Raw genomic sequence first — 129,516 nt, forward strand, 5'->3', positions numbered from 1 at the left:
GGAGTGAATTTTACCTACAATCAAGAATAGAACTGGTTGGAAAAAAAAAAATGCCAGTGGAACATTTTTCCTTTGGAAAACGCTGATTCATCAAAATCAAAACATTCCCCGAGAACACATCCATTTTGACAAAATTTCATTTAGAAAAAAAATCCATTCCTGAGGCAGCATGGTTACCCTAAGTGATGGACTGGCATGTTGCAAAGGGCAGCATGCCAGTCCATCCCTTAGGGTAATGTTTTCATCCCCAATGAGCAAGCCACTGACCTACGGACTGAAATGACTTCTTATTGTAGATTGAGGGAAACAGCAAGAAATAACAAAAGTAACATCTTCTGGAGAGACCACGGTGTGTGTGCATCTCTCCTCTGCAACCACTGGGCAACAAAATGCTGGCTACCTCTGCAGCTAATACTCTTAGAAACTTAAAGGTTGCATGACACAGAAAAAACATACATAACTATGTTTTCCTGGAGGACAGGTCCATCAATGGCTATTAGTCAAGATAGTCAGAGATACAACCCCATGCTCTGGGCGTCCCTAGCCTCTGACTGCCAGAAGCTGGGAGTGGATGCCAGGGGATGGATCACTCCATGATTGCCTGTTCTGTTCATTCCTTCTGAAGCACCTGGCATTAGCCACTGTCAGAAGACAGGATATTGGCTAGGTGGACCATTGGTCTGACCAAGCATGGCCATTCTTATGTTATTTTCAAGCTACACATATCACACTTAGGTACATAAAACTACATCTGAATTTAAAAAACTATATATTCTATTTACATTTAGAGTCTATTTATGTCCTGTAGGGAATAGCCCTGTGCCAGCAGAAAGACATTTGATATCAAAGGTCTCTTTCATCGCCAACGTCTGTTTCCATTTCTTTGCACATGTAATTTTGCACCTCATTGCCCCTGAGTGATATTACTCTACCATAGAATTTTTTTTTCAGATTGCAGCTAACAAACTTCTGTCTATAAATAATTTTGATGTCATTAGGGCACCTGCAGGTTGCCCTGACAGCTGTCAAATTACTGTTGTATTTTTCTGATTTCTATAAAATTGCTTTTTTTCTCTCCCACATTCACCCTAAAAAAACCAAAGTCTATTTGGACTGTTTGACTCAGTAGCGAATGAGAAGGAAGAGAGCACCACGTAACCAATGACGCAATATCATGTACTGCTATAGGTGGCATCTTTAGGATGAGGCATGAAACCAAGATTGATCCTGACTGCTCTTATTCACTAAAAAAAATCTCATAGCAATTTTCTCTAGAAAAGGAATGTTAAAACAGGTTCCCTGGACAAATTCCAGCTTAGGTCATTTATATTCTGCTAACCTAAATCCCCATGTCATTTTAGTTGGATATGGTATTCTTTGTCCTAAAGACATGTTCTGTTAAATCATTACTCTGTTTTACCCCAGAAATAGCTGCATTTTCATGGTGAGCAGCTGTATATTCATGTGCAAAACCAGTTAGTTTTTGCACATATAGCATTGACGCCTTTCTGCCAAGAAGTAGCAGACCTCAGGCTGGGGTGAGCAGGGGCTTGCAGTTTGGTTTTCCATTAGAAGAGAATCAGCAACTGAAGTCTGGGAATTTTCCTAGTGTGATGTATTTATTATACACCAGTCCCTGAACAAAGGAGGTCACAAACAGCATATAGACAATCCTCTCTGTAACAGGGTCGGCACCCACTCTCACAAATACTCCCTCTGGTTGGGTGGGTCCACAGTCTTTAAACCAGTCCAGCCCTGATATGGGGCTGTATCCTCAGGACTTCCTCCCTGGAGACACTATCTTCCTGTGGCCCTCCCTGGGCTTAGTCCCTGCTCAGCCCCCGCAGCCAGCCAGGAGCTCCTCCAGTCCCTGCTATCAAACTGTCTTTGGCTCAGTCCTAGCAACCAGCCATGAGCCTCTCACTCCCCGCCCCCACTTAGCTGTCCATGATCCTGCTGCTCTTCCAGCCAAGCACACAGCTTCTCCAGCACCAAACAGCTACTCACTGCTGCTCTGTTCTGCAGCTCCTTTTTATAGTGTCCTCCGGCCCTCTGATTGGTCGCTTCCTCACAACCACTCTAGGCCACTTGGAGGACCTCCCCACTGCTCCTTTCCTGGGATGGGTGTGGCAGAACCCTGAGGCCTACAGCAGGGGGCCTTTGGGCCTCGTCCACCCCTTCACACCCCTCCCCTCCCCAGTATAATTGGGGTAGTAGTTCTACCACTGTCTCTTGTCCCGGTTTAGCAGGGTCTCCTTTCCCCAATCTCTCTGTCTCGAGAGTGTGCTTTTCTCTGGCTTTTTGCCCCCTTTAGTCAGGGTCTGCTCTCCCAGGTCTCTCTTAGCTGGAGCATTTAAGAGCCCTTTCAGTTCACCTTCGCCTCCAGGACTTCAGAGTCGCTGCACGCCACAGCTTGTCCATCCCTGTATGTGGAGCCTCTACTCCCGTCTCAAGGTCATAGGCTAAGTGGAGCAGGCTCTTTTTCTCCTCCTTAGCGAACTGGAGTTCCACGGCCAGCTGCTCTCTCCGGCACTGCTGGCATCTTTTCGTTTAACGATTGGTACGTATACAAAGGTAGAATCTCGGAGGGGTCCAGGCTGCTCCAAACATAGACTGACAGAAGCCACACTGAGAGTGGGGAAGTGATCCCAGGGTAACAGCTGGTGATCTGAAAACTCCAGGCTACTATTCCGTTTAGGGCTCTGGTCCGGAGCCTTGAAGTCTGGACAGGGCATGGCTCCCTTCCCTCCCAAGAACCAGGATGAGCTCTGGGAAAGAGGGCAGCAGATAAATGACTTCCTTCCCTCATGGAGGCAAGGACAGCAGAAAGAGCAGAGGATGGCTGCAGCTTTCCTTAGGAACAGAGGGGATGAAATCAGATGCTGTTTGGATTATCCCTGCAGGCCTCAGAGGACTGTCTGGGAAACCCTCACCCTAGTGGAGATGCCTGGAGGAGGGATTTTGGATTACTCAATTTTATTGCAAAATTCCTTTGTTGACCTGTTGGACTTTGTCACCGACCCCTGAGGAAGAGCCGGGTGAATTGATTAGTTTAAACGGGTGTGACCTGCTCTGAGCTGTGGCCAATACTCAAGTGTGACTTGGTTTTAGTTATCTGTGTTTGATTTTAGCAGGTTGATGATGACAGTGGAGGTTCCTCAATACAATGCACTGATACGAAAGGCACTCATGCAAGGAGCAGGAGCTCAGGACTCCACGTGGGCTAATGGTATTGTCCTTTTTAAGTGTATTGCACTAGATCAGGTTCAGATTGAGAAAATATCCCCACTCCTGCCCTCTTGCAGGGCAGACATAATCAGGGCATAACCAAAGCCTCTGCAAGACACAGTATGGAGAGTGGAACCTTATTACAGTCAAGGATGGGCCCAGCCAAAGTTGGATCTGGTTGAGATTTTGAGCCATGCCTCAATCCAAGGTTCAGGTATGTTTGACTCCAGGGTTTGATATAAGCAATTTATGGATATGATTTATTTCCTATATAATGCTGTAGACATGCACAGTGCTTCTCAAAATAAAGGGAGATGGTGTCCTTGTCCGATAGACAGTTGTCACCCTCCTATACTGAACTTTGGCCAGCTGATTTTCCACAATCTGGATAATGATCCTGCTTTTTGTTTTCATTTGCTAATCTGAACGGGATTACCAGTACTTCAGTGATTTGCCAATTACAGAGGTGACTGCTCTCTGTTATCTGATTGGGGTGGCCTAACGATCATTTAGAAGCAATATCTGATCACTGTCTTATATAGAAAAGGAGTACTTGTGGCACCTTAGAGACTAACCAATTTATTTGAGCATGAGCTTTCGTGCTTATCATGCTCAAATAAATTGGTTAGTCTCTAAGGTGCCACAAGTACTCCTTTTCTTTTTGCGAATACAGACTAACACGGCTGTTCCTCTGAAACCTGTCTTATATAGGGCTCTCCACCTATCTAAAAGAGTAGCTTTTCCTACCTGTAAATCTGCTTCTTTGAAGACGTCTTGCATCAGTCTCACTCATGGGCCTGGAGCTTCTAGGGCAATATTTACAGGTGAAGGATCAAATCCAAGAATGATAATCCTTTGGAGATGGTGTCTCTAAGGAAAATAACTTTTTAAAGCCATCTGCAGAACTGTTGGGAGAGGGAGCACGATTGTGAAAGGGGGGATGATTTTGTAGTTAAAGCATTTAACCGGAGATTTGGGTTCAGTTTTCAGCCCTGCCACTGATTACCTGTGTAACTCTGGGCAAGTCACTTATCTCACTGTGATTCTGTTCCTCATCTGTAAAATGGGGGTATTAATGCTTCCTTTGCCTATTTAGAGTGTACACTATTTGGGGTAGGAGGATGTCCATACATGTATGTACAGCCCCTCGCACAGTGCGATCCTGATCTTGGTTGGTCCCTCTAGGTGCCATTGCAATACAAATAATAATTAGATCGTTTCCCATTCTGATGCTGTCCACCAAGCAGCTCATTCTCTTTTATTTTCTCTCCCCCAAAACTACAACTCTTATAATGCAGTGGCCTCACTGGCTACAGTTTCTTTAGCTAACCCTACACAACTTGGTTCTTAACTCTGAAATCGTTTCTCAGTTCTCACATCAAATAGGACCGACCTACTTGAGGTATTCTCTGCCTCTTGATCTCGTTCTGTCTTTTCTCCTTTCCAACATAGCTCCAAAACAGAGGTCTAAAAACTTCTTCTAATTTCAAATGGTAGCTCCTTCTTTTGATACCGTGCACTAGATGTCAGCCAGAGAAGGGGGAATCCTGTGATGTAAATTTTGTTTTTCTCCTGCTGTCTTCCTTTCCCCTAAAAGTGTGTGTGTTTGGGGGGTTGTTTTTAAAACTTTTGCAAAATTGAGAACAGCTCAGTTCCATCTAGAGCAGTGGTGGGCAACCTGCGGCCCACGCGGGCCCATCAGGGTAATCTGATTGCAGGTTGCGAGTCATTTTGCTGACGTTGACAGGCAAGGCCCCCCACATTTCCCAGTGGCTGCGGTTTGCATTTCACAGCCAATGGGAGCTGCGGGATATAGAGGAAGCCTTTGTTCAAATGGTTTCAAATTCTCTCCACAAACTTTACCTTTTGGTGGGTAAAGTACCTAGCAAATATAGTAACTACCATTGTTCAGGTCTAGCTGACTTTTCTGGAACATTGCGGGGAGGGCTGGGCTTAAATACAGGTAGAGTCTCCATAATACATATGGAAGTATAAGTAAACCAAGGCAGGTATTGCTGTGCTCAAAAAAAGTAAACTCTTTCCATATAACGGGCTGGTTTTTTATGAAGCACTGCTTAAGACTCTGGTCAGAGAGAGAATTTCTAAGGGATGCATTGATCTTATGTGCTGGCAACAGCAAAGATGTGCATCTTTTGATGTACACTGATTAACAAAGCATAACACTATGTGTTACAAGCTTATCCTCCAAGCGTGGAGAAATGATGTCCTGTACTCTCTTCTGATTTAGCCTGGGATTTTCAAAGGAACCTAAAGGAGACAGACACACAAATCCCTTGGGCTCAGTTGAAAATCCCAGTGTAAAGCTCGTTGAGCCGTTCATCAAGGATGAGACCTAAGTTCCCTGTAAGCTGTGCGGCCATGCAGCAGCCTATTTAGCGCCGCGCAGGCATTCAGGGAACCCGCCCGGCCGGGACCTGCCGGGGCCAGGGCAGGGGTGGCCCGAACCCAGCCCTGGCCCTGCTGCAGCCGGGGGAGGGGTGCCTATCCCGTGGCCCCAGCCCTGGAGCTGCCACGGCAGGGAGAGGCACCTCTCTCCCTCAGCCCAGGTGCTGCTGTGGGGAAAGAGAGCTGGGGGGAGTCCTCTCTCCCCGCCATAGCCCCGGAGACCCTCCTGCACCCCAAACCCGTCATCTCTGGCCCCATCTCAGAGCTTGCACCCCCAGACGGAGCTCTCACCCCCCAACACACCCCTCAACCCTCTGCCCCAGCCCTGAGCCCCTCATCCCCAGCCCCACCCCAGAGCCCGCACCCCCAGCCAGAGCCCTCACACCAACGCTCTGCCCCAGCCCTGAGCCCCCTCCCACGTGCCAAACTCCTTGGCCCCACCCCCATCACATGAATTTTGTTATGTGCACCAATACGAAGGTGATGTGTCGCACATCACCTCCATATTGGTGCACATAACAAAATTAATTCCACACATGTGTGGGAAAAATTAGAGGAAACACTGGATGAGGCTAGTTACAGACTGAGCCTTTCACTGTTATCCTCAGTGCTACTGTGAGTCACCTGATATTTGGGGATTTTCTTAAAGCTCCAGCCCCAGGAGCCATGTGAATGTGGGAGAATCTCAACTTTCTTTCTGTTTTTAACGTTTCTTGCCCTTCTGGTTACAGAGAAAAGCTTGAAAATGTGACCCCAGTATTCCCTAAAGGCTCAAAAACCAGCAGGCAAATATAAAAAATAAAAACTATGGGGTTATTTAAGTCTTGGGACATTAAGGGGCTGGACTCCAGTTTTGAACATGTGGAATTGGCAATGCCAATTTATTGGTGAACACGTTGTTTGTGAACCACTCCTGCTTCCTGCAAACGTACTCATTGCCTGTATGTACTCTGCACATAGCTTCAACAAGGACCATTCGTTCTGTTGGGTGTTTGCAAACTGTTGGCTTTCAAAAGCCATTGTTTATTACATTCACCTACAGTCACGTAGCATTGCCTTGTGCTCTCGGTCTGGATGACTTGAACTTTTGAAGCAGAATATAAAGGACTAATGCACTGAGAGGGAGTGTGGTCTATTGGATTAGACGCTGACCTGGATGTCCGCGAGCTGGGCTCTATTCCTGGCTCTGCCACTGACCTTCTGTGAGACCTTGGGCAATTCACTTAATTGCTCTGTGCCTCAGTTTCCCCACACACTGGCCGCCTTGTAAGGGTAGGAGGTAGGGACTATCACCATGTAGCGATACACTGCCTAGAACAATGGGGAACCCATTGGGTTCTCAACCCATGGGTCTCAACTGGGGCCTCTAGAGACACTGTAGTACACATAATAAATATTTTATAATAAACATGCAGTATGAATTTTTGGATGAATGTTACTTGTGCTGAAAATCATAACCGCTTTTGGGATGCAGAAACATGTTCACAAACACCCTGTAGTCACTTGAACAGTCTCAATTAATGAAGAGCATGATCTAATGAATCATAAGCACTGAGTCTGAGTCACCTCTTTGATGCAAATATTTGCAAGTTCACTTTTTTTTTTTTTTTTTAATTATTTACTGTTCAATCCGCTCTGGACCTGACTTAGGCAAAAACGTTCCCACTGAATTCAATGGGAGCTTTGTTTGACTCAGGACCAACTGCGTAGGCACTGCACGATTTGGACAAACTCGTCTCTGAAGTCAGTGGAGTTAAGCCAGGGACAAATCTGGCCCGTTGTGGTTCGTCTTCGGCTACGAGCTAGGGGCGTAGTTCATCCCCTTGTGTCCACATACCGGCAGTAGCTCCAGCAGAGCTAGCGTGAGTGTAAACAGTAGTGCGGCTGTGGTGGCACGGGCCAGGGTGAAGCACCTATCCACCGTTTCCAGGTTTGTACTCTGCACAGCTCAGCCATGGCTCGCTGCTGCTGCCTGTACGACCAGGGTTACCCTCGTGCTGGCTCTCCTCGAGTTATCTATCACCAGGATGTGGACGTGAGCAGGGGACTCACACCCCTCGCTCAGAGGTATCGCGTTAAAGGAGTGACTGCCAAGGCTAATACTTCATACTACTACTATAGTCTATCTCGGCGCATATGCTGCATCTGTCACTGTGCTATTACGATTTATTTGTACGATCACCTACAGGCCCTAATAAAGACACAGTGCCTTGTGGTAGGCACTGTGTGAGCACATAGAGGCAATCCCTGCTCTGAAGAGCTTATTTAATGCTGACGACCGGGGTCGTCGGCGGGCAGGATCAAACCTGGGACCTCCAGAGCTTAGTGTAGGAGCCTCTACTGCATGAGCTAAAAGCCACCTGGCCATTAATTAAGGCTGTAGTAGACTCATTAATCTCTAAGTGGTCTCAGTACCACTAGATGGGACAGAGCACCACACCCAGGAGATGTCTGGGTTACATTTACAAGCTAGATTGACAGTAGGTAGGAGAAACAGAGGCCCAGGGATGTGAAGTAACATGCTCAAGTTGGTGACTAAGATGGGAATAGAACCCAGGTTTCTTGACTCTCCGTGCAGTAGCTTATCTACTGGGCCATGCTATCTCCTCAAAGTTAAGGTGTGTTTTGGGTCTAATTTTATTGTAATTAGGTTTAGTTGTTGCTGTAATTCAGAGCTATGTCTAGTAACAGCCATTGTTACGAGCTGGATTGTGACTTGAACGACACACCCGCACAAAGGAGAAATAGGGAATAAGAACCCCTTTATACGCCTGCATGGGTTCTTCAGGTGTTCAGTACCTGTTTGTGGGGGAGTGACCGTGAACAACATGCTTGTTTACTCCCGCCCCAGAGCAGGTCTGGGGAGTGCCCAGGAAGGGGAAAGGAATGAGTTGTGCCATGCAGCCAGGAGTGAGTGGTATGTGTGTGTGTCATAACTTTGATATAGGCCAGCAGCAAATGACTCCCCGCAAGCAAGGGGCAGCCAGGAAGGAACTGTGCTTCACAGGTGTATCTATGAACAGAATGCCTTTCTGGCATGGTGGGGCTTATGCACCACCCCTTGATGTGTCTAAAGGCACAATCTAACCCAGACAGACAGAATAGGTTGGAAAATGGGGGAACGTGCTACGGAAAATTTCAACTTTTCATTTTTTTAAAAGGGAACTTCTAGTTTTTTGGCCAAAATCCTTGAGGGAAAAGTTTTGACCAGGTCTCCTACCGGACTGTTTGGTGTGATGCACTAAGCTGTGCACTAGGTTTCACACACAGACAAGAAACTCACAGTTAATAATAGCCATAACCAGTGTCATGCCGTGACACTTTTAGTCAGGCATGCAATTCTATATTTGCAGGCAAAATGGGGTCCTCACAGGTATGGTGCATGCAAGGTCACACCGCAAAATGGCTTCCTCTGTGCACATTCAGGGGCCGGACAGAACAGTCCTGGGATATGCAGTGTATGCCTTGAATGCATAGAAGGCACACCTCCGACCATAACTCTGTCGGGGATGGCAAACAGCGGGGGCCAAGCGGGGGATGGAAACCTCAGGCTTGCAATGGTCAGAGATCATGAGAGATGCTTATTGATACATATGCATCCTGGGCTCCAAATAGTTTTTACTTCATCTTATTAAAATAGGGGACAGTGTCCAGAATAAAGGTGGAGGTCGGAGTCTGAACATAGATCTAAAAGAGAGGCTTTGGGAAGGGGGCTATAAAAGGAGGGGGAGGGGCTTGGCATTGCTTTGGGATCCAAATACCTGTTTGTTTAGTTTTTGGCTTTGTGGTTGTCCTTGGAAACAAACCAAATTGTGCACAGTATGTCCCGTGTGTGTTTCAGTATGTTGAATATGCAATGATTCTGGGACCACTCACCAAGCTAAATTCTCTTCACTCAGTTGTCCCAGGGGCCCACAATGCCAGTGCAATGACGAACTCTGAGGGAAAACAGAATAATTTCTGCCTATGCCATGAAAGGAGCAGTTTTCTGTCTATCCTCTTGTTAGATGAAATTCACTTCTGTGTAGAGGGCTAGCACCTGGCCTAGACACCAGTTAAATTCCACTTAGGCCCTATTTTGAGTAACCTTGTTTGTTCACATGTGCAACTGTGACAGAGGTGTCAGGCTGGCTCAGAACACGCTGGCCCTGTGGGTGAGACCGCTGCTGTCAATGCTAGGATTTTGCTGGGATTGTGAGTGTCTGTCTTGGATCAGCAGCCTGGTGCTGTTTGTCTTTGTGTGGGCACCCCAGCTTGTGATGCTTGAACCCTCAGTATGAACTGTCAGGGTCTAACTGAGCCACTAGCCGAAGAATTGTACAGTATGATCTGGGATACATGGACTGTTGTCCATGTCCACGTATTTCATGTGTTGAGGAGCTACCTGTGAGAATGAGACCTCACAGGTCTATTCAAGGCAACATGAGGCCTAGCAGATTCATAGCACAGCCCAATGTGCTTGCACTGCAGTGGGTTTAGGGTGGTTGTTAGAAGCTCCAGAGAACATGGCTTTGGAGCAGGGACTGGTGCATAGGCACCGACTCTGTGGGTGCTCCAGGGCTCAAGTACCCATGGAAAAAATATAGTGAGTGCTCAGCACCCATCAGCCACAACTGTTGGGTGTCTGGGGGAGGCGCGGGGGGGGGGGGGCAAAGAGCAGCAGGAGCCTTGGGGGAGGGGGCACAGCAGGGGCGAGAAGAGGCAGAGTGAGGGCAGGGCCTCACAGGAGGGAGCGAGGCGGGGTGAGGGTGGGGCCTTAGGGAAGGGGCGGGGCCTCAGGCCAAGCAGGGTGGAGTACCCCTGGGGAAAAATAAAAGTCAGCACTTATGGACTGGTGCACCACTCTGCAATGCCAACGTGCTGACCGAGCCATTGCTGCTTTATGGCAAAATCCTGCAGGGTGCTGGCCTTGCAGTCCTGCATGCTGCTATTGCTAAGACCATGCGTGTCAGCGCCGTTCTCTTTCATCATGCCCTTCTTTGGGGAGGGGATATACAGCAAAACAGCATCCTTTCCTGGTGTCCTGTCCTGGCCCAATGCCCCAGGACAGTGCATGGGGCTGTGATTACAAGTTATTACACTAATTCTAGCACGATTGCTCCAGATCATTTTCCAAAGTGTTACTGGAGTATGTTTGAGGCCATTTCTGTCGTTCTGCTGTTGAACCTGTGAGAAGGACATGCTGCAAGAAATGGTAGTGGAGATTCATCAGGTGGTGCTCTTCTCTCTCAATCAGTACGGAGCCCTGGTGCAAGGTGTCGCTATACAGCGAGAGGGGCCATCTTCCAGGTAAAGTACGTCAGGTAAGTAAACCAAGGGCCATACTCACTAGAGAATATTCAAGATTCCCTGGCCCTTCTCACAGGAGCGTGATGGCTGCATTGTGTATGGAGTGTGCAGGCGTGTGTTTGCTTCCCTGACTGTGGCGAAAGGTGCACAACTCATACAGCAACCCCCCGTACAAATGCACTGCTCTGTGTTAGGGTGTGTGCAGTACCTAGGTATCTGGTACACGAAGGCCACCTGTCATGCCAGCCTGAACTGTCTCATTGTTTCCTTCTGCTCCCTGTTGTCTCTCGTCTTGTACTTAGACTGTAAACTCGTTGGGGCAGGGACCATCTTCGTTCTGTGGTTTTGAGCTGTGCCCAGCACAGGGGGATCCTGGTTCATGACTGGGGCACCCAGGCCCTACCACAGTACAAATAATTATAAATAATAAAAGTAATACCTGCCATCATCATTAGCTTGCCCTGTCTGAACATTCTACCTACCAACTGATTATTTTAACCAGAGAAGTGGCTGCCTGGTAATACCATGTTCACACTTGTTTCAAGACCTCCCATTTGCGTCCACTATCTCTGATCCTGAACTCTCCTTCTTCCATATTTGCAAATCTGCTTGTTTTCATTTCTGAAATGTTGCCTCCACAAGCCACCCCTTGGATTCCCCCTCTGCTGAAATCCCCATGCAAATCATCTCACCTGGACGACTTCAAATACTCTTTCTACCATCCTCAAAATTCCCAGCCTTCCACACTCAAGCCCAGGCACCAAGCTGCTGCCCACCTTCTGAAAGAAGAGCCACCCCATCACTTCCATCCTCTGTTCACCTGGCTTCCTGTTCATTTCAGGATCCTGTTCAAAACTGTCCTCCGTGGGCCAGATCCTTAGTCTCTGTTAGGATATAGATATTCAGGCCTGTCTGTAAAGGCCTATACTCTAAGAATTTAGGTGTATTCTTATTACTTGGCTAGTTATAGAGGTACAAAAGAGAGAATTAAAATCACTGTCTGCCTGTGTAAGGGCCTTCTCTTACTGTGACAGTTTGTGGCCCCGTGCTTAGGCTCAGGCCTTTGGCTAAGCAGCAGAGGCAGCCATAAGCTGGGAAGCGAACGGTCACATCCTCACATTCCAAACTAGTCACACTGAAATAAGGTGCTATTCGGCTGTTAGGAATACAATCCTGTTCTGATAGTGCTTATCACCTCCAGAGAAAGGGAAGTGCCTAGAAAATGTAAAAGAAAACTTAGTTTGATAGCATCCTGTCTGGCAAGAACTCACTTATCAATAGCTGGGATGTGAAATCCTCACTTCTGTATTGTTTTGTCATTATAGTTCCCACTTTGCTGTTGTTTGTCTGTATAATCTCTGTCTGGTTCTGTGATTGTTTCTGTCTGCTGTATAATTAATTTTGCTGGGTGTAAACTAATTAAGGTGGTGGGATATAATTGGGTACATAATCATGTTACAATATGTTAGGATTGGTTAGTTAAATTTCCGGAACATGATTGGTTAAGGTATAGCAAAGCAGAACTCAAGTTTTACTATATAGTCTGCAGTCAATCAGGAAGTGTGGGGGTGGGCATGTGGGTGAGGGAAATGGGAACAGGGAATGGGGGTAAGGAAATTGGAATCATGTTTTGCTAAAAGGGGAAATGGGAACAGGGAATGGGGCTGGGGAAATTGGAATCATGTTTGGCTAAGGGCAGGAATGGGAACAGAGACACAGGTGTAAGGCTCTGTGGTGTCAGAGCTGGGAAGGAGGACACTAAGGAAGGAAACTGGAATCATGCTTGCTGGAAGTTCTCCCCAATAAACATCGAATTGTTTGCACCTTTGGACTTGGGTATTGTTGCTCTCTGTTCATGCGAGAAGGACCAGGGAAGTAAGTGGGTGAAGGAATAAGCCCCCTAACAGTCTCTAATGGGCATGTCATTGAATCATAGAAATGTAGGGCTGGAAAGGACCTTGAGAAGTCATCAAGTGCAGCCCCCTGTGCTGTGGCAGGACCAAGTAAATCTAGACCATCCCTGACAGGTGTTTTTCCAGACCGCTTTTAAAAACCTCCAGTGACAGGGATACCACAACCTCCATTGGAATTCTAGTCCAGAGTTTAACTACCCTGAGAGTTAAACATTTTTTTCTAATAACTAGCCTAAATCTCCTTTGCCGCAGATTAAGCCCATTCCTTCTTTTCCTAACTTTAGTGGACCTGGAGAACAGTTGATCCTAGTCCTCTTTATAGCAGCCCTTCACATGTAAGGAGACTCAGTCTCCTTTTCTCATGACTATGCAAGCCCATTTTTTAAAATCTTTCCTGATATGTCAGGTTTTCCAAACCTTTCATTATTTTTGTTGCTCACATCTAGACTCTTTAATTTATCCATGTCTTTCCTTTCTTTGACACAGTACTGTAGCTGAGGCCTCACCAGTGCTAAGCAGAGCGGGACAATTACCTCCCATATCTTACATGGCACTCTTGTTAATACATCCCAGAATTATATGAGCCTTTTTCTGAGCAGCATCATGCTGTTGACTCATATTCAATTTGTGATTCACCATAACCCCAGATCCTTTTCAGCTGTACTACTGCCTAGCCAGTTCTTCCCCATTTTGTAGTTGTGTGTTTGATTTTTTTTTTCCTTCCTAAGGGAAGTACTTTGCACTTGTCTTTATTGAATTTCATCAGACCAATTCTCCAATTTGTCAAGGTCATTTTGAATTCTACTTCTGTTCTCCAGAGTGCTTGCAACCCCTCCCACCGTGGTCTCATATGCAGATTTTATAAGCATACTCTCCATTATCCAAATCATTGAAACAAATATTGAATAGTACCAGACCCAGGACTCACACCTGCGGGACCCCACTAGGTACACACTCAAATTTGACAGCAAACTGCTGATAACTACTCCTTGAGTACAGTCTTGCAGTAAGTTGTGAACAGGGGTGCCATTTCAGATTGGGGGGGGGCAACTTTAACCATGATTCCAGGGACTACTTAGGCACCTGAAAACTCTCTCTCTCTCTCTTTTATTATCTTCAGAAAAAAAAAAACTTAGAAATTAGCTGACAGGAGCACTGTATCTAATTCCTATATAAAAAAAGAAATTATTAGACCCACTCAGTTCTAATACTAACATGTTCTGATATCTTGTGATAAGTCACTTAAAGGACACTGCTTAGGTTTAATGTATATTCTTATTTTGTTACCAACTCTTGAATACAATTGAAAAAATTGTAGAAAATCTAGATTACTTTCTATCATGTAGGCTACTTACTTTTTGCAGTTCACCAAGCTTGGAATAGATCACTTAACTTTTGAAAACATCCTACTCAGGCAAGGCCCCGTGAGTTTATACTGCACCTGCCTGGGGCTCTAGGGATGTTACCATACTACAAATAATAGACTAGAAACTGACTTTAAACTGGAGTAAAACTGACACTTTCAAGTCACTTTCACAGTATTGCCAAACCAGGCTCACCAAAAATCATGACATCGGCTTAAAAATCGTGAGATTATGTAAAAATAATAGATCATAGAATCATAGAATATCAGGGTTGGAAGGGACCTCAGGAGGTCATCTAGTCCAACCCCCTGCTCAAAGCAGGACCGATCCCCAATTAAATCATCCCAGCCAGGGCTTTGTCAAGCCTGACCTTAAAAACTTCTAAGGAAGGAGATTCCACCACCTCCCTAGGTAACGCATTCTAGTGTTTCACCACCCTCCTAGTGAAAAAGTTTTTCCTAATATCCAACCTAAATCTCCCCTACTGCAACTTGAGACCATTACTCCTTGTTCTGTCATCTGGTACCACTGAGAACAGTCTAGAGCCGTCCTCTTTGGAACCCCCTTTCAGGTAGTTGAAAGCAGCTATCAAATCCCCCCTCATTCTTCTCTTCTGTAGACTAAACTTCTCAGTTCCCTCAGCCTCTCCTCATAACTCATGTGTTCCAGTCCCTTAATCATTTTTGTTGCCCTCCACTGGACTCTTTCCAATTTTTCCACATCCTTCTTGTAGTGTGGGGCCCAAAACTGGACACAGTACTCCAGATGAGGCCTCACCAGTGTTGAATAGAGGGGAATGATCATGTCCCTCGATCTGCTGGCAATGCCCCTACTTATACATCCCAAAATGCCATTGGCCTTCTTGGCAACAAGGGAACACTGTTGACTCATATCCAGCTTCTCGTCCACTGTAACCCCTAGGTCCTTTTCTGCAGAACTGCTGCTGAGCCATTCGGTCCCTAGTCTGTAGCGGTGCATTGGATTCTTCCATCCTAAGTGCAGGACTCTGCACTTGTCCTTGTTGAACCTCATCAGATTTCTTTTGGCCCAATCCTCCAATTTGTCTAGGTCCCTCTGTATCCTATCCCTACCCTCCAGCGTATCTACCTCTCCACCCAGTTTAACGTCATCTGCAAATTTGCTGAGGGTGCAATCCACGCCATCCTCCAGATCATTAATGAAGATATTGAACAAAACCGACCCCCAGGACTGACCCTTGGGGCACTCCACTTGATACTGGCTGCCAGCTAGACATGGAGCCATTGATCACTACCCGTTGAGCCCGACAATCTAGCCAGCTTTCTATCCACCTTATAGTCCATTCATCCAGCCCATACTTCTTTAACTTGCTGGCAAGAATACTGTGGGAGACCGTGTCAAAAGCTTTGCTAAAGTCAAGGAACAACATGTCCACTGCTTTCCCCTCATCCACAAAGCCAGTTATCTCGTCATAGAAGGCAATTAGATTAGTCAGGCATGACTTGCCCTTGGTGAATCCATGCTGACTGTTCCTGATCACTTTCCTCTCCTCTAAGTGCTTCAGAATTTGGGGCTCTTTTTATTTGCCTTCTGCTTTTTGAGCCTTTAGGGTGCACTGGGGTCACATTTTGAAACTTTCTTCACAACCATGAGGGCTAGAAACTTACTTTTTCTTTAAGAATGAAGGCTGAAATCATCACATATCCACTTGACTCCAGGAGCTGGAGCTTTCAGGAAAACATTATCATGAGACTCATTACAAAATCATGAGACCAAGAAAATTCCACATTTTAAAATTGAGGAAAAAAAATTAAGTGTTCTGAGGTATATCAGGGTCACTGCAGGTAGGAAAGGAAAATAAATAGGTACAGGAGCTCTGGGCAGCTTTTCCTCTGGAAAAAGAAGTTGAATGGTTAAATCTTCCAGTCCGTAATCAGGTAAAACTTCTATTGCCATCAGTGCCTCCACTCATAGATCTTAACATGTGCTTAATAACTATACATTTCAAACTTAAATATCTGAGCCATCTTATCCAGGGCTACACATTTTATATGCATTGGCTCAGGGGCTACATTTTCTGGCATATTCTGAATAGTGCTGTGCACACCGATGGTGCCCAGTGAATAATACAAATCATGACAATAACCGACTTTATGGACTCTGTGGATGCAGTTTCTGTTTTCTGTTCTGGAATTGGCCTGGATACAGCTGAAACTCTACAAATTTGAGGCATAAACACATCTGATACTCATACAACACTTTCTCATTCCTTCCTTTTCAAACTCAGAACAAAAAATGACAAAATGTTTTTCAGTTCAAATGTAAAATTGCACAGAGCAGCCATTGCTCTACAACCATGATTGGGCAGAATCTGCCATCCCTTGGAGGTTAAGTGATCCCCTCTCATCTGACTCTTGTTCTCTCTTTTTCTTCATCCTTCCTGACCTCTGTGTTGCTTTTCATGCTGTCAACTATGACATCCTTCCCAATCACCTGGGATTGTTTGCTGGAGTCTCAGCAAATTGGCATTCTTGGTTTTGCTCCCATCTTATCCTCCAGGTTGCTTACGAATTGATTGTTTAATAATTTGTTCAAGTATCTTTCCACATGTCCAAGGAAGGGTGATTGGTCTACAATTTCCCAGATCCTCTTTGTTTGTACCATGCAGCAGAGAGAGAGGCTGGTCCAGTGGATAAGGAGCTAGCTCTGAGAGACCTGGGTTCATTTCCCTACTTCCCCCATGGACTTCCTGTATGGCCTTGGGAACAGAGTTTCAAAGTTGCTTAGGCACTCCAAGATGCAGCTCGGCATCTAGTGGTTTTACAAAGCACCTAACTTTCTAAGTGCTTTTGAAAATCCCACTAGGTGCCTAAATATCTTTGAAAATCTGGCCTTTAGTCTCTCTGTGCCTCAGTGCCCCATCTGTACAACGCAGATAACAGCACTGCTCTATCTCACAGAGAGGCTGTGAGGAGAAATAGGTTAGACATTGTGAGGTGCTCAGATATTACAGTAACTCCTCGCTTAACGTTGTAGTTATGTTCTTGAAAAATACTACTTTAAGCGAAACAATGTTAAGCGAATCCAATTTCCCCATAAGAATTCATGTAAATAGTGGGGGTTAGGTTCCAGGGAAATTTTTTTCACCAGACAAAAGACTATATTTTTATATATATACACACATACACAGTGTATAAGTTTTAAACAAACAATTTAATACTGTACACAGCAATGATGATTGTTAAGCTTGGTTGAGGTGGTGAAGTCAGAGGGTGGGATATTTCCCAGGAAATGCCTTACTGCTAAATGATGAACTAGCACTTGGCTGAGCCCTCAAGGGTTAACACATTGTTAATGTAGCCTCACACTCTACAAGGCAGCATGAATGGAGGGAGGGGAGACAGCATGGCAGAGAGAGACAGAGACACACATGGTGTGTGTGAGAGAGAGAGACGCACATTGCCCCTTTAAGTACGCTGACCCCACTCTTTTAAGTAGATCAACAAGTTGAGACAGCAGCTGCTGCCAGCAAGCTCCCTGAGTCCTGTCGTGTCCGTCCGTTCCCCCAGCCCTCTGTGGAGATGGGGTAAAGGAGAGGGGGCAGGAGCGGGGGGGGAGGGGCACATCCTGACATTAGCCCCCCTCTTTCCCCCTGCCCCCCGCACAGCAAGCAGGAGGCTCCTGGGAGCAGCTCCAAGGCAGAGGGCAGGAGCAGCACAGGGCAGTGGGGGGAGGGACAGCTGAACTGCCAGCAATTGATAGCCTGCTGGGCAGCTGCCACACAGGGAACTTAGGGGAGCTGACGGGGGTGCTGCCGGTCCACCCTGGTTCTAAGCCCCCACCAGCTCGCTCCAACGGGCTGCTCTTCCTGCAAGCAGTGGACAAAGCAGGCAGCTGCCAAACGACGTTATAAGGGAGCATTGCGCAACTTTAAATGAGCACGTACTCTAATGGATCAGCAACGTAACAACGAAACAACATTAACCAGGACGACTTTAAGTGAGGAGTTACTGTATAGTGATGGAACCTGTGACAGGGTGTACAGGCCCTACACTGGACAAGAAGGGGTTAACTCCACACCTATTGGGCATGCGCCAAATGCTGGCTCAGTATAAAAGGGAGCAGCCCAGCTCATTCTAGGCTGGCTGCCAGAGAGGAAGCAGGATGTATGCTGCTGGCTCCAACATGGGAGCAGCCACAGCCCCAGACAGTGGGAGCTGGAGATGCTGAGATCCAGGCAGACACCTGGATACCTGTGGACGGCCCGTGGACGCTGTAGTCACTGCGGGTAGTGCAGCCAGAGGAACCCGGAGACCGTGAAGACGTGCAGGCCACAGCATCAGGAGATACAGTAGAAAGAAGGACAGGGAAACTAGGCAGTGGACTGGTTAGTGAACCGGGTTTTGAGTCGGTGTGTTTCGGCTGAATCCCCACGGATTCAGTAGCATGCACGTGTGCCAAGACCAGGGCCCTGGGCTGGGACCTGGTGGAGAGGGAGGGCCTGGGTCCCATTAACCCCGGTGCCACCCCCATGATTCTGACCATTGGGCTACATAACCCTGCTAAGGAGGGCAATTGCATTACTCTGGCCACTGTGCCGCACCGCGCTGACATCAAGGGCAACTGTATTGACTCTGGCCACTGGGCCGCACCGCCCTGACATCAAGGGCGACTGTATTGACTCTGGCTATTGGGCCATACTACCCTGAGGCTAAGGGCAGGCAGGCAGACTTAACTGTGGGGCTGTGACGCCCTTGCTCCACCCCGAAAGGGGGATGGGGTGTACTTGCTTCACGACAGGGCCATATAACTACTACAGGTAAGACTGGGGTACAGGACAGTCTTACTACAGGTAAGACTTCTCTATATCACTGCTATCCCTTCCCTTGGTTTTGGCCCCTTCTTTTCACCTATCCCCCTCACATCTATCTCCCTCTTTTCTGAGTGTAAACTTGGCTGTATTTCTTCTGAGTCGCCTGTGTTCTCTTCAATGCCTCCGCCCACAAAGGCATTCCTGTTCTACAGGCTCATTGAAAGGCTTCCAGATCCTTAATTTAATTACCAGCCCTTTCTTATCTTAATTACCCTGCCTCTGTTTATTAACAAAATACTGGCTCCCTGCCCCTGGGGCACACGCTGGGAGCAGCACCTCTCCTCTGCAGAATTTATATTCCACGCTCAGGCTGTACTGCAGTTAAGAGCTCCTCCTGGGGCTAGGATTTGCACGGCGAGCAGACCTCCTGTATGAAACTGGGGGGGGGGGGAGATTGTGCACTCACTTTACAGTAATCCCATCTAGACCACATTTCCCTAGTTTGCTTATGAGAACGTCATGTGGGAATGTATCAAAAGCCTTACTAATGTCAAGATACATCACCCCTACTGCTTCCCCTCCACCCACTGCCATTAATCCTGTCAGAGAAGGAAATGAGGTTGGTTTGCCATGATTTTTTTTCCCCTCGACAAATCCATGTTGGCTATTCCTTACGACCCTATTATCCTCCAGGTTGCTTACAAATTGATTGTTTAATAATTTGTTCTAGCATCCTTCCACGTGTCCAAGGAAGAGTGATTGGTCTATAATTTCCCAGATCGTCTTTGTTCCTCCTTCCTCTGTGTTTGCCCTTCTCCAATCTTCTGGATCCTCACCCATTCTCTAGGACTTCTCAAATGTAATTGCTAATGGTTCAGAGAATACTCAGGGCTAGTTCCTTAAGTACCCTAGGATGAATTTCATCAGGCCCAGCTAGCTTATTCCTTATTTTGGCTTGCATTCCTTCCTCCTTGTTGTTAACATTAATTGTGTTAATTATATGGTCACCATTAACCTTGTTAGTGAAGACTGAAGCAAAATAGGCATTAAACACCTCCGCTTTCTTGATGTCGTCAGTTATTGGTTCTCCTTCCCAGCTAAGAAGAGGACCTACAGTTTCCTTCGTCTTTCTCCTAACATATATAAAGAACTTCTTCATATTCCCTTTTATGTCCCTTGCTAGGTATAACTCATTTTGTGCCTTGGCCTCTCTCACTGTGTTCAGACATGCTTTTGCTATTCTTCTGTGCTCCTCCTCAACACTTTATCCATGTTTCCACTTTTTGTAGGATTCCTTTTTGATTTTTCATGTCACCAAAGAGCTCCCGGTGGACCCATAGTGGCCTCTTATCTTTCATTCGCACTGAAAAGGAAAAGACCACTGTGAAGAACATGGGGCTGCTTAGTAATCATTTTATTAATAATATAGTTCAGAAGGAGGCTGCCTGTATGAAAAGATGGGGTTAATTCTAGAAGCGAGTGACTGCATGTAGGCAGGACAGGGTACAATGGCTTCAGCCATCCATCCATTGGCTGACACTTAAGAGAACTCCGAACAAGTGGCTCTTGTGTTGTTTACCTCTGACCAGCTGCTGAGCTCACTGGATGAGATTGTCAAGTGTGTGTGGGCAGGGAGGGGGCGGGGGCAAGAGGGCAGGTTTCCCAACTGTTAAACACGGGAGAAACAAAACAGCTGGGAAATTGAGACAAAGGACTTTTGGGGGAATACAAGTGACACTCTTGAGGGAGTAGGCAGTTGTTGGGAGAGACTTGCCTACCTGACGATCATCTAGGTAAAACTGACCTACAGGTAGACCTTTTGTGTTGAATTCCCCCTCCCCGCCCATGCTGTGCTTTGTTCCTGTGGTTAAACAAACAATACTTTTGTCTAAGAAGGCAGTTTTGGGTCACTGTAATCCAGGGGTCACAAGCTAAGTTCCCTGTAAGCCGTGGTCACGCAGCAGCCTATTTAAACACCATGCAGGTGCTCAGGGAACCCACCCGGGGACCTAGCCTGGCCCCCCTGCCACAGCCGGGGCGGCCCTCTGCCCCCAACTATGCTCCAGCCCAGACCTGCCGCAGCCGGGGTGCCTCTACCCCGGCTGACGCAGCCCAGGCCAGGCCAGGCCAGGCCATAGCAGCCTGGCCAGGACCCGGTTGCGGCTGGGGCAGCGCAGCGCAGTGTGGCCTGGACCTAGAAGCAACTGGGGCAGCCCGGCCCAAACCCAGGCAGCCCAGCTCTGCTGCGGGGCACTTGTCCCAAAACCCAGCCCTAGCCGGACCTGTGGAGGTCGGGGGAGAGGCGCCGATCCTGCGGCCCCAACCCCAGAGCTGCCACAGCAGGGAGAGGCGCCTCTCCCCCACCAGCTCAGGTGATGCTGTGAGGCGAGAGGGCTGGGGGGAGTCCTCTCTCCCTGCCATAGCCCTGGAGCCCCCTCCTGCATCCCAAACCCCTTATCCCTGGCCCTAACCCAGAGCCCGCACCCCAACCGGAGTCGTCACACCCCTGCACCCAGCTCTGAACCCCTCATCCCTGGCCCCACCCCCAGATGGTGTTCACACCCCTGCACCCCAACACTCTGCCCCAGCCCTGAGCCCCTTCCCACACTCTGAACCCCTCAGCCCCACCCCCATCACATGAATTTTGTTATGTGCACTAATATGAAGGAGATATGTCACACATCACCTCCATATCCACGCACATAACAAAATTCATTCCACAATTGCGTGGGAAAAATTAGCGGGAACACTGGTCACAAGCGCCCAAAGGGGAAAAACTGAACCCGGTAGGATCTGCTGGGCGCGTATGGCTGATCATAGAATCATAGATTTTTAAGGTCAGAAGGGACCATTATGATCATCTAGTCTGACCTCCTGCTCAACGGAGGCCACAGAATCTCACCCACCCCTCATAGACTGGGCCCTGGGCTACATTACCTGTGTAAGGGCGGGAGAATCATGGGATTACACTCCGGGGAAGGTAAAGGCAGGAGACCTGAAGAGGTGTACTCTAACTGTGCCGACCACTACCACTCCAATAGGCCCTAACTGGAGTCAGGATGGGTACATACTGGAACAAGTTACCTAGGGAGGCTGTTGAATCTGTCACTGGAAGTTTTTAAGACCAGATTAGACAACCACGCCTCAGGGGATGGTCTGGATAATATTTAGTGCTGCCTCAGTGCAGGGAACTGCACTGATGATCTAGCGAGGTCTCTATTGGAAAAGCGCCTGAGACATAAGCCCTTGTACTGGAGGCCTGAGGCCTGGGCTAAAGTAGCAGTCTAAACTTTGCTGATATAAAGCAAAATCAGGCTGTGAGCTAGAGGCAGGCCATGCTCACAGAATCTGGCAAGAACGGGGCTGATACTGCAGAAACGCACAATCCTAAGTGCTAGGCACAAAACACACACACACATTCCAGAAGGGTGGTACCAGAACACACCAGTCCCCATACCAAGAATGGTACAAACACGTTCCTCCAATATAACAGGAACACACTGACCCCGCCTAAAGATAAGGTCAGGATGACACTGCGATGGATAGAGATGTACAAGGTGATGGGTGGTAACGTCAGAGAGTGTCAACTAACTACATCAGAGGAGCAATACGTAACTTTTTTGTATTTGTGTATAAAGATGTATTTTAGAGGGAGTGTCTTTGTTTAGCCTAGGGAGGAACAGAAAGTCCTGTCATTCACTGAGCTGGTCCATTGTTACGGGCATACCTGTATTAGTTGTCTGGTAAAGTCTGCAGGATACTAGTAGGGTGACCAGACAGCAAGTGTGAAAAATGGGGCCGGTGGGGGGTGTAATAGAAGCCTATATAAGAAAAAGACCCAAAAATCAGGACTGTGCCTATAAAATCGGGACCTCTGGTCACCCTACATACTAGTACCATGTTTTGTTGACAATAAACCTGGCTGGGTGCCTTCGTACGTTAACAGATTTTATCGTCATTGGGCAGTTCGCTCTCGAAGTCTGCCATGCCAGCTGTCTACGCAGGGCTGGGGCGGCACATAGAGAGAAAACACACACACGCAGCCAGACATCTAACCGCATTGGTGAACCACGACCGCTAATCTGGTAAGTAAGCGAGCTGTCCTCCGTTTAAAAAACAACAAATTATCGTTTTTACATATAGTTTTAAAATAAAGTTTAATAATAAAAAATGCCTTGTTACTAAATTAATACAGGGTTTTCAAAATTCAAAAAGGTCTAAGTTATAAATATATGTACATATATTTCTGCCTCAACCATTAATGCAACGGAAAACAAAAATAATCCTCTTTTATTAATCAGTTTTGTTTTAGTTTTAGTTTTTATTTAAAGGGGGGAAAAGGAGGGAAAATCTCAACATTAAGGTAAAGGTAATATTAACAAAATGTCAATTTCTTGTTTGGGTTTCTTTAAAAGTGCAAACAAGTTTATATATAGTTATAAAAATGTTATAGCAAAAATGTTTAAAAACAGTAATTTATGCATAAAGCTAATAAAACAATTTCAACAGGTTTCCACCTTTTCAAGAGGTTTCCACCTTTGTCTCACAAACACAGAAAAGTGTCATGAAAATTTAATACCCTCAAAGTGTTTGCTCAGACTTGCATTTAAAATTTATTTTGGTTTAATTTTATACACTATTTTCTTTTATGGTATGTTAAAGGAAAGCAGTGGTTGTTAACATTTGTGCTTCTAAACAGTTAATGAATTGGTATCACAAGCAAATTAACTCTAAAAAGCTTGATAAAAATTCTCTTATTAACTCTTTTGCTAAAACAGAGTGCTCTGCAGGGAAAAGCCATCCACCTTCTCACAGAAGATTGTGAGCATCTATTTAAGCAATTAACCATTACATTTAGTATAAAATATTATGCATCCAATGAAGTGAGCTGTTGCTCACGAAAGCTTATGCTCAAATAAATTGGTTAGTCTCTAAGGTGCCACAAGTCCTCCTTTTCTTTTTGCGAATACAGACTAACACGGCTGCTACTCTGAAACCTATATAGCTTGTGTCATAAAAAACTTGGTCCCCATCATACTGTAAACAAACCAAGTTAATGTGTGTTAAATGTGGGTTACTAAAAACAAGAAGAAATGTAAAACAATAAAAAAAAATTAACTAATTGAAGATGTTTAAGGTTGCATCCCACAAACCAAAACCACCAGAAAATATCACACCACAAAAACACCAAAAAATATCAGTATACAGTTAACACACACACCCCAAAAAAAGAAAAATGAAGGGCTTTATAAATAAGAGACTGGTCAACTACACCTCAGTCTACCATATATAAACAATTAAGTTAACAAATCAGCTAAAAACCACTAGCTGAACCAGGGTTAAACTGTCATTTAATTTGAATTTAGCTACTGTGTAAAAGTAACTGTATCATTACTGTATTTTTGCTGTACTGTTGTATTATAGCTGTACAACATTTACCATGTGCATAACATTGCTAAACTGTTTAAACAACACAACACACAAATAGCAGCGAACAACATGAAGGCAAGGAAAAAACAAATTGGTAAAAAAAATTAAGTTACACGGTAACTACAAATTGGGTAAACAAATTCCCTGGTAGTACCAGTCACAATCTGGGGTGAGTGACACTTCATCCTAAGTGAGGCCCATGTTATTAAAACAATCTTGTTCAGTCTCTGGGTACCAACACTAAATCCTGATACAGGAATATTGATTACTATCCATTCAGTAGGTCATCTGGAAGACAGCATCCATATGCAACAACGGGATCTACATCTGCTCCTGGTGTATCACAGAGCAATGCAACCAATGGAACAGGGAAGCAAGCTGTTCCTGTTCCCTGTCCCGTGAAGCTTACCGAAGGGTAACAACCAGCAGTATGGGTAACCTATAACTTTTTTTCTGGCGACCCACTTGAAGAAAATTGATGCCTGCAACCCATCTGAGCTGGGGATGAGGAGGTTGGGTGTGGGAGGGGGCTCAGGGCTGGGGCAGAGAGTTGGGGTGAGGGCTGCGGGGTGGGGCTGGGGGATGAGGGGATTGGAGTGAAGGAGGGGGCTATGGGTTGGGGAGGCTCAGGGCTGGGGCAGGGGATTGGGGCGCAGGCTTACCTGCAGTGGCTCCCAGCCAGCGGCACAGTCACGGTGCAGAGGGGGGGTTCCCGCCTGTCCTGTGCCCCAGAAGCGGCCAGCGGGTCTGGCTCCTAGGTGGAGGTGCACAAGTGGCTCCATTCGGCTCTTGCCTGCAGGCGCTGCCCCCCCCAGCCCAGCCAATGGGAGTGCAGAGCCAGTGCTCGGGGCAGGGTAGCGCCCAGAGCCCCGTGGCCCCCCTGCCTCCGAGCAGGACCTGCTGCTGGCCGCTTCCAGGACGCAGTGTGGTGTCAGAACAGGTAGGGACTACGAGTTTTTACTGGCCAGCCACCAGGGTCCCTGGATGCTGAGCAAGGCGACCCAGTCCCTTGCATTCTGCGACCCAGTACTGGGTCGCGACCCGAACTTTGAAAACCACTGACCTAGAATATGATAGGACAGTACTGTGTAGTAATTAAAGACAAGACATTTATGTATAAAGGCCTCTTTTGTAATGTCACTACTCCATATTTCTTTTACTTCTCATATACATAGCACTGTGAAACACACTGTAATAATGCCTATCCCAGTAATTCAAAATACTCAACCTGCTACTAATAATAATACAGGTGGTAACTGTAATTACTCTAATAGGAATGTGTTGCGCTTTGTGGCACCAAAGTAAAAGAGCCAGACTACAATAAATTTAAAAAATAGTTATGCTTGAATATAAGGTGGTGTCATATGTACACATACATAATATGGATAGGGTATATTACACCATATCCATGTTATTCATATGTATTAATTATCTGGAAATACCCCAAAGGCTCAATCATGAGTACATTCCTCAATCAAATCCTGGGCCTAACATTCCCAGGCCCACCATAAGGTACTAAACACAATTGGCAAATAAAATCTGTCCAGAAGTCATACAAAGAAATGTGCAGACCAAGGGACAAATGGAGCATTAATGTATAAATCGTAGGACTGGAAGGGACCTCGAGAGGTCTTCTAGTCCAGTCCCCTGCACTCATGGCAGGACTAAGTATTGTCTAGACCATCCCTGACAGGTGTTTGTCTAACCTGCTCTTAAAAATCTCCAGTGATGGAGATTCCACAACCTCCCTAGGCAATTTATTCCTGTGTTTAACCGTCCTGAAAGTTAAAATTTTTCCTAATGTCCAATCTAAACATCCCTTGCTGCAATTTAAGCCCATTGCTTCTTGTCCTATCCTCAAAGGTTAAGAACAACAATTTTTCTCCCTCCTCCTTGTAACAACCTTTTATGTGCTTGAAAACTGTTATGTCCCCCCTCAGTCTTCTCTTTTCCAGATTAAACAAACCCAGTTTTTTCAATCTTCCTCATAGGTCATGTTTTCCAAACCTTTAATTATTTTGGGTGCTCTTCTCAGGACTTTCTCCATTTTGTCCACATCTTTACCAGTTGTAGCATTGGGAAGCTTTCCTTCTTTGGAAGATTTTTGCAAGAGGTGCATCAGTAGCCATCTTTTGTAACTTCAGTAAATGGAAAACTTCAACAAACATTGGGAACTGCCTTTAGGTTTTGGAGACACTGTTTAAGTAGGTAGCCGTATTTGTGCTTCAGGCTGTTCAGATGTTAATATACTGTGTGAACCTTCAGATGTCATGTTGGTATATTCTTCATTCTTAGTGTGTTCTTCAGCTTGGTTGGTTTTTGAGGCCTTAGAGTGGAAAAATGGTTGCATTTGTTTTTGTCTTTTCATTTTCACTTTGATCTGCTACATATAAAACATATGAATAAATTAAATGCAAATTTAACATAAGGATAATGCAAATTATGCCAAAACACACAACAGATATAGATTTCTAAAACAAAAAATATCAAACAATTTTGTCAGACCCATCAGCAAAGCCAATGCTGACAAACTACATGAAAAGGCTGAAAAACACTAAGCCCCTAAGAAAGCCTTATAAGCCAATCACTGTCAAAACCAATTTTAGTAGTACTTAATGAGGCTGTTAAGAATGTTGGATACACAACACAGTTTATTTGAACAAACATGGCTGGTGCATCCTACTTTCTATTTAAGCAAGAGATACCACACGCTACAAACTGGAGGCCAATGTTAAGTGCATTGTCACTTGTTAATCTGGAAGTTGGATGCAAATGCTCACTATCTTTCTGCAAGAAACTCAGCTGACTGGTTAGAAGCATGTGGTACAACAGTGAAAGACTCAGCCGTTAAAAAAGTGAAGAACTCTTTCACCACATTCAAAAAATTTGCATACATGGCTGATGAATGCACCAATGCAAATAGGCTTAAAGTAGTAAGTCATTGTCCACATTATCTTGATGTCAGTAGTAAGCCAGCAGATGCATTTCTAGATGTTCAGGTTGTAGAAGACACATTGGCTGCATCTGTGACAACCCACATCTTAGAGTTAAATGCTTGTAAATTGAACCTACCTTCACTCTCACTGTCTCACCCTTCATCTCCCCTTCCCCGTAAATTCGGGGGGGAGGGGAAAACAATTTAAATTCCTGGGGAAAACATTGGCTTCAACACAATTGCTATAGAAAAGCACATAGAAACCCAGAATTCAGTCACCGGGGATTTTCAGCAAGAATTGCACAGGGTCAACCTCCCCACAATCAAGTCCAAAAAGAACACGAGGAATAAACTTAATTCTTAAATACAACTTTATAAACATAAAGAAACAGTAATAGCTTAAATTCTAATACAGAGCAAGGCTGCTTATTAATCTGCATATAGTAAATTCAGTTTGATCTAAACAGGTCAGTCCTACAGAAACAGTTAGAAGTAACTCGGCACTCCAGAAGCTTAGGCTGTGTTCCCTCGAGTCTTTGTTCATCAACTTGATACAGTCTGCTGAGTCAAAAGCACTGCAACAACCTCCTGTCTCCAGCTGGAACCCAGGAAGACTTTCTCCTCCTCCACTGCACTGTGGAATCGCTCCATTAGCTAGAGTAATTAACCAACCAATCAGTATTAAGTGGATAAATGAAAAATCTGTTACAAGAACAATAACAACCGAGAATAGCAAAATATAGACGACTCTTTTCCCATCATCACATTTAAATAAGAAAAGAGTTGGACAATTTTAAAGAGTTTGGCTGAAATCAAACATTCAAGCTATACAATTAAAATGAAAAATAATTTTCCCTCCCAATCTCCGCTTTCCATAACTAACCCTGCCAGGGCTTCTCTGTGAGAAAGTTAACATCACTATCATTCTGCAAAATGCTTCAGAGTTAGGGGGAAACAGCCTGCTTAGTTTCTGTTCCTGTGGCTGAGCAGCTACTCTGACTAATTGACCTCAATGGAGTCTATTAGTCCAGCTACAGGGAGCCTATTGATCATGCCCAAAACTACCATACCCGGTTCCAGAAACTTCTAGGTGTGGATGCTAACTGTGCATTGATCTGCCGAGCTACACTGAGCCAGATACAACTCATTCCTCCCCGCTTCTCCTCTCAAGAAGAGATATCTCCCTTTTAGGCATGTGGGTTACAGTTACACTAAGAAAATACAGTAGAACCTCAGCGTTACGAACACCTCGGGAATGGAGGTTGTTCGTAACTCTGAAATGTTCGTACCTCTGAACAAAACATTATGGTGCTTCTTTTGAAAGTTTACAACTGAATATTGTCTTCATACAGCTTTGAAACGTTACTATGCAGATGAAAAATGCTGCTTTTAACATCTTAATTTGAATAAAACAAGCACAGAAACAGTTTACTTACCTTGTCAAATTTTTGAAAACTTTCCCTTTATTCAGTAGTTTACGTTTAACACAGTACTGTACCGCACAGTATTTGCTTTTTTTGTGGGTTGGGTTCTGCTGTCTGCTTACTTCTGGTTCCAAATGAGGGGTGCGGTTGACTGATCAGTTTGTAACTCTGGTGTTCGTAACTCTGAGGTTCTACTATACCCAGGCTCCGTGTCACTGATTTTCCCTGCAATAGGTAACTGACCTGCAAGGCCACACCATCTGCTATGGCTCAGCAGACATGAGACACTGTTTTAAGCGCCTAAAATAGAAATCTGCTCTTACACTGTAGTGGCTTATGAGTAATCCTTACACCAATGGTTCCTCTTCTTGTTTTGAGTTAGGAAACAAGCAAGGGTTGTGGGATTGGGCCCAAACTTTCCTAGAAAACAAAACAGCTAAAAGTACACTTGAAAAAAAAAAATCACGGTTGGCAGGCAAGGCCAATGAAAGAAGGAAGCGGTAGTTTTAGAAGCTGGTGTGAACAAAATACCAGGGGTCTTGCTAGGCAATTTCAGACAGTACTATAGACAGATCAGGGTGTCGGTAGCTTAGATAAGACTTAAAGGCCAAAACAGAGAGACGAATGTGAATAGTGCAGCGATACCAATATGCAAAATAATTCTCCAGTGGGAGGGAGAGGGAAACAACTTGCAGAAGTGGAAAGAGGAAACAAGGAGAAAAAAGAGGTTGTGTTATAAAAATGGACAGAGAAGGGAATTTTATTAATGAGCTTTTCAAATGCACTGGCCATTATCATCCATTTGGCAGTCACAAGAAGATTATTCGGCCCCTGTCAGACAGGGAAGCAATTGGAGCTCCAATAGTCAGAAAATTGTTGCCAGCTGTCAGAGCTCCAAGCCATTAGAGGGCAATGGGCCAACATGAATCAGGCTGTCAAGAAATGCATTTGCTTGTCAAGAGATTAAGGGTCAGCCCTCCAAAGTGCTAAACAGGGGCTTGGCAACAGAAACAGAGAGAGACATACAAATACCCTAGAATCTAATTGTGGTGAGGACAGTGAGCAGAAAGGTTCTTTTTATAAGGAAATAGAAGGGGAAGGAAGCTACTGAACTGTTGCCGGTAAGAATCTGTTACAGTTTAGGCAGCCACTTGTCATTAGTGAAATTGGACATGTGGTAACACATAGCACCTTTGATCTGATGAGCTCCATGTTACAAAAATTAACCAGTTAATCTTCAGAACACACTAGAGTTGCTGCTTAGCCCTCTGCCCAGTGGGCTGGTTCTGCTTTACAGCATGAGCTGGAGGTTCAGACTGGTAGCTGCTTTCTTTGGAGGGGCAGGAATGAGAAGAAGTTGTAGAAAGAGGCAGATCTGAACCAGAGCCCATTGAGGCTGGTGTTTTCTTACTCTACATACCAGTCACAGCCTGCGTGCTCCTACATAAAGCCAGCCATGACCTGATCTGAGATGAGGCATCAGCCTGTGCATGTATAACCAAACAGGTATTGGCTAATTCTCCAAGTCCTATGGTAAAGTATAGCTCAGCAGCCGATTTATAGCATAGCCCTAGAGAAAAGTTCAGTCCCACCTGTTAGCAGCAATAGGAACAGGACTGAGAACACTTGCTTGTTTCATCTCACTTTTCAGTTGCTGGAGACTTAGACTTGAATTTGAACCCCTAACCTAAAGATGAGAGTCTCTGTATCCAATTACCCATCCCCTGAGCCATCCAAATTCCATTTTTTAATGTGAATCCATGAAGGAGTCTTTTCATTTAAACAATTATTTGCTCTCTGTTCCACCCACCCCCATAAAATTCTGAGTGACAGCGGAGCAGTGCTATATGCTGTACACGTGTGCAGCAAGTGCTGCTTTTCTTCCTGCAGCATCTGCAGAAAATGGAGGGATAGTGTAGGCACCCTTTACTAGAGGGGCCTCTGAACTTTATTGAGAGTGTGCCAGGGGAAAAGCCTCTGTGATGTAATCTAGCCTTAGAGACCACAACTCCCATGGTGCCTTGGGCAAAGAGGTAGAGACGTCCTGGTGCAGGGAGAGCCGGCGGCGGACTGCATTTTGGGGAAAGGAGTGAGATTGGTGCTGTGGAGCTCTGTCCAGACCAGGCGCTGCTGCTAGGAAGCCAGAAGCTGCTGCTGAGAGCCTGTGGGGGCTTTGATCGAGCAGGGAGCCTCAGAGGCTGTTGGTGGCTTCACTGGAGTCAGAGCAGAGACTGTTGCTGTGCCTGGAGCTGACTGAGCTGGGCCTGCAGTGAAGGACGGTGAGTAACCCCCACTGTTGTTTGGAAAAGTACTTGCAAGGGAAGGGGCACAGCAGAGAGACTGAGTCTGAGGAGAGGCAGAGTGATCTTCCCACCGAACCAGGGCCCAGAGCTGCTGGCATTGGTGGAGCCGGCTCCAGTCGTCACAGGGGTTGTGCAGCTTGTTGCCTTGGCTGGACTGATACACAGACCCAACAGAGCGCTGTCTCCAGCTGCAGGTCGTCCAGCGCGCCCACGCAGGCAAGCGTCTCGGACTCTGAAATCCAGAGGAGTGTGCACTGCGGGGTGGGGTAAATGGTGGCAGTGTAAATGCCGGTTACATAGGTTTCATTTATTACTGTATCCTATATTTGTTAATTGATTTTATTTAACTACCCCCTGTGGATTTAAATTAATAGTGACATATAATCTTAGTCAGTTATACTCTGATTTTTGAAGTTGTTAAGTAAAAGTGTGTTAACTCTAAGCATATTGGATGTATATTATTTATAATTGGTATTTGAGTTACACCCATGCCACAGATTATATTATTATTATTTATTATTAGAATGGGTTTATTGCTGGAGGTTCCCAAGGCACACCACTGAGTGTGTACAGATGCCAGTCAGGTGGAGGCACTGCCAATTTTAAATTCCTTTAGGAATAAAGGGACTCCAGCAGAGGGGTGGATAGAGGATTCCCACCTAACTAACAGCACCACTGGGATACTCAGGATCTTCTTTAATGTCATAGAATCATAGAATATCAGGGTTGGAAGGGACCTCAGGAGGTTTATTGTTTATTGAGAAGGTGTTTGATCTGGTGAAAAAATGATGCATAGTGAAAGAGAGTGGCTTGGAGACTGAAGAATGTAAGAGGGAATACAAGGAACCGAGTAGACCGATTCAAAGGCAGACTAGATGAGACAAGCAACTATATAAAGGCAAATGTGTGAAATTTGAGAATTATAAAGAGCAATAACACAAGTTAGGTTTACAGCGGTCAGATTTGTTACCGAAAAGTTTTCTCTGCAATCAGATATAATGAAAGATTACGATGGCAGAGTTCTCACTGATGATGATGATATTGAACACAGATGGCGAGATTACTATGCTTATCTGCATGACTCAGAGCCACTTAGAGCACAGTATGACAGAAACGAGAGTACGGAGTCGGATCCATCAATCCTGCAAGAGGAAATGGTATATGCTATTATGAAAATGAAGCCTGGGAAAGCACCAGGGGTAGAAAACATACCAGCAGAACTGTTAAAAGTGATTTGGTGACTGTGGTATTGATCTCATGTGGAAAATTTGCAACCATGTAGGGATGACTAGAAACTGACCAGACTACTGGATAAAGGTAATCTTTCCGCCCTTACCAAAGGTGGGAGAGAGAACAAGGTGTAGTAACTATTGTGTCATCTCCTTGATATCACCTGTGAGCAAAATTGTACACAATCCTGGATCATATGAAGTAAAGGATAGATGCAGAACTACCACCATAAGTTGGTTTCAGACAGGGCCAGGCCAAACATAATCAAACTGTGACTATTCATCCCAGCACTGAAAAATGCAGTGTGTACAATCACCTATGATTTATTGACTATTCAAAAGCATCTGATACCATCTGACTGTGACTGTCTTTGGAGGATCCTGGCAAACATCAGGATTCCTAAACATCTCATTGAACTCCTTGTTTCTACCACCACCACCAGACCACAGCACAATGTGAACAGCAGTAGATGCCAGCGAGTGGTTTTCCACTGGGCTGGGTGTGAGACAAAGGTGTATTTTAATTTATCCCCAAGCCTTTTCAACATATATGAAGAATTTATTATGAGACAAGCCCTGAAAGGTATTGACAAAGTGGAAAGAGCTCAGATTTTCACTGGTGGGCACCTCTTAACCAACCATAGTAGTTTATCTCAGATAGATAGAAAATGGTCTCATCACAATATTTTGCAACCAGAATTCCACCTTCAGGCTCCTTGCACATAGGTGGGTGATCCACTTACACACTTGATAATCTGATGTGTCCCCCTGCCTGTTCAGTGTCTCAGCTGTGGCAGCCATTCCCTTGCTAACCCTGCTTTCGCAGCACAAAATATCAGTAATCTAAAATGACACTTAAACACATTGGGGACAGGTGCATTAGAAACTACACACATGCATAGATGAGACAGATGAGTGGGTAGAAAATTGAGGTGGGAGGATCAGTTATGTTAGTGGTGGTATTCATAATTTCATTGCTTTGGATGAGACAATTTTGTGTCACTAGAGTAACTAGGGGTAGAAATTCTGGCTACTTAAGTAGAGCCTTAGCAGAAGATCAGCCCACCCAGCATCTTTGAAGGGTTTTGCTGCAATGCTGAAAATATTCTTGCTGGCTGGAATAGTTGGTGAGAATTGCCAACATTGTCATGACGCTGGAGTGGATCAATTTCAGAAAGGAAAGAAAGCCAGTTAAGGTGAACCTTACTTATTTATTTTGATTGGTAACAAGTGCTTATCCATTGTTCTAGATGCTTTCACAGTGATTCCACAATATTATATGACTTATTGCTCTAGTTACTGGTTGCCAATGGCTCCCAGTGGCTACTGCAACAGCCAGGGGTCAGCTGGGTATAAGAGAGCCCCTGTTATGTCGTCTTTCCCCCAGCCATGTCCCTAACGCCAGCCTCCAGGAGTGGGTTGGAGCAGGAGCTCTACAACACCAGAGGATCCCCCTCCAATGGGAAAATCATCTCCTTCCCAGCTGTACAAAGTGGCCTTAAAGCAGGGGAGAATCTGGCCTTATATTTCTAAGCACATTCTATTCACCAGGCGCCCTAAAACAGAGATGGGCTTTGTAGCCTGTTCAGAAAGTTAACAAAGCAGAACTCTCCTGAACCAAGGAGGAATTGAGTTCGAGAGTCCTGTAGTTATCCACATCATACAGTTTGCTTGGGTATTGAGAACGCCACTGTCAAAGTTTGACTCAGACTCACAATTTATCAGACCACTCTGTTTTATTAGCAAAGCTGCTCTGCTAATACAGAAGTTAGAAGTGAGCCCCCCGAGTGGGGCTTGTCTCTCTTAATTTATACAGCTTGCTGGAGAACAAGTTACAGAGAAGTTACAGGCAAAAGAAGAAAAAGATTTTAGTCACCACCCTTCGAGATCCCTGAGACCAGTCACGTATCTTCAATTACCTGCCACCCTTAACAATCTCCTTTAACAGCTTCCAGTTGACTTAACTAATTGCCCTTCACACCTTCCATTCTGATGCCTGCTTCTTAGACGTGCTGGCTCTATCTTAATTGCTTCTCCATTCAAAAGCTAACTGTCCCTACGTGTGCTCCCTCAGATACTTTGTAACATGTTTTGGCATGCCCTCTCATATACAATGTATCCAGCATGTCCCCTTATACAATGTTATACAATGTTATACTTCCACACCACCATAGGATGATTGACCCTCAACAGAGGCTCATTGTTCAGCAGCAGAACAGTAAAGCATATTGGGATTTCATTTCTAAGATCAGGTCAATACTGCAAACTGTTGTGAGCAAGCTATGTTGGTCAGGCATGGGATGAGGTAGGCTCTGTGATCAACACTGCTATGCTAACAAAAGGAGTAGACGGTTACACCAGCAAAACTGTGCTTTTGCCAGTATATCTTATTTTGCTGGGCTGTGGGGGGAAGAGGGGAAACTGGAATAAGCTCTACTGGTGCTGCCATAAGCTGTGTCCATACTGGAAGCACTCTGCTAGCCGATGAAGTGAGCTGTAGCTCACGTAAGCTTATGCTCAAATAAATTGGTTAGTCTCTAAGGTGCCACAAGTACTCCTTTTCTTTTTGCGAATACAGACTAACACGGCTGGTACTCTGAAACCTAGTATACCAGTGTAGCTGATCTGGCCTAAAAGACTGACAGTTCCAGCCTTTATCTTACAACCTGCTGATATCTAAAATGTGAGGAACGTCACAGCCATATTCAACATTCCTATGGGAGCAGGTGTGGCTTGTAATCATAAGTGAAACATTAATTATATGCTACACCTGATGTAACACTAAACCCTGGTCCAATTGAATTCCATAGCAACATTCTCTAGGATTTCAGTGGGACAAGGTTTAGGTCAATATATAAAACAGCCATATTAGAAAAGGGTAAATAATTTAAATGGTTGAGTTAAACAAGATACTGAGCTAAATGGGTTCTCTGCTTTCCAATTCAGAGCTCTTCATAAAAGATTAGGTTTGGAATAGATTTCAGGAAATCATCTAGTCCAACCCCCTGCTCAAAGCAGGACCAACCCCAGCTAAATCATCCCAGCCAGGGCTTTGTCAAGCAGGGCCTTAAAAACCTCTAAGGATGGAGATTCCACCACCTCCCTAGGTAACCCATTCCAGTGCTTCACCACCCTCCTAGTGAAATAGTTTTTCCTAATATCCAACCTAGACCTCCCCCACTGCAATTTAAGACCATTGCTCCTTGTACTGTCGTCTGCCACCACTGAGAACAGTCTAGCTCCATCCTCTTTGGAACCCCCCTTCAGATAATTGAAGGCTGCTATCAAATCCCCCCTCACTCTTCTCCTCTGCAGACTAAATAAGCCCAGTGCCCTCCGCCTCTCCTCATAGGTCATGTGCTCCAGCCCCCTAATCATTTTCATTGCCCTCCACTGGATTCTCTCCAATTTATCCACATTCTTTCTGTAGTGGGGGGCCCAAAACTGGACACAGTACTCTAGGTGTGGCCTCATCAGTGCCGAATAGAGGGGAATAATCACTTCCCTCGATCTGTTGGCAACACTCCTACTAATGCAGTCCAATATGCCGTTAGCCTTCTTGGCAACAAGGACACACTGTTGACTCATATCCAGCTTCTCATCCACTGTAATTCCCAGGTCCTTTTCTGCAGAACTGCCGCTTAGCCAGTCGGTCCCCAGCCTGTAGCAGCTCATGGGATTCTTCCATCCTAATGCAGGACTCTGCACTTGTCCTTGTTGAACCTCATCAGATTTCTTTTGGCCCACTCCTCCAATTTGTCTAGGTCATTCTACCCTACACCTATCCTCCAGCGCATCTACTTCTCCCCCCATCTTAGTGTCATCTGTGAACTTGCTGAGGGTGCAATCCATCCCATCATCCAGATCATTAAGATGTTGAACAAAACCAGCCCCCGGGAATGACCCCTGGGGCACTCCGCTTGATACCAGCTGCCAACTAGACATCGAGCCATTGATCACTACTCGTTGAGCCCGACAATCTAGCCAGCTTTCTATCCACCTTATAGTCCATTCATCCAATCCATCGGGAAAAAGTGAAGTCACAGAAACTGCTGGGGAAATTGGAGAGTGTCTCTTTAATTCCTCTACAGCAGTGGAACACTGTCTGCTGACAAGGGTGGGTGTGCTTGAGGCCAGCTCTTACCCAGAGACTACAGACAGGCTTTTCTTCAAGGGGGATGGGAGCATTTTGCCTGACAGTAGGAAGTCTGTCCAGATTGCTGGCTGCCAGGAAGCATAGGCGCCGACTTCTGTTGGCGCCGGTGGGTGCATGCTTTTTTGGAAAAATCTTTGGTACAGACTAGGAGTGGGAACAAGAAAGTCCTATGAGAATACTGCCTCTCAACTAGTACCTGTAGACAGGCTTAGAGATTGGCACAGCAGGGAAAGCATAACCAATCTAGACTGCTGTGTGGAAGGGGAAACTGAGGCACGCTGCCTCATGGCATTGATGGCTAAATGCCAAGACACCTACACTTTAAAAGATATTGACATCTGCATTATGTACACAGTGCTACACACCACAGTGTTTTCAGGCAACCTGGAAACAGAAACCCAGAACATTGCAAAAGCACCTATGGATAACTTTGCAGTGTTTGGCAACACTTGGAGGCTGTATAACCAAAGCCAAAAAGGGATTTTAGGTATACTTCCTCCCCATTGGTCAGAGACCACCCCTCTGGCAGTAATCTCAGGGGGAAGGTGTGACGTTTCACTCCATATTATTCATGAAAATATGCTTATGATATTAATATGACATAACTGAGATATACTTTATGCAAGATGGCTCATGTGAGATATCATTGGAAAGGTTAGGATTTACTGAATGTGATTATCCAATTTATACACCTGCATCATTTCTGTATCTGAAGTTAGGAATATTAACTCTGTATCTGTATTTCAAGTGTCACCCCCAACCAGCCCTTCAGGTACAACAATAGAATGGAACAACAATGGAAAAGATGGATGCTGGAGACAGCCTACAAGCAATGGCTGCCACAGCCATGAAGACATGGATCCGAGTTACCAGATACTGGATACCCTCCTCCCCTTTTGGAATGCTAGTGGTTTTCCACTAGAAGACAAAGGGTTCCCACCTTACTCAAGAGCTATATCAGGCAGGGGAGTGACATCATCATGGTTCTCCTCTGACTCCCCACCCAAAGAGAAACTGAAAAAACACCTGGAAGCAATAACTGAACTGAGGGGAGAAGGGTTGAACCCAAACTGGAAGGGCATCCAGCTTATGAGGAGTAATAACTGAGGTTTTAAGCTGGAGACCAGTGTATCTGCCTTTCAAGACTGTCTGTAATCTGCCTGCAGCAATATCTTGGGTGAGAAATTACTGTTTGTAAGCAATTTCTTTAGTGAAACAAGCCTAGTTTGCATGTTTGGTTTTATTTGCTTAGTAATCTGCTTTGTTCTGTTTGCTACCCCTTGTACCACTTAAAATCTGCCTTTTATAGTTGTTAAACTTTGTTTTGTTTATTATTAAACCCAGTTTCTGTAATTTCTAACGGGGGGGGGGGGGTCCACATTGAGGGCAGAGGCAGATTTCATAATATACCTTTGGGTCTGCACTCCAAGGGAGGTGGGATACCTGAATGCTGGGGCAAGTCCCTTAAGATGAGCCTTCTCAGTGTCTGTTCTGTTCTGCAGTTGGGTGTGGCCTTGCCTGTGTGTGCTGGAGGAGGCTTAACAGCTTGGCTCAGCAAGACAGGTAAAAAGGGTGCCCAGGCTCGCATAACAGGCGGGCTCAGTGATATCTCAGCACGTCAGGTGCCATCCTAAGGGAGGGAACCCATCACATTGAGTACTTCAACTTTTTCCACATCATCTGTCACTAGGTTGTCTCCCCCATTCAATAAGGGTCCCACACTTTCCCTGACCACCTTCTTGTTGCTAACATACGTGTAGAAACCCTTCTTGTTACCCTTCACATCCCTTGGTAGCTGCAACTCCAATTGTGTTTTGACCTTCCTGATTACATCCCTGCATGCTCGAGCAATATTTTTATACCCCTCCCTAGTCATCTGTCCAAGTTTCCACTTCTTGCAAGCTTCCTTTTTGTGTTTAAGCTCACTGAAGATTTCTCTGTTAAGACAAGATGGTCACCTGCCATATTTGCTCTTCTTTCTGCACATCGGGATGGTTTGTTCCTGCGCCCTCAATAAGGCTTCTTTAAAATACAGCCAGCTCTCCTGGACTCCTTTCCCCCTCATATTAGCCTCCCAGGAGAGTGATCACTTTAGATAAGCTATTACCAGCAGGAGAGTGGGGTGGGAGGAGGTATTGTTTCATGGTCTCTGCGTATATAATGTCTTCTGCAGTTTCCACAGTATGCATCCGATGAAGTGAGCTGTAGCTCACAAAAGCTTATGCTCAAATAAATTGGTTAGTCTCTAAGGTGCCACAAGTACTCCCTTTCTTTTTGCGAATACAGACTAACACGGCTGTTACTCTGAAACCAGGGAATCCTGTCTATCAGTTCCCTGAGGGAGTCAAAGTCTGCTTTTCTAAAGCCCAGGATCCATAATCTTCTGCTCTCCTTTCTTCCCTTTGTAAGGATCCGGAACTCGACCATCTCATGGTCACTGCTGCCCAGGTTGCCATCTACTTCTACTTCCCCTACCAATTCTTCCCTGTTTGTGAGCAGCAGGTCAAGAGGAGCATGGCCCCTAGTTGGTTCCTCCAGAACTTCCACCAGGAAGTTGTCCCCAACACTCTCCAAAAACTTCCTGGATTGTCTGTGCACTGCTGTATTGCTCTCTCAGCAAATGTCCGGGTGATTGAAGTCCCCCATGAGAACCAGGGCTTGTGATCTGGAAACTTCTGTTGTCCAAAGAAAGCCTCGTCTACCTCATCCTCTTGGTCTGCTGGTCTATAGCAGATACCCACCACAACATCACCCTTGTTGCTCTCGCCTCTAAACTTAACCCAAAGACTCTCAACAGGCTTTTCTCCAGTTTCATACTGGAGCTCTGAGCAATCATACCGCTCCCTTACATACAGTGCTACATCTCCACCTTTTCTCCCTGCCTGTCCTTCCTGAACAGTTTAAACCCATCCATGACAGTGCTCCAGTCATGTGAGTTACCCCCCCCCCCCAGTCTCTGTTATTCTAGTCACATCATAGTTCCTTGACTGTGCCAAGATTTCCAATTCTTCCTGCTTGTACATGAGTTTGACTATTAATTCTCCTAATTCTCCTTTTAATTACATTGGTATAAATTAGAAATAATTCCATTAAATTCAATGGAGTTACACAAGTGTAAAGCCTGAGTACACGAGAGAAGAATTAGGCCCTTAATCCACTAGACTATATAACCTTTGGTTAAGCATGCAAATTTTCAGGTGTTAAATTAGCAACAGAAGCCTATTCACTCTGTGTACTAGAAACAATGAGGGTTACAAAGAAGAATTGATTATTTAATGGCTTCAAAGTTCAAGCAGGCTGTATTCAGATTGGGATCTGTGTATGAAAGTGTCATGCAAAATTGGATGTAATTTACAGTGTTTTGCTTTTTCAATAATAAATTAAAGTTAATGCTTTTCATCTGAGGAAAGTATTATAAACAATTATTGTGGGGCTTTTTAAACTTGTGTGAAGATTTTCAAAAGCACAAGGCACAGTCAGGCACCTAACTTCCTTTGAAAGTCAATGGGATTTTGACTCATAATTACAATTTTTGCCTTCGAAAAACTCTCCCTTCACTTTCTAAGTCTAATTTGAGAGTGTTTCTGGTTTTACAACCCCTGGGCCAGATCCTCAGCTGCTGTAATTCAGCGTAGGTCTATTGAAGTCAATAGTAGCTATGCCAAGTTATACATGTTGAGGATCTGGTTATCTGCCTTTACTTCCTATTTGAAAGACAAGGGAACGGCTTTATATTTCTCGGCCCGTATCAGAGTAGCCCCAGGAAAGACAGCACCCAACTGCTAGGCTCAGACTTGGCTGTGAGAAAGATAAATGCCCCCTGTGATGGGTTCCCCAGGGTGCAACCTGGAACTAGGGTACCACTAAGCCCACTGTCTTACCTCTCATACTGTGATGCTGTGACAAGCTGCAAACCTCTCCAGGTACTGCACTTACAAAGACATCCACCAGCAGGGATGCACCCAGCTGAGTTACATGAATGCTTTTGCCAGCCACTCATGAACCAACAATAGAGGAGGCTCCAGCCAATTTCCCCCAGCTCCCCAGCTTTGCACCCCTGAGGTGTACTGTCTTGCCCTGGTCAGAAGCCTGACCAGTGTAAATTTATAACCCAGTCCGCCCCTCCCTCAATGTAGAGAGGACATGCACCAGCTGTTGTTCCTGAGCAGATTTCCCAAGCACTTCAAACAAAACACCCTGTTTTGAGTAAAATATAAAACAGATTTATTAACTACAGAGAGCCAACTTTGATCTGTACACTTATTACTTATAATCACTTAAAATCTATCTAAGAAATAAAAGTAAAATCACAATCTGAGTTATATAAACTAGATAGGATTTCAATCAAGCAGTGTCTCCCCCTGGTAGATAATACAAGCAGGTTACAGATCTTCCATACATAGGCTGGAATTCTCTTCCAGCCTGAAACCACCTCCCCAGTTCAGTCTTTCCCCTCCAGATATGTTTCCAGGTGTTGAGTTGTGGGGGGTGAGAGGCCAAGTAATGATGTTACTTCCCCTCTTTTATAGCTTCGTTTAGCTTGCTGAAAAGAGGCTTTGCTATGACATGCGTCAAGCAGTTTCCATTGTCTATGTGCTATCTCTGAGAAGTCTCCATTGTATGTGATTCTTGGGATAGATCTTGGGGGTATGGAGTCCTTTAACAGGTCATCAGTGTGTCTGGCTCCTCCTTTGTTGCACCTGAAAGGCTTGTTGTGAGTGTTCCCAACCTTACAACATATTTCAGTAACACACACACAGCAAAACTTCATAACTTCACATACAATCCAACAGGATATTAATATACAATAGATAAAAACTTTTAAAATAATATCTCACAAGGCATACTTTGTACAAAATATAGCATAATTACATGACAGTGGTGAATATAGGCGTTCTAGGGTGCAGCTTTGAAGCATAGCATGCTGCAAACCCCTAAAATGTCTGCTTTGAGAAGGTTGGTAGAGTGAACCCCCTTCTGTTGGAGGGATGTAGGGATAGTGGCTTCAAAGGCAATAGGGGTCAATTGGGGAGGGAGACATGAACTACTAGTAGAAACCTAGGCCAAGATCTGAGTGAGCTGAAGGTGGTGGATACAGGGTTGATTCTGTTCTTACACTGCTCTAAATCAGGAATGACTTCAATGAAGTCAATGTAGTTATTCTAGTTGTACACTAGTGTAACAGATCAGAATGGAGCCCAGTGCATGGGTAAGTGCCTCTGCCTTAGGGGCTTCTGGCCCACTGCTTAGCATTGCCTCCTTCCTTGATTGATTGCAGTGCTTGGCAGGCTTCTTTCTCCTGCTCCTGATGCTGATAGCTGTGGCCATCACTTGGTCATAAATATCAGAGGGATTCCTAACAGCTGCTCAAGTTCCAGAGAACCCCTGGAATTGAAACCTATGAACCTATCACCCACTTCCACAACCATTGCCAAAACCACATACTGCAGCTCTTGTCAAGGGGCCGGCTTTTACAGAAACCTGTGACCATCCCGTCTGCAGCTGATGGGTTTGTGCTCTATTAGTAGATATTTTTATTTGCATATTGCTCATTCTTTACATCCTTCCCATATTTTAATATTAAATTTGTAAAGTAGATGGTCTGTACGGTACTTGTTTCTTTAATTGGTTTCCAAATTGCAAGCAGAATTTCAGATTTTACAGAGATTTTTTTTTTCTAAGTTTCACATCTATGCTGAAAAAGTCCTGTCTAGAGCCTCACTAAGAACAGGTTGGACAAACACGTGTCCGGGATGGTCTAGGTTTACTTTGTCCTGCCTCAACACAGGGTATTGGACTTGACTTCTTGAGGTCCCTTTCAACCCTACATTTTTATGATTCACGTCCTTACTGTATGAACAATATGAAATCAAAAACAAAACTGATAAATCTGAGCTATATTTGCAATCAACATCACCTTCCAATATATTGAGCTTCCACAAGTCAAGAAGCTGAAATGCTTCAACCAGGCTATACTCCTCCATCAGGGTCTGCAGGTTTAAGTCAATGGTGCCGGTGCACCTAAATCAGATGTTTTCGAAAATCCCACCCTTAGGTGCCTAAATATAGATCTGGGAGTCTATTTTTGAAAAATCTGGCATATATATATAAAAGTTTGCAATAACATTAATGTATTGAAAGTCTAAATTCTTTTAATTGTTAACATTGAAGCAATTATGTTTTGAAGCCACAAACATTTTATGCCCCTAAGAAATGCTTATACCACTATAAAAAATTCACAAATAGTTACTATTCATGTGAGTCAAGGTATGTGCCTGCTTATGTGTTTGCATCTACTCTAGGAACAGAGACTGAGTTTAAGTTTGGTTTAGCTAGCCTAGACAAACCTTAAAGCATCTACTTATTTATTTAGCTTATGAGTGAATTGCTCAATTATGTGGAGGGAGAGGTTCAAATATTAGAAGGGGGATCCCTGGAACTGAACCAGGGGAAGATGGAGCTAAATTGTAGAAGGAGGTGAGAGGTGAAATTAGTGTTTTACTTAAAAAGAGAGAAAAGGAAACAAAGATGAATAATAAGATGTGCCTACGAGGTCTGTGTGAATGAAGCCCTATACCTGTATGCAGCCCTGCTGAAATCAATGGGGATCCTCACTGGCCTTGGGGTATACCCCAATAGAGATCATTACTGGACTGGGTCTGTACTTGTATGTTGTATCCCTTCCCTGCTTTGTCTTTTTAGATTATATGCTTTTTGGGGCAGGGATTGGCTTCCTCAGTGCTTGCAAATCAGTTGGTATATTTTGGGTGCTAATGTAATATAAACAGTAATAACTAAAGGAAACACTTGTATAAGGTGAGCAGGAGTGATACCGCAAATCAGGGAAAATCCCCAAAATGCTTCTACCAGCCCCCCAAACCTTCCCCCGTCCCGCCCCCCGCCCCTAAACCTCCGCTTCTGCCAGCCCCCCAAACCTTCCCCCATCCCGCCCCCAGCCCCTAAACCTCTGCCAGCCCCCCAAACCTCCCCCCTTCCCGCCCCCAGCCCCTAAACCTCTGCCAACCCCCCAAACCTCCCCCCTTCCCGCCCCCGGCACCCCAAACCTCCGCTTCTGCCAGCCCCCCAAACCTCCCCCCTTCCCGCCCCCGGCACCCCAAACCTCCGCTTCTGCCAGCCCCCCAAACCTTCCCCCGTCCCGCCCCCGCCCCTAAACCTCCGCTTCTGCCAGCCCCCCAAACCTTCCCCCGTCCCGCCCCCAGCCCCTAAACCTCCGCTTCTGCCAGCCCCCCAAACCTTCCCCCGTCCCGCCCCCAGCCCCTAAACCTCTGCCAGCCCCCCAAACCTCCCCCCTTCCCGCCCCCAGCCCCCAAACCTCTGCTTCTGCCAACCCCCCAAACCTCCCCCCTTCCCGCCCCCGGCACCCCAAACCTCCGCTTCTGCCAGCCCCCCAAACCTTCCCCCGTCCCGCCCCCAGCCCCTAAACCTCCGCTTCTGCCAGCCCCCCAAACCTTCCCCCGTCCCGCCCCCAGCCCCTAAACCTCCGCTTCTGCCAACCCCCCAAACCTCCCCCCTTCCCGCCCCCGGCACCCCAAACCTCCGCTTCTGCCAGCCCCCCAAACCTCCCCCCTTCCCGCCCCCAGCCCCTAAACCTCCGCTTCTGCCAGCCCCCCAAACCTCCCCCCTTCCCGCCCCCAGCCCCTAAACCTCTGCCAACCCCCCAAACCTCCCCCCTTCCCGCCCCCGGCACCCCAAACCTCCGCTTCTGCCAGCCCCCCAAACCTTCCCCCTTCCCGCCCCCAGCACCCCAAACCTCCGCTTCTGCCAGCCCCCCAAACCTTCCCCCTTCCCGCCCCCGGCACCCCAAACCTCCGCTTCTGCCAGCCCCCCAAACCTCCCCCCTTCCCGCCCCCGGCACCCCAAACCTCCGCTTCTGCCAGCCCCCCAAACCTCCCCCCTTCCCGCCCCCAGCCCCTAAACCTCCGCTTCTGCCAGCCCCCCAAACCTTCCCCCTTCCCGCCCCCAGCCCCTAAACCTCCGCTTCTGCCAGCCCCCCAAACCTCCCCCCTTCCCGCCCCCAGCCCCCAAACCTCCGCTTCTGCCAGCCCCCCAAACCTTCCCCCTTCCCGCCCCCAGCCCCTAAACCTCCGCTTCTGGCAGCCCCCCAAACCTCCCCCCTTCCCGCCCCCGGCACCCCAAACCTCCGCTTCTGGCAGCCCCCCGCCCCCCCAAACCGCGCTGCCGCCCACGAACCGGCCCCGGCGGGTCACAGTCGCTGCTCCCCGACTGGCGCGGACGCCCTGCAGGCCGCAGCCGGTCGCCCTGGCAACGAGCGGGGCGGGCTCTGGGCCCGGCGGCCCCGCCCGGGCCCGGCCTGTGGGCGGAGCCACCTCCCGCCTCCGCTTCGGGCCGCGCCGCGCAGTGAGCGTCCGGGCCCGGCCGCGGTCGCACGCAGGCAGCGCTGCGCCATGGCTCCCGCCGCCGACAGGGCCGGCTACTGGGGCGCGCCCACCTCCACCCTGGAGTGGTGCGAGGAGAACTACGCCGTGTCCTCCTACGTCGCCGAGTTCTGTGAGTGCCGGCGGGCCTGGGCCGGTGCAGGCCCGCCCCGGGCCCTGCCTCCCTTCCCGCCGAGCCGGGCTGCCCGCTCCCCGCCATGCCCGGGGGTGGCTTCCTCCCTCCTCCTGCGTGTGGGCCAGGAGCCCGGGTGGGGAGGGGGAGACGGGCCCGGCAGCCCCTTGCCCCCCAGCTCCCCGCTGTGAGGGGAGAAACTGGCGGCCCCTGCCCCCGAACTCGTGGCCCCGGCCTCGGGGCTGGTGTAAACGGATCACCTGTTATGCCAGTGATGCGTCCCGGCTGCTCTCGGCAGGAGCGAGTGGAAGCTGGGCCCCAGAGTCGCTAATTCGAAGAGGAGTGAGTTCAGCCGAGTCCTCTGCTCTGCGTTGTGCAGGAGGCCAGATTAGACGTGCACCAGGGTCCCTTCTGGCACTCTCATCTCTGCCTGTGGGGATAGCCTTGGGGTGCTGCCGGAGCGGGAGATGAGATGAGGGGGGCAACAGGCTGTTGGCTATGGACGTTGGGATGGCTTGGGGCCTTAAAGATACGAAGAAGGGAGATTCTTAATAAAAAAAATCACACATATAGGCCATACCCTAGGCTTGGAAGGGTTAGAGTTTTATCAGTAAATGTTGGTAAATGTCAGTTTCACCATACACAGGTTAAAAAAAAAAATCTCCATCTGTGATGACTGAAATACACCAATAGGTAAAGTAGGAAAAATGCTGCTTCGAGAGGAATTAGAGTTTGATTTAAGGATATTTGCTTTGTATGTTTTGACAGGTGGTGTTGGCAATTTGTGTTTTAATGGTTATAAAATTTTATTTTTTTAAAACTTAATGTCTGCTGTCATTAAGTAATTATTATCTGATCCCCCCCCATCTGACCTTTCCATCATTTTCTGCAACTGTGAAAATTTAAATAGATAAGAATTTTGAAAATGCTTGATATTTGTTGACTTACATAGAATCATAGAATCATAGAATATCAGGGTTGGAAGGGACCCCAGAAGGTCATCTAGTCCAACCCCCTGCTCGAAGCAGGACCAATTCCCAGTTAAATCATCCCAGCCAGGGCTTTGTCAAGCCTGACCTTAAAAACCTCTAAGGAAGGAGATTCTACCACCTCCCTAGGTAACGCATTCCAGTGTTTCACCACCCTCTTAGTGAAAAAGTTTTTCCTAATATCCAATCTAAACCTCCCCCACTGCAACTTGATAGATAAAACATAGATAAATCAAATTCCTGTAAGCCTAGCCATGAGTTTGCATAGCTCTTAAACAGAGTGAGGCACATTCCCTGTCCTTTCCAAGGGAGGTAGGAAGAAGTGTCAGTCTAAGATGGACAAAGCAAAGTGCAGTTGTTCAGAAAAGGCACTTGAGGAAGAATATATTAATACATGCAGGACTTATTAATCAAGCTGATCTTATTTTTTAGGGGCTGAAGGTGGGACAGCAAGCTGTCAGGCTTTGTGCCTAGGGGTGGCCTTGGATCACAGAGATGCTCACTTTGTATTCATGGCACTGCAGATTGTGCTATGAAAAATACTGATTTTTGACTCTTATCTCCGCTCCCCCCCCCCATAATTAAGTATTTTGTGTCATTTTTAAGGGTGATGGTGGTCATAGTGCATACATGCTGCTGTATGGTAGGGTCCCCATGCTGCAAAGGTTTATGTGTGGGCTTAAAGTTAAGGGCTCTTGTTTGCAGGATTAGCCTAGGAGAGCAGGATCAAACAAAACAGCTCCATCCCCCAGAGCATTTGGAACCTTGTATTAGAAAAAATCATAGCTGAGAATAGTTTAGATGCTTCACAGATTAGGTATGATTTCAGAAGTGTTTTGAATGAGTGGGAGCAAGTTTGGCATCCATTTTTGGAAGGTTTTAGGCATACAGGAGGGTGATGCAGATGATAGTGGGTTTTCTTTTGTCACAAACATTGGAGTGGGTGAAAAAGACACAGGGAATGGTCATGAGAGGCTCTTTTGTAGAGAGTGGCCATGGGAAGGCATGTAGAAGTAGAAGAGCAGCAGTGTAGACAAGGCAGAGTTATAGAGATATTAGAAAAACAAAGTCAATATTAGAGGTGGGGCTGGTAGTGCTGCCTGTTGTTAAGGTTGCCTGAAACTTTCCATTGTAAGACCTTGCTTTCACTTGTTTATAATTTTTTGCCAAACTTTAACCATTTATAGATCTAAGGATGAAAAAGCGTAGTGACTAGCAAGATGTACTTTTGTATGGATTGAAAGGCTATAAAATGAGTAAGTTGGGACATAACGTGTTAGCCCACACTAATAGGCGCTAGATATGGAGAGGAATAAAATAATTTTAGAGATGTAAAGAACAGCAGAATTTGATGAAGGGGACATAAATCTACACAGATTTGAAGGGTGTAAACCCCGAGAAGGAAGGAAGATTATTTAGCATGGCAAAAGGGGGCTATAACTAGGAGTACTGGGATAAAATTTAAAAAGAGAAAATTTAGACTGAACATCTGTATGTTCAGTAAATAATCTCTCCAGGGAAGTGGAGGAGGCCCCAATACTTTACAAATGTAAAATTAGGTTTTACTAGTGTCTAATCCATGTGTGTTATGGAATAATCTTCCATTATTGTTGAGACAGACCAGGGTGAGCCAGTGGGTTTCCATCTCTACATCCTATGAGTAAGCGGAGGAAGAAAGAGAAGACAAAGATGACATCACGGTAGTGGAGAGTGTTCTGAATGTGAGGGTCAGAGGAAAGATAAAGCTCAGTTTTAGAGGATATGAATCAACTGGAGTTGTAATTTAAATCAGTGCAAATGGATTAACAACCTGTCTTTCATAAAAGAACCATGGGATCTTTCATGACCTTTGTTTTATAGCTCTTCTGAAGTCCCCTATTTGTATCTAATTATTTTGGATCTTTAAATTGTTGTCATTTGATATCTAGTGAATTTAAAAAATGAATTTGAAGTATTTTTGCATTCTGTATGTGTCCCTGACAGTCTTTGTGATTTTTAATATCACATCCTATTTGAAACTCAAATGTACAAGGTAAGCATACTGTAAAACAAAATTTTTTGGTATTCCTTGCAGTGATACCAGATATATTAAAAAAACAAAACAACCTTAGACCAACATGCAAATGCATTAACAATTACATAGCAGTATAAAACACATTGGTGCTTGTTTTTAGAATTATGTTGTTTATGGAGGAGAAAAGAGTTTGTGTTATGAGCAGTATGTTCTTGGGTAACAAACCAACAATTTCTCATTAGGTAGAAAGGCATAGGACTTCTTCAGTAAACCTGCATGTATCTAGGTAGAGGTATGCCCATTTTTGTAGTAGATTGTAAAAGCAGGATGTCCAGTGTGTTACAAGCAGTGGAGAGCCACTCACTACAATGACAATATTTCTTACTTTTTGCATCCAGTTTTTATTCCAAATAATTTATAATAAGCCATTGGATATTTGAAACTTGCAGGACACTGTCAGGGTTAAGCCATGTGTTCTTTTCACATTAAAAGCTGTGTTATCTGGCCCTGTACCAACTGGAAAGCTCTCTAAACCGGCATTTCTAATCTTCATAGAATGTCTGGTTTATAGTCCGGTTGGTGCAGGGCCGGCAGGCTCCGTGCGTGGCCCCCCAGAAGCAGCGACATGTGCCTGCTGCTTCTAGGGGGAGGAACGGCCACGAGGGGTTCGGAGTGCGGGGGAGGGGTGCAGGTTTGGGGCTCGCAGGGGTGTGTGGGGCGTGGACTTTGGGAGTGAGTTTGGGTGCGGGAGGGAGTGCGGGGTGCTGGATCCGCCGGGCACTCACCTCGGGCGGCTCCCCGCAAGCAGCGACCAGACCCTGTGGCCCATAGGAGGAGGCGTGGCAAGGCGGCTCTGCGTGCTGCCCCTGCCTGGAACCGCGGCCAATGGGGCTGCAGGGGCGACACCTGCGGACGGGGGAAGCTTGTGCAGAGTTGCCTGGTGTGCCTCCGCCTAGAGTCCGCAGGCATTGGTTGCCGCTTGCGGAGAGCCGCCTGAGGTGAGCACCCCCTGTCCCACATCCAAACTCCCTCCCAGAGCGCCCCACACCCTAACCCGTAGCCCTGCACATCCCACCCCCCAAACTCCTGCACTCTTTCTTAACTAGCATTTTTCACTTACCAGCACTTCCCATTCCCCCAACATGCTGGATAAAAAAGCTTTTACTGTCCTTATCTTGGGGCATGTCTACACTACAGCTGTGGTGCTGTAGTGCTATAACAGAGGTTTCCTGTGTTGCCAAAAAAGCCCTTCTTCCTTCAGTCTAGCCGTGTCTGCCGCGAAGGTTAGGTTGACCTAACTGTGGCTCTCGGGGTATTTTTCACAGGCTTGAGCAACATAGCAGTGTTGATCTAATTTTTAAGTGTGAACCAGCCTTACTAAAACACTGTAAGAGCCAAAAACATAGGCTTGTTTTGCAACTCAAGTCATTGTGCCACTTTGCAAATGTTTTTGATATGCTAATTTCAGTACAAACTGAGACATTGTGCTCATGTGCTAGTCCGGAAGCCTACGTGTATTTCTTTCCCATTCATTTTCTAAATGAGTAGTAAATGATGGCAGCTGATCAAATTTATGTATTCAGAGATGTGAATGTGAGGTCATGTAGTATACACTGTTTCTTTTATTAAATAATTCCATTGCTCCTCAATACCCCTAAAAGCCAACAATTCAAACCCAAAGGTTCCTGTCTGGGACTTTTTTGGTGTTCACAATTCCAAAAATAAAATTTCCCTTCTGTCTTCCTTTATCCACTTACCTGACTGAATTTTCCACAGCTCTTTCTCCAACATCTTCCAACTCCCTGAGTCTCCTCCTCCATGTCTGCATTCTGTGGCAAAGCTTGTTGGATTGTTGATACCAACAGGAAATAAAATCTTCAGATTTTTTAATTTCATTTAAATAGACGCCAAATGCTCCCGCCCTCTCCTCCCCCTGAGAAAAAAGAAACAAAGGTCTTGAAAGGCAAATACTTTTTAAAAACTTGAAGCTAAAGTGACCTTTACTTCTAACTGTATTTTATTCCCTTTGTTGGCTAATTTGCATGCATACTACTTTGTTCTTTAGGGTTGGTCAAGAGTGCAGTGCTGCTGGCACTTGTTTGTGTGTGAGAGGACAACACAGTACTGAAGCACTCGTTTTGAACCAACCCGTTCCAGCCCCCAGTGCTCAGCATACTGAATTGTGCAAACTCTGTAAACTTTGTAAATAAACCAAAACAACAAACAACCCCCCCCACCTCTAAAATATTGGGCCTGTCATTCAACCTTAAGTGCTGCTGTTGTGCGTGAGTCATCTCCTTATTTCTAATTAAAGATGATGGATAGAGACAAGGGTACTTCACGTCAGTTGAACCCATGTGATGTTTACATCACCATGTCCCCTGTTTTTGGTTCAAGTATCAGCTTGACAAGCCGTGTTCCCTCTCTGTCATCCACTAATATGAACGTAACAAGGGTGTGTCTTAGAACGTGATATGTATTTAGCAATTATGTTGTAAAAACAGAAACTTGCCCATATTTAAATTAATACTTTAAGTTAAAAGAAATTGTCCATGATGCCGCTGGGGGTCAGGACCCACCTCTTGTCAAATCAGAAGTCATGTTTTGGATATTCTCTAAATGTATTGGTTAACAAGTAATACTGAAATAAGGATAGAAGAGACTTGCAAATCTGAGAAGGGATCAAGATACAGACATAGTTTAATAATAATGTATTACTCAGAGAGAAAGCAAGCTTGGGCAAAATTTCAGATGGCTAAAAATCACCACAGAGCTTTGATTTGAAAACAGATAATTGTATAACGGTTCAAGATGCACCATTTCCCTCAGTTGAGGTTCTCTTTGCTTCTGATCAACAGCTATCACAAGAAGAGGCATGCCAATGTCACAATCATGCTTATTTAGCATGCAAACAGCATTTAGAAACATAGTATTTGCCATGTTCGTTCAGACTAGTGGTCCGCCTGTTGTAGATAGAGGTCTGTTTTGGATGCTTCAGGGAAAGGTGTAAGGGTTCTTGTTATAGTCAATCATGGAATGAACAATCTATCTCAAGGAGAAATTTCTTCCTAGCCATTGGTTGTTAGTAGGTGGCTTATGTCCTAATGCACAAGGGTATGTATTTGTCATAGACTTTCGTTATCCTGTCCCATGTTACCCTGGATATTCTCATTTTTCATGTGAATGTCGACCCCTTTTCTAAATCCTACTAACTTCTACTACCCAATCCTACTGCTCTCTTGGCCTCTGATCTCGTTGGTACAGCATTTCTATATCATACTTAAGAAAAAAAAAATCCTGTGTCAGTTTCAGACCTGTTTCTTTTCTCTTCTGCTGAATGCCCCTTTGTATTCTGAGTGGGTAAGTTGGAACACTCAATTCATCTTCACTGCGGCATCTGTTTTCACATATTTCTATCATATCACTTTCTATTTGTTGTCTTTATAAACTAAACTCTGTCTTTTCAATCTCTCTCCATATCTCTAATCACTTTTGTTGTCTGTTTAAGATACCTTCTATTTCTGCTCTTTTGAGTTGAGGTAGCCAGAACTGTGCGCACGGCTCAAGGTGAGGGCATGCCATCCATTTATGTAATGGCACTGCCATGTTTTCAGTAATTTTTTTCATCTCAGTCTTTACTAAGTGGCAAAAAACTGTATTAACACCGAGTCGAGGTTGCCTGGTGATAGTGTGTGTCCTTCCGGAACATAGAGTTCAGCAAAAAAAACTTCTGAAAACCAGAAAATAGAGCGGGGGGGCATACTACGCCCACGGGCTGCATCTGGCCTGCCAGCCGTATTAATCGGGGGGTCTGGGGCTTGCCCTGCTCTAGTGCTCTAGCTGGGGAGTAGGGTCAGGGGCTGCTTCGTGCAGCTCCCGGAAGCAACAGCATGTCCCCGCTCTGGCTTCTACACGTTGGGGCAGCCAGGGGGCTCTGCTCCGCATGCTGCCCCTGTCCCAAGCGCTACCCCTACAGCTCCCATTGGTCGGGAACTGCAGCCAATGGGAGCTGCAGGGGCGGCGCGTGTGGACAGGGCAGTGCACAGCAGAGCTGCCTGGCCACGCCTCTGTATAAGAGCTGGAGCAGGGACATGCCGCTGTTTCCGGGAGCTGCTTGAGGTAAGCACTGCCTGGAGACTGCATCCCTGAGCTACCCCCCAGTGCCCCAACCCCCGTCTCAGCCCTGATTCCCTCGCACCCTCCGAACCCCTTGGTCCCAGCCCTACCCCAGAGCCCACACACACAGCCGGAGCCCTCACGCCCCCGCACCTCCCCAGCTGAGAGTCCCTTCCCGCACTCTGAACTCCTCATATTTGGCTCCACCCTGGAGTCCGCACCCTCAGCCAGAGCCCTCCCACACCCCAACCCCAATTTCGTGACCATCGCTCGCCATACAATTTCCATACCCAGATGCGGCCCTCAGGTCAAAAAGTTTGCCCACCCCTGAAAGTTGAGTAAAGTTAAGTTAAGTAAACCCATTCTCAGCTTCTCACCCCATGTTAGTGTTCTTGATGCATGCTCCAAGCATGCCTGTTCTAAGGTCTCCACTCAAAGAGGTAGAGTTTCCTCAGGTTCTGGATCACATGTGGGTAGGGAGATGGGCTCAGACACCCCCAGAAAGGCAAACCCCCTGAATGTGGCTTGCATGAGGAGGAACAGGGATGGAGTCAGACCCTCATAGACGGGCGGAGGCCCCCAGTCCTGGTGTACACACCTTGGGGGGCAGGGAGTGGGGCTCAGACACCCCGAGAGGGGGAGTGACCCCAGATCCCAGCTTGAATAACGGGTAGGAAGTGGGGCTCAATCCCGCAGATAGGCAAGCACCCTCCAGAATCTGCCTTACATGAGGGAGGGCAGGAAAGGGTCAGGGGTCACATTCCTGTAGGTGGGTTGGGCACACAGACATGGGAGGAGAATGTGGGGCTGACAGGCGCCCCTGCCCCTATTCTCTCCATCCCCAATCACTCACCCCCATGTCCCCTTTCCAGTATCCAACCCTTCCTTAGTATATATCCTAGTCCATTTCCTCTCCCCATCACCTGCCCCAACCCCTCCCCCCACTCTTCCACCCCAATCACTCTTCCAGAGAGCACTTGCTTGTAGAAGTTAATTTTCTTTTAAAAAAAAAAAAAAATAGTCGCAGCATCTTCTGAATAGTCTACTGTACTCAGATTACATTTCCCTAGAATAAGATTCCCCCTTTGATACAGGCACACTGGAGCAACATGTCCACATATTTGACTCAGATTTCTACCCTGGGTTGAATTTAAACTCTGTGCCTGATGTGAAGCTCATATTTGTTGTTGTGACACTTCATCGGCGCAACCCATGTCTTGTGACAAAGGGTAGATCTACTGTACAATACACTACCCACTTGCCCATGTCAGTTGAATCCAGCTTGCGGAGCTATAAAATTGCAGTGTGGGCATTAAGGCTTGGTATGGAGTCCAGGCTTTGGGGCTCGGGCTGGAGCCCGGGCTCTAGGACCTTCTCCCCTCCTGAACATCAACAGTGCAATTTTATAGCCATGCGAGCCCTAGTCAGTTGACATGGGCCAGCTGTGGGTAGTTTATTGCACTGTAGACGTCATTTTCCAACTAGTTAGCCTTACACTACGCATTTGCAGTAAGAAATAGCTTTAGTGTATCATGTCTTAACACATGAGGCTTCTGATATTCCAAACAGAAGCAAAATCTTTTACAAATACCTTTGCCCAAAGTTCTGCATGGTGTCTTGCACTCTGTTGGGGTCACCCGCTAGCATTGGACATCCTGATGCAATTATCTGAGTCTTTGTTTGATCTCTATATGTGAGCAACAAAAGGTTGCTAGAATCACTCAACTGTAAGAAATGCTGTATCTCAGGAAATGGCCCCAAATTTGGATCACTAACAGAATCCTGCACAAGGGACAGCAAATTTTAAGGCAATCCAAGTAACTGTAGATTTTAGAGCATTTAGAAGAGTGGAGCATTAAACAGACATCTGGTCTTAACTTTAACTTATTTTACCCTAACACTTTGTTTGCCTTTTTGAGTGCTACTTCACATGGAGAAGATGTGGTTACAGCTATCCACGATTATGCCTGGTCTCTTTCTGAGTGGTTAAAGTTAATATAGAACTGACCAACATGTATGAGTAGTTGAAATTATTTGTCCAATTTGCATTACTTTGCCTATGTTAACAGTGAATTGTGGGGGAGCAAAGAAGAGGTAATGTAGTTAAAGCAGTAAGCTAAGAAACTGCTCTTCATTTCCTCATGGTTTTTTCTAGTTTTGATTTTAATAATTTTGTCATTGACAGATGTTGCCCCTTTATTGTTCATTCTCTTTTCTAGGTCACAAATGAATGTTAAACACCAGCCTTAGCACAAAACATTTTGGCACTCCACTGTTAAACTTTTGCGTAGTTGATGGACAACTATTTAGTCCTTCTCTTTTTGTCTCTGGTCCCTTTCTAATTCATGACACAACTTGACAACTTAGTTGCTTAACCTCTTTTGAAAGACTGTGTCAAAGGCTTTTTTGAAGGTACAAATATATTGAACAATCAGTTTTCATCTATCTGCCGTTACTAGCATGCCGAAAGGGGTTTAACAAGTGATATGAACATATGCCATTTGTGTTTACCTGTTAATATTTGCGTAGTTAATCAGTGGCAATAAAATACTTTAATGCTACTTAAAGCACCAAATTACATCATGTTCAGTACTTCAAATTCAACATTCATATGGCTGGCATTTGGGCAACTGCCACTCCAAATGTTAAATCATATAAATGCCACTGTTCTAATTCTGTTGTCTGAAAACTTCCAACGCCCACAGACTTATGAATGGAATGATATGAATTTGCACCTTCAGAAAGTATTAAAGAATTTTACACTTATGCAAAATGAGTGAAGTTAAAGAAACACTGCTGACTTAACACGCCTGTATAATTCTTTATCTTCTATAGTTGCAGGTAATACCTATAATTACTGTTACTGAAAGACACACAAATGTCTTCAGTTTGTTTTTTGTGCCTTTGACAGTGTTGTTTGTACTGTCTGTTTCCCCTGGTTGTATGAGTCTTTCACACAGCAAAAGAGGAGATGTGATTGAGTCCAAAATATTGACAGTGGAACTCTGGGAGGTGTAATGCCTGAAATTACTTCTAACTTTCTCTCTCTCTTTTTTTTAAATAAGAGATTTCTAACTGATGGTGTCTCTTATCCGTGTATACTACATGTGGCAGACATCGTGTTTTGGTTTTTTATTATGCAGTTCTCCTGGTTATAATTCCATAAAAGTCATGCCTCTTTATGTGTATGTCCACATAGTCAAACTTGATGTCCAAGAGTGTGTATACACTGTATGGGTACGCTACAAGCATGACAGCAGCACAGATGTAGTGCTGCAGCTAAGCCTGTGTAATGTAGACACTTGCTACAGTGACAGGAGGCTTTTCCATTGTTGTGATAAGTCTACCTCCTCGAGAAACAGTAGCTAGACCAATGGAATAATTATTCTGTCAACCTAGCTCTGTCTACGGTGGGGGTTAGGTTGACCTAACTACGTTACACAGAGTGCAAAATTTTTCACAGCACGGAGCAATGTAGGCAGACCTAAGGTTTAGTTGCAGAGCAATCTTGCAAAAGGGTCTCTGAGCATGGATCCTTGCATCTGAATGGAGTGCCACTGATTTTGGTTGCCTGCATGCAGGTAGATTATGCTGAGTCCCTCTGGAGTCATAGGAGTCCATTCACATGTAAGGTTTTTTTTATATAGTGACAAAGCTCTGTCCTTGCCTCCATGGGTCCTGCGTTTCCTGGTGGATTTTGCTAGACTCAGAGGCTCACTGTGACCCTCCACGTAATCTTTCTCTCTAGAGACAAGGGTCACAGTCTACAGAGCCATTTTCATCATAAGCCAGCGAGGGAGGTGAGGAGAAGTTATCCTTCCTTGCACAGTCTCTGTTGTCTCCCAGTCTCAGTGATTGATCAGGGGGCAAAGTTGTGGTAGCTGACCTTTTAGAAACATGATATGTACAATTCCCTGGGCTACTTCCCCCACAGCAGCCCTCACTTCCTCAAGCTCCACTTCACCCTTACCTCAGGGCCTCCTTCCTTGTGCCTGATCTGGTGTGTACTACTTAAGTCTCTCCCACAGCTCCTGACATGCACACCCACCTGACTAACTGGGAGGCTTTTAACTAGTTTCAGCCAGCCCCTGATTGGCTTCAGGTGTCCCAATCAACCTACCATTCTCCCTGCCTTCTGGAAAGTTCTTAATTGGCCCCAGGTGTCTTAATTGACCTGGAGCAGCTGCCATTTCACTTATCCTGGTACCAGGGATTTGTTTAGCCTGGAGCTAATATAATCTATCTCCCACTACTTTTCTATAGCCATCTGGCCTTGCCTCGTCACTCTCTCTATATATATAATTATATGTGTATAAATGAAGATAAGAGAGACAGACCGACCCCCTCCATGGAATTGGGGGCCTCAGGAGTATGTGCCTTTTGTGTTAGCTCAGAATCCATCAGTTTGTTTAGGGGGTCTTAACAGATTTCAATATGATACACTAAATATTATCAACACTTGAGAAATTAATTCCTTATTGGCAAATGGGAATCTTTTCCAGGAGGGTGTGGGGATCAGTGCTGTTAACTTCTGTAGAATCATTGCTTGCTTCTTCTTCATGCTCTGGTCCTCAGGTCCATTACAGTGGGTACTTGTGCCTGCTGGGTGGGAGGAACTAGACCTGTCAGTCACTGGCAGCTGAGGAATGCTTCTCCTTCTGAAGTTCCCTCCGTTTGTTTCTGTCTCCACACCGTGGCCATTGGCTCCCCCCGCCCTACTTGTTGCAGAGCTTTTTGGAGAGAAATTTTTAGACTGGCAGTTCTGTTTTAAAAATGTGTAATCCCCAGCTTTGTGCCAGGGCAGTCTTTGATTTTTTGGGGAGACCATCCCCCCAGCTCTCCTTCCCCTTCTGAGGCATTTGCAGCGGCTGGTGCCCCTGCAGGCTTCAGCAAGCAAGCAAGGCTGGGAAAAGCCACAGGCGAAAAGCAGGGTGTATGATCCCCAGCAGGAGAGGAGCCAGGCACGACTGGGAAGAGAACTGGCTCCAGGGCAAGCAGCCTTTCTCCCCTATCTTCATGAGGAAAATGAAGCTCGAAGAGCAGCGAACCAGATGAAAGATCATTCCTGAGTCCATACAGCCAGTGCCAATTGCCACACTATTGACCATGGAATTCAGCTGCCTCCTCCCCCTCTACTTCCCTCTGGGTAGCAGGTGGAGGATACCAGACACAGCACTGATGTTGTCAATGCCGGCAAGTGTTTTGTACAGTTCTCAACGTTAAATATTTTCTTAGTGCATCAGCCTTATTCAAACTCCATGAGGTCATAGACCACAGCCTTGGAACCTCATTCTGCTCCCTGCCATGCTATCCAGATTAAACCCCTACGGAAAGTGTTGTCCTTGCCTATCTATTAGAGTAGGCCTCCTGACGGCTACTATCCTAATCAAGCAAGGGCTTTTTTATTTGAAGTTGTGAGCTTTCTCTGATGAGACCCAGTATTGGACTTCTACTCTGGACCAGTAGTCTGCACAACTGTCATAGCATTCATTCCCTAAATTAATTCAAGAAATATTCCTCCTTCAGTTAAGCTTCAGTCCAGTTCTCAAGAGCATTGACATTCTCAGGGTAGAGTAGTCATGTCTCCTATACTGAGATCTGCTAGACAGCCATTAGCTCACCAAATTCTGCATAGTGGTCATCTGATCTTAGAGAATGCCATTTCCTTTCTTTTGGTAGAAGTAGTCTCCAACTTTAGTGTCCAGGGGAAGATGGAAGAGAGGTATATATATAATCTAACTCATTTTTGATGTCCAAGTTTAAAGAATGATCCTGTCTCCCACCCTGGAGGCACACTACAGTGGGATTTTCATAGCAATGAATCTGTGCACATTAACACAAAGAAGAACAGGAAAATGTATCTGTACTCTAAGAAAGGAAGTTTTCAGGTAATATGGTCCCACCCTAGAGACAAATGGATCATCCAGAATAGAAATGAAAATTGGCATCCAAGGATATGGGTTTGCCATTAGATGGATTTTTTACAATCCTCTGCAGTTGGAGAGGTTGTTCCTCAAAGAGTATTTACCACAATCTGTAGTAAGTGGATTTGAATTATCCTGGCAGTGGAAGTTGTCTGAACTGAAAGGAACCTCAGGAGGTGGGATATTCCCCTGCTGCCAGTGACTGACTGGTCTGGTTCTCCTCCTAAGCTGCAAGCAGACTGAAGTACCAGTTGGAACAGATCTCTGGCCCTTATTATTCAAAGAAAGGACATGTTGGGGAAAGCACAGGTAAAATTTTCCTCGTTATTCTAAAAAGATAACTTCAGTATGAAATCTAGTAAATTTGTTAACAATGAATTAAAAGTAGTTCCAGGTAACTTGCCTCTGAGTCTTCCTCCCAGTTGTTGTCACTCTTACAATGGCATTTAATTTTTCCCCCCTCTACTCTTGTGGGAATGTCCCATGTAAGTAATAGGGGAAGTGACTGTACACAAAGTGTAGCCAAATGCACAAAGTAAACAGTCTGGAAAAATAGAGATGCAACATTTTTTATTTCTCTGATCTTTCAGTTATAGCAGTCTTAATTATAGCTTAATTAATAATTAAAATAATAATTTTTAATTATTAATTAAAAAAAAAAGTTGACCGTGTCCTTTTGTTTGTGGCCTGTGTTACTACAAAGCTGACCTTCCAACCTGGTGCCATGTAATGCTGTTTTCCTGCATCTGCAGGCAGCTCCAGTGCCTCTGCTGTTCCTCATGGCTTTCTTCAGGAACAGCAGAGTGAAAACCAAATCAGTCTTGCCTGTTTTTACGCTTCCTCTTCAGAACTGGTAGGCAACAGTAAAAACGCAAATCAGGTCAATTTAATTCTGTTGCTGTGAGGGAAAGCAGCAGAGGCAGACATGAAAGTAACTAAATTGTGCATTATAAGTAGTACACTCTCTGGTTCCTTTCCACTGCATGGTGTCTGGCTGTGGGGTATGTGGTAGCACAACTATTTTTTTGCTAGTTTTCTTGAGCCTTAGTGTAGTAGATGTTGTTGGTAAATTTTTCAGGCTCTGATTTTTGTTCCTTTAAGACCTCTCTGAATCCATACTTTCCTCTCCATCCCCATCACTGACAGATGTGTCCATACCAAGTTAATCTCTTACCTTTAATGTTGCAACCTTCTCTGTCTTCCCATCTGTTCTCACTCTAGGTGTAGAAGAAGATGAACAGCTGTTACTCCTCTCCGAAAAACATTCCTATCCCATCATTCACCTTCTGCCCCATCTTCGACTCTTATGATTCTTCTTGCCTTTCATGTCAGATTTATATTTCTTGTTCTCACCTTCAGAGTCATATATAATTTAACCCGTCTACATCTCTGCTTTCATTGTCCAGCTAGCACACCCACTGTGTACACTTGTCTCAAGTCTTTCTGAAAACGTCCTTTATGTTCTTCTCATGGTCATCTTCACACCCCCTTCTGTGCCACCCTTCATGCTTGGAACACCATTGTCCATGTGCGCCCACTGTCAACCCTTTTCCTCTGTCAGATCCTCCCTTTAAACTCAGTTCTTCCATGAAGCTTACCAACAACCCGCCAGCTATCATGATTATGTTCTATACTATGCTCTAGTTATAATAAAAAAAACTGTACCACTTGCAGTTTAATCTTTCAGTATATGGTATCACTTACTTTTTATGGTTTAAATTGTGGCACAGACCTAAGTCTTCCTCTCTTCTGTTGCAGAAAGTCCACTTACAGTGTTCAGTAAATATCTGTACACTTCTGTACTATGGATGTTGCGCAGGGAGGGAGCACCACCCAGCTCCACTCTTGGCCCTTGCTGCAAGCTCTACGTCTAGGGTGCCAGTTGCCAGCCTTGACCCCTGGCCTCGGCTCCACTCCCGGCCCCAGCCTCGGCGCCTTTACTCCTGTCTGCGGCTCTGCTCCCGGCCCTGGGACGGGGGCGCGGACAGGAGTAAGCGGGGCCATGAGGTTAAAAGTTTGGGGGCCACTGGGTTAGGGGATACCTAGTCATGTTCAAAGGTAGCTGGAAAGAAATTGGGAGACTGAAGAAAGAGTGAGAATATAGAGGAGGTGGTTGGAAGTTGATAGTGGAAGAGAAGCCACAATGTCCAAGTCCAGTGTGGGAGAGAGATGTATAGCTGAAAGTTGTTGCTGAATGTTATCCTGTTACTTTGAAGAGGTTCTGAAGAGTTCTGGCAGGGCTGAGTGTGAATTTGGAGAGAAATGACTGCAGAAAAGAACTGCTGGGGTGGTAAGTGCAGGAGACAGAGAGAAGAAGCAGAATAGTTTCCCAAGGAAGACTGGGGAGAGTAAGGAAGGCAGTAGTGAAGGAAATCTGTATGGTCCTAGGATTTTCTCTAAAGGCAGTTGAGCAAAGGAAGAAGTGAATGCAAGTAGTAAGTCAAGGTTGGGTTGTTGGGCAAGGCAGGGAATCAAATGAGGCAAAATACTGGAGGTGTGTGTGGGATGGAGCAGGTTAAGTACTGCAAAGGAGTCAGATTTTGGTGTTCTGGAGGTCATAGAAGGATTATGTGATTGAACAGAAGGCAGGGAGTAAGTGAGTAATATTAACAGATAAAGTGGTGATCAGAGCAAGGGAATTCAGAGATTGGAACTGGAACAAGGACAGTACTCGAATACAACATCAAGAGAGTGACTAAGGCCTTTCCAACATGAGGAAGCTGCTCCACGAAAGGTGTGAATGTTAACAGATTTAGTTCAACTGTTATTAAATGCCTTGTCCACACTCTTATTTCCGTTTAAACGGAAATAAGAGTATCCTCAGAGGGGTTTGTACCAGTTTAATTGCTTTAAAAATTTAACTTGGGGTGCAACATTCTTGTATAAACAAGTCCTTAGTTTGAGTAGAGAAGTTGGTCCAGAGATGGAGGCAAGGGTGTTCAGGAGAGGAAGAGTAAGGTGGTATAGTTTGACAGTTTAGTTTGAACATGGGCAGTTGGAGCAAGGAGAACTCAAGAAGAAGAAAATAAAGCTAATTATCCTAGTGGTTCTCAACCTGAGGTCTGAGGCCCCCTGGGAGATTGCAAGAAGGTTTCAGGGGTCCACCAAAATAAACCAGAGAGCCGGGCCAGCATTTGACTCATTGGGGCACAGGTCAGAAAGCTGAATCCGAAGCCCTGCTGCTCAGGGCCAAAGCCCGATCCCCTCCTTCCTGGGCTGAAGCCGAAGCCTGAGCAACTTAGCTTCGTTGGGCCCTGGGCAGTTGCTCTGCTTGCTACACCCTAATGCTGGCCCTGGCTTTTAATCTACTGAAAAACAGTTGTGGCACGGGTGGGCCATGGAATTTGTATAGCATGTTGTGGCGGGGATCAGAAGGACAAAGATTGAGACTTCATGGATTATCCTAATATATTGGTTTGGTCATAGCCATGATATCGGACATTACTTTAGGGCCACTCATAAATTTAACAATTAGCCTATTTCTTGGCTATCTTCCTCTTTCTTCCCTAACCTCCAGGTTTCCAGCATTAGCCTGCTTCTTGACTTAAGACAGCATTTAAAATCAGTTTGAGATCCAGAATTTCTTTTGCTATTAAAGTAAGTGTACCTAGTAATGATGTAATGTTAGAGTTAATATTGTAGACAAAATTCCAACTTTTCACAATTCCAGCATGACAAGTTTCAGAGTAACAGCCGTGTTAGTCTGTAATCGCAAAAAGAAAAGGAGTACTTGTGGCACCTTAGAGACTAACCAATTTATTTGAGCATATTTAGAGACTAACCAATTTATTTGAGCAATTTATTATGCTCAAATAAATTGGTTAGTCTCTAAGGTGCCACAAGTACTCCTTTTCTTTTTGCGAATTCCAGCATGGTTTGTTTAGACTTCTGTTGCATTTTTTGGGCTGTAAATCAAGCATTTTATTTGTTTTCAATACTCTTCCTGTATTGTCTGGACACTTCATTAGACATGTCAAAGTGTTTATGCCTGCAATTTTATTGCAAAATCTTCCACATACAACTTGAAAATGACTTACCTGCACTATCTTCTCTAAGTTTGGAATGTCCTATGAGTTTGTCAGGCAAAGAATGAATTCCCCAGAGGCAGGATACTGTCCCCACCCCACAAAAGGTCTTAAATAAGAGACTCCCATAGAGATGGCAGGACCTCATTTCAGCGAATTATAGGAAAGGGTTATTATTTCTTGCAGTCCAGTGCGTTCGGGACATCCTGGATTGTGAATGGAATGCTCCCAGTAAGAAGCTGCAGCCCTTCCTAATAATCTAGACCAGGGTTTCTCAAACTTCATTGCACTGTGACCCCCGTCTGACAACAAAAATTACTACACGACCCCAGGAAGGGGGATTGAAGCATGGCAGCAGGGCCGAAGCCTGAGCCTCGCTGCCCGGGGGCAAAGCCAAAGCCTGAGCCCCACCACCCAGAAAGGGAGCCAAAGCCGAAGCTTGAGGGCTTCTGCCCTGGGCAGGGGGGCTGTAACCTGAGCCTTGTTGCCCATGGCTGAAGCCAAAGCCTGAGCCCTGCCACCCAGGGCTGAATCCCTCAGGCTTCAACTTCAGCCCTGGACTGCAGAACTCAGACTTTGGCTTCAGCCCCAGGCTCCAGCAAGTCTCAATGCCAGCTCTGGTGACCCCATTAAAATGGGGTTGCACCCCACTTTGAGTCCCAACCCACCGTTTGAGAACCGCTGATCCAGACTTCTGGTTTGCTCTCTCAAACGACGTCTGAAGATCGCATCTGTCATTTTTAAGGGTGTAGAAAATACTGTGATAGTCCCTAAGGGTAAAATGAACTGGAGATGGAGACCATACTTGAGAATCTTAGGTTTCAGAGTAGCAGCCATGTTAGTCTGTATCCGCAAAAAGAACAGGAGTACTTTTGGCACCTTAGAGACTAACAAATTTATTAGAGCATAAGATTTCATGGGCTACGTGTTATTTGTTAGTCTCTAAGGTGCCACAAGTGCTCCTGTTCTTTTTGAGAATCTTAGGATGCCCTTGAGCTTCCATGCAGACCTAGATATCACCTATGTTGTTAGGTGGTTAGAAGAACTAAGTTTGGAAAATGTTGAGGAGTGTATGTTGTCTGGCAGCTATTTTTATTCTGTGATGTTGCCTTGGAACTCTTCCCTGCATCTCTATTCATCATGGCCCATCAGACCTTGTGGCTGCAGAATGTGATTGGATGGTCTATTGTTCAAGGCTGTACTTTTACTCTTGTAAGACTGTCCGGGCCAAATCATAAAATTCTTCAAGAAAGACCATTGTGGAAGATATCTTTGCAGGATCTGTCCTTTCACAAAAAGAACGATGGTTAAGTCTGGGTTTTGAATTACTGCGTGTTGTCCTGAAAACCAAGGAAGAGGCATTTTATAATTTCTATCGCAGCAACAGAAAGTATGGTTTGATCACGTAACCAACAAAAAAAGTTTTGGAAATTATTGGAACTCAGGAAATGCTAGTTAAAGATCTATGAAAAGACAGATTTGATTTGCAGGGCATATTTTAAGAGGTTCAGATGGCAAGGCATGTTTACGGCACTGGAAGGGAAAGTTGAGGGCAGAAAAAAATGAAGCAGAGAGAGAAGATCTTGGATGGACAATGTGGTGTGCTGGGTGGATCAAAATGGCTATCCATCCACAGAGATTTGCAGAGGATAATTCAGAATTGGGTACCATGGTTGCAAACCTCCAGTAAAGGAGAAGTCACAAAAAGAGATTGCAGTAACGTCTCTTAATTCCAGTAAGGACTGGGCTCCATTGTGCTAGGCGTTGTAGAAACAAGTAACAAAGGTTGTAGTCCCTGACAATTTACTCTAGGTATTTGTTCACTTCCTTCACCCAGCCTTTTACTGACAGAAATTCATCAGTGGTTTAGTGGTTAGGGTGATAGCATGGGACTTAGGAGTTCTGGGTTCAATTCCTTGCTCCACCACAGACTTTCTGTCTGACCTTAGGTAGGTGTCTCTGGCCATCTGTAAAATGGTGGTAATAGCACTTTCCTACTTCACAGAGGCATTGTGAGGCTAAATACATAGAGATTATAAGGTGTTCAGACACAATTGTGATGGGAATCATGTAAGTACTCAAAACATTTTTTATCTAAAAGTATTTTTAAACCATCAGCAAGTAAATATCAGTAATTTGTGTTAAACTGCAGCATGAACACAGTTGTCATATTTGTGTGATACTTAGGATATCAATTTCTTGTCAAGAAATGTCTGATGATTTAAATTCTGGGCTTGGTATGTGTCGTGTTAAATCAAAGAAAAAGAAATGAGTGCAAGTGAATAGCTACAGTGCTAGCATAATGCACAAAAGGATGAAAGCAGGGTAGATAGATTTAAATCACCAGGTGGAAAGCCTCGATTTAAATCCATTGTAATCAACTTTTCCATTTGCACTTCAGTTATTTTCTAAAGAAAGGTGCATTCTCACTGGTTAATATACCCATTAAAATATGTTGATATTCAAATAAATAGAGCCTTTACACTAGGGTCTGGTCTACACTACAGAGTTAGGTTGACATAAAGCAGCTTACATCGGACCTAAGAGGGTACACTATAATGATATATATTTCTTTAAGCAATTATATTGTTTGATATTTTCAGATTCTTTTGTTGGAAAACAAATGGTATATTGCTACTATACTAGATAATTAACTTTTTGCTCATGATTTGTGTCAAGCTTTATTAGGATGGTAACTGGAATTTAATTAAGCACACAACAGTTTATTAAATTTATTTTTATTAAATAAAACAACCATATGTTTTGACTACTTAAACTTCTATTATCAAAACACATCTCACATTTACAACTATATGATATATTAGAGGAATTAACTATAGTCAGTGAATTAACTGATTATTTCAGGTTCTCCTGGGAACATTTTCAAATATGCTTATGTGAAAGTGACTGGAGTGGAAGTTCCTGCTTGCCTAAGTCTCTTGACGATGACATTTCCTAAGTGACATCTACTAAGTTACTTAGGTTAACCTATTGTGCCATATTTATAAAGCTTGACCTAAAAGTTAGATGTCTTCCCCCTGATTCTTTCTTTATAATATAAGAAAACAGCTTTTAACTCAGTTTTTGATAGAGGCCCATGGATTCAGAATATTTATATTTTTATGTAAATGTTTTAAAAGATTACAATAAGTTTAGGGCTTCACGTATTTTGTATTAAATTCAGATTTCATTTTAAACACGTTTATTTTTGAAAATAAAAAATATAAATTCAATAAAACATTGATTTAAATAAGAAAATCTGATTTAAATTTAAAAATATCTGTTCTCATCCACTCTGGATGAAAGTCACAATGTCAGAAGCTAAACAGTAGAACATACTGATTTTTATATGGCTAGTGTCTTTTAATGTACAGGTTTCAGAGTAGCAGCCGTGTTCGTCTGTATCCGCAAAAAGAAAAGGAGTGCTTGTGGCACCTTAGAGACTAACAAATTTATTTGAGCATAAGCTTTCGTGAGCTACAGCTCACTTCATCGGATGCATTCAGTGGAAAATACAGTGGGGAGATTTCTATACACAGAGAACATGAAACAATGGGTGTTACCATACACACTGTAAGGAGAGTGATCACTTAAGGTGAGCTATTACCAGCAGGAGAGCAGGGGGGGAAGACCACCTTTTGTAGTGATAATCAAGGTGGGCCATTTCGAGCAGTTGACAAATGTTTTTACAGAGGTTAGATGAAGGTTAGAGTAAAGTAAGGGATAATTTGATGGTACCCCAGGGCACTTTATGAGCTGTTGAATTATAAGTGCTTTTATAAGACGTGCATAGCAAAAAGAACCCAGTACACTGAAAACACCCATGCCCCTTCCAAGTTTGAACTGAGCTCTCTTCTGTATCCTGTGTTACTCAGGAGTGCGGAAGGCTTTTTTTGCTAACTACCTTCCAGACTTTTCATTATGTTTGGAGAAGACAATTGTAAAGTTAAATATTGTAGGTAACATTTTTACTTGGATATAAAAACATCAGCTGAATTGGTGTTACAATCCTCAAGTGAGAATGAATTCTGCAACTGGAGTAAAGGATGTAAAGCTCATAAGCCATAACGTATCTTGAGATAGCAGATCAGAACTACTTACAAAATAACAATGGCATATTTTGGGTCACTGGGAATAAAGGCCAGACTCGTGCTGTTATAGTTAATGTCTTATTCTGAAAATACCTTTGTCCCTTTTCTCACCCTTTAAGGCACCTGCTAAATATTTTTGTTTAGAGGGAAGCCAGCACAAATCTTTGCGCACTAGAGAACTGAAGGGTGGGAGGAGCGGCCCAGAAGTTTCTGAAACACAGGTGGTATGTTGTATAATTTACATTTGAGTGACCTAGCATGCCTTCAGTATTGTGCCGTGCTGCTTCTGTCAGTGCAGGTCCCGTGTGAGAGGCCCCATTCCAGTGCTTCGGCATCTTTGAAACAGCTAGCTATTTCTGTCAGGTCTGACACATAGCAGGACTGAATTTTCATGTACTCATAGCATGGGCATGTGTTGCCATCAGTGGTAGAATTGGTGCTATATTCATGCCTCATCCAGTTCATCTCCTGGGCGGTGCTGTATTGTTCTCTGCAGTTCAACTTCTAGTGTGTTGTCCAGTCTAGTTTTAACTGTTCCAAGTTATGGGCTTCCCACTAGGAGACTCTTCCGGTGCATAATGGAGCTCACTTTCTGGAAATTCTACCTACATTTACCTTTTCTTAATTTTGTTTAATTGCTGCTAGTTAAAATGCCCCCATGTAATAACCCAAAGAATTCCTCTCACTTCTTGATCTTCACATCTTCCAAATATGTAGACTGTTATGTCATTCCCTTTTAATTGTTGTTTAGCTAAGGTATAGATACTTAGTTCTTTCAGTTTTTTAAGAACATCCTTTAACTCCTGATACTTTCCGTTGCTATTCTCTGATCTCTGTCCAGTTAGCTTTCCTTAAAATACAGTGTCAAGATGTGGATACTGTACTTACCCAGTACTGTATAGGGATGGGATATACCTCCGTGCTGTATGGTATGGCTTGGATCTTTGTATTATTTCTTGGTTCTCTGCAGTGTTTGCCTTCCTATTTTAATTCCATTTATGCAGTCCTTTAATTTGCTGTTTAAATTTCTTCCTTGTCATTAGAGCCAAATCTAACACTGTTCCTTATAGTAACCCATTAGTTCTAGCCATTATTTTTTATCATTACCCATTTTTATGGTACTTCAGTAAGTTTCCAATTATTGCTTATATGGTTCAGTTAACGTTTGTCTAATCATTTGTTTCCTTCAATATTTTCTCCATTTTCCTATACAAAGGAGTTATAGGACTACTATTTGAAAGATTTGTATGAGATATTTGAATGTTGTCTAGGTTGCTTTTACTAAAAGGTGCAGCTGGGTGCCAGCATGGATTGTAATCAGAATAAATTACCAAAGCTAAGCAAGAACAGGCCTAATTAATACTGGATGGGGAATCTCCATGGGAAATGGAGGGTGCAAGAAGTTAGCTGTTTCTACTGAGTGGTTAACACTATTCCCTCAGTCAGTATTGATGCAGTACTCCAGCCTGATGTAACACTGCGCTGTATGTCTGGATGACAGTAAAACAAAGGTCCTGAGTACTCATGGTCATGGAAGTTCCTGTGGCACATTTTATAAAATTAGGGAGATTAGTGTTGGTACACACTGGCCAAATTCCATTTTGGGTGACTCTATTCTATCTACTTGAGGTCCTCCTGAAATATCAATTGGATACAGGATTTCCTGACTCATGCTGTATGTCACTGTGGAGCGTTAAATATAAGATACTCTAAATTTAAAAATGGCTTGTGGAAATGAAAAGCTAATTGCTGTGCTGTTTTCCTGGTGATATGATGGAAGAGAGAACTGCAAAAGATACAAGTTAGTGAATTGAAGAAATACGGATTCTTTTTCTGAAGAATTTATGAAGTGATGCCTGTATTCTGGTGATCTAGTAATGATCTTGGCTTTTCAAGGATTCTGAGCTATGTTATTGCTCCGTGTGGTCTAATTGTAAATTATTGTATATACAGCAGAAATTTGCTGTTCTATTCACATTTTAATTTCCCTGTTGGCACTTTGATACCATGGTGATGGGTGCCCTAGAAATTATGCCTGTATTACAAGTAAATTGCTATTGACTTTCTAATTCTTTTTAAAAAACATTTTATCAAACCCTCTTCATGTGTCTCACCTTCTGTATTATATTGAAACTTCTCATCCTACCCTTCAAACCCATTGTCATAAATATAAAGGGAAGAGTAACCACCTTTCTGTATACAGTGCTATAAAATTCCTCCTGGCCAGAGGCAAAACCCTTTCACATGTGAAGGGTTAAGAGGCTAAGAACCTCGCTGGCACCTGACCCAAAATGACCAATGAGGGGACAAGATACTTTCAAATCTGGGGGCAGGGAACAAAGGGGTCTGTCTGTCTGTGTGATGCTTTTGCCGGGAACAGGTCAGAAATGCAAGCCTTCCAACTCCTGTTAAATTATAAGTAATTTAGCTAGAAAATGCATTAGATTTTCTTTTGTTTAATGGCTGGTAAAATAAGCTGTGCTGGAGGGAATGTATATTCCTGTTTTTGTGTCTTTTTGTAACTTAAGGTTTTGCCGAGAGGGATTCTCTGTTTTTAATCTGATTACCCTGTAAGGTATTTACTATCCTGATTTTACAGAGGTGATTCTTTTATCTTTTCTTTAATTAAAATACTTCTTTTAAGAATCTGATTGATTTTTCATTGTTCTTAAGATCTAAGGGTTTGGGTCTGTGTTCACCTGTACTAATTGGTGAGGATTATTATCAAGCCTTCCCCAGGAAAGGGGGTGTAGGGCTTGGAGGGGATATTTTGGGGGAAGACGTCTCCAAGTGTCTCTTTCCCTGTTCTTTGTTTAAAATGCTTGGTGATGGCAGCATACCGAAGCTGGTAAGAGTAAGCTTAGGGGGTCCTTCATGCAGGTCCCCACATCTGTACTCTAGAGTTCAGAGTGGGGAAGGAACCTTAACATGGTGGCAGAGTGGTGAGATCATTTTGAACCAGAAGCACAGCAGGATTTAAAAGGTTTTGGAAAAGGTGATTGCAGCTGTTGATTCTGTCTCTCTGCCTGGGGGACAGAGCAGCAGGCATAAGAAAAAGATTTTTCTGTAGGCTGAGAACAGCTATCAGTGACAAAAGGTATCAGGTTACAGCACAGCAAAATGTTACAAGCCAGGGTTTTTTTTGTTTTCTTTCTTACTCTCTGGTGTAAAGTTAGTTAAAAATAGAAAGGTTAGGATGACAGAATGCAGTGTTCAACAGAAGCTGGAATTAGCCAGATTTGAGGCTGAGGAAAGACAAAAGGAACATGAAAGATGAGAGAACTCAGACAGATGGAGATGGATGCACAAGCGGCCAAAGAAAAAGAAATGGAGACTGCCCACAGGAGAGCTATGGAGGCAAAAGAAGAAGAAATGGAGAGAGGGGAAAAAGAGAGGAAACATGCTGAGGAGGAGAGGAAAAAAGAGAGGAAGCATGAACTGGAGATGGAGAAGGCAAGGGCTGACTGGAATCTACTGGATAACCCTAACAAAATTTCCCCAACAATCCACAAATGGGAGCGACTGTGTCCACAGTACGATGAATCCAGTGATATTGCTGAATATTTTCTCACCTTTGAGAGACTGTGCACTCTCCATAAAATTCCTGAAGCTCACAAGATGACCACATATTCGTCGCAAAATTGACTGGAAGAGCTCTGAACATATTCAATAAGATGCCTGTTGATGAGGCTTCTGACTATAATAAGTTCAAGGATTTGGTTTTAAAGCAATTTCAAGTTACACCTGAAACTTAGAGTAAAACTTTGAACCCTTAAGAGCGGGCCTGGACTAAGTAATGTGGCTTATGTAAACCAGATGACAGATCTGTTTGATAAATGGCTCAACAGACGGGCTGTAACTAACTTTGAAGGAATGCGGGATTTGATGGTACAGGAGCAATTCCTGAATAAGTCAGAGGATGATATAAAACAGTGTTTATGGGATAAGAAAATGGACTCAGAAGGAAGTCTTGCTTCTTATGCTGATCAGTACAAGCAGTCCCAAGGACCGCTAGAGAGGCGGGGCAAACCGGAACAAAAAGGGTCGAGGGAGGAGAGAGAAACAACCCTGGTCGCAGTTGGAGCGGATACCAGAAGGGACACCCTCAGACCACACCCTACTACCGGGTGCAGCCTAAGGCCCCAACTACGCCCCAAGGAACACTCCAGACACCTTATCGTCCCGCCACACCATTTTCTAGCAACCCATCTCGCCCCAGTGACCAGTCAGCTGGGCGATGTTTTAAATGTAATGAGCGGGGGCACGTAAAGGCCAGCTGCCCCAGAACCCCAGCAGACTACAGATCATTGCACCGGAATCACACCAGAGGTCCTCAGGCCCAAGTACCCTCAGAGTGGAGGGAAACTGTGAGTGTGGGCGGGAAGAAGGTCACAGTGTGGAGGGACACCGGAGCACAAGTGTCGGCTATCCATGCTTCCTTAGTGGACCCCAATTTAATCGACCCAGAGTCCAAGTGGCTATTCAACCCTTCAAGTCCAACTCTTTTGACTTGCCTACAGCCAAGTTGCCGGTCCAGTACAAGGGCTGGTCAGGAACATGGACTTTCGCAGTCTATGATGATTATCCCATCCCCATGCTGTTGGGGGAAGACTTGGCCAATCATGTGAAGCTAGCCAAGAGGGTGGGAATGGTCACCCGCAGCCAGGCTAAGGAAGCTGTCAGACCTAGCTCTGTTCTGGAAACTTCTACCAGGACCCGGTCAGAGGTGATGGAACTGGACCCCATGCCAACGTCTGCAACAGCAGTAGTGGATCCAGTCACAGAGACCCAGACAGAGCTAGTCCCAGAACCATTGCCAGCACTGAATCCAGTGTTTGCAACCCCAACACCAGAGGGCCCCACCAAACCTGCACTGGCAGCAGCAGATAACCGTACACAAGAGGCTCAGCCGGAGCCTGAACCCCAGCATAGTGCACCAGTGGAGAGTGGTTCACAGTCCCCGGAAACAGCCCCATCACCTGCATCACTTCCAGAGGGACCAAGCCTAGGTCCACAATCCAATGAGGAACTGATGTCTCCAGCATCAAGGGAACAGTTCCAGACCGAACAGGAAGCAGATGAAAGCCTCCAGAGAGCTTGGATGGTGGCACAGAGCAACCCACCGCCTCTCAGCTTTTCTAATCGATCCAGGTTTGTTGTAGAAAGAGGACTTTTATACAAGGAAACTCTTTCTGGTGGACACCAGGAAGACTGGCATCCTCAGAGACAGTTGGTAGTTCCAACTAAGTACCGGGTAAAACTCTTAAGCTTAGCCCATGATCATCCTAGTGGCCATGCTGGGGTGAACAGAACCAAAGACCATTTGGGAAAGTCATTCAACTGGGGGGGAAAGGGCAAGGATGTTTCTACCTATGTCCCGGTCTTGAGGTGTGGCAAAGAGTGGGAAAACCCCAAGACCAGGTCAAAGCCCCTCTCCAGCCACTCCCCATTATTGAGGTTCCATTTCAGCAAGTAGCTGTGGATATTCTGGGTCCTTTTCTGAAAGACACACCCAGAGGAAAGCAGTACATACTGACTTTCATGGATTTTGCCACCCGATGGCCGGAAGCAGTAGTTCTAAGCTACACTAGGGCTAAAAGTGTGTGCCAGGCACTAACAGACTTTTTTGCCAGGATAGGTTGGCCCTCCGACATCCTTACAGATGCAGGAACTAATTTCCTGGCAGGAACTATGGAAAGCCTTTAGTGGTGGCAGCATACTGTTCAAGGCCAAGGCAAAGTTTGTACCTTGGGGGAGGTTTTTAACCTAAGCTGGTAAGAATAAGCTTAGGGGGGGTCTTTCATGCAGGTCCCCACATCTGTAACCTAGAGTTCAGAGTGGGGAAGGAACCTTGACACCCATGCATACGTTAGTTCCCACCCACTTTTTTTTAAACCCCTTTCTTTCCATGCCCTTTGTCCCTTCTGTCACCCATGCCACATAATTAACCCCTCCCCCCCTTTGCTTCCTTTCCCTTCTCTCCCTCTCCTTTCCTTTCATTCATCTGGCTACCTGTGCATAGAAAGAAACCTCTGCCTCCCCAGAACCTCTAAAAGGGAGGCCGCCCCCACATGATACAGCTAACTTAATCCAGCCTTTAGGCACAAGCAGGTGACCACTCTTTCAGATGTGCTTGAATACATGCCATTCTTCCCACTTTCTTAATAAGCATATTAGACACCCTGATAATTGTTAGCTTGCACTGTAGCTCTGACTGGATTGTCCAAAGTTAAAGGTTTGATTATAAAAATAAGTACTTGTCACTTTCAAAAATATGAAAAGTTCTAAGATTAAGTCACTTGTGGCCTAATAATAAACAGACCGGAAGAAAATTCAGGTACTTCACCTTTGACTTCACTATCTCATACTTGTATTTTCTTTTCCCTATTGCTATGTGCAAGACCCTCACAAATGGAAATACATTGACAGTGGCTGTGCAAAATGCTGTCAGATGTGCGAAGTAAAACTGATGTTTTTTTCTTGAATCATTTAGTTAAAGTAAACGTAGAAATTACGTGTGATGATAGTTGTTATAATGTTGGTATCCCTTTAAAATGCTGCTGCCTTCCCTGTTTTTCTTGTTTAAAGTGGTGGTATGATACCATACAGATTTTTAATGGAAGAAATGTGGTGGTCTTCTTTATTGATCACAAATCTAAAACTAAAAAAACTTTAACTGCAAAAGTGTCCTTGCCACGCTGTCATATACACCCTACTGTAACTTACTATTTTCAGTTCAGGAGAGTCAAAATTGATGGCTTTTCCTAAAGAGAGAGAGAACATTTTAACAGCGGAAAGGACCCTCATGATTCATAAATCTCTTTCATCCTTCGTACAAATATAGATACCAGGGTAATTTAGAAATGTTCCTGTCACACTGGTTGCCCTGCCAAAAGTTTAATGAGGTATTTTTTAGCTTCTTTAGTACCTTTCCCTCATTGAAAACCCTGCATTTGTTGCAAGTTATTGTAATGCATTAGGGTATTTTTATTCCATGCTTAGATTTTTCTAATGGCCATATTTTGTTGAAAATAGACTGAATTGTCTAGCTTCATTTACTTTATCCTATCACATTTTCCTTCATGTGTTTTGTAGAAGTAACTTTCCAATTCAAAAGTTAGCTAATTCTGTAGGAATTAAAGGTTTACAAAATCTAGGTTCAGCAAATTTATGGGAGCCCATTTATTCTACAAAATATTCCAGTTAACACCAAGCTCCGTTCCGTGTTGTACCCATTTATGCCTTTGTTTCCTTTCATGTGCACGCATCAGGCACATCATTAGACTGTCAGATCTTTGTTTGGCATGACTGAAACTGTTGTCCGGAGCCATGTACACTTATGGTGGTTTATAGATGTTTGAAGGACTGTAAAATTGTTCGGTGAATATACATGCAAAGTAATAGACTTCTCAAATTTTCCATAGAAATTTGAATTACCGATTGTATTTGTTCGATAGTTTGCAGATATGGTAAAACTCTGCCCATGGGAAGTATAACTAATAGAGGACCATGGAATTTATATTTGTATAAATTTGTTTTCATACAGGTACAGTACTGTACTTGGACTTCCTTGGCAAATAAAATGTCACTTTGGAACAATGCTGTGTATTAAAATAGCCTTTTCATGAAAAATTGTCATGAAAATTTGCAAAGCAAGGCATGAAATCTACTTGCCTTCCCTTTACCATGATGATAGATTAAACTAACACTTAGGTTAAAAAAAATTATTCTCCCTGGGTGCGTATAATCTTGAAAAAGCTGCTTTTAACAAAGCAACTAGATTTTTATAATTTGTGTGGTGATGGGGAGCCTGTGTTCAGGGAAGGCCTTGGGACTCATGCTGTTCAGATAAATAAAGCTGGGTGGGGTGAGAGTGCATACTAGGTGGGAGGGAGGATGATGGGGGACTCAACAGTCTAACGTGGAGCAGTAGGGGAAGTACAAAAGTGCAAAGCGTACAATATTTTTAATAGGTTCCCCTGATGCATGCCAAGAGCATTTAGTCAATACCGTGCGCTAAAACAATGTGGGAAGTAGTATCTAAAATTTCAGAGTAACAGCCGTGTTAGTCTGTATTCGCAAAAAGAAAAGGAGTACTTGTGGCACCTTAGAGACTAACCAATTTATTTGAGCATGAGCTTTTGGTCACGAAAGCTCATGCTCAAATAAATTGGTTAGTCTCAAAGGTGCCACAAGTACTCCTTTTCTTTTTATCTAAAATTTGTTAGGAGTGATGGCACTTCCTCTCATTGCAAGACAGCCTGAGATGTAAGGAATGTGCTCACTGATAAGACTGTAGCAAATAGTTTACATCAGCTTCCGTTTTATAAATATTTAGAGAATGAAAGCTAAAACTCTTGCCTTAATGTACATTGTTCTCTTTTCTGTGTTCTCATATCAGTCTGAAGTTTACAGCCTTAATGGGCTCTATTCTGAAACGATTTGCTTTGTCAGTTATGAACAGGTCTTTCTTTACATGTTCCTTTAATTCAGTATTTTTGTATTCTTCTTTTGTGTATTTCTTAGCATCCTATGAATCATTTCATACTAATAAGCACCTTTAAGAAATTATGAGATTTATATGATCTGCAATAACTGCTTTGGGAAATCAGAGCATTTAAGAGCCACTCTAGAAAATTATGAAGACTTAGAACACAGGGCCATATTCTAAAGAAACTTTACCCTGCTTTTTCAGGCTACATAGCCCTCTTGCATTGTTTGTGGGGAGGACAAGATAATGGCCAAGTTAAAATATTTACAATACATACAACACAAATATTTAATTTAATGGGAGCTTCTTCCACCCCTGAATTCTGTTGAGGCTGACCTACTGCCCACTTTAGGGATGTGTCACAAGGTAGAGAATGGGCATCTTTAGCCTGCTGAGGTCCTATAATCTTATCTCTCCTTATCTGATGGCTCTGCAGCCCTACTCTCCCCAAACTAATGATCAAGGAGAGAGATTCAGTATTATCTAGCCTTGTCTAAAGGGATGCATCTACTGAAATAGGGAATAGTCTTCTTGACACTAGTCGTTGGGCTGGTGACCCCCAAAGGGAATTAAGAATGAAGAGATCCTATAGGGCAGGCCCTTATTCTGCAGTCAGATAGGCATTGGGTGCCTTTGCACAGCCCTGTTGACCTCAGTAAGGATTCACTTGGGTACAGGGGGTATGGTTCTGCAGTACCGATCATAAGACTGCGGCCTTTCTTCAGGGATCACTGACTTGCAGCCAGAACAGCTTTGTTTATAACTGGATCAAATTGGTGGTTGTGCCATTGTTAAGCATGATCATGTTAGTAAAGCACCTTGTTAAAGAAGGTACTCGCTTCAGATACGATTTATCTGCTTATGAAGAACATCTAAAATGGAAACAATCTAAATTTGTCTGTGTTTATACTAGTTGCCTTTTCAGGTTTGCTGAGCTTTGGCAGTGAAAATAGGCTAGTTACTTCACCAGTATCTAATTTCACATTCTGGTTCTCATGCTGGAATAATACTGTTGTGTCTGGGGTTTTTGCACTGCAGGAGAGTGTTTAAATATGTAAAGCAAAGCATAGTTTCTTTGGTAGTGTTTCTTGGAATATATTGGACTTTAAAACACTTGAGCATAGTTTGATTCTTCCCATTTCCTTTTGGCAAGTAGTTTGAGGGGATTAGGTATTTGTGTGAGAAGAGTTCCTGTGGCAGGTGCTATATTGAGCTGCTGTATTGGTCAAAATGCCCCAAATTAACTTACACGTTTCACAGGATGCACCTCTTTGTTCAAGGCTTTATACAATTTAACTCTTATTGGAGATCCTTGAATAATAAGGCTCTGATATTAGCATAATATCAAGCATTTCTGGTTTTTGGTCTGATGCAATCTGCAAGTACGTGTTTCTCTGTGCTTTATCTTGTCAGGTGGTCAGACTCATGTATTTTTGTGAATCAGCCCTTTTAAAGAAAAGTATAGGTCTGTATTTAATTTGGTAACTACAGTACATAACTTCTGCTCCTAAAATCTGACTACATCAGGCAGGGATAAGATGCTGAATTTGCACTCCTTTCAGACCAAGCCTGTTTGCTTAATTTCAGTTGCCTTACTAAGGGTTTACTCACTTTTGTTTGCACTTTGTGCAGTCATTTATAGTACACCCATGCAAAGTGGATGTAAAAACACTACCCAGTCAGTATGGGAGAGTCGTTGTTTATAGTATTTGTGCAGGTGCTCTACTTTCTTGCAGTGGCATCTGGTATCCTAGATGGTTGTAGTTCTAAAATGTGACACTTATTTTTGGTCTTCTCTTTGTGTTATCGGATTGCATGTTATATGTATCTGAATACAGCCAAGCTCAGTGTTTAGGCAAATGGCTTCAAGTTCTATTCAGCTAAAAACTGGAGATCTGTGTTGGTAGCAGAGCTCTTGTGGTCAGATGTCACACATCCCAGCAGCCTGTTGCTTCTGGACCACACTAAGAATGTGCTGGTCCTACTGAAATTTGTCTTTAGAAATGTGCTTTGGTTAGTAGGTGTATGGTAAAAGCTTTAAACCCTGATAAGGGAAGAGTGTTGCCTGCAGTTAGCTTAAATGATTAAAATGAAAATTGTATAACCTCTCTTGAGGGATCAGAGGGAGGAGCATGGGGAGAGAAGGAAGGAGTACTGTATGCTCATGTTAGTGCCCCTAAAGTGTTCCAGGAGTTGCTTTTTCAAAAAAAGCAGCTCCTTACAATACCAAAACTTCTGCTGTTTGAGGATTTATATTTGCTAAAAGAATTTCTGATAAAATATGCTTTGTATTCTACCAAGATTAACCATATTTTTCCTGTTCCTTTGCCATAAACATAAGCACCATCCAGTATTCCTCTTTGGTCTGATGTACTATTGTAATATTACCTGGGCACATGGAAAGTAGTATAAAGGTGTTTTTGTTTTAAAAAAAAATCAACACCCCCCCCCCCCACACACACACACTTTTTAGTGACGTTATCCAGACTGTAGCAAAATCTAACAGTGGATAAAGTGCTGAAGCAGAAAGAGGCTTGGAGAAAAGGTGTAGCCTTTTTACTGAGAACTGTTGAAGTCTTGTTTGAATGAATGCAGCTTTGTTTATTTCAAGTGCATGTTGCCCAATACTAAATCTCTTCTTGGGTTTCTATCTTACAGGGAACACAGTGAGTAACCTGATTTTCATTCTACCTCCAATCTATGGTGCGATTCAGACCTATAAAGATGGCCTTGAAAAACGATATTTAGCTGCATTTTTTTGTCTCACAGGTATGTGTAAAACTTGATTTGCACTTTAATTATACAGGGATTTCAGATGAGATCTGTATAGTCAAAATCGGAACATTTGTTTCTGTTATAACTTCAACCTCAGTTCTTTATATAATCTATAATATCTGGAGATGATTATTAGTTTTGTTTAGGCCAGATAAATAAAATTAGAATTAACAAAATAACTGTCTGATGTAGTAAAATAAGCACTATCTGGCCTTGTGTCCTAATCCAGTGCATACATTTTCATAGACTGTGTCCCTTTTATGCTGATTTACAGAAGCTATGTTGTGTGGCCCATATTTACCAAACAGTAACACTTATAAAAGCATAAATAAAACAAGTGGGCAAACACCTTGGAGGAACTGAGTGAGCACAAGGTTTCCATCTCTTTTGTCAGTTTTAGTACTTACCTTTTACTGGTTTGACCTGCATCAGGACAAACAATCACATTCAAGGCATTCTCCCAGTAGCTAGAGGGCACTCTTCTCTTTACAGAACTTCATAATATTAACCTGTAGACAGGCGTCTAAGAAGCTCAAATAACTGTGGTGTTGAAAGCATGACCTATTAGAGAGAGTCTCTCTGAATATTTTCCCAAGTACTGCTTATTTTCTTTGGGATTATGTCTATAGTACTTTAATGTTACACATTCTAGAAGGGAATTGATCCAACTTCTTGTATCAAGCACTTCTGTAGTTGTTTTGAACTTAATCTAACCTTATCTCCCCAAAGTATACGTCTGGTATCTATTGGTCCTGCTTTCTCTTATCAGAGGTGTTGGACTTTGAGTGTACATCGGAGGCATAGCTCCTAGATTTGGCCTGAAATTTTTGTCAAAGATTGAAGTGTCTTATTTTGTGTTTTAGATTCTCTTCTATATTTTTTGGCATGCTTAAGTTCTAGTGCTAAATCACTCAAATTGTGCTAAAGATAAATGAATGCCAAGGGAGAAAGGATTCTGCACTCCAGCCACAGATTGATAAGAATTTATAACCAGCCTAGAAGACTTGGCTTTAAATGAAACTGAGAGATGTGCGTAGAATTGTTATTAGAACCTTTCAGTTAAGGGGTCTGTCACGGTTCCTCCCCCACTCTGAACTCTAGGGTACAGATGTGGGGACCTGCACGAAAAACCTCCGAAGCTTATCTTTACCAGCTTAGGTCAAAACTTCCCCAAGGTACAAAATATTCCACCCTTTGTCCTTGGATTGGCCGCTACCACCACCAAACTAATACTGGTTACTGGGGAAGAGTTGTTTGGACGCGTCCTTCCCCCCAAAATACTTCCCAAAACCTTGCACCCCACTTCCTGGACAAGGTTTGGTAAAAAGCCTCACCAATTTGCCTAGGTGACTACAGACCCAGACCCTTGGATCTGAGAACAATGAAAAAGCATTCAGTTTTCTTACAAGAAGACTTTTAATAAAAATAGAAGTAAATAGAAATAAAGAAATCCCCCCTGTAAAATCAGGATGGTAGATACCTTACAGGGTAATTAGATTCAAAACATAGAGAGCCCCTCTAGACAAAACCTTAAGTTACAAAAAAGATACACAGACAGAAATAGTTATTCTATTCAGCACAATTCTTTTCTCAGCCATTTAAAGAAATCATAATCTAACACATACCTAGCTAGATTACTTACTAAAAGTTCTAAGACTCAATTCCTGGTCTATCCCCGGCAAAGACAGAATATAGACAGACCCACAGACCCTTTGTTTCTCTCCCTCCTCCCAGCTTTTGAAAGTATCTTGTTTCCTCATTGGTCATTTTGGTCAGGTGCCAGCGAGATTACCTTTAGCTTCTTAACCCTTTACAGGTGAGAGGAGCTTTCCCCTGGCCAGGAGGGATTTCAAAGGGGTTTACCCTTCCCTTTATATTTATGACAGGGTCATTCACCTATTCCTACCCAGAAGCCAAAAACAGGTCTACATGGAGTAGCTGGGACCACTCCTGTCCCTAGATTGTGGGAAATGCAAGAGAAGAAAACCATTACTTTTCAGCTACCACAAAAAAAAAAAAAAAAGGCAAAAATAATCCAACAAAATTAAATTTGAAAAATTATAAAAATAAATGAAACTCCAAGTGCTGCCCCTGGATTTCATTTCTTGGTTGTGTGTGAAGTTATTTTAAATATTAATCCATAAATACCTTAATATAAAAAAATCCCCACAGAATATTCTCCATCTAGTCCCCAGAATTCATTCCTGTAAGACTAGTCCCTACACAATAGAAGCAGTCTAATAAAGCATCATTTATCATATAAAGTTTCAGATTTTTCCTGAACCTGCTTACAAATACATATCTACATCCATTCTGAGAGGTGAAAGCATGGGTGGGTTCATAGCCTGAAATTTGTGGATGGCATTGTATTTGCATCACCACTCAGATTTTGAAACAAATATATCAACTGACAGTCAAATATCTACAATTGCTAGTACCAAGAAACCTGTATTAATGCTTTCAGAAATAAAAGGAATATGGTGCTCTAAATATAATATAGCTTAGTGGGATCTTACATTTTCAGCAGTACTTTATTTACATATGTTAGACTACTTTCCACTGCTCTAAAATAGGGTGTGTATTCTGTGCTTATCACACTGTTTAGATATGCCCCTCTGTAATTTGAAGTGATGAGGATCAACATAAAAATGTTGAGGGGTGACACCCGGTATCTATTTAACTACTGCAGCTTGTTGTCAGCTTTAACTTTTAAATGCTATGTCGCTTCAATTGGTTGCCAAAGCTTCTGAATTAAGAGGTTCCAGCTGGCTAAATTCTGTATGCTTACTGACCTCTATGCTATTACATGCTTGGGGAAACTCTCTTGTAACAATGTAACCTAGACCTCTACTTCCTGGGTCAGAACCTAATTGTCTCCCTTTCTCAATATGTAGATGACCACATGGGAAGCTTATTTCTGTGGCAAATGTTTCATTCCTCTCTCCTCATGTTTGTTCCCAGTTCGAAAATACTATACTTATTTGAGGACGTACTTACAGAATGTCTGATTGTGTTTTTGGTTTTTATGAAGTGAATACTTTTCTAGAAATGCCTAGATCATGTAAGTCTTTCTATAATGTGAGGCAAGGAACGGGGAACATAAGGGTGTTGTGGTGGAAGCGAGACTAGAGGCCACACATGGACACAAATAAGGTTAAGTACTAAGCTACTTTAACTACTCTACCTTAGTATAATTACTCTTCTTTACTGAGCAGAAATAAATCCCAAGCCCCTTGCATGCTTGCTATGTTATTTCAATTGCATGGCTTAAAAAAAGGGTGGGTATGGATAGAAAATGGGTGCTCCCGAGGAAATAAGGATTTTTCTGTGATCCTTGGCAGACATATGAGGTGCTCAGTTACATGCTTCCCTTTCTAGTTCGTAGCTTGCTCGTTAATGTCCAATCAGGATTCCATGGCCTGCTCATCACGTCATACTATATGCATAGTGTGCAGGGTTAAGACAGAAGAATAAGACCTTGTACCATTTCACAGAGGCCCTTAGATAACAGCTGTGGCTCTCAAACTCTGACTGAAACTTTTCAACTAGCTCCACAGCAAAGTGTGTTTTGTTTTGTGTTTTGTTTTGTGTTTTGTTAAATAACTTTTTGACAAAAATAGTTATGAATTTTTTTGTTTTATCTGTTTTTATTTTCTGGTTAAAATCTTTGAAGCAAAATGGGAAATGTGTATTTTTGTTTAGAAAAAATTCATTTTGTGTGGTAACAGGAAAATCTTTAAAGAAAAAACTAGAGATTTTTTTTCTTCTTCCCACCATTTTGTCTTCCTTTTTCACCTTTCTTGCTGGGGAAGTGGGAAAGTTTTTTTTTTTTTAATTTAAAACTTCAAGCGAGAGAGAGTAACTTTTTTTTTCCTTTTCCCCTTTCAGAGAGGGGAAAAGGGAAGGGGGAAATGAAAAATAAATTAAAATTTTGAATTTGAAATGAGAATTTTCATCTTGAAGTTTTTTTGGTCAAAAAAGTGTTTTCATTTCTTTCAAAAATTTTCACAAACTAAATTTAAATTTCTGCTAGCCCTGTTTGGCTGAGTTTGAAATGGCAACATAGAGATGTAATCATAGAAATATAGGGTTGGAAGGGACCTCATGAGATCATCTAGTCCAGCCTCCTGTGCTGAGGCAGGACTAAGCATACCTAGACCACCCCGACAGGTGTGTGTTCTTAAAAACCTCTGATGATAGGTATTCCACAACCTCCCTTGGAAGCCTATTCCAGAGCTCAACTACCCTTATAGTTAGAAAATTGTTCCTAATATTTAACCTAAATCTCCTTTGCTGCAGATTAAGTCCATTATTTCTTGTCCTGCCTTCAGTGGGCATGGAGAAAGATAGATCACCATCCTCTTTATAAGAGTCCTTAACATATTTGAGGACTGTAATGAGGTTTCTCCCCTCACCCATCATCTTTCCTCAAGACTAAACATTTTTTTAACCTTTCATCATAGGTCAGGTTTTCTAAACCTTTAATCATTTTTGTTGCTCTCCTCTTGACTTTTTCCAGTGTATCCACATCTTTCTTAAAGATGACATACCACCCTTACTTCTACACTGCTGCCTTCAAAGCTGGGCGGCCGGAGAGTGGTGGCTGCTGACTGAGGACCCAGCTCTGCAGGCAGCAGCGCAGAAGTAAGGGTGGCAGTACCATACCATGCCGTCCTTAATTTTGTGCTGCTGCGGCGATGCCTTCAGAACTGGGCTCCTGGCCAGCAGCGGCTGTTCTCCGGCTGCCCAGCTCTGAAGGCATCGCCGCCGTCAGCAGCAGCACAGAAGTAATGGTAGTAGTACTGCAACCCACCCCCATAATAATATTGCGACCCCCCCACCCCGCCACACACACACACACTCCTTTTTGGGTTAGGACCCCTACAATTCCAACACTGAAATTTACGATTTTTAAAATAGTCTGACCATGAAATTGACCAAAATGGCCCATGAATGTGGAAGGGCCCTGTGTATTGGTGAAGCACTCCTGGTGCAGACATGGCCTTAGTCTTAGATCATGAGCAGAGTGGAATGGGATCCTTGCCTGCCCAGTGGATATAGCATAGTGCAGCAAATCAACATGTTGTAACTTGCAAGCATGACATCCACAGTGCCTTTCTCAGTTTAGAAACTTGCTGAAACTGCAGTCTTAAAATATTGTGGTGTGAGGATTTTTTTGTTTGTTTGTTTTGTTTTTTGTAGTAAGCATGTTAGGGGCATCTGCGTGTGGTGATGGACAAATGCAGAGTATGCTTATAATTAAAGCTGCGATCACAAGTATTTTTAGTAAAAGTCACGGACAGGTCATGGGCAATAAACAAAAATTCACAGCCTGTGACCTGTCCATGACTTTTACTAAAAATACCTGTGACTAAATCTTGGGGTGGGAGTGTGGGGACCTCTGCTGAGGGGGTGTTGGGCGGTACCAGCTGCCCGGGGCCATGGACCGTGGCTGCTCTGGCTGGCCGGCCGGGGATTGCTGCATGGGGCCACTGGAGCAGCAGTTGGTGTGGCTGTCCCAGGGGCCACTTGAGTAGTTGGCCCTGGAGCGAGCCAGACACTTGGGCAGGCCTGGGTTGAGCCACACTGCCCCTCCAGAAGTCTCGTAGAGTTGCAGAATCTGTGACTTCCGCGACCTCTGTGACAGACAAGTAGTCCCACTTATAATTTGCACAAAAGACTGTAACATTTTGTCTTGTTAAGTAGTTCCTTTCCAAATTACCTAACTTTGAAAAGGCATATTTACCTGCTATCTAGGCACACAATTGGGTTTTTACTTCAGCACAGTGGCTTCTCAGCTGACTGACTGCATGTTCTTTTGATTGATGATGATCTATTTGGCTGCTGTGAATATATACCAAAGTCAAACAGTAGTACTAACGGATGTATTATATAGAAGCATCAATCCTCAAGACTCTCAATATGGATTATTAACTGCTACTGGGATGGAGCAAGGAAGCCACCACCATGCAAACAGAACTGAATTTAAGGGGTTCTCTTAGATGGACAGAATATACTTTAGATGGCTTTTATCCAGGACTCTAGAGTGACATAATTACTTTTGCATAAAGTTAACATGAGATCTTATGACCAAAAGTATTCAAGGCCTGGGTTTTCTGTCTCATCCAAAAGATAGTACCCGAAGCACAATTCCCACAGCACCGTTCTAGGGCACTGATTCAGAGGGGAGAGTGCCACCTACTGAATAACCAGCTCCCCATCGTGCAGCACCCTGGATTTCTCACTGAGTTCTTGCATCCAAATACTGAACAGATCTGATCCTGCTTGATTTAGGAAATCTGACATGATTGCACCAAGATTATAGATTTTATTGAAGTGGTGCATGTACAGGGCTTGCACCTAAAGCATTCATAGTTTTTTAGAATTTAACAGACGCAAGAGCATTTCTCATTTTAAGCATTTTAAGGAATATCTTTCAACCCAGTGTAATCTTTCATAATAAAAGAAACACCAAGGTTCTACAGCATAGTCCTTACAACAGTTTCTAATTTTGTATGTGTGGAGTGGGATTCTAATTGGTTTGCTGGTTTTATAACTTTAATAACCTACAACTAACATATTTTGTTCATTAAAAAAACAAGTTGAAACCTTGCATGCCATGTTTCTGCCCAAGGTGAAATTTATTGCTGTTATAAACTGGAAAGGATTTTTATAGAGAAAATACTGATGTAACCTTGACTACAGTGACACCAACTCATGCACTGCTATGATGAGCTTATTGATTTCCAAATTGAATGACAGTCAGAATATACTGTAGGTGTAGCCAGATACATGTGAATTTCCCAATTAAATCTTAATGGAGTTAGAATAGATGTTGGTCATGATATGAAAAGTTCTCTAAAAAGAATGTGTAGATGCAGGTACACAGTGACACTCAGGTTTAAATGACAGGTTTCAGAGTAGCAGCCGTGTTAGTCTGTATTTGCAAAAAGAAAAGGAGTACTTGTGGCACCTTAGAGACTAACCAATTTATTTGAGCATAAGCTTTCGTGAGCTGAACTGTAGCTCACGAAAGCTTATGCTCAAATAAATTGGTTAGTCTCTAAGGTGCCACAAGTCCTCCTTTTCTTTTTTCAGGTTTAAATGAGTAATTTAATTAAATTTCAGTTGGGAACGATGGAAGTGCGTATGCTTGCCATAGACAATGGTGTCCAATTTCCCCAGAGCGCTAATGAAGTTCAGATATCTCTGACAACACATTTTGAACGATATGGTTGGACTGCAAATGTGACTGTAAGTAAGCAGTTGCATGCTTAGACATTCCTCTTCAGTAAGGAGACACAGTGACATAGTAATACTAGTCTAACAGAGCATAAAAAAACAGAACACCTCTAGATAAGGGCACTTGCACATCTGACCAACTTCAGTATGTATTCTCAAAAGTGATCTATTTACCCATTACTGAAATGTGACTATTATATCTTTGGACTGGAGTGCCACACTGCAGAGCAGTTTAAGACAAAATGAAAAATACCTTGATTTGAAACTAAGGGAGAGTGTTAGGTGGAATGTGTATAAACCCAGACATTAACCTATCTACTCTTCCCCCAACCCCAAAAAAAGGAAGATTTTTTTTTTTTTTAATGGCAAGGAACATATCTTGTCACATTTGAAAGTACTAGGGGAGACCAGCAACCCCTTGCCAAAGCTAACTCCCTGCCCCACCAAGTCTTATCTAAATAGTCAGAACAATTTCTAAGGCTGTCTCTACGCTAGCAGCACTTTACCTGTGTGGGAATACCGGTATACTATACCGGGAAAGTGCTCCTAGTGTGGACGCAACTTATACCAGCAAATCTACACTTTTACTGATATCTGATTCCCCTCTCCCTTCGCAAGGCAAACTCATCCATAAAAGCAGGGCTTTACCGGTATAACTGAAGGCAAGTCTACACTAGAGCACTACATCGGCGCAGCTGCACCACTGTAGCACATCTGGTGATGACGCGCTGTGCTGTTGGGAGAGCGTTTGCCCATCAGCATAATTACTCCACCTCCGTGAGAGGTGGAAGCTATGTCAGCGGGAGAGCAACAGTGTGCACAGTGCTTAGTTTAGTGTAACTTACGTTGCTCGGGGGGTGTCTTTGTCACATCCCTGAGCGACGTAACTTACAAATCAACTTAAGCGGTAGTGTAGACCAGCCTAACTCTACACCAGGGTCTTCTGCCCACACTGCTATATTGGTCAAGGACCACACGCCTGACTGACATAGCTATGCTGGCTGAAGTCTGAGTGTGGACATGGTTTAAGAATCTGTCTTCATCAGGCCTAAGAAAAACAAGGTGAATGATATCCAGGTAAGGTGGTGTCTTTAAACTAATGTCAGAAGTAAATACAGAGATGAGAGGGCAAATATGTCAAATGAAAAAAGCCAGGTGAATATATCAAGAGCTTCATAGAAGTCAGAAATGGAAAAGATCTGCTAGTCTTTTTTCTGAATAGTTCCATTAGGTTTACGTAATCTGCAATCCACAGCTGTACCTGGCTCTAATTCTGAAATCTGAACTCAAATCCTGTTTCCTGTGGTCTGATAAAGATTCTGTAAACTTTGGCTTTTAAAGCCTTTCAGCTGAACATCAACAAAAATATCACAGGTTTGTGGTTTTTATTTAGTCAGAAGACAATACTGTGTAACTGTTTCTCCATCTTTCTTAACGGTTCTAATACATTTAATATTTGGGAATACAATACTCCTGTGATCCTAATGCTCAGTGCTCTCCTATTTTATGGAAAAGAATGCTGGGGGAAATATTCTCTGACAAAAAGTTCAATGGGATCTTTAATGACCAATATGTCTGTCAAAAGGCGTTAAAAAAAAAATTGGATAGATGACTGAAAATGTCCCTGTCTGTGATGTTTAAAGATCTGTTGTCAGTGAAGTTAATTTGTTAAGATAATACACTGATGTGATTTTAACAAAGGTTATGCTAATTGTGTTTTGGTTTCATTTCAGCTGTTGGATTGGGATCCTGGTGCTTCCACATGACCCTGAAGTATGAAATGCAGGTTAGTACTAATCAGCAGATGCGAATAACCTTGTGCAGGTATCTCACTATTGTCCCCAAGTGTGCATTTGCTGGGTTTTTTTAATTCTGTAACCAAATGCCTCCAGTGACTTGCTTTTCCCTCATAGGAATCAAATCAGGTGGCTGTGCATGTTCATTTTAAGTCTGGCAGAGCTGGCAAAGAATTATCACTCTAAAGGGGGACAGAATGTGTCATTTTAGGGATTTGTTCTTAGCTAATCTAATTTTGTTTGATTTATATGTAAAATATGTTTTTCACTGGATGTGATTCCTTTCAGCATAGATGTAGTGTGAGCCCTACTTTGTTAGCCATTGGTACTGATGTACATGCAGGAATGTATACTGGTTTCTAAATCAGTACTTTAATCAATTGACTATTTAGTAAAAGGGACGTTCCCTATTATGAGATTTAGAGTTTTCATTTGTGATGCTGTAATATTAAACTACATTACAGCTTCGACTTGGTACTGAACATTATTGCCTAGGATTATTTTTGTCATCCATTGGTATCCCCGTGTATTGCTTAATGTTGTAGCAGTATAAAACTGCACTTCTGGATGTGCATCTGCCCTTGGCACTTAAGTCGAAACTCTGTGAAAAGCAGTAATTGTTGGCTGGTTCTCCATTTGGGAATAATAGAAGAGGTTCTTCAGCAATACATTGTTGGGCAAGGAGATTCTAGTCCCAATATAGCGTCATTCCCAAGAAGACTTGAAGGGCTTTGCCATAGATATGAGAACACGAGACAAATTCATCTTCCAAGTCAAGGTCAGTATGGTGACGGCCTCCATAATCTTCTCTCTTATGTCTATGGGATTTGTTGGAGGCTGTCAGCCTCAGTGGTGCATATTATTATCTGTCATTGAGGTCAGAATGTATAAAGTACCGAAGCTTTTGCATATGCAAGGTCCCTTCTAGTACAAATTACTCCACAGCACTCAATATCTAGCTGTAGAAGCAGCTAACCTAAATGCGAGGGATTCACAATTACCCTGTTACTAGCTGATGAGTCCCCATAGTCAGAAAAAGTACATTCCATCCTTTAGACAATGCTGTTGTTCACTGGGTCTGTGTCTCAGCAATGAAAAGTCATCATTCATAGTGGCTCAAGTGGTAACTTTCACAGGAGCTATCATTAACTCAGTATTGCAAACAGACCATCAGGCAGAATTGTACAGCAAAGGGGAAAAGGCAATGGCTTCAGAAAAATTGTTCCAGTGGTTGCCTGAAGAGCAGCTGCCAAAACTGTTTGGTGGGCAGCTATATCCGCTCACTATGTCACTATGCAAGGTTCCTTGATGCTTGGACATCCAGTAGTTAAGACTTCTGAAAGGACTGATTCACACCCTCCTTCTTGTGCCTGGGCCATGCTGTCTTTTGGGGGGAATTGGTTCCCACCTAGATGGAATCTATTTGAACCTCTAGGAGATTTACTCTACTATTTTGTCCTTGAAAACTACCAAAATGTGAACTTTGGAGGCTAGTGTCCAGTTTTGAAAATGTTGGCCACAGTATTTGTTTTGATTTTGGTTTTATTTTCTTTCATGGAACCTTAATTTATTAACAACTTTTATTTAAAGAAGGAGCTACATGGATTAATCACGTGGTTATGCCTGACCAGACCTTGGAAAATTGAAATATCAAAAATGCTAAGAAATGGTTTAAGCAAACTCTGGGCTGTTCATCTCTAGTGCTGAATCTTCTAAATGAATAGCTTCATTTATCCTGGGTATTGTTGGTCATCCCTTCTGAATTCTCCAAGTTTTTTTTTGCCAAAAATAAGAGACGTTAATTTGTTCTCACTCTTGATAGACTCGGCCACTATCTTAAAATGACTGAATTGCCTTTCAACGTGAAAGTTAAAAATTGAATGGTTATTTTGGCCAATGTGTTCAGAGGCCTTCTTCCCAAGTTGAGCAGTACCAGGCTGGCTTTATGCAAAGGAACATGTCAGTTACCATCGGGAGTGGTTTCCTTTCATGTGGTTCAGCACTTAGAGTAGGACTACAGCGTCTCTGGCACCAGTGCAGCTGTGGCCCCTCTGGGTGCCCCTGCACCAGTGGTAGTCTGGGAGCCAGGAGCCACTGTACCAGCACAGCTCCAGCCTGGCAATCCCCCTCAATAACCTTCAGAAAGGGGAGCACCACTGCCTCCAGCAGCAAAACATGCTGGCCTTATTTGCACCCCATTTGACCTCTTCCCCGGAAAATTCATTTCCCTCTGACAAAAATGTGGGTCAAAGTAAAGAAACATAAAAATTGTTCTTTAATTGAAACTATGTGGAGCGCTTACTGTCTAAGTTCATAATGTTTAATGACCCCTTTGTCAAGATTCAGTCTCTTGACTTTACTGTCATCTTCCGTGAGAAATCAACTCCGCACTCTCAAATTCACATGTGCATGTATGTAAGCACTCATTGGAGAGCAGAGTTTTGGTGGAAAAGGTGATGTTCTGATTCTGTGTATGTGATGCAAAAGTTCAAATGCAACATGAGCATCCTCAGCAGAAGTATCTATTCTTCATAGATCTTTCTTGCCTCCTCCATTAAGGTGGGTGTATTACTTCCCAAAGACTTTTCCCCCCTCCAGAAGAGTAACTTCATTTTCTTTAGACAAAATGTTGTGATCCTATTACTAATGGTTTAAAAATTGTTTAAGATAAAAATGCATTAATTTGCAGTCATAATTGGAAGACCCAATTATTGCAACTTACTACAGTTTACTTAATTTTGCAAATTAGAAGGTAAACGAAAAGCGAGGCTACTGCATCAGAGAATGTTTCGTAATGTACTAATGTTCTGTAATACTCTGTGCAAAAATAATGAGGTCTTAAAGAGGCTTCACTACAACCTCCTGATTAATTTTTATTGAGAGGTGGGGAGATACCACGAAATGTTTTGAGCAGGTTATGAAGTTTGGGGGTTAGGTAGTTCCTGTATTACAGGATTTCTTTAAAAATTTACTGGAAATTCCGTAAATGTTTAAAAGGGATATGAGAGTGGTGAAAATGGCAGAGATCTGTGAACGCATGCTGTCTCATAATATGTTATATTTGAAAGATTTGTTAAGCAAGCATGGTAACTCACCTGCTTTCTAAGGTTGAGAGGCATTTGATACTGTCGAAGATAAAATATAGTCAAGAATCTGGGTATCATAAAACTGTTAAAAACCCCTACTTAACAAGTGATTTCCTCCTGGTTAACTTACACCTGTGCATGAGTTAAAAGCGATTTTTCATGTTTTGGTGTTTCTCTGCTTTTTGTAGCTATTGGATGAACTGCCAATGATATACAGTTGTTGTGTGTTTGTCTACTGCCTGTAAGTATTTTGTCAAATGTTTTTAATATTGGAAAGCTACTTTTATGTAATGTCCAATACATGGAACCCAATCTGCTCTCATTTAAATTGATGCTAAAGCATCTATGCTATACTCAGTGCAGTCAACAATTTTACTAACAGTAAAGAATCACGATTTAATGGGCAGATTAGGAGCCAGGAACTCTGACTTCTAGTCCTAGCTTTGCTAACTTAGACTTGCTGTGTGACCAGGTGCAGATTGCTTAACCTCTTTGTCTATTTCCCTAACTGTAAATGAGACATAACATTTTGGATAAAGTAAGACAATATTGTGATAAGCCTTGTAGAAATGTTAATAAACAAATCAAATTGCCTCCCTACTTCACAGGGATGTTGATTTAATGTTTGTAAAAACATTTTGCAAATGTAAAGCATTATATACAGTTAAGAATTAAGCAGTATTTGGCATGTAGACAACAAGAGTAATGAAACTCTTGCAAAAACAGCAGGGTTATCGTTCACTAGGGACAGTGTGCTCTGAATGTAGACTTCTAAATTTTGGTCAAACCTGCTTTCCATACCCTTAAAAAAAAAAAAAAAAAATTCTTAAGGAAACTAAATACTTTGTAGAAGAGTGTCCTGGAAAAACTAGAACATTTTGGCACAACATCCAAAGCAATTCTCCTCCTTGGATCAGGGAACTGTGTAGCATTTTGCAACTCCAACAAATGAGTCAAGTTATGCAATACTGTCTTTCCCACCTGCCACATCCAGTCCCTGAAGCGATATGGCGGGCTGTGCCTTGAAAATCCAACTAATGAAATCAATCCACTTATTCCTGTTATGAACTGGTTGCAAGCAATGAGTTTTGTTTGACTACTTAAAAACATAGAGACAGATCTTCAGCTGGTGTAAATTGGTGTAGCTTTATTGAAGTCTGCCTGTAGCTTGTGGATTAAGTGGAGTACTGTTGGGCCAAATCCTCAGGTGGGGTAAATTATCATAGCTGCATGCACTACAGTTTAGACCAGCTCTGATGTAAAACTTGGGTCCATAATGTTTTCATTCTTAAAACTGTTTCACTTTAATCTGAACCGATCCTAGAATCATAGAACCATCGGGTTAGAAGGGACCGCAAGGGTCATCTAGTGAGTCTAACCCCCTGCCAAGATGCAGGATTTGCTATGTCTAAACCAGTGGTTCTCAACCCGCAGCCCACGGGCCACTTGCGGCCCAATCAGCATATAGCTGCAGCCTATGTGACATCCTCAGTGCCATTCAGCTAGTATATATATTGTGTGGATGAGGCCCACATCACACACAGAGAGCAGCATATATGGCCTACAATGGTAAATAGGTTGAGAACCACTGGTTTAAACCATCCAAGACAGATGGCTATACAGCCTCCTTTTGACAACCTCCATTAAAGGGGAGCTTCCACAACCTTTCATAGAATCATAGAATATCAGGGTTGGAAGGGACCTCAGGAGATCATCTAGTCCAACCCCCTGCTCAAAGCAGGACCAATCCACAACTAAATCATCCCAGCCAGGGCTTTGTCAAGCCTGACCTTAAAAACTTCTAAGGAAGGAGATTCCACCACCTCCATAGGTAACACATTCCATTGCTTCACCACCCTCCTAGTGAAAAAGGTTTTCCTGATATCCAATCTAAACCTCCCCCACTGCAACTTGAGACCATTACTCCTCGTTCTGTCATCTGCTACCACTGAGAACAGTCTAGATCCATCCTCTTTGGAACCCCCTTTCAGGTAGTTGAAAGCAGCTATCAAATCCCCCCTCATTCTTCTCTTCCACAGACTGAACAATCCCAGTTCCCTCAGCCTCTCCTCATAAGTCATGTGTTCCAGTCCCCTAATCATTTTTGTTTCCCTCCACTGGATGCTTTCCAATTTTTTCACATCCTTCTTGTAGTGGGGGGCCCAAAACTGGACACAGTACTCCAGATGAGGCCTCACCAATGTCAAATAGAGGGGAATGATCACGTCCCTCGATCTGCTGGTAATGCCCCTACTTATACATCCCAAAATGCCATTGGCCTTCTTGGCAACAAGGGCACACTGTTGACTCCTATCCAGCTTCTCATCCACTGTAACCCCTGGGTCCTTTTCTGCCGAACTGCTGCCGAGCCATTCGGTCCCTAGTCTGTAGCGGTGCATGGGATTCTGCCGTCTTAAGTGCAGGACTCTGCCCTTGTCCTTATTGAACCTCATCAGAATTCTTTTGACCCAATCTTCTAATTTGTCTAGGTCCCTCTGTATCCTATCCTTACCCTCCAGTGTATCTACCTCTCCACCCAGTTTAGTGTCACCTGCAAACTTGCTGAGGGTGCAGTCCACGCCATCCTCCAGATCATTAATGAAGATATTGGGAAAAAAAACTGCCCCATGCGGTCTATTCCATTGTCCTACTGTTCTTACAGTTAGGAAGTTTTTCCTGAGATTTAATCTAAATCTGCTATGCTGTAGTTTGAACTCATTGCCTCTTGTCCTGCCCTCTGTGGCAAGAGAGAACAACTTTTCTCCATCTTTTATCCTGTACCCGTGAGATTTCTTTTGCATTTATTTTGCCTGAATTGAGTGTGATTCAGAGAAGAAAAAACCAAGTTCAAACACCAGTTCTTGGATCGTATTGATTATTCCATATTTTTAAAAGTATAATGGACCTAAGTGAGGCTTATGCACAGAATCTGCTTGAAATTATGTACAGTGAGTAGTATACTGCATGTAAATTCTTAAATATAAGTGCTTTACATAATGTGCTTATATTTAGTAAAATTATGGAAGCTTAAGAAGAGAGATCATCTAGTTCATCTGCTTGCCAAAGTAGGATTGTTCAATACAGAATATTCCCTAACCCTTGGTTCAATCTAATTTAAAATCCCAAGTAGTAGAATTTCCACCACTTCCCTTGGCAAGATGCTCTAGAGCCATACATCTTCCTGTCTTGAAGATTTTTTGCAGATAAATATATATTTTTCCTCCCTTTCATCCCATTACTATAAGGCTAAGTAATATTTCTCCCTCTGGTGATTTGTAGACATATAAACCCTTATTCATCATTTAAGCTATACGTATTTAGGTCTTAATTTTTCTTGACACATCCATTCCTCCAGCCCCAGTCACGTTTGCTGTTCTCAGAGTTCTTTCCCGTTTATCAAGCTCTTTTCTGATGATGTGGTTCTCAGAACTGTACCCAGTAATCTAAGTGTGATTGCACCACAGCCCATATAATTTCCTGTTTTCTGATGCAATATAATTTTGGGCTACATGTTACTATGTGAAAGTTTCAGTGTTTTTTCTAGTAACCACATCAAACTTGTGTCTAATTTGCTGTCCATGAAAGAGGAAGCCTTTTTAGGCATTATTTCTTCCCACCCTTTTTCTTTTCATTGGGTTAATCTTTCCCTGTGTGTATTAGCTTGTGTTTTCCCCAAACAAGTTGTTCATACAGTAACACATAATTAAAAGTAAATATCAGGCCAGTATTTATTACAAGTGAAATATACTCCATCTATAAAAGTGACAGGGCCTTGTGGGAAAGTATACATTTTCTTACAAGGCCCATGAGTTTCATGTCACTTCACTCACAGGTTCCCTTTAGTTTCCAACAGATGGTTCTTTTTAACATTATTACTTCTTGTAAGATTTATCATTTATATATGATAAAGTAGGACATGTAACTTTCCTGTATGTTTTATTTCAGGTATGAATGTTTCAAGCAGAAGAACAGTGTCAATTATCCTCTGCTTTTTGTATTAATAACTTTCAGTGTCATAGTCAGCATGGTAAGTAACTTTTTCTTATGCAGAACTTTCATATGTGCATTAGTAATTTTTCTAACATATAAGGAATATTAAACTGGCAAAATTCCATCTCTCGTACTTTATTGCTTGCTGTCGAAACTGGGCAGGGGAGAATAATTCTGTTCAAAGCTCGGGAGACTAATTTAGTTATTGTATTGTGAAAAATGTAATTTTTCTGTGGGAAACTTTAATGTCTTCTGTAAATAAAAACTGATTCAAAACACTTTATGTGGAAAAAGTTCATTCACATAGAGACTATAGGAAGGCAATCCAGGTGCTAAGGTCCTGGGACTGGGAGTCAGGAAAATGGTCTGCTGTTCTGACTCTTGCACTGCCTTGTTCTGAGACCTTGGGCAGTTGCTTTACCTTTCTGAGCCTTAGCTTCCTCATCTGTAAAATGAGAATAATAATGCTCAGTCATCTTTGTAAAATGCTTTGAGATCTACAGTTAGAAAGCAATATATGTGCTAAATAGAGGTTAAAACCAGCCACAACTAGAAGTTAGCTGTTTAAATGATCAAAATAAATATGATACAGTTAAGGTTAATTTGTTTCTGTTCCTTGATTCAGCGTGCTCCCTGGATGTTTGTGGGGGGGTTTCCTAGGAACCTAAAACCACATGGGTGGAATCTCTATATTTGGTGATGGAGATAAAAGCCAAGTAATCCTGCCAGTTTCATTGCTGACCCTTATCATAATGTATTGCAGATTTTGCACCTTTATATGTGTTGGCTGTTCTTCTGAGCCTTTTTGGTATGGCATGTTGTGGAGCAGATCAGATGGAGACTGAAATGAAAAAATTCTTTTCATAGATACAGTGCCCACTTTTTTCCAAAACAGGATTTGAACTCGCTACCTTAGCAGTAGGAATCTACTGTGACTTTTTGTTAGCATCCATGGGAATTAAGAGATATCATTTAACAGAGACAGATTGATAATTTCAAGAAAAAATTAATTGCCTATGAGGACTATAGTTCAGCCTGTTTCAGTACCTATCAAGGATTATATATGTTCAAAATTTTAATGCACTTTTAACTCACTATATGTGTGTTGCAGTTTAAATAAATTGAGAGACGTTCACATCTAAAACTATCTGTTTAAGCTAGCTGTTAAAACTAATTTTTAAAATAGTGATGTAAATCTGGAGGGACTCAAAGAATATTGGTGCTTGTTATTGTCAGGGGAAAGAACTCAGATGCCTAATCAAGTTTAGTACTGTGTAGGTGGATAGTTGTATTTTTATTCTAAGATGGCTTCAGTCTTTCTGATTTTCAATATGTGTAAAAAAAAAAAAAATCTGTATGTAAAACAAAGTATGTGTAACACTTTTTCTTTGACTCTTTGCAGATTTACCTAAATTTGAAAGAGCCTGTATTTCATCAGGTAAATCTTATTCCTTTGCAATTAATTCTTTAGCGTAAAGACAGCCTTGTTAAATAATGTATGCAGTGTTGCTGTAGCCATGTTAGTGTCATGTTTGAGAATCTTGTATTATACATCACAGTTTACAAAAAGAATAATCATGCCTTACACTTTTTTTTTTTTTTTTTAACTGGCGTACTGCAGTCCTGTCATTTGTTGACCTGGAAAAAATATTGGAGAATTATCTCAAAACTTAATGATTGTATTTCATTGTCAAGGAGTGCTGGGGTGAATTCAGTATTTGATTGAATATTTTACCTGGGTATTCAATGGCTACCTTATATAAATTACCAGGTCTACTGTGCGGTGAGGTGCATGAGAGAGAGGGACACCTGTCTGCTCTTCTCTCTTCTTGCTTGCTGGGAAGCCCTAGTTGCTCCTTAATAGCAATACAGCCTGTTTGTTTTTTCTGCTGGCTCCTCCTATTTCCTGTCAGAAGATAGGGATGAAAACTGGCTGCTCTCTAAAGGCTGCTGAGAGAAACACATTGAGTCTTTTCTCTTCAGAGGCACCAGATAAATGGAAATGTACCCAGTACCCTAACTCTTTGGTACTCTGTGGCTTTCCTGGTATTTATACCTCTGAGTTCAGTGATTTGACTCTGGGGCTTTAGAAGCACAGGTCGTTCCGGAATGAAAATACCAGGAAAGCTGCAGAAAGCCGATGAGTTAAGGGGCTTCAGCAGGCTACTAGGTCTGTTATATGAGAGATGGAGTACTGAGCAGCAGTTCTCTCCCTCTGCCTCCCTCAGTGGATGTGTCATCTTACCTTTATCTGTACCCACCTGTATTTGACTGAAAACTTAACGTTGGTGAAAAATTCAGGATGGTGTCTAGGAACAAGCCTGCATCTTCTAGAGTAATGTGACCTGCTGCATTTTCAGGCCCTCAGGGTCACTTGCATGCTTAGAGATTGATCTGTGTATTGATAGGGAGAAGGTTGCTTTTTTTGTGCTGGTATTTACCAATGCAAAAGGTTAGCAGTCATGATTATGTATCTACACAGAATGGGAGTGGATATTTCCCCACGTGGATGGATGACTGACTGACCGGATAACATCTGGACAGTTAATGTGTTTTGTAGATGCTCAGCTTCTTGGAAGACTGAGCCTTGAAACCTTAATTTCTTCAGATGTCATGGCATAGAATATACCACCATCACTGGCACAGCTGTCACAATAAGAAATGGTATATGTATTTCTGCTGGTATATTAATAAAAAGCCTGATAATCATGGTGCTACTTTTATGCTTGTGTAACAAGAGGAACATATGCATTATTATGGTGATCAGGGTGAAAATAGAGACTTAAAGGAAATTCTTCCTTTGAGCCACTCACCGCTCTGGTTTTGAATCCGTTAATTTTAAATAATTTTGGATGTAACAACGGGGGAAATTAAGTTTTACTGATGCTGATGGTTTAAAGTCAAATGCCCACTGAGCAGTATTGCCCACTGCTGTGAAAGCATTACAGCTTGACTGCAGCCAGCTTGGCATGCTTTTAATGTCTGAGCTGCTAAATATGATGCAAATTAAGAGGTCGCATTCCTGTAGCAATAGGGAGAATTCTAGGAAACTTAAAATCCTTGCCTCTTGGCTTTAATGTTTATATCTGGTTTCCATTAAGTTCAGAATATAGCCTTCATGCCATCAATCATCATTTCACCACGAAGTTGTGAAGGGTAACAGTGAAAAATACGTAGCTCCTTAAAAATATTGTTTTTCTGCTATGACAGCTTTTTCCAAATTGTAAATTATTAGGGAAATGAACAAATTCCAAATGTTAAAGTACTGCACTCATTTTTGCATGGAATTTACCCAAATGCACTGTAAATCGGGAAGGAGTATTTCTATGATTGTGTAACTAAGCTAGGTATTTTTTCCACCTCAATATTTGCCCCTTATTTATAGAGTACATAGGGGATTGCTATGTAACTTCAGAATGTATTCATTTCGTTAAATATTTATTGAAGAATTAATGTGAATTTAATTACTTATATATAATTGCAGTTTAACTTTGAGGCCTGAGTCTATACTCACTTTTAAATAGCCAAGCAATGTTTTTCCTTACGGGACTTAAGTAATACCAGGAATCATCTCATACAGTCTCTATACATTGGTCAGTTTCACAAAGGAAGGGGCAAATAGTTGTGTTCAAGTAGAGAGTAAAGCAGGCCATGCTTTTTGTATCCTCTCAATCTCCTAGTCCACAAAGATGAAGTAACAACAGAAGGGTTCTGCATTGTTTCAGTACCCATGATCCAGGCCTCATTTTTCAGTCAGCTGCTTACTTTCTTTCCTGTTCTTCTGTCTTCTTCCTGGCTAATGCCCCGAAATTGCTTACAATTAGAGGGGCTTCCAATTATTTATGGCATAGTAAGAAAATAAGTAAAAGTACAGTGGTCCTCTCCTCCACACTAACAGTAGGTATCAAGGAGCTTTAGAAATCCCAGTGCTGCAATGGTAAGAACAGCCTACCATCCTTTGGCCAACTGAAGGCTGTACTTAATTTGCTTAACAGAATAAATTAGAGGCGGCCTCATCCCTAATACAAAGGTGTGGCCTTGACATCATGTACCATCTTGATCCACTCACTTGATGGGCAGCTGGGGCTTTGCAGTGGGGCTGCTCACAACCGGGCTAAGCTAACTCAGGTGCTCAGACCTGGGTGCTGATCACCTGAGTTAACTCTGCAGTGAAGATATACCATCACTGTGTTTGTACAGGGCCTAGCACAATGGGGGCCCTAATCTTGGGTGGGGTTTCTAGATCCTGATGTAATATAAGTAATAGTTTAAGCATCTGATTCCTTTCCCACCCTATTTCTTAAGCATCTTTCAGAAACTCAAGTCCTATACAGTAGAAATCTGTTTTTTGTACTGTAAACTGCAAATAAGACTTCCAGTTCCAGGATAGATGATGCTTAAATATTTAATGTTAAACATTTTGTTTTGGCGAAAAATATATTAACTGATAAATATTGGGTGGTGTACAAAAATCCAGACTCTCTTGGTGAAGTTCCTGATATCTGCAATAATAGTTGAAGCTAACAAACTGATGCTAACCAGTTTAATGAAGACTGGGGCAGAAAGTCAGGAGCAGTGTTAATAAATGGTGGGAAATAGCAGAAAACGGAACCTGTCTCCACTGGAAATGCAGTCTGATGGGTCTGGGACTAGTCTCCCTCAGGGTCCCCAAACTGTATTCCCAGCTGTGCCTCTGACTAGATACAGAAAGTGATTTTGTGTGAGTCACTTAATTTTCTGCATTAAAATACTAGTTTTAGTTTTTTGTAAATTCTGTTTAGGGCCCGGAGATGAAAGGCGTTACCTACTTTTAAGGGCAAAGTATTTACTACTGATAAGCCTAAGGCGTATTTTCCAGTGCAAAGGTGAAAAATTGTGGCAGCCTGAATAATGTGCAGCTTCATTTTTGCCACATACAGTGGGGAGGGAAGTGTTTTATGATAACTAACGTTGAAGAGATGCTTATGCGGCTTCCTTTTATTTAAGCTACTTTGCAAACTTTCTTACTTGGTCTGCTGTTTTCTCTAGTCCAATTTAAAGCAGATTCTGTAAGAGACAGAGTTACAGAAAGCTACCTTGTGTGTTTTCAAAGTATTGTAATTTAAGTGATGCAGTTATTTAATGCCACATTTAGAAATGCAGAGAGAAGCAACATAAAGAACTGGAGCAAACATAAGCAAAGCTTTTAAAAGAAAAAAACAAATATGTGTTATCTTTTGGGGGAGGTCAGGGAAGAAACTTAGAATTTTTATATTCAGTTTAAAAGATAGACTAGGAAATGTATAGAGTGGGTTCAAGCATTACTTAAAGCTCACTGTGTGGCTCCATTTATATTCCTCCAGCAAGAAACTACTGCAGCATGACTCTACAATTATTATCCCTTCATGGTCACAGTATCTCTTTACAATGTTTTGTGTCTGAGGATGATGGTGTTTGGCGTATGTCAGGAAGAACTATTAGAGAAAGAATGAGAAACTGGAACAATAAACGTGTATTCATCTTATTACTAACACGCTACTTTAAATTCTTGTTTCTTTTTTTCAAGATGTGTCAACGATGGATGTCTTTCCATTCACAGCAATAGTTAGTTTTTATCCCTGCATCATTATGACTATCTTCTATCCAAGCCATTAAGCCACTAATTTTGAGGGATCAAGTCAGTGGCTCTCAGGAAAAGTGCTTTCCTTCAGTTTTTGCTCCTTCATTCTGTCAGTAGCTGCTCCAAAGAGTAATATTTTTTAGCCAGTATTTTACCTGGCCTGTGGGCTGGTCATAAGCCAGGTGTTTCGCTAGATGGAGTAAAAGCCTTTCATACTTGTACAAAGAGCCAGTGTAAGTCTGTTACATGATAAAAGCTTGATGTTGGCTACTATTTTAACGAGTGTGACAGAAATCTGTCTGTAAAGCAGAAACGTGTATCCATATAGAAATAGAGGAATGCTTAGAGATGGAAATTGTAAGTAAGAAGAATGCAGTAAGGAAAATGATCAAAACTATCCTTTGGTAGTCCTTTAGCGTGCTGTCTCTTGTAGTGAGTTTTCTAACATTTTAGAACAAGTCTCTTGATTTGGGTGTCGAAGTGGAACAGATCATCTTAAATTTGTCCTTTTTGGAAATCAGGGTTAAGACAAGATAGAAGTGTTCATTAATGTATTGGAAATATTAAAAGGACCTCAAACTATACACAATACGGAGAGGCATAAAGATGGAGGACTCACTCTCTGGTTGTAGCAAGGTGTGAACTCCCTCTGGACACTTAAACACAGGCAGTATACAGCTTTCCTCAATTGGCTCAGTATTAACGATCACTATATCAAGTCTAGCTGGGTTGTTTCTGGGTCACACATCTCCCCAATAAAGGTAATAAGACTTTACTTAACTTTTCTGTTAATGCATAAAACAGATTGGAATTACGCTAGCAAATCCCTTTGTTTAGTTCTGCACTGCAATAGTGAATAAAAAGTAGTGACTGTTTTAGTAACAACTTTAATCGGCTCTTACTCTGAACACAAATGGGGCAGGTCCACTGTGCACTTTTCACATAGTCTGGATTGGAGCTTCACTTTAAGTACCATAAAGACTCAGGTCAGAATTGATTCAGTTCTGATACATATGGATAGTTAAGGTTAAGATTCTGTCATGGGTATTTTTAGTAAAAGTCAGGGACATGTCATGGGCAATAAACAAAAATTCACAGAAGCCTGCAACCTGTCCCTGACTTTTACTAAAAATACGTGGAGGTGTGTGTGGGACAAACAGCAGCTGCTCCAGCCCCAGGGACTCACCCAACCCCAGCCACTGCTCCGATGGCCGGGGACTGCTGCTTCGGTAGGCCTTGGGCTGGCCACCGGTCAGCTGTGCGGCAGGCTCAGGGCTCCGGTTGACCTCAGGACTGACACTTGCTCCAGCCCTGCCCCAAAAGAGGTCCCGGAAAGTCACAGAATCCGTGACAGAATCGTAACCTTATCAATAGTAAAATGTAGACATTATGGTCTGCCAGTCACCATAACCTTTCCTCTTTAATGCTAAAGGTTGATTTGAGACTAATATACAATCCTTCAATGGCTGCCTTTAAACTTCTGTGGAGGGATTTTTCTCAGCTGCTACAGTTACAATATTGTTATGCCAATAACCGAACCAGTTTGTTGTTTGTTTGTATTATGATAGAGCCTACAGGCCCCAGTTATTCTATTGCCAGAGATAGCTGCTGGCCTGAAGGCTAAATAAACAAAACAAAGGGTGGGGAAAGGGATAGAACATACAAGCAGTGTCAGTAAAATGTTGGTTTGCAAATGCCATACTAGTTCCTCAATTTTGTAGTGGTCTTGGTTTTTTAATACAATTATTGGAGGAGTTCTGTTTGTTAAATATTTATATTTAATATAGAACAAGAGAGAGAGAAGGAAAGATAGGAAGGGATTAGCTAAAAGGAAAAACAAAGGAAGGTCGGGGAATGGGGAAGGAAAAATAGAGAGGGATATGGAGGATATCACAATTTAGGGCAGGTGCACCTGTATCCGATGCATCCGATGAAGTGAGCTATAGCTCACGAAAGCTTATGCTCAAATAAATTGGTTAGTCTCTAAGATGCCACAAGTACTCCTTTTCTTTTTAAAAATTAATACCCAAGTTGTATAATTTGAAATATTACTTTGCTGCTGCCTAGCTTCATGTTATGGTTTACTGGCCAAGGATTCAGTGTCCATCTCACTGATTTGTTGATGTACCAAGAGAATACTGTGGTAAAAGAAAGGTAGTGTGGACCAGTATATGTGGCACTGGATTGGGACTCAGGAGACCTGGGTCTTAATCCAGCTTTGCCACTAGACTGCTGCATATTTGGGGACAAGTCACTTCACCTCTGTCTCAGTTTTTCCATATGTAAAATAAGGAAAATATTTACCTCCTGTGTAAAGTGCCAGATACCATCATTTCTGCTAATGTGTTCTCATTTGGGCTATTGACCTTATAACCATACTGTTAGAGGAGTCCATTTGGGGCTTATCATAGAATCAGAGAAGATTAGGGTTGGAAGAGACCTCAGGAGGTCATCTAGTCCAACCCCCTGCTGCATGTGAGAAAGGATGTGAGCAGCCATAAATTATTTCCTATTCATTTATTTTCCTAAATTGCTGCCTTTCACACTGGGGTGGTGTCTTTGAGTACAATCCCTCCTGAGCCATATTCTCAGCAGGTGTAAATTAGTGATGTTGTGCTGATATACCCCAACTAGGAGTTTTGCACCCCTTCTTCTTTGTCTCATTTTGCCACTTAATTTAATTCAGACTGCTCTTCCTTTTGGGGGGCAAGAAACATTAATCAATGTCCCATCTCTGCCATCTGAGATTGTTACCTAACCCCACGGCCACCTCTCTTCTCATTCAATCTCATGGTTGCTCCCCTCTCTATCATCTGCCCAGCTTTTTGTTGTACACCTCACTGGGAATAAATGCATTTGCTCGTTCCCTGTTGACCAAAAATTTAGAATGCCAGGGCAGGGGTTTCAGTTCCAGTAACTCTTTATCCTGCAGCACCTCTCTTTTTGAGGATGCCAGGTGCTTGTTCTCTGGCTAAGTGAAACTTCCCAAAACAGCAGCAGGTTTCTCAGTAAAACAAGATTTATTTAAAAGGAAAGAGAGAGAGACTGTTTTATTAAAAGAGGTGCTTTGCATAGGCTACTCTAAGTAAGGTGTTCTCAGCTGAAGTTGCAAAAAGTCAACTTGTCCCAAAGAGCAGTCTGTGGTGCTGACACCAGTGTCAAGAGTTCCATCCTCATGCTGTCCCGAGAGAGAGAGAGTGTCCCCATCTGCTGTTTATACAACTCTGCCTGTGGATTCATTGCCATATGCAGAGAGGTTAACTTACTCCCAGTGCTGTGTGTTTACTGCAAGATCATCCTATCCCTCATGATAATCCACCTCACCCAAGAGCGTATAGAGATGAATTCATTTTTTTTTCTTCAACTTAACCCCTGTGGCAACTCCTCAAATCCTTTTGCTTAGCGACTTCTGCAGCTTGTCCCGTACATTTCTAGGATTTCCCCCTCTCTATAAACGTCACAGTTGGCTTACTTACACTACAGCTTTCCATGCCATGGTGTGGCCAAGCTCTTCGTAAAATAAATTCTCTTCTGGTGGAGACTGATATTGGGGATAATCGTATCTGCTAATGGGCGAGTTGTGTTGTCTCCTGGAGCTCCCACTAATACCTTTATAATTGCTGACCAGTTTCACTAGGTCCTCTCAGATAAACAGGCGTATCATGATTGAGTTGTCGATCTACTCATAGAACACTACCTCATCCCTGTTTAGAGAAGGCCTCAATGTTGAACATATGCTACAGTTAACTTAAAATGCTCCCTTGGGCTTTGCTGAATGGTAGACATAGTGAGGTCTATTCAGATTTCTGCTTTCATTAATGCTGCACGGTATCATTACTCACAAATGCTGTCTGTGAAGGAGTTGCTAATTTAGACACCATCCAAGGCCACTGTCATTTTTGCAGGCCTGGATTAAAGTGCACAGAGAAGGGAAGACATGGTGATGTGCTCACGAAAGCTCATGCTCAAATAAATTGGTTAGTCTCTAAGGTGCCACAAGTACTCCTTTTCTTTTTGCTCCCTAATCAAAACTCAACTGCAGGGAGGCATTTTATACTTTGGCTTTGTTTTTCTTTTGTTTGGAAACTTAAAGGGGAAAAAACTATCCTCTATACTGTGGAATAGACAAAATGATGGTTTGAAAAAGTCAGTAAAGATACTGTAGATGAGAAACCAACAAACGTTTAGTTTTCTTTTGTGTTAGTATGGTTTAAAAACACAATAATACCTGCCTGTTACACACTAACATTGAATTTTATCTTTACTTTCCTGCAGATTGTGTATGGAGCACTAGTTTCTATTATAGTACTCCGGTCTGTATATATTGTATTGTGGTAAGTGACTGTTTCTTTAGCTCAGCATTACAAGTAGATACGTTCTAACTAGGTGTTTGCATCTAAGAGGTGTACATTTTAAAAACAATTTAACATGAGAAACTGGGATTGCTGACCACTTCTCTAAAATGAGTAAGAAACGCAAGGTCATATGCTCTCTGTCTTGTGGCAATGGAGAAGTGATTCATGTCTTTCAGTAAAGATATTTGATTGAAGTTAGGCTTTGTCTACACTGGCAACTGAACGACAAAACTTTTGTCATTCAGAGGTGTTAAAAAACCACACGCACTCCCCAAAAGACAAAACTTTTGTCAACGAAAAGCACCAGTGTGAAAAGCGCCTCATTGGGGGTGGACGGTTTTTGTCAGCAGGAGAGCTCTCTCGCGCGCGTGTTCTCTCTCTCTCTCTCTCTCTCTCTGACAAACAGAGGCTACGCTGGGTGCCTTTTAGCAGCACGGCTGTGATGGCACACCCGTGTTGCTAAAAGATGCATAGTGTAGACAGTCCCTTAGCCTGTGCCTTCAAGCAAGCCTGGACCACACACATTCATGATCAATGTCTTTTTGTCAACTGTTTTGACAGTAGCTTTGGACCAGTAGTTCGTAGATTCCTTCAGGCACAGGGACTCTCTCTTCCTTTGTTTTTTTAAAGTACTGTAAATACTGCCAGTGCTCAAACAAAAATTCTAGTAGCTGGCTGACGTTGGGGTCAGTCACAGGGTTAAACACTTCAGTTAATGTTTTCCCTGCAGCCCAGTCCTTAAAGTTAGCACGTAAAGAACTTGGATGCTAAAAGTTTTGTTGAAGTTACTGTTTTGAATGGGTAAAGTGTGATATATGTGAAGTTGGGAATTAAATTTTTTTTTTCAAAATAAAAGGAATGGTATCAAAAGAGCTGGAAGAACTGAGAACCAGTGAAAAGTCTCTCTTGGCAAAACTGAAGAAACAGAGAGACCAGCCAGTGTGAATAAATATATTAAATTAAGTTTCTAGGTTCACTTTGTGCCCTCTCCTCTCTTTTGTGTGTCTCCTGCTTGAGTGATCTCTTCTCTCAGGGGTTCAGATACTGCTTAGGTCTGAGCAATATATATCCATCTTGAGTTTGCCTACCGTAAAAAAGCGTGTGTGTGTTAGCAACTTAAGTTTACTGTCTTTCCAGCCCTGTAAATCCCAACAGCTCTGCCTATCCTTCCAACATCTTCTCTTGTATGTTCTGCTGTCACCCCAGTTAAAATGTGTAAAATCAAACCTTTCCTTCTCTTACCCCACCTTCCTGTCTTACCCAATACTTGACAACATTCAGTCGCTCTCTCCTTCTCTCATATCCAGACCCTCGCCATATCCTGTAGTTACTTCCTCCACATTCCCAAAATTCATCCCTTCCTGAACTCTGCTGTCCTGTGGCTGTCTAGTACCTAACTGCAAAAATATCCTTCCTTTACCTACTCCCTTCCCCCCAGTATCTTCTCATCCCCAAATCCATCAAACCCAGCCCCTAAAATCTTTCTTTCTATTACTCAAATTGGGCCCCCCTTCCTTAGACTCCTGCTCTGGCTTCTTACTTCCAGAACTCTTCAGAACTATGCTCCTACCTGTGTCTCCTCACCATTCACTTCTCATTCCCCGCACCCTTCCTAGTCTGATTGCTCAGAGGGTCTCTTTCGCCCAGTCCCACATTGTGCCTTCATTTATGCTGCCCTGTGCTCGTGGACCAGACTCTCAGTTAATAATGTGTGTAAACCCCCTTCTCTTTCCTCCTCCATGAAACACATAACCCCCTCTAATGAGCCGTTCCAGCTGAAATTAACAGTATATAATTTATGCCTTTCTTTGTTCATTCATATGTTCAGCTAACTTGTGCCCTTAGAAAGTAAGCTCTTTGGGTAAGGACGTTTTGGGGGTTTGGCTCAGCTTACCTGTTATATTTATGGGACTAAATAAATGCTAGTTAGAAATCAGTCTGCTGATGATGTGAATGGGTTTGTGTTTACCCCCTCAGTAACACATTCAGTGTATGTCTGATATGTTTGCCTTGAGGAAAAAATATCTACAAGCTCGTAAACCACACACCTCATGCCAGTCACCGTAACTCCAAAGTGTTTATTAACAGGAAACACTACTGTCAGAGAATTTTATTTACATTTAAAACATGAGTTGTGTTTCATGGTAGCTTCTTGGGGTTGGAATTGGATATTTTTGAGTACTTGTCCTAGTACTGTCAAAGGAACAAACTTCACCCACTTCCACTAAGACGTTAATGATTCGGTGGCCTACATGAATGCAAACAGTAAGATGGGCTTATGAATGATGTGCTGCCTTGCATCTGTGGTTCTTCAGCACATTTGTCTTGTATCCTAAATAGGATTTTTTTCCTAATGGCTCTCGTTGGTAAAACACAATCTGAAATGATTTTTTCTAAAACTGTCCACTGGGCTAGTGGTTGGCTTTGGTATGCCGCTTTATCGAAAGGCTGCAATAACTTTTGCTTTGAATGTTAAAGGGACACAAACCAACAACTACCCACAACGCTTCTGTCTGAAACTCTCTTACCTATCACTGTTAGAAGTAATACTAAAGAATAACCAAAAGAGATTAGAGAGGGGAAAAATTCTTTCCATTTAGTCTGTGCATTGGAATAGTCAGTTTAATTGTTTCCTCTCTTGTTTGTTTGTTTTTTTTCACACCTAGCTGTCAGGGTAAGAAATGTCTAGGAGGAAAATGAGTGATCACCCCAAAATAGCAAGGGACTTGGGATGTTTTACCTGACAGTACTGAGCCTTTAATTCACTTTTTAAAATGTGATTAGATTTCAAATTGATGGTGTCGCGTTAAAGGAATTTTAATCTTTTTTCCACCAGGCATTTAATTTGTAAATAGTGTAATTTATATATGTTACTTTAAATGCAGTTTGTATCCTCAAAACTAAATTTCACTTTGTTTCTCTCCCCCTAGGGTATACCCATGGCTTAGGGGTCTGGGCTATACATCCTTAAGTGTATTTTTAATGGGATTTTTTTTCTGGAACGTAGACAACATTTTCTGTGATAAATTGAGGTAAGCATTTGCAACTTGTCTGCATATCTTTTAATTTCTGAGTTCCATGGCTTTATTTGTTTTCTGCAGAATAATTCTGAGTCCATCTCCTGATATGTCAGTATAAGCCCCACAGAATATTTACAAGTGTTTTATCCAGTCTGCTCTTGATTAGCTCTCACAACAGAGTAGACCTCTAACAGCTGCTCAAATTCTAAGCATTGTTAGCGTGAAAAATGATGTAGAAATTCTGGAATTGGAATTTAACTGGTCATTTCGTTGGCAGCCCTCGAGGCAGAATACTAAATATCTTGCTTATCTACAGCTACTTTGAAACTAGTTCTTGAAAAAGTTTGAGACACGTATATAGTTTAAGCATCTCTTTCGTGGACTGGGAGTTTTGATGCTTAATCAGTAGTCGTTTCTTTACTTAAATATACACACACGTTTGAGAGCACATTCACCAAAGCGTGGTGATAACAGAACACTCCTATGTCCACGCTCCTAGCTGTGGAGAACTTCCATAAGCTCAAAATTCAAACAGCTTTTTATCCAGTAAGAAGACACTTTGGGTTGCCCCTACTGTGGAACCATAGGATACTTCTACACTGCAATACCTGTGACTGGCCTGTGTGAGCTTGGACTGTGGGGCTGTAAAATTGGAGTATAGACGTTCAGGCTCGGGCTGGAGTCCAAGCTCTGGTACCCTGCAAAGAGGGAGGGTCCCAAAGCCCAGGCTCCAGCCCGAGCCCAAACTTCTATACCTCAATTTTACAGGCCCACAGTCCAAGCCAGCTGACACGGGCCAGCTGAGGGTATTTAATTGCAGTATAAACATATCCATAGTGACCTCTAGTGCCTACAACATTTGGTCCTTTTCTTGCCATTGATGCTGAAAAGGCTTCCATGGCTGAATTGCTGCTGACTGATCTGGAGTCAGAGCTGTGAGCTCAGTATCATTCAGCCACCTGGCTGTGGCATTTTCTTTCTTCCTTTTTTTGGTCTCATTCTTGACTTAAAAAAAACTTACTGTGGTCACCAAAGGGAGTTTTAGGGCCTGTTATCTTTCCAGGTTTTGCCTTTTTTTCTTCTTCCTCTTTTTCAGCAAAATGTCAAAAATAGCAACCCTACAAGATCTTGAAACATCCAATATAGATGTATGTCTGTCAACTAATAAACAGTGACCACTCTTGGAGGAGTTTCAGGTGAATCACAGCTAATTAGTCTGACAGAGTTGCATCATTTTGGGCATTTGTGTCCTGGCGTGGCATTTGAAGAGACTCTCCTGGCCTCCTCACAACACCTCAACTCAATCCAATGCAAAGTCAGCCAGGAAGACCTCAAAGACAAAAGCTCACAGAAAGCCACTGTCAAATTTCACAGCTGGATGTCAAGTCTATGCATGGTAGAGCACAGGTCTGGCAAGATAGGTCCTGACAATGTATCACTCTTGAAATATTAATTCCCTGGGTGCATCCTAACAGTAGTACTAACCACCAACTTGGAGGACGTTTATTCATCTCTCTCTAGGGACAGGTTAAGGCCTGCATCAAGAAGATCCCAGTTGACTCCTGTGATCTCACCTCCTCTGCTCAGGCACTCTCTGGGCCTGTACTGACTTCAACTTCGACAGCATTACACCAGTAATTTACTATATTGGGCCAGAACCCAGCAAGGCATATTGTATAACCTGACATCCTCCTTCCACCACAGTTTGTGGCTGTTAATGATGTATGCACAACATTGGGCCAGTTGAAACTTGGTCCCAGCAGAGTTCTCTTGGAGCTTGCAGACCTGTGAATGTGTCAGCTATGTCAGTTGAGGCTCATGCCCAAAACTTGATGCTATTGATACATCTGGTGCTGGGATGTGACTCTGTCAGCACAAATGACAGGGTGTTCATTGAAGCTGCAGGTACTGGCACAAGGACTGACTGCTTTTTCAGCCATGCTGATGCAACCGTGAGGTCAAAACCACTCTATCAATTGAGGGAGTCTGCCCTTTGCCTGCAGTTTGCATCTTAGTAGATTGCATCAATCGCTAGAAGCACCTTTTTCCATCTCCAGCTGGCAAAAGGAAAAAAATGTCAGTGTACTTCCTACCGTACAATGTGTGTGTTGCTGCCTGTTGCAGTAATTTTTAATTTAACTGTACCTGTTTCATAGCTTTAATCCGAAATCCCTGGAACTTTGGAATCTCCAGGGGTGACTTACTAGAGCTGGTACTCTTGGAGAAGATACGTTTTCTTGCTTGTAATTTTTATTCTTTGGAAGTCTCCAAGGCCTTGACTACACTAAAGGGGTAAGTCAACTAAGTTACACAACTCCATCTACGTGAATAACATAGCTGGAGTCGAGGTAGCTTAGGTCAACTTACTACGATGTCTGTACCGTGGTGGGTCGACGGGAGACAGTCTCCCATAGACTTACCTTACACTTCTCGTTCTGGTGGAGTACCGGAGTCAATGGGAGAGCAATCTGCAGTCAATTTATCAGGTCTTCAATAGACCTGCTAAATCGACCCTGATGCATAGATCGCTGCAGTGTTGATCCGCAGTAAGTGGAGACATGCCCTAAGTTATGAGTCACACTGACCTACTCACCTCCTCTTAAATTTCAGGATTTTGTAACCATTTTGCACTTCACTTCTGTAACATGTTTCAATTTCCACAGAGAATGGAACTGATGAAAATACTAAAGGTCGCTATGGTTCCACAGCTAGGTTAGCACAGAGCACCCCTGGATGGAGCCACCAACTTTTGAATCTTGAGCTGTGGGAGCCACTGCTACTCCAGGGCTATGAGCATGGATCCAGGAGTGTCGATGTGTTACGTACATATTGTGGAGTTTCCCCTTTCTGTTCTTAATGCAGAATGACATTAACCTGGCTATTCATGAGCACATTTGTGTCTGCACAAGCATGTCCACCTCAACCCAGCTCTAGGACTAACACTAACTAGTTAACAAGGGCTACAGGAAATAAATAAAATCAGCTACCATATCCAATTTTTGTGATTGAATGTGAAAATCGATTTTTAAAAGGAAGGAAAAGATATTTAAACTCTCTCTCCATCTCAAATTAAAACCAACTTAATCATACTTGTCTCTAGAACTCTGTGGTGAGGAAGAGGAGCTGAGACAACTTGACTCCCCTCTTTGCTTTGTCCTCTTCCCCAGCAGCTCTCTTCCCAACTGTCAACCAACTGGGCAGAGCATTTCAAGCTCTGCACTCAATTCTGCTTCCTACCAGCAAAGCTCTTCAGTGTATGTCTACACTGCAATAAAACACTCATGACTGGCCCATGTCAGCTGACTTGGGCTCCCAGGGCTCAGTTGCAGGGCTAAAAAATTGCAGTGTAGACATTCGGGCTTGGGCTGGAGCCCAAATTCTGGGGCCCCACATATCCAGAGTCACTTTGAGTTATATATCAGGCATTTGCTGTCCTTGGTGGTTTGGGTCACAGCTGTCCACCCAGTCTGCCCTTGCCTCGCACTGGGAAGGAGAGAAAGTCAAGACAAACTTCCCATGAGGTTGGTGAGTGGGGACGAAATGGCTACTAGACACAGAGAAGTGGGTATGCAGTGTTGTTGTAGCCATGTCAGTCCCAAGATTAGGTGGGTTAGTTAATACATTTATTGGACCAGCTTCTGTTGGTGGGAGAGAGAGAAGCTTTTGAGCTTATACAGAGTTCTTCAGAAGGGTTCCAATTCCTCTCTCAGACCTTCTATTTTTTCACACTGGCCAGGAAACTGGCGGGAACAAAGTAAGATGCATTAGTATTTTCTGGTGTCTTTAGTATGATGTGATACCTGAAGTTATGGGTCTAAACCATTTAAGACTCTCAGTAGTTTTCCAAACCTATGAGAAGACTGGTTCGACGAACATCTTCCCAAACTAGGGATGGAAAAAATGTCGTCATTATTAACTTAGTAAAGACTGAACACAAATGTCGTACGTGACTGAGATACAGAAACAGTAACATGATCTGACAAGTGAACACTGCTGCTTGGGACTGCATAGTCTGGAACAAAATGCATTGTGACACGTTTCTTTGAACAGGGGATTACGAGAGAAGATGCCTCCTGTTGTGGGAGCCGTGACCCAGTTTCATGCTTGGTGGCACATTTTTACGGGCCTTGGCTCTTACCTTCATATCCTGCTAAGGTAGGAAACAGCCTTTTCCCCATAGCTTGTTAAGCAAAGTATGTGGGGTTTCTATAAATAGTTTTTAGATTTGAGTTGCTAGTTGGAAGTGCCTCATTTTAGAGTACCAGGCACACTAGTAAAATAATATCTATTCCATAATTATGCTTTGTTCTGTGGGTATTGGGGAATTGACCTTGGTAGCAGGCATGGTCTAACCTAGATGTTTATAAAACTGTTTTAGGATTAGTTTTTGACAAGTATTTTCCCAGTTGCATCTTGCCCTTTAAAAGTCATATTAGCTGAAAGGATTGGGAAAATAACCATTTTTATTAAACTAATGGGATGGAAGTTTCTGTAATTGGTAGAGAAATCTGTCTAAGAATATATACTATATATTAGAGTGTAGAATTGTTCGTGTTGCAGGGTGGGTTGCAATTCATACTGGCAGTCCTATAGTTTTTATCTCTCCAGCAGTGAAAATGCCAGTGGACTTGAGGTTGTATTGCTTCATTTTTCAAACACAAGATGTTAACTTAAATGTTTGTATTCCTTCGGGTTGCAATCCTGTAAACACTTACACCTGTGTTTAACTTTCTATGAGCTCTACCACTGCTGAAAACTAGTACAGCTATTTCATGAAGCAGGGAGATGAGGGTGCTATTTTCATCTAGAATACTTCATTGATGTCCAGGCACCTCTGATTACTCCCATGAGTAGCCCAGTTGAAAAGTTAAGCATGAGCATAAGCATTTGCAAGCTTGGAGCTGAATTCATGGTCAGGGGAGGTGCTCTTCAAATTTTCCAATCATTTTTGGCTCTTTCTTTACTGCTGTCTATTGTAGATCAGAATTAGAATTGGGTTAAGGATGGAATTTAAAATATTTTTGTTGCTCATTCGCAACATGTCATCAAAATGGCTTTGTCTCTCCTCTGAAACATAAATAGGGCCCTACCAAATTCACAGTCCATTATGGTCAATTTCATGGCTATAGGATATGAAAATTGGTAAATTCAACATTTTCAGATGTTTAAATCTGAAATTTCATGGTATTGTAAGCGTGGGGCTCCCAACCCAAAAGGTGATTGTGGGGGATCCTGATAGTGGGGGGGTCTGCAAACCTGTTGTAGTGGGGGTCATGGGATTGCCACCTTCAGTTCTGTGCTGCCTTCAGAGCTGGACATTGAAGGCAGCAACCGCAGAGCTTCCTGCAACCGCAGGACATTCCTGGAGGTGGGTCTGGTAGCGCCCCCCCACCTCTCCCGAGCAGCTGTGCAGGGGATGGACAAGTCCTGTCCCTTCCCAGTCCAGCTAGAGCTAGGAGCCCCTTTTGCTGGGGCACTCCCAGCAGCACAGGGAAGATTGGACCCAATGCGACAAGTTTCCTCTAGCTGCAGGAACCTCTGGGGCTGCTGCCCAGACCCAGGGTGCTCTGCAGCAGGGTGAGGCACCCGGAGGTGGGTCTGGTCCCCCGTCCCCTCCCCCCACCCAGAGCATCAGTGCAGGACTTGTCCATCCCCAGCCCTGCGAGAGCTAGGAACCCCTTTTGCTGGGGAGCTCCTAGGAACAAGGGGACATCAGGAGATCCACAAGCCTCCTCCAGCTGCATGAACCTTTGGGGCTGCAGCCCAGCCCCAGGGTGTCCTGTAGCAGGGGGAGGCACCCTGAGGTGGGTCTGGTCTCCCTCCTCAGAGCTGCTGTGCAGAGGATGGACAAGTCCTGTCCCTCCCCAGCCAGAGCTAGGAGCCCCCTTTGCTGGGGCACTCCTAGGAACAAGGGGACATGGGATTTCACAGAGAAGGGCTTGTTTCACGGTCCGTGAGGCATTTTTCATGGCCATGAAATTGGTAGGGCCCTAATCATAAAATAAATATCTTTAAGAGGTATTCCAGCAAGTGTGTGAATTTTAATCGCTTCTCAAATGCTTTTTTCCACACTGAGAGCAGGGTTGAGGTTTTTTTGGCCAGTTATAAAGCTGGTTATTTTCCTTTTGGTTCTTTCACGAGGGACAGTCCCAACAGCCTCCTTGTGATAGCGTTTTCTTGCTGTCCTGTTGAACACAGCTGCTCAGTGTAGGAGGCAGGTGCTCTGCTGTTCTGTATGGCTTGAGTACACCTAGCTATAGAAAGTTCTTCACAGAAAGCAAACTAAGGCAGACAGTTTAAATACCGTAGGCTAGATTTGCAGTGCCAGAAATAGGGGGGGAAAATTGGTTTTGCATGCATTACCCCGGGAGTGTTTTTCCAGACGAGCTAAGTGATCTCCCTATAATTTAATTTTCCTAGTGTTTCTCCAGTCTGGTTTTACATTTCTGAATTGGCAGGGCTGTTATCAGATTATTCCATAGTCTGTGATCTCCATGTAAGAGGTTTTTCTAATATTTAGCCAATTTTTGTTAATTTCATCTTCTCCTTCTACAGTAGTTCATATACTTTTGTGCCATGATAAATAATCCCCATCACTCTTGGCTGTTTACAAGCTTCAAATGTTTGTAGACTTCTATCACGATTGCTGTAAAGCAGTGGAATCCAGTGGATTAAGCACCCGGGTAGGAGCTAGGAACTCCTGAGTTCTTTCAGTGAGTTGCTCAGGCACTTCTGTGCCTCAAGTTTCCTGAGAGTTTTGCCCGACGTCACACAGTGAGTGGCAGAGTCTTTAATAGCCTCCATTTCTCCTGACCCAGAACTCGGCTCCAGGAACGAGACCGTGCAAACCTTCCATTTGCTAATGTTATAGTTTCAGTGTTGTATAAATGCTAAGGGCACATGGGACTGTCATGCATACCCAGCATGGTTTCCTGAAAGTGTAAGCTGTGCCTCCCTTCCTGAGGTAAAGGTCTATAAAACCAAACAAAAACCACTGTTGAAGCAGATACCATGGGAGGAGGGGACGGATGAGCAGAAGTGTAGGAGCTGTGAGCAACCTATACTTGCTTTTTGATGGGTGCATGCAACTTTGCTCAGCACTGTGGCTACTCAGAGGGTTTGCTCTCCCACCCCTCCAGGCTAGGGAGGGGCAAGTCCCTGATGGCTGTTTCCCCTGTGGCAGAGGGAATGCTCTTCGAGGTTCCTCTCTCCCTTTCCTTAAGGGTGGGGGTGGGGAGACACCGCTCACTTGCTGCTGTGTGACAGCCAGTAAAACAGGGCTCTGTGACTAAACCTAGGCAGAACTAGCTGAGGCTGAGCTGTGATCACAGAAGTGCTCCTGGTGCAGGCAGGAAATCATGGGGATCACTCCTGTCATCAGTGCTGCACCCGCTCTGCACAAAGCCTTAAGTGTAGCTGTGTACTTTGTATGGCACTTTGGTTGTGAAATGCTCATTATTAAGCAATGCATCTTATGAAAGGATTTCTCCCCCTAGCTTATACACAAGGACACTTTTCCTGAAGTACAGGCCAAAGGTGAAGGTAAGCTGTCAAACATTTTTGTACTTACTGATACAGTGTAGAAGTGGGCCATTCAGTTGGCTTACACTTAAGCGTGCTTCTGGGTTCATTGGCCAGGCCTTTCTGTTTCTGGCTTTATTTTTACATTGTGTTCTGTGTGTTAATTCCAAGAAACATAACTGAGAACAAGTGAACTGTATTTCATCTGTTCTGAGCGGCTACATTGCAAGCAAATCTTGTTTTCCCCCCTTTTCATTTCAGTTTGTTTTTGGCATATGGCCTATTCTGCTTGTGGAACCCCCCAAGAAGCACTGACTGTGAGACATCCAACCAACCAACCAAGTGTGACCACTGGCTGAATAAAGAAACTCCACAGCTGTTGACACTGATGTGGCAAAATTATGCATCAGCTCAAGGGTTGTGTAGCAGGAAATAGACTTCTGTATTACTGGTTTTGCCAGGTACAGCACAGAGCGAAGAGTCGGCGCATTATGGGAATAATGTTTAGAACCGTTTTATTGTTAAGGTGTTAAAACAAAATTAAGACACAATATTTTGTGTGTATATGTTGTATAGCTGAAGATACTGGGCTATATTTTGTGCTGGTCACAGAAACCTTACCATTTTTTGAAATGGGTTGCATATGTTTTCATTCAGTTGTCCGTCTGGTCTGTGGTTTAAACTAATATAGTAACTGAATTATGAAAATGGTAGGCCAAGTGATGGCCAATCTAAGTATCCAGGGGGCCTGTTGTGAATTGAATCCTTCTGAACTAATTCAGGCTTGCACTTTTATACAGTTTAGTGAAGTATGCAATTATTTAGGGCTCTCTTTTACCATGCTTATATGTTGCTATTTGCAGTAAGTCAAGGGAATGGGACAAGTAGAGAAATTGTATTAAATTAGGTCAGGCTTCCATTTTCTTTTTAGGACTCATCGTGAGTGTTTTCCAGCAGTGTCTGGGGATAGGGTGCACCAATGCAATGGCTCCACGACCCTTTAAAAAGGGGTTTAGAGTCACTTAGACATTCTTGCTATGAATGTGAGGAAACTTGACAACTGTCCCAAGTCCTTCTAACTTGTGTGAGAATCCAGGAGGCCATTTCTGGTAATTCTGAATATCCCTAGCAAGTACTGAACACCCTTTACTAACCCTTCTTTCATTCTGCAAATCATTCATGCTCACAGCTTCACAGCCATTTAATTTAAATGCATGATTATATATGTGTTGGTCTAGCTTTAAATTCTCTCCTTCCCCCCCCCATATTTTTCAATCTTACAAATATTCACCGGCTTGTGTTGAAGGTGCTAAGTATCCTTCATTTGCACTGACTTCAGCTGGAGTGGAGGGTGCTCAGTACTTAGAAAATCAGGCCTTTTTTCGGTCTGCATAATTGACAGCACTCTGAGGCCATGTCTCTACTAGAGACCTTATGCAGCTGCACCACTGTAAGGTCTCCCATGCACCCACTCTATGGCAATGGGAGAGAGCTCTCCAGTCAACATAATTAAATCACCCCCAACAAGCAGCAGTAGCTGTGGTCATAAGCGCCAACTTCCTGGGGCCTCTGGGTTTGCAGCAACCACTGAAAAAACCAGCAGCACTCCCCTGCCAGTAACCCCGCTGATCGACTTCTCCCCCTCCTTCCCAGTGCCTGCTGCCTGCCACAGTTCAGCCGTTCTGTGGCATGCAGGAGGCTCTGGGAGAGAGGGGGAGGAGCGTGGACAGAGCAGGGGTGTGGCCGTGGGGGAAGGGGTGGAGTGGGGGCAGGGCACCTATAAAGCTGCTTCAAAGGTCTGCAAAGTCTTGGCCATGTAACTTTTTTTGTTTTACTTCAAAAGATAAGACTAGATCCTGTAACGTACAATCAATATTAACCAAAATTATCTTTTCCTTTAAATGTGTTTCTCTGTCTGCACTTTACCTACAGACTTTAGAGGCCTTCTGTAATAACACTATCAGTATGTAAATCTTTAAATGGTGGTTTGACTGGCAGTTGACAGCTAGCTTGCAGTCTGTGTAAACATTATCTGATAGATCTGCAACTTAAATAGAGCTAAAGTCACTAGTCAGGAACCCATCTCTATTCAGGGAGGGTGCTTAAGTGCCATTGAAGTCAATGGGAATTAAGCCTGGGCTTTCCTGAATTGGGCACCATATTTATTTGGGAAAAAATCATTTCCGAGAAGAGCTTTGCAGTCGGTTTCAAAAATACAACTAAAGAGGGTGCTGGTTCTCCCCCACCAAATGCCCCAAAGCAAGCCTGGGCCCTGCCCTTGAGGAGCTGGACTTCGGGATCTTTTTAGTCCCCTCTGCCACAAATGGAAGTCAAGCACATGCTTTGTTGAATTAGGGCCAGAAGCACCATCTCATAGCTGCAGCATGCAGAACATCTCAACAGTCACTGATGGCCTCCTGGTTACTTAATATTTTTTTTAAAACTTTTTTTTTCCAGTGGCCTTATTTTTCTTGTTGCAGAATCTGGGGGGGTTATGTATTTTCGGGACTTACCTGTGTATGTGCAGTCACTGCTGTGTGCTAAAAGCCAATTTCCCGATGAAGAGATGTCTCTGCTTGTATGAGATGTGTTTAAAAAAACTTGCTCAACATCCTACGTGCTTGTGAGAAGCAAGATAGTACATTTCTTTTCAGATCATGTGAAATTAATTTATCGGGATGTCAAATAAGTGTTAACATGTCTTGTCAGTTTGCTTCTGTTTACTTTTTTTTTTGTTCAAAAAAGTAAAAATAGTTTTAGGGTTTCTGTTTTTAGCTTGTTTTGCAAGGTGGCTTATTCTTTCATTTTTTAAGTAGCCAAAACACACACTTTTCCCCAAGAGCCTCTCTTCAAGACGTTGCCACTACATAAAGAATGTAAATTGAGATGTGTAAGCCTCTAACTACAAATAGTAATCTAAAGTGATGGATGTGTTGGGAAGCACTACCTTACAAATTGTAGGTCCTATTGAAAATGTCAGGACAGAATAAACTTTATATTCTTATTTCAAACATGACATCCAGACGGCCTTGTTCAGTTGCTTGAAAAATAGATATACTAGACTACAGTGTAAAGAACATGCATGTATCTGTTACATTTCTACTTGTTTATATTCCTTGTACGACCAAGCAGATCAAGGAGGTATTTATTTTCTGAAATCTGGTGTACGCCTAAACCTTAGCTACGTCGCACAGGGGTGTGAAAAACTCTCACCCCAAGAAATGTAGTTAAGCCAGCCTAAGCCCCAGTGTAGACCTTGCTAGATTGACCTAGCTACTGCCTCTCAAGAGGTGGATTTACTGCAGTGATGGAAAAACCTCTTCTGTCGCTGTAGCATCTACACTATGGCACTACAGCGGCACAGCGCTTGTGTGGCTGCAGAGCCTGAAGTGTAGACACATCCATAGAGCAGCAGATCTCAGACTTTTAGAGTGGGCTGCATCTGACAAGACAGTGTCACATGGACCATCTTCCCTTCCCATGTGTGAGCTCACTACATCTCTGTGGCTGTTACTGCCATGGAAAAGTAACATTCGCAAAGTAGCAAGTGTGTTTTGATGCAATTTAAAGGTTGGAAACTTTAACTCTGTAGCCTGTGTCATGCAAGAGGTCAGGTTAGATGATCATACTGGTCACTTCTGGCTGCAAAAAGATCTGTGGAAAACCAGGAGGGCCTTTACCATGTGACCAATCAGCTCCCCAGTGGACCATCAGCAAGTGTTTCACAGATCACAGTCTGAGAACCTCTGCCTTAGAGTCAACATTAGGACATTTAACCTTCTCTGACCATAAAAATCCACACCACGCTTTTCCCCCATGCGTCAGGAGTCAGGATTTTTTGGATGCAGCCCAACAATGAAAAGTGCTTTTGCAACAAGTAGAGGATGTGGCAGATTCAGACCTACCAGTAAGGAGGAATCTCACCTACATCTAACTTGAAAGCAGAAATGCAAGTTGGCTAACACTATTAGTTATCTCCAGAACTCTTCTTCCTTATGGGGGAGAAAATGTTTCTTCTTTCAGTTCTAATACCAGGAGATGCACAACCAGCAAGTGTTTAGAACAAACTGATCATTTTAAAAGCACCATAGAGTTAGAATTTGGAATATGCAATAGAATTATCACTTGCACATCTACCTCTGTCATGTATATTGCACACTATCAGTGCCCTTAATTTAAGGATGCAGAGATAAAGACAAGTAGCCTAACTCAGACCTCGCAACACTAGCAGGATTGCAAAGTATTGAACTAATCTATGGCTAAATGTATTCGCTCTAGGTAAGTGGATTTGTTAGATACTTGTCCGAGGCTTTCTGCTTATACACTTGATCCTGTTCATCTGCACTCAAATTTGACTGACTTTTGTAATGGGTGTTATGAACAGAAGGGCCACAGATTCAAGGCCTTAATTCTAGATATCTGAATTTAAACCTGCTTGCCAATATAGTTGTGCATTTATGTTACCTTTAGGTGGCTTAACATATATAACTTGTATTTGGTGTATGATAGGTGGCAAGTATATGATGGTAAAAATTCTATTTTATAAATACTATTTGTTTTTTTCCTTTGGGCCCCTCTGGCTCTAAAATTAATGTATTCAGTCCTTGGCAGGACATGTTAAGCTAAAGGAGAAGTTTAAAGCTACTTGATTTTTTTTTGCTTGTTTTTATTTGAATTTGGTTGCTTGCAACATCTAGTTCCCAACAGCTGGTTACATTTATCAGACACAAAATGAAAAGTGGGGAGGTTAATGCTACCCGCCAAGATTCTCAAAACCACAAGCTGAAACCTAGGCTTCCAACTCCATGTTTAGACACCTTACCAAGTGGCTTGACTTTCAACCCGCTAGGCACCCCAGCAGTTTCCACTACCCTCAGTGTTTTTGATACCTACCCACCTTGTTTACTGTGGATTCAGCAATTGGGCAGCAATCACTAACACTTATTAAATGCATTGTATCCATTAGTCATTTAAAATCAATTTATATAGTATTTTTGGCATCTGATGGCAGGAGATGAATGGTCAGGAGGAACACTGCATACTGGAAGATTTTTTTTCTTAAATTATAGTGATGGCTCAGGAAGTGACTAAGTCAGGGCAGTCTTTTCCTCAACAGCTCGGTGGTTCTGAGAGTCAGACCTTCTGTATTTTGCAGTCATTAAGGCCTGATCCTACAATTGACAATATGCAGATGAAGCAACCCCTTGATTTTAGTGGGGCTGCACCTGTGTTGTGTAAATTGCAGGACTGGGGTTTAAATGTACAGTTTGGTTAACGCTCCAAAACTAGTATAGCTGTAGAAGAAAAATTCTAACTGGAGAAACATTTACTGATGGAAGGCAGGAGAACATAGTAAATCTTAACTGGAGTCAGTGAGATAATAAATACAGAATCCCTTAGCATCAGTTTTAGTCACTTTTCCTGATAACTGCACTTTAGACACCTCTGTGTAATAGGCTTGAATGTTTTGAAGCCTGTATGCTTAACTTTTAATATGGATTCTGAATTATTTACTATAGAGGTACTGTAGTTGGAATATTATATGCAATATATTGGATATTACAGTGTACCTTTACGTGGATGGACTATAGAATGGATTATTCTGTACATGAACAAAAATGTCTCTTGCATGTCAGGGATGTTCTCTACTTTTTTTGCTTTTGAAAATCCTATAATGTAATGACACAGTTAAGTTTTAAAATGTTTTGTGTCATGGAGCATGCAGAATTACATGCAATTAGCTGATGCTGCTAAGTGCCTGGTTTTTCTCAGTCACCATGTTCTCTGAGCATGAAATTATATTGGTTTTTTGTTTTGTTTTTTGATAGTATGGGCAAGATCCCAAAGGGGGGTGGTTTTCGTTACATGATTATTTAGGTATTCAAAAAAAAAAACACCTTATAATGCAGAATTCCAAATGGTGGTGTTTTTTTAGTGGACCTCCAGAAATATGCAATACTGCATTATCTAGCCTTTTGCTGCCTTATTACTCAACTAGCACAATAAGCATAATTTCCATACGTCTCTTATTATCGTAGTATGAATCAGTTGAGATTTTAAAAGCCAACCAGGGGACTTAACCACACAGCCCCCATTTATTTCAATGAGAGCTGTGTGGCTAAATCGCTCCTGATCCTGCAATTTGACAGCGCCTGGGTGGACTGCTGCTCCCACGGAGTCTCATTGACTTCTAGGGAGTTCCATGCAGGCACAAATCAGGTAGTTACCTATCTTGAAAATGCATTGATGAGAGTTTGCAAGTGAAAGTTTAATGACCCATTTGATTATCTGGCATGTCATGAATCTGGTCCTAGTTAAGCAAAGCACTTAAGCGTTGTTAACGGTTAAGTCCATCCCTCTTCTACAAAACTTTGAAGCACACAAAGTCCCATTGAGTGAGACTTGAGAATGTGCTTAAATGCTCTGCTGAATAGGAATAGACTTTTGCATGTGCTTAAATGCTTCGCTGAATTGAGGCCTCAGTCACTGTCTTGCAACAGAATTTTACTCCATTGTTTGACCGTGCACAGTATTGCTCCCGGGGCCGAGGGAGTCTAGGAACATAAGCAACAGTTACTTTGTAGAGTGATTTGGTTACTGCTTGTCTCATGTTCTGTCAAATTGATGTAGACTCTGTTGAACCCAGTTGAATGCACTGATAATGCATTGTTTACTGTTTAGAAGATAACCAGTCTTTGGACATGGAATAGCCAATGTGTTATGTGACCAAACTTTCTAACATCAACACTATTTGTTTGAGTGTAATCTTTGTTTTCCAGTTCAAGATATTGTTGCAGATGAATTCACTGTGACAAAAAATATAAATGGGGTGGACTATGTGTAATAGCAGTTGTACTAAGAAATGTTTAATAAATATTTTGATATACTGCACTCAATCTTCATATGGAAACAACTGGTAACTAACCCTAGGCTTAGGTGTGTCAACCCTTTTTGTTTTGCAAAACACATCAGCTTTGAGATATTTAAGTAATAATGTATTTAATCTATTATCCATGCTGCATTCAAGTACTAATTGTCTTTATAGTTAAAAATATTAAAGAATTTTGTTTTAAATAAGACTTTTTGTAATGTTTCCTGTTTTTTGTAGTGCACTGAGCTAGATAAATCAATCAACTGAAAGGATGATTTTATCAATGTTGTTTAATATTTAAGGATACATGCCTCTGTTTGAAAAGCACACAGTTTGAACTGGAATCTCAGCTTGGATATGCAATTCAGCAGGGATAAAAGGTTTGGTATGCCATTGATTTGAGTTCATTGTAATTTTTTAAAAACAAATTGCATTAAAATTACTATGTTAGAAGGAGATCTTTGTAATGGCCAGAAACAAAAGTCAGGGCTTGTGCTCCTAAATCTGTTAACTGTTTTTTGAAAATCTCCCTATCAACAACAAATGTCCAATGTAACAATATTAGGATACATCCGTTTGCAACTGTCCATATGAGCAGCAATATTAAGCTTCTTCCACTCAACCAGTGCCCTGCCAGGAGAGGAATGGGAAAAGCCAGTACCTTTAGTTCTGAGCCAGGCAACAAAGTCTTAGCCAAAAGGGAGTCTGCACCTTGCTGCACTGCTGAAAACCTCAAACCTCCTTTGAAAATGTCGAGCTGGTTCCTCCAGGCCCTAGGTATGCAGTTCTGAAGATTTCGTGAAAATGCCTCTGCTGATCTCAACCATTGCAGGGGTAGTCAATTATTTTCTGTCAAGGTCCAAATTTCTTGATGAAGGTGTTGTTAAGGTTCAGACTCCAGAGGAAATAATGCAATGATAATTAGTAAATAAAAAGATTTTGGGGTCTGGTTCAAAAGCGTCTGGCAGTCCAGATTTGGCCCGCAGTCTGCCTATTGACTTCCCCTGCATTAGAGATTCTTAGAACTGGGGGTGGAGATAGAAGGTAAAAGCACAGTGAGACTTCTGCTGATACTGGGGGTAACCCTGGGAAGTTGTATTGTTTACATTAATACCAACCCTAGCTTTTAAGACCCAAAAAGTGTGCAGTCCAGTTGAACAGTGATCATGGAAAGGAAATGAGCCTATGTAGATATACTTGTAAAGGTACTTATATAGCTCCCTCCCCCATTACTGGACTACAGTGGTATGTACCCCACACTGGCACAGAGTTACTGGAGACAGAAAGCAATTAGGGCACCTAGAGGGTGGGCCAGGCCCAATGGGGAGGAGCTTGGGTGGCAGAGCTAATAAAGGAAGGATTTCAGGGAAGTAGAAGGGAGGCAGAAGGTCTGGAGGAGAGTGAGTCTTGGGATCTTCTCCCAAGAAGGGAGCTTCTGGCGGAGGCTCAGATGTTCACTGGGAAGCCAAGGAGTGGAGTAAGCTCCTGTGGTAAGCCCTGGCAAAAGGGCTAGATGCCAGAGAGGCAGTTCAGGCTTCTGGGATGGGGTGGAACAGAGAGTCTGGGGGAGAAGCAGACAAGGAGCCGGACCTCCAGGGACAAAGCTCTGGGAGGCGTTGCCCTGAACAAGACGAGGAAAGAGCTCAGAGTAAAAGTTGGGCCTGCATCCCCTGCCAGCCTCCAAGGAAGGTGATATGAAAACTCCCTGATAGAAGGGCTGTACGGGCCATTGAGCTCAGCGTCAGGGCAATAACCTGGTATAAGGTAACCGGACTATTGTTTTGTGTGACATTGTGACCCTGAAAGAGGTGGGCTTAAATGTGTCCTGGCTGGAGAGCAGAGTCTGGGGAAGTAGCAGGTCACCGCTGGGCTGGAGCAGCTGTCAGAAAGAGGCACCAGAGGGAAGGACCCTGAATACACCACACCATGAAGGGGTGTGCTGGCTGATGAGTCTCTCTTCAACAGAGCAACTCTCAACCGTTTGAACATACTAGGTTAGACCAATGGTCCATCTAGCCCAGTATCCTGTCTTCCGACAGCCACCAATGCCAGGTGCCCCAGAGGGAATGAACAGAACAGGTAATCATCAAGTGATCCATCCCCTGCTGCCCACTCCCAGCCTCTGGCAAACAGGCTAGGAACACCATCCCTCTTCATCCTGGCTGATAGCCATTGATGGACCTATCCTCCATGAATGTATCTAGTTCTTTTTTGAAACCTGTTTTTTGAACCCTTGGACTTCACAATATCCTCTGGCAAAGAATTCCACAAGTTGACTCTAGAAGGGAGCATTTCATGAAGAAGTATTTTTTTTTGTTTTTAAACCCACCTATTAATTTCATTGGGTGACCACTAATTGTCGCATTATGTGAAGGAGTAAATGCCACTTTCCTATTCATTTTCTCCACACCAGTCATGATTTTATAGACCTCTATTGTATCCCCCCTCAGTCATCTCTCTTCTAAGATGAACAGTCCTAGTCTTTTTAATCTCTCCTATTATGGAAGCTGTTCCATACCCCTCATCATTTTTGTGGCCCTTTTCTTGTACCTTTTCCAATTCAGACAGGGGAGTGCTGGCCAGCAAGTCACCCTTGAGCAGAGCACCTCATAATTGCTGGATGTATTTATCCTCACTATGCCCCTGTGGGATGGGGAAGTACAATTACATTTAGTGAAAAATTTCAGTGGACAGGTTTCAGCCAACCTTAATATTTGCTCTAACCTGGAAAGCTTCCAAACCAAGTTTGCTGGAAGAAGGATCAGCCAAGCCAAGCCTGCTAGTGAATAGTGGTAGTTGATTTCCCAGTTAAGGCGAGAGAGGAAGATAGCAGGGGAGCACTGGAAAAAGAAGTGCTGTAGTCACTGCTAATGCAACCACCACGTTTTAATTATTGCTATCACCAGCTGACGCACAAAATCTACGGGAGAGAGATGGCGTTTGTGCGATGAAGATGTGCTATGGCAGTGACCAGGCTGGAGGAGTTTACGTAAACAGTGTCATGTAAGTATGTGCATTTTCTCTTAAAGTTTCTCCATGAGGCGGTAGAAACTTGGCATACTTTAATCTCAACTACTGCCAGAAAATAAACCTAGTTACCCACTGTACATTGCAGTTGAAGTTAGTTATTCAGTGAAAGTGGCTATAAACTTGTAAAACCTTTTATTGTCTGTTCAGACCCACGGTGGGGGGGGGGCAAAAGGGGCAATTGCCCAGGGGCCCGGGCACTAAAGTTGTGCGTTGTTTTGTTGTTGAGTGCAGTTATGTAACAAACAAAAAACTACAGTTGTAAATTGCACTTTCACAATAAAGGGATTGCACTACAGTACTTGTATGAGGTGAACTGAAAAATACCATTTCTTTTATCATTTTTACAGTGCAAATATTTGTAATAAAAATAATATAAAGTGAGCACTCTACACTTGGTATTCTGTGTTGTAATTGAAATCCATATATTTGAAAATGTAGAAAAACATCCAAAAATATTTAATACATTTCAATTGGTATTCTATTGTTGAACAGTGTGGTTAATCGTGATCAATTTTTTTAATCGCAATTAATTTTGAGTTAATCATTTGAGGTTAACTGCGATTAATCAACAGCCATAGTAGTATTTACATTCAGAATAAGGAGCCAGTCAGCAGGGCAGGCCAATGGGGACAATCCGTCCAAACCCAGGTCAAATGAGGTTAGAGGAAAAAATACAATAGTTTATGCTGCTTTCTCTTCCCGTTTTACTTTCACACATCTCTGCAACTTTCCGTTTCCACATACAAGCACAAGTCCCCACCTTCCATGAGAATAGCTATGCTTGCAGTATTTCCAGTGCCACCAAAATGAGGAAGCTTCAAAAGTCTCTCAGAAAAGCCTGCTGCCAGACAACTTCCACACCAATGTGATTTAGGAAGTACCTTATCTTCTCCCAGCCCTCACACATGGCTACTGGCCTCTCTGAAAACATCCACCCAATGGGCAGCGGCAGTCAAAAAAGCGAACAGAATGTTGGGAATCGTTACAAAAGGGATAGATAATGAGACAGAAAATATCACCTTGCCTCTCTATAAATCCATGGCACGCCCACATCTTGAATTCTGCGTGCAGATGCAGTTGCTCCATCTCCAAAAAAAAAAAAAAAAAAAAAAAATATTGGAATTGCAAAACGTTCATAAAAGGGTAACAAAAATTATTAGGGGTATGGAACAGCTTCCATATGGGGAGAGATTGAGACTGGGACTTTTCAGCTTGGAAAAGAGACAACTAAGGGGGGATATGATAGAGGTCTATAAAATCATGACTGGTGTGGAGAAAGTAAATAAGGAAGTGTTATTTACTCGTTCTCATGACACAATAACTGGGGATCACCAAATGAACTTAATAGGCAGCAGGTTTAAAACAAAAGGAATTATGGAACCTTTGTCAGAGGATGTTGTGAAGGCCAGACTATAACACGGCTCAAAAAAGAACTAGATAAGTTCATGGAGGATAGGTCCATCAATGGCTATTAGTCAGGATGGGCAGGGATGGGGTCCCTAACCTCTGTCTGTCAGAAGCTGGGAATGGGCGACAGGGCATGGATCACTTGATGCTTACCTGTTCTGTTCATTCCCTCTGGGGCACTTGGCATTGGCCACTGTCGGAAGATAGGATATTGGCCTAGATGGACTTCTGGACATTGGGCAGTATGGCCGTTCTTATTTTCTCAACCCTTCTGGAGACAGGCTGAAAAAGCCTTTCAGTGGAATGTATCCAGGTGCTGTAGACACACCAGACATGATCACGGTATAAGGGGCCAATCAGACTCCCTCAGTCGGAGACCAGGTCTGACCCCTTGCTGTGACATGCAACAAATATACTTAAACTGTCCATTACACACTACATTCCAAGCCTAAATGTTCTAGAGCACTGGAGTGGGTCCAGACTAAAGCTAGATTAGATTTAGATCCTTGGAATGAGGTATGTTTGCCCATCAGGCCTTGCAAGTGCCAGACATTGGACCTGTTTAAAATCCATTAATAGGTTAGGAGTCTGACTCAAAGGGCAGCTCTTTACCACGGCAAAGAACTTTGTTCTGAAGACATGAAATATTGGCTACCACCCTGCGCGTGCCGAAGAGCATAGGCGCCAACTTCCAGATTTCCCATAGGGTGCTTGACCCCCCTGCTCTCTCCTAGTCCCCCTCCCCTGAGGGTGCCCCATATACAACTAGTGCCTCCCCACAGTGGGAGGGGCACGATCTAAAGGGCAGGTCATGTCATCCCCTGCCCAACCCAGGGCCACCATGCTCTCCACGCCCCATGTTACCTGTCGGGGGGAGGCGGTGCATTATTCTCCTGCTGCACCTGGCCCCCACCCCACCCCCCAGCACATTCTGCCGCTCTCCCTGGTGGGCAGGAGCCGGGGCAGGGAGCAGCTTTTAATGCTGACCCCTCCCGGTCACTGCTCTGCAGAGCTGCCCGGCAGCTGCCTGAGGCAGCCTGGCTGGGGATGAGGCCATTCCATACCCCTAATAATTTTTGTTGCCCTTTTATGAACGTTTTGCAATTCCAATATCTTTTTTTTTTTTTTTGAGATGGAGCGACCGCATCTGCACGTAGAATTCAAGATGTGGGCATGCCATGGATTTATAGAGAGGCAAGGTGATATTTTCTGTCTCATTATCTATCCCTTTTGTAACGATTCCCAACTTTCTGTTCGCTTTTTTGACTGCCGCTGCCCATTGGGTGGATGTTTTCAGAAAGGCCAGCAGTCATGTGCGAGGGCTGGGAGAAGATAAGGTACTTCCTAAATCACATTGGTGTGAAAGTTGTCTGGCAGCAGGCTTTTCTGAGAGACTTTTGAAGCTTCCTCATTTCGGTGGCACTGGAAATACTGCAAGCATAGCTATTCTCATGGAAGGTGGGGATTTGTGCTTGTACGTGGAAACGGAAAGTTGCAGAGATGTGTGAAAGTAAAACAGGAAGAGAAAGCAGCATAAATATTGTATTTTTTCCTCTATCCTCCAGTAAAAACTTCATTTGACCTGGGTTTGGACATATTGTCCCCATTGGCCTGCCCTGCCGACTGGCTTCTTATTCTGAATGTAAATACTACTACGGCTGTTGATTAATCGCAGTTAACTCATGTTAATCTGATGAGGTTCAATAAGGATAAGTGCAGGGTCCTGCACTTAGGACGGAAGAACCCAATGCACAGCTACAGACTAGGGACCGAATGGCTAGGCAGCAGTTCTGCGGAAAAGGACCTAGGGGTGACAGTGGACGAGAAGCTGGATATGAGTCAGCAGTGTGCCCTTGTTGCCAAGAAGGCCAATGGCATTTTGGGATGTATAAGTAGGGGCATAGCGAGCAGATCAAGGGACGTGATCGTTCCCCTCTATTCGACATTGGTGAGGCCTCATCTGGAGTACTGTGTCCAGTTTTGGGCCCCACACTACAAGAAGGATGTGGATAAATTGGAGAGAGTCCAGCGAAGGGCAACAAAAATGATTAGGGGTCTGGAACACATGACTTATGAGGAGAGGCTGAGGGAGCTGGGATTGTTTAGCCTGCAGAAGAGAAGAATGAGGGGGGATTTGATAGCTGCTTTCAACTACCTGAAAGGGGGTTCCAAAGAGGATGGCTCTAGACTGTTCTCAATGGTAGCAGATGACAGAACGAGGAGTAATGGTCTCAAGTTGCAGTGGGGGAGGTTTAGATTGGATATTAGGAAAAACTTTTTCACTAAGAGGGTGGTGAAACACTGGAATGCGTTACCTAGGGAGGTGGTGGAATCTCCTTCCTTAGAGGTTTTTAAGGTCAGGCTTGACAAAGCCCTGGCTGGGATGATTTAACTGGGAATTGGTCCTGCTTCGAGCAGGGGGTTGGACTAGATGACCTTCTGGGGTCCCTTCCAACCCTGATATTCTATGTGATTAACTCAAAAAAATTAAGCATGATTAATCACACTGTTCAACAAAAGATACCAATTGAAATGTATTAAATATTTTGGATGGTTTTTCTACGTTTTCAAATATATTGATTTCAATTGCAACACAGAATACCAAGTGCACAGTGCTCACTTTATAATATTTTTGATTACAAATATTTGCACTGTAAAAATGATAAACAAAAGAAATAGTATTTTTCAGTTCACCTCATACAAGAATCATAATGCAATCTCTTTTTTTGGGGAAAGTGCAACTTACAAATGTAGGGGGTTTTTTTGGTTAAATACCTGCACTCAAAAAGAAAACAATGCAAAACTTTAGAGCCTTCAAGTCCACTCAGTCCTACTTCTTGTTCAGCCTATTGCTAAGACAAACAAGTTTGTTTACATTTATGGGAGATAATGCCCACTTCTTATTTACAATGTCACCAGAAAGTGAGAACCGGCATTCACATGGGGCTTTTGTAGCTGGCATTGCAAGGTATTTGCGTGCCAGATATGTAAAATATTCGTATGCCCCTTCGTGCTTTGGCCACCATTTCAGAAGACATACTTCCATACTGATGATGCTCGATTTTAAAAAAAGTGTTAATTAAATTTGTGACTGAACTTATCCCCAGCTCTGTTTTACTCGTTTTGCCATATATTTCATGTTATAGCCGTCTCTCGTGATGACTCAGCACATGTTCGTTTTAAGAACACTTTCACTGCAGATTTGACAAAAGGCAAAGGTACCAATGTGAGATTTCTAAAGATAGCTACAGCACTTGACTCAAGGTTTAAGAATCTGAAGTGCCTTCCAAAATCTGAGAGGGACGGGGTGTGGAGCATGCTTTCAGAAATCTTAAAAGAGCAACACTCCAATGCAGGAATTACAGAACTCGAACCACCAAAAAAGAAAATCAACCTTCTGCTGGTGTCATCTGACTCAGATGATGAAAATGAACATGCATCAGTCCGCACTGCTTTGGATTGTTATCAAGCAGAACCCATCATCAGCATGGACACATTCTCTGGAATGGTGGTTGAAGCATGAAGAGACATATGAATCTTTAGCGCATCTGGAATGTAAATATCTTGCGATGCCGGCTACAACAGTGCCATGCGAACACCTGTTCTCACTTTCAGGTGACACTGTGAATAGGAAGCAGGCAGCATTATCTCCTGCAAATGTAAACAAACTTGTTTGTCTGAGCAATTGGCTGAACAAGAAATAGGACATGTAGGCTCTAAAGTTTTACATTGTTTTATTTTTGAATGCAGGTTTTTTGGTACATAATTCTACATTTATAACTTCAACTTTCATGATCGTGATTGCACTACAGTACTTGTATTAGGTGAATTTAAAAATACTACTTTGTTTTTTACAGTGCAAGTATTTGTAATAAAAAATAAAGTGAGTACTGTACACTTTATATTCTGCGTTGTAATTAATCTATATATATGAAAACGTAGAAAGCATCCAAAAATATTTAAATAAATGGTACTCTATTGTTTAACAGTGTGATTAATCTTTTTATTTTTTAATCGCTTGACAGCCCTAAATAATACTAGTTGAGCACTGAGGACTATGTGGGCCCAATTCTGTGACGCCATTCATCATATGCAGGATCAGTCCACACAGAAGTGTAATTAATAAATCTTATGCAGTTGAAATCGATTCTGCATGTCAAGTCAGATCTCTGTGTC

General features: G+C 43.2%; 1 protein-coding gene across 2 annotated transcripts; it reads left to right on the top strand.

Moving 5' to 3' along the window:
• The first annotated feature begins 44,818 nt into the window (after positions 1-44,818).
• ACER3 (alkaline ceramidase 3) lies at positions 44,819-121,296 on the top strand. 2 transcript variants are annotated; one of them, XM_073335220.1, is made up of 11 exons: positions 44,819-44,998; positions 77,307-77,417; positions 86,399-86,451; positions 89,736-89,788; positions 93,493-93,574; positions 94,940-94,975; positions 103,412-103,470; positions 106,422-106,523; positions 110,562-110,666; positions 114,008-114,053; positions 114,294-114,438. In XM_073335220.1, exons 1-11 carry the CDS (start codon positions 44,896-44,898, stop codon positions 114,345-114,347), a joined length of 804 nt encoding a protein of 267 aa, XP_073191321.1. In that variant the 5' UTR covers positions 44,819-44,895; the 3' UTR covers positions 114,348-114,438. The 2 variants fall into 2 exon arrangements, with proteins under 2 accessions (XP_073191321.1, XP_073191313.1); XM_073335212.1 differs by lacking the exon at positions 114,008-114,053 and having other exon boundaries at positions 114,294-121,296.
• The last annotated feature ends 8,220 nt before the right edge of the window (positions 121,297-129,516 follow it).

The sequence above is a fragment of the Lepidochelys kempii genome, chromosome 1 (assembly GCF_965140265.1).
Source record: "Lepidochelys kempii isolate rLepKem1 chromosome 1, rLepKem1.hap2, whole genome shotgun sequence".
NCBI lineage: Eukaryota > Metazoa > Chordata > Testudines > Cheloniidae > Lepidochelys > Lepidochelys kempii.

Excerpts from the sequence above, each read along its gene's own strand:
- ACER3 (XM_073335212.1), top strand. The coding sequence starts at position 44,896 with ATGGCTCCCGCCGCCGACAGGGCCGGCTACTGGGGCGCGCCCACCTCC. Across the intron at positions 103,471-106,421 it reads TCTGTATATATTGTATTGTG|GGTATACCCATGGCTTAGGG; the intron begins GTAAGTGACTGT and ends CTCTCCCCCTAG. Across the intron at positions 106,524-110,561 it reads ATTTTCTGTGATAAATTGAG|GGGATTACGAGAGAAGATGC; the intron begins GTAAGCATTTGC and ends TTCTTTGAACAG.